We start from the raw sequence: 144179 nt of genomic DNA on the forward strand, positions 1-144179 counted from the left end.
AGCCTTTTTCTCTTTCCCTTTTCCTTCCCGTGTCTATTTTCGAGAAAATGGGGCAAAATATATTCCTTTTCTACCCAATTTCCTTGAGGGGGCACCCTCTTCCCCTATCGTCACTATGACAAAACTCCTAGGACTCCTATCCTTTCTGGGGCAACCTATATTTTCTTTTCTTTGATATAATGCCATCTTGACATCACATCAAAGAGGGACAAAATATAGACACTTAAAATTGTCCTAAACACTATATTAATTGATTTAATATCTCCCTTGACACTTAAATTAATTAATTATATTTTTCATATTCTTCTACTTATTTAATTAAATAGGTTTATTTTCCTAATGTATTTAAATTTAATTTAAATGCATCCCCTCTAATTTATTAAATTTATTTATACATAGTGCTCCATAAATCCCTTTTTAAATAAATTTAATTTATTTAATCCCCTCCACTTTATTAAATTCTTTAATCTTATGATTAAGTCAAATCTTATTTAACTTAATCCTATCCTAAAACCTAGTCTACACCTAGCACTCTCATCCTTATAAGCCTACCCACTACTTAATCCCACTTATTTACCTTAAACACCTTTTAGCCCCTAAGTGTTTGCTCACACATGTGTGAGAGAAGCTCTTGATCCAATAAACCTTCCACTTCATTTATGCCTCTTACATCTCTTACACATTTGTCCCCCACTCCTTTCCCCAAGGTTGCTCACGCATGTGTGAGCACACCTTAAGCCTCTCAAACATTAAAGACTATTTTTGACTTTTGCTTGGCTTGTCCTTTAGTCCATGTGTCTCTCTTGTGGCACCTATGCGGATGTCATATAGATGCCACCTCCCCAAGACCTCCCTCAAACCTATAAATAGAGCCCTTGTCTCAAGCATTTTTCATCTCCTCCATATGCATTGTTATCATGCTAGTATTATGCTAGAGCTTTTTAGAGATTTTATGCTTAGAACTAACCTTTGGTAGTTGTTTGCATTACTTAGATTTCTAGTTCTTGCATCAGTTTTCATGGTAGTATGATGTTGTAGGTTCTTTCTTGCATTGACATTTATATCTCGCTTGTAGAATCCTTTTAGGATTAGCTCACTCAGCCATTTCTTAAAAGTATTCTCCATTCATCTTAGGATAGACTCATTTCATCTTGCATTTTCATTGACAAGGGATTCAATAGTTGAGTTTGGGAGAGCACATCTACATCCCTTACACTTGAGCACACCAACAAGGCCTCTTATGGGTGCCCTTGTTGAGCTTCTTTGAGGTTTTGTGAGGACTTTGATTTGTGGTTGAATAAGTTGTTAAACTCAAGTAGATTTTAGTTGTATTTTTGTTGATTTCATCTCTCATATGCACATGTTACAACTAATGTTTGCTTGTTTATACATGTTCCTGATAGGTTAGGTTTTTGCATATACACCTATTCCTATTTCACTCTCCTCCACAACCTCTCTGATTAACCTTTACCATAGGGTGTGTGCATGGTTACTTTCATGTTCCACTATATGCAACATTGACAAACTTAAGATGGTATATCTTACACCTTTGATGATGGTTAAAGGATGTCTTTGAATAACGATTAAGGGTAAACCTAGAGATCCTTTATATTTCTTTGCTAACATTGATTTCATTTCAAATGCTTATCACACACAGAATAACCCACAACCTACTATTCCGGTATCTTTGTACCACCTTCTCAACCTATTCTTCCTCAAGCTCCTAATTTTTCTTCTGCCTTTAAGGAGTATAACTTAGTTGATCAATTATGTGCTATGCCTGCTAAGATATCTTTACGAGAGTTACTTCAAACTTCTCTGACATATCATGAGGCATTGAAAAAACCTTTATCTAATCTTCTTGTTTTGCCTCCTAATCAAGATAACATTCATTCTATTTTGGATTGCATGCATGTTATGCCTTTTGTACCTCCTATTGTGTTTTCTAACAATGTGCATAATCAATATGATGCTCTTATGGTTGTTGTTTCTATTAATCAGAGTATAAATCGAAGAACACTAATTGATAATGGATCTAGACTTAATGTTTCTAGCATGGAAATGATTAAAGCCATTAAGGCCCATCTTACTACAATTCAACTTGATAATGTTCCTATATGTGGATTTGATAATATTGCAAAGAAAAATTTGGGCATTATTACTTTACCTATTAAAGTTGCTCCAGTTATTCTGAATACACCTATTCATGTTATGCCTGGATCTCTTAATTATAATCTTCTTTAGGAAGACCTTGGTTACATAGTATGCATGCAGTTCCTTCTACTCTTCATCGTAAGGTTTGGTTTATGTATAACAAAGTAATGTATACATTACATGCGGATAATGTGTTGAATCCTTGCTTAAGCGTTGAATATGTTAAGATCTTTAAGCCTCTTCAACCAAGTAAAGAGATTGAAAAACAACTTGAGATTCAACAGCCAAAAGTTTCATCTTCTTCTTTGACTGAGGATGATTGGGGGACATTGGATTTTAATCCTACTTTTATTGGAGAATATAGGGTCTTTGATTTGGAATTTATGAAGCAACAAACTAAATTTGAGAAACGAGATTTTATTTCTTCTCCACTTTCTGAGGAATTAAAAAGTAATTTTGTTGCTACTTCGATTAATGAAATGATTGAAATGATAAAACTTGATTATTCTAATATTGTGACATATGCTGCTCCTTGGACTTCATCTGAAATGGTTGATTGGTGTGGTTCTGGTTACCATTTTCTTAAGAAATTAGGATTTAATGGAAAAGGATGTGGTAAATATGAGCAAGGTATACAGATACCTTTGGATAATGAAATTTATGATCATACGTATGGATTAGGGTTTAATCCATGTAAACAACCATCAACTTTTCCTTTTAATGTTAATCATATATGTGGTGGCAGTTGAAATTGGTTAACCCACTGCTTATTGACATAATTCAAATACCTACTTTGGATATTTTTCCTAAAGATGAAATTTTAATGGATTTTTTTGGTATTTATGATGATTTACCTAAATTCCATCACAAATGAAGAAAGCCTTATTGTTTAAATACATACACTTATTTTGGAGAACATGATAATCAGGATAATCTTTCTTTACCGATGGATTCCTTGATATGTAGTGATTTGTTAATAACTGAGACTGTTGATATTCAAATGGATGAGAATAATCCCGATAAGATAATAAGGATTGGGAAATGTTTGAATCAAGATGAAATATGTGATCAATTGAGTTCCTTTTTACAAGAATTTAAGGACATTTTTGCTTGGACATGTTTGGATATGTTAGGTATTGATTCTAATATTGTTACTCATAATATTGTTTTAAAACCAAATATGGAACCCGTGAAGCAGAAAATTCGAAAGATGAATCCTCGGATTGCCTTATTAGTCAAAAGTGAAATTGAAAAGTTATTGGATTCTAGATTTATTCATTCTATTGATTACCCCGATTGGATTTCTAACATTGTGCCTATTTCAAAAGGAGAAAATATGATAAGGATGTGTACTGATTTTAGAGATTTAAACTTAGCATCCTTAAAGGATGATTTCCTGTTACCCAATATTGATATGATTGTGGATTCAACAATGGGTCATACTTTGTTATCTTTTATGGATGGTTTTTCTTGATATAATCAAATATTTATTCCTCCTAAAGATCACTTCAAAACTACATTTATTACACCTTGGGGAATATTTTGTTGGGTCATGATGCCTTTTGGATTAAAGAATGTAGGAGCAACTTATCAATGCGCTATGACTTTGATTTTCATGATTACATCCATAAGATTCTTGAAGACTATGTAGATGATATTTTAGCAAAGTCTATATAGAGAAAGGATCATGTTACTATTTTATGAAAAATGTTTGAATCGATTAGAAGTTACAACATGAGATTGAATCCTAAGAAATGTGTTTTTGGAGTTGATTCTCATAAATTATTAGGATTTATAATCTTTAAGCAAGGCATAGAAGTTGATATTGAAAATATTGATGCTATTGTTTATATGCCTCCTCTTAAGAATATATCTTAGTTACGTTATTTACAAGGAAAGATACAAGCTATTTGTCACTTTGTTTCTAAGTTAGTTGATCGAACAATTCCTTTCTCTTGGAATGATGAGTGTAAACAAACTTTTGTGCAATTTAAGAAGTATCTTGCAAATCCTCCTATCTTGCAACCAACTAAATGGGATAAGCCATTTCACTTATATACTTTAGTGGCTTTAAAGGTCATGAGTGCCTTGTTAGCACAAAATGATGATGATGGTAAGGAAAGACCTATGTATTACATTAGTCAGACTTTACTTGATTATGAAAAAAGATACACAGATTTGGAAAGGCAATTGTCTTGCTTTAGTTTATGCATGTCAGAAACTTAGGCATTACCTTATAAATGTTGAAGTCCATGTGATTGTTAAATTTGATCCTTTGAAATATTTTTTCTTACAAACTGATCTCTCTAGCCGTTTGGCAAAGTGGGTGATGTTACTTATAGAATTTGATCTTAATTTCATTTCTCAAAAATCTATTAAGGGACAATATTTAATGGGTTATTTAGCTAAAGCTCCTTGTCCTCATTCGGAAACATGTCCTACTTCAATGGAATTCCCTGATGATAATATTCTCTCTATTCAACAATATGATATTTGGGAATTGTATTTTGATGGATCTAAATGTAAGACAAGATCTGGTGTTGGTATTATCTTAATTCCTCCTACAAAAGAGCCAATCACTTTATTATACAAATTAACCTTTCCTTGTATTAATAACATTGTGGAGTATGAAGCTCTTATAGCTGGTTAACGAGCAACTTCATCCCTTAACATCAAACACTTGCAAATAGATGGAGATTCACAATTGATTGTTGAATAATTTAAAGGAGGTTATTAAATTGAGAATGATAAAATGACACAATATATAGATTTGGCTCTTGATGTGCTTTCTCAATTCTCTTCTTATACGATTCAAATCTTACCTAGAAAAGATAATCGATATGCAGATGCCATGACAAGTGCAACTTCTTTGGTGTGTCTTGGAAATAATACATAGAACTTTCAATTTATTATACAAACTCTTAAAAACCCTGCAATTTCTAAAGAGATTACCTCTGATTGTTTTAACTTGCATTTGGATGAATGGTATTCTCACATTTTTCATTTTTTGAAAGATGGTACTTTTCCTGAATTAACAATGAGAAACATGCATAATTGTATTAGGAAACTTGTAGCGCATTACATCATTTTAGAAGATATGCTTTAGAAACACTCTTATGAAGGATTATTCTTAATATGTCTCAACAGAACTAAAATTTTGACAACTTTAGGAGAAGCTCATTCTGGTTCTTGTGGAGGGAATTTTGGTGGAAAATCTTTGGTTAATAAATTACTTAGAATGGGATATTATCGGTAAATGATGGAATATGATTCTTTTATGTTTGTTAAGAATTATCCTCAATGTCAAGAACACAGTAATTTGATTCATGCTCATGCTCGTGAGCTTCGTAATCAAGTTTCTCCATGGCCCTTTAGTATTTGGGGTTTTGATCTTATTGGAAAAATCTCATCACCTTCTTCTCAAGAACATACTTACCTTCTAACAGCTACAGATTATTTTACAAAGTGGGTTGAAGTTGTTCCTCTTTGTTCCACAACTGTGGATTTTATTTGTGATTTCATCCTAAATAATATCATAACAAGATTTGGTATACCTTCAACGATAGTTTTGGATAATGGTACGTCTTTCAAAAACAAAGAAGTAATGAAATTCTTGGAGAAATATCAAATTCGACATAAATTTCCAACTCCTTATTATCCTCAATCTAATGGTCAAGTTGAAGCGTCAAATAAAATTACTTAACAGATTTTGCAAAAAATAGTCAACAAGCATGCGAAAGATTTGCATACTCAATTGTCATATGCTTTATGGGCTTATAGGAAAAGTGTTTGTACTACAATGGGTACTACTCGTAATCTCATTTACGGTACTGATGTTATTATGCCTTTGGAATTAGAAATACCTTCTTTGTGTGTTTCATTTCATGGGATAATTGACAAAGATACTTTTTGAGAACAACATTTACGAGAGTTAGAAATGTTAGATGAACAATAAATACATGCATTAGAACATATAAAGCTTATCATAAATCTTTACAAAAGCAATATAATCATAAGGTAATTGAATGAACATTTTTTATTGGTGATTTAGTTTTATATGAAAATCAATGAAATGTGAATGTTTTACCTAGTGAAAAAGGAAAGTTTAGCCCTAATTGGCTTGGACATTTTGTTGTTATTGAAGACTTTGGTTTAGGTGCTTATAAACTTGCTAATATGGATGGTGTTTTTGTTAAGGAACCTATTAATATTATGCATCTTAAATGTTATTATCCATAATTTTATTCTTTCTTTCTGCATTTATATATTCCTTATAGACATTGTTTTATGGGTTATGTAGTTTTAGTAAAATTACATATTGAATATGTTTATGCATCTTCTTTCTTTCTATTAAGTTTTATATCAAACATTTAACTAAATAGTAGATAAAGTTTTTCATTCATCACAAAGTGATTTAAGTTCTGATACATATATGACCAATGGCCCTATCTATCACTACGCCTATCACTGCATTTTGATGGTCGATGGCTACCAGATCTCTCTGGCCTATAATGGGAGGCAATAGATCTGTGTGTCCATGTGTGACTCTTGGATATGCTCATACTGCGTGAGCACTCTCGGGCACTCTATAGCTCAACTATTAGTTTCTCCTCCCTTTCCCTACACATCCTTAACTCTTGTTGGACAGCTACAAATATATTGACACGCCTGCCTAGATCTCTGTAGCTAAGAGATGACTCGTGTTCACTCGCTGGCAGTTGGTAGGATATGCATGTATCCTTCAAAACCTTGGATATAAAACTCCTCCACTCTACTACACTAGCTATAGAATACAGGTTATATTTATCAATTTCATACTTTTCCAAATCAAATTACATATTTAATCATATTTCATACCTGGGTCTCTCTCCTAGATGTCATTGAAAGGTCTCGATGGTGGGGACATGGAGTGAATACTCTCTCCATGCTCATTGTGTCTAGGCCTCATTGGTTGTGTCTCTATGTGGACGTGTGGGGGTCGTCAAGATTTCAGTGGTGATATGTGATAAATGGGTACATTTGCACCAATATCATCAGCTGGGCGCATATCCTCTACTCTTTCCTCTCTCTCCTCCTCCATGGGCTCTCCCTCAAAGATGTGCTACTCCTTATATTTGATGTCCTCATCCTCCTTTAATGTACCATCATCTTGATGTGTCCTCTCTGAAGCACCTGGATCACTTGTGGGATAATCCTTAGGGAAGATAGGATGGGACCCCTATAGACTCTAGTACCTAATGTAGTCTCAACTCATGCTTGAGTAGGTCACATTTGAGGGTACCTCTATATCCTCTGTATCATCAGTATCACTATCCTCTATATCTATTACCGATGGTCAACGTATGGTGTCAGGTTTTTGATAGTACCTTGTCGGATGTACATAGTGAGGTATTGCTCTAAGGACTCCCTATACTAGCCCAAACTATCTTATCATCCGATCATAGTAGTATGGCACCACTATATGATTTAGATGACACTCTAACAGCTTTCACCACTGTGAGTATCTCATCTAGAATCGTGTATCAAGCCACTCTGTCATCTGACAGTAGGGTCTCCATATCACATCTACACTAGGAATGCAACCTAGAGATACTCTCTAGAACAATATATCTTGAAATTGCCAAACATTCTTTAGTGGATAAGAAAAAACTCTAGCTATGCTTGCATCTACCATCACTAGGATACCATGTGAACATGTACATGCAAAGTGCTTGAACAACCAAATCTGTAGGAGAGTGTATATATATATAGACTCTCTCTTTGATATCTCACCAACTAACACAACTCATGGCATAACTAAGCTAGCATACTGTGACCCCATGAGAATATGGTCCTTTCGGTCTCCATCCTTCATATAACATGAGTAAGCAATGTCAAAAATATGGTACCCTTCAAGTTGGGTAACACAGCCATGAATACTATACCAAGCATCACTCTCTGTATCAAAGGAGTAGGCCTTGATAGTATGAATGATAGAAGGGCATGATATGACTAGGTCTACATCTATGGCACATGTCCCAAGCAATACTTCTTGTTTGTAAGGATCTCCTCATAAACCCATTGGGTTCTAGGTCTAATGGTCTCACCTCAGACTGGAAGGCGTAGGATCCTATAGACATCCTCTAGTGTAACCATGATCTCTCTTAAGGGAAGATGAAAGGAGCATGCATCCTCATCCTGCCTCTCTATAAGAGCTGATAACATGGCTCGATGTAGTTTGATCTATGGTAGGACTACTACCCAGTATAGCCCTACATATCTCAGTAGTTGTATATCCTCCCCATCAAGCTCAGATAATCTCTCTCTAATGGTAACAAACAACTCTCCAAAAGGATGCTCTCAGAGATGAACCATTTCTTGTAAGCAAGGATGAATATCATATCAGTATTCTATGTTATTAAAGCTATAAACTAAACTTGACGAGGTTCTGGGTTAAGGTCAACCTTGTTGGGTTAAGGAGGACCTCATCCCAGAATGAGTGCAAATCTAATAGTCTATGTCGATATTTTTGGGGCAATGTTGACCTTTAAGGGTCAAGGTCGACCTTGGCTACATAAATCACATATTTGGAAAGTACATAATCAAAACAACAACAAACTCACCTTGGGAAGTGGTTGTCCGGTAGCTAGGCACGACCACAATAGCTCCATGTGTGTTGCTTGAAGGGCTTTTCTCCTTGGCATCTTGCTTCCTTGTTTTGAATCTACAAAAAGGTAAGAATGAGTAAGAGTAACTTCCTTTTCATTATTTATAAGTATAATTCAGGGTTTCTTTTAGGGTTTACTCATGGTAAACTCAAATTACTCTTCTTTCATGCATTTAGATAGACATTCACTCTTTTTTATCATAACTTGAGCTCGATAACTCTGTTTTTGGTGTTGTCAATGGCATTGGAAACATGATTTAGATACCTAACTCCTTGAATGAATTTAGGAAGATTTCAAATCCTTTTAATTGGTTTAAGAAAGATCTTTTCAATGAACTGCATATTCAGTGCTTAGAGTTTTCCTTGTCACCTTGTTTCACCCTTCAAAAGTAGAAAGCTAAAACGAGGGGGGCATAAAGGGATTTACAAACTTCTCAACTATCATTTAGTAAGCTTTAGGTGGTTTATGGATTTTAATTAACCTTGTGTGTTTCAAGTTCTAACAATTTTTCACAGGATCTCTACATCGAGGACTTAGCTATATCCTTTTTATTTACTATGATGTTTTCTTACTTTAGCTTGCATATTCATGAGTGTCCTATTTGAGCTAAAGTGGGAGCTAAATGTATCATCTTAAAATGGAAGCACTTCAATTATGGTAGGTTTATCACCCTCTTTTAGTACATTTATCATGATATATTGGCATTTAGGATGCACTCTACACTTGATTCCTTCATTTAAGGTGAAATTAGGGTTAGGATCTTGAAGATTCTACTTAATTTCCCTCCTCTATGGCTCTATTTTCTAGGTAGGACTTAGGAATAGGTTCTCCTAGCCTTTATCATATTCGTTATAGGACTTGGTGTCTATTTTGGGTATCCTCAAAATCTCCCTTTTTTTGCTTTGCCTGATGATGGTTGACTAGGTCGACCCTGACCTAGGGAAAGGTTGAGGTTGACCCTGACCTAGGCCAGCGTCGAGGTCATCCTTGACCTCTCTAAGAGTTTAATTCCCTTTTTCATTTTTGGTTTGAGAGGGCTCTGAAATCAGTGTCAAGCTTTTGGATTAAAAAACGGAAGGGGTTAATTCAAGATTCATTTAATACTTTTCCCTCCTTAGTTATATTGATATATTGGCATTTAGGATGCACTCTACACTTGATTCCTTCATTTAAGGTGAAATTAGGGTTAGGATCTTGAAGATTCTACTTAATTTCCCTCCTCTATGGCTCTATTTTCTAGGTAGGACTTAGGAATAGGTTCTCCTAGCCTTTATCATATTCGTTATAGGACTTGGTGTCTATTTTGGGTATCCTCAAAATCTCCCTTTTTTTGCTTTGCCTGATGATGGTTGACTAGGTCGACCCTGACCTAGGGAAAGGTTGAGGTTGACCCTGACCTAGGCCAGCGTCGAGGTCATCCTTGACCTCTCTAAGAGTTTAATTCCCTTTTTCATTTTTGGTTTGAGAGGGCTCTGAAATCAGTGTCAAGCTTTTGGATTAAAAAACGGAAGGGGTTAATTCAAGATTCATTTAATACTTTTCCCTCCTTAGTTATATTGATTGGACCATGATTCAAGGTGAAATTTTAATTATGGGTCCTCAAATTACTCTAGGAGCCTCACCTTGAAGCCTCTATATAAAGACTCTCATGCATCTTTCTGCAACTAGGAGACAACTAGACTTGAACTAGAGAGGAGAAAACATGAACATGAAAACTACAAGTAAGAGATAATGTTACGAAGATGCAAGATTGCAAGCGAATGATATAGAAGACCGAGCTATTGTGGATATCAAGCATTTTTATACATTTGTGGATATCTATTTTGGGGCAAGAGAGATTCAATCTTCATTGATCCACCATTATCAATATTCAAGTATTCAAAGATACAATCATGGGGTAGCAATTACAGATTATGAGTTTGGTAGGATTACTTTAGCCTTGGGGTCTTGGTATGCTTTCTTATCTTATTCAAATCTATGTGTTGCTTTCTCATACATATATATTCATGCTAGGGTTTCAATCTAGTAGATTAGATCTTGGTATTACACATTCAATACACACACATTCTATTATATCTGGCTATTTGTAGAGGTGGAAATCACCAAAAATAGGGGTTTGACTAAGGCAAAACCCTATATAGCTACCCCAAAACCCTATTTTCAAATATATGCCAATGTTGTTTTGAAGATTAGAGTGTGGATTTGGATACCCTTTTTGGCAAACTTTTGAGATCCGTGAATGAAATTTTCATCAGAGCAGAAAAGGTCAAGGTCGACTTTTCGAGGCATAATTGTACCCTGCCAAGAGGGTCAAGGTCGACCTTCCTTCAAACAGATAAGATTTCTAGGTTTTCTCTGTGTTGACATTTCCAGTGCGAAACAGGTTGCATATTTTCTAGAAATTGTGTGCGAGCATTAGAAAATAGGTATTTTCATATCGATTCCATTTCGAGGAATGTATCTTGTCCTGTCAAATTTCAAGTATTTTCTATTACTCATTTCCTATCAACTCTAAAATAAATAATAAAACAAATAAATGAATAATGGTGAAAGTCTTGCGCATAGTTAAAGATCCATTTTCACCTTATTTACTGCCATTGTAAACTAACTTGGTATTATCAAGCACTAATTTGTTGACATTTTTTTCATTAATTGATATGTTTCCTTAATTGCATAGTCTAGTGACCTCATGAACAAGATTAGAAGAGATTTCAACTACATTATATCCTGACCAAACTTGCCATCATGAATTTTTCTTATAATTATTTTGGTCCATTCTTCATTGTCAAACTCATAGTAGAACATAAACTTAACTAGGCCATTTTCTTTCAGATATTCAAAACCTTGCTTATATCTCATGTCCTAATTGTAAATGTTATCAAATTCCTTTATGATATGATCTTCACCTAGATTCTCAAGTTTTCTCCTCAAACAACTACCCATGTCTTCTAAATGTATAACATTTTATGGCATTCTTGATAACGTGGAACTGGGTCATCACTCACATACTTAACATGGTTAATCTTTAATTCAAGCCTTGCTTTATCTTCCACATTATGAATTAAAGACTTATCCATCTCTATGACTGAAGTCTTGATACAATTCTTAGATTGAATCCTTGCTTAGAAGTAAAATACCTTGTTTTATTATGTAACTAGGGCTGTCTGTTCTTCGCACTTCAAAAATCTTCAAATCTCCTTCAATTATGTTGTCAAATCGCTCTTACTTACTCCTTAACTCTTCACACAATTGAATGATACTCATGATCATGCTTGTATGTTTATGTCTTTTTAAAACGATCTTCAAATTAATTATGCAACTACTCAATCTACAAAATGTTGTCTCTGTTAACCAGCCAACTTGTTTTCATTTGTACGATTTCATGCAATCTCCAAATTCCATGTGCTCTTGACTAGAGCTTCTACATAATCTGTTATGCCTTCTGCTAACTTCGTAACTTCCAACTCAATCTCTATCTTCTATTTCATCTATTTGGTTCTCTATCCTCAATAGAAAAATGCTTAGTTCAAGTAGGATGAATCACATATAATGGACTTCAATCTTTCATTAGGTGTATCAAAATATTGTTCTTCTAATTCCACATGTGAACTTGATGGATCTTTTTCTTTCACAAATACCTTTGTGAATTCTTCAACATGCTCTTTGAGTGCATCTTTCTTACTATTGTTGTTGCTATAATTTATTTTGTCATTTCTGTTGTTGTTCCTTCTGAAATTTAGATTCCTATTGATGTTCCTCAATCCATTATGCAAAATCTTGCAATGTGACCAAAGTTATTGCATAATTGATATACAGGTGCACTCCTTCTCTGATTAGGTCAATTTTGATTGACTAGTACTTTGCAATTCCTAGCAATGTGTCCAAAGTTGTTGCACTTCTAACACACAATGTTACTCCTTGTCCCATTATCTCTTTCTCCTTCATTATATCTACTTCAGGATCTCCTTCTTTCATTAGCTACAGGGTTAGTATTTCTAAACATTCTACTATTGCCAGTATTACCATAAAACTTAGGTTTCCTACAATCAATTGCTTTATGACCAAAACCATGACAATTATAACAATATAAATTAGTAATAGGTTTGAAAGACTTACCTGTACAATCTCTTCACCTTTTGAATAAATTAAAATTGACCTAAATCTCATAAAATAAATAAGTTGTGTTTATTGATCCACGTTTTTTTGAAGAAAAATAACATCATTTATGAAATTAGACAATAAATACAATAATAAAAGTAACATAAAAATAAGTTTGTATAACTAATTATTTATAGATAAGATGACAAAAGTTCAAAGATTCCATAGATGACATCACACTAGTAAGAATGTTCACAATTTTAATTTAGTAGAAAATATTGTCAAACTATTTCAAATCTAACATCTCACCGGTTCATTTGTTAGCAACTAATAAAATATCTGTTGCGCATGATTAATGGTGGTAGGATCTAATAATAATATTGCAATATTTATTTCTTTGTTGAATTTTGAGTTTAGTATGCTCAACTAGTGGGGCCACATAAAGGGGCCCCATTGCCAAATTAGATTGAATCATGAGAACACACAATATTAGAATACTTTTTTAATTGTTGACTTTTGAGTATAGCTTCAATTAGGAGGGTCACCTAGACCACATTTAGTGAGGAACTTATCTTCAAGCTAGACGCAACTAGTGGATTTGTGGCTTAATTAGACCTAGTAAGTGTGACCACATAAGAAAGGTCCATCCTCAAAGAAGACTCAATTGATCAATTCTTTTAACTCAATTGATGCGACTACATAAGGGTTTGTGGCTTAACTAGACCTAGTAAGTGGGACACATAAGATAGGCCCCATCCTAGACTCAATTATAAATTTTGGATTTCATAAGAAGGGCCCCATCCTCAAAGTAGACTCACTTGATAGATTGTGAATTTAATTCATTTGGTGGGACAATATAAGGATTTTTGACATTTAAAGACCTAGTAAGCATGACAACAAATTTTTTCAATTTAGCTCAATTATAAGTCTAGAGAAGGATTCATGGCTTAATTAGACATAGTAGGTGTGGCCATTTAAGAAAGGTCCCATTCTCAAAATAGATTCTATTAATAAAATTTAGATTTGTTTCAATTAATATAACTACATAATAAAATCCCATCTTAACTCATATAAAAAATGCTGAATCCCAAAATAAAAACCAACACATTTAACACTACCAAACATCAACAATAATATAAAATAAATAAATAAATTTATATAAAACTAATAAAAAAAAATTCAATATTCAATATATAACTAATATCATTATTCCACCTTCATTTCTAACCATTTTTTCCCCTTAAGAAATGAATGCGACAGATGTACTGAAAAGATCCATGTCAACCACCCGTTAACATTTTTGATCGTTTTCTTAGACCAAAAGATTATTTCTATTCAACTATTTACCAGTTTTGGAAATTTCATCGCCAGTAAAACTCTCACCAAAAAAGCAATTTGTTCACTTATCTACAACATAATATTAAAAAAACAAATTATAAGGACCCAATTGATTGTCAGAAAAAGTGATTGGAGAATTAGCAGTTCACCTCTGACAAGTGCAGAAGCCGACGCCAAGACAAACGAACTCACCGGGAGTTGCTTGTAAAAAAATGTCGGTGAGTCGTATTTCAGACTATTTTAAAGTTATCGTTCAGTACAATCCACGGCATACAAATTGCGCATAAACATATTTGGTACGAGCTGGTCTACTTTATATGAGAAAAAGATACAGCGCAATCTGCGTGCCAGACAAAAATTTACTCGCTTACATCATTTCCGATACAAATGTTTCTGTTTTATTCTCATGTAATAATATGCCCTTGGCTAAATAGTTGAAAACTTGTGATGGTTTTTTAATTAATTAATTAATTCAAAAAAGTCATGACGTTTTTAAAAATTTATTAATTAATTTAAAAGTCACAGAACTTATAAATTAAAAAAAACCGTCACATCAGGTACATTTTTTCGGATGCATATACGTCGCCTAATAATAGGTGGTAAAAGTCAGGGTCGTCTGGAATCGAGGTCTTCATGTGACCTTGCCCTGGCTGTGTTGAATAAACGTCAAAAACAACAGGCCGCACATCACCGTTGGATCCACCTAATTGTGCGGTTTCCGGCATTAATGATCTCCGTTGGATGCTGCTAAAGCACGCGATGTTTAGTAAATGTGGGAGTAACGTAGGCATAACGAGATCGGATCAGGGTTAATTTTGTCATTGGACGGGGGCGGAATATGTATTTAAGCACTGGAAACACGAGTGCCGAGGAAACTAGTGATCGGCACACTTAGAAACCCGCGCATTTTGTGTTTATAAGGTTCATTTGAAGTCCCTTTCGATTCCGCTAGGGCACGGAGGGGTTGCAGCGATTGATGATCGGTAGGTTGCAGCTTCGAACACCCTTGTTGTTAAACTTTTAAATCCTTTTCACGTCTTTAATGTTTGGTACGAGTTTGTCCTGGATCTGAAAATGCAGTTAAATTTAAGGCAGCATTCATTGTGTTGTTCTTCAGGCGAGCAATAATGCCAGCTGCTTGTGCGAGTCTTTAGCATTTAGAGCGGAATCGGAGTTAGTGTAGACAAGGAGCGAGTAAAAAATGACAGAGAGCACAGGGTTTCAGCTTGGAACGATTGGAGCTTTGAGCCTCTCTGTTATATCGTCTGTTTCAATTGTCATCTGCAACAAGGCGCTCATCAGTACTCTTGGATTTAACTTCGGTAATTTTAGCTTAACCCTTTGGAAAATTCATTACAGCTATGTAGATGTTTTCTGAACCTTGTCGTCAGTAATTGCCTGCCGTAAAATCAAATCTCGTATCAACAACATCTAACTTCGTATTCACAAGAATTGCTGCATGATTCTCTGCTTATGGAAACATCGGCCTTTTCGTAGATCTACCAGACAAATTCAAGGAATTTCGGATTTGACTCAAGTAATTTTCTAACAACCCTTCGCAAATTACAATGCGTTAGGAGAAGCGAAGGTCAAGATTTCATGTGGACTCTATTGTCGCAACAGTCACTTACTGAACTATTTATCTCTGTAAAAGATATTTAATTCAATTTTGCGTGAACGCCGCGTAAATCGTTATTTGTTGCTGTTAGTGGCAAACTTCAGTTATGTTTGAGATCTATCGGTCGAGTTAAACAATGTCTTGGACTTAACTTTGGTAAATGTTCGTAATGGATATGGAAACATTAATTTTGGTGCAGATCACAGTCAAGACAACAAAAAGCCCCGTATTCGACTTAGGCAGGTCTTACAGGTCTTAGTTAAAACCCCGGGAAATTGTCGTGCATATCATGCCGATGTTTATTTGGTCTAATTTTAATCTAGGCATTGATTTATCTTTATCGACAGTGTTGAAGTTCAATTTTACATAGATGGATGTCTGAATCTACTAATTATTACTATTCATTGCAAACAGAGGTTTAAGAGGTTTACAGAGGCTTACTTGTAGACGACGTTTACAAAAACCCAGGGGAAATTATTTTTACATTGTTTAGCTAGCGAAGACTTATTTAGGCATTATTTGTATAAAATTCAAATCTCATTAATAATTTACTTTTATTGACAGTTTTCAAATGCGTTTTCAGATATATGGCTGCATGAGTTTACCAGTTAATTTTCTTAGTGTAGACTAGTCTTAGCTGAGATATAGGAGTCGCATTGCAATAAAACCCCGTGTATTTATCTTGTCCATTACATTTGTGGGCACCATTCGTGTTAAATTTAAATACGCTGAACGATTTATGTACTATCTGTATATTTTTGTTGCAGACTTTATCTTCAATATAGATCATTTTCTCAAATAAGAAAAAATGCTGGAACCTATTTTTCCCTTTAGTTCTTTTGTTAGTTAATGCCATTGCACTGCAGTTCTATTTTGCCTTTTTTTTGAAATAGGCTGATCTTTGGCGGAAAACATTAAATCTCGGTAATAGAAGGACTGCCCAGAAATTTAAAATTTATTTTATTTTTTTGTTGTTGTTTAGTATTTTGGAAAACTTGCAGAATTAATGCACGAGGATAATGGTGATTGCAGATTGGTCCTGTCTGACGATTCTGCCTATTGAGATCAAATTTTATTCTTTGTTTGCACTAACACTTTTTAGTGAATTGCTGTAGCACAGCAGCACTCTATATTTTTATTGGTAGTAACTGTTGTTACAGGGATTTTTGGTTGTTGGAACAGACTATGATTTTAATTTTTAATAATTATTTAGAGGCAATATTAATAAAGGATTTCATTAGCAATGATGATGCCAGAGTTTTTTGCCTAGTTATGCTGGTCCAATATTGCCAGCCTACTGTTAGAATTCTATAATATCATGCATGATATTATAGAATTCTAACAGCATCATGGATGATATTATAGAATTCTAACAGTAGGCTGGCAATATTGGACCAGCATAACTAGGCAAAAAACTCTGGCATCATCATTGCTAATGAAATCCTTTATTAATATTGCCTCTAAATAATTATTAAAAATTAAAATCATAGTCTGTTCCAACAACAAGAAGCCCTGTAACAACAGTTACTATGGCACTGCCTACGCAGCAATGTATTTGCACCTTAGGAAAAAACATATTGCTAACAAACAATAGTATGCTAGTATATATGTTAGCTAACTGTAAGTGTTTGGAAATTACTAACACATATTAATACAATTAGCTAACATACTATAGTTTGTTAGCAATATGTTTTTTACTAAGGTCCAAATAAGTTGCTGCATAAACAGTGCCAAAATGAGAAAACTTACACCAACTCTTCTTTTTAAGCTCAACTTAGGTGGATGAAAGATGAGCATGGACAAATGAAGCCTCGTGAGTTATGCCCATGTCTGAAGAAATTTTCCTCAGAAAGTCCCTAAAAGAAGAGAAAGAAGAGATGTAGGTGTTGATGTGAGTTTTATGCCACTACAACATACAAGATGAAAGCACTTAGTATTGTAGGATGAAACATCAAATATCAAATACTTTCTTGAATAAGGAAGCTCATATGCAAAACAATGTATTGGATTGTGCGTTTAAATGAGACATTCCCAAGGTTCCTTCTTATTGTGGACTTCCACTCAGTTTTAATGATGTGATACGTTGGGTATCCCAAAGGGACTTACACTGTTCATTCAATGGACATCAACTATTTCAACTACTTCCAACCGAATTAACTGCAAAGGGAAAGAGTTTAGAAAGTTATTCTATTTCTAGAATGCAAGAGATGATGAATGCCTTTGTGACTGCTAGATTTAGTTTAGCCAACGATATCAACCAAGTTAGTGCAATCTCCTAAGGTAGATGTAAGATGTTCAAAATATTACCATTCCATTAACACCATCGATCAATGTATATCAATGTGCAAGCAATAGTCAAAGTAAATTCTCATAAATATGCCATTCGATGATGCAAAGCAAAATTACAATCAGCAAGCAGCTAGTGGTTTGGTTTAAGCGAGTTCTTCAAATATGCATCCAAAATATCTTCCATTTAACTACTACTACTTCTACTTAACATGAAGTGAAATCTAAACTAAGCGAGGAAATGTAGAAACCACACAACACTTCAAAATTATACAAGTAATTCACCTTGAAGACCAACAATGAATTATGAACACTCTTCACAGTATCATAGCAACACAATTTTTCCAAGTCTCTCCCATTGTTTGGGACATCCTTTATACCTTTATCAGTTACCTTCTTGGATTGGAATCCTTTTAGCCCTAATCCCTTTTATGCCTAAGGATTCCCTGATGGGAGAATTCACTCTCATAGGAACAAATTGGAGTCCCTAGCAACTTGTCCTTGAATTGGATCTTGTTTGATCCTTATAGAAAATTGGTGTGAATAGGGACAAGTTGTTCTCCTTATAAGATAATCCTTATTCTCAAGTATTTAATCAAGTGGAAAGTTGCCTCGCATAGAGACTACTGAATGGCCTTCTAGCCTAGTCTGTGTTTTGCACTCATTTGTCTCTAAGTGGAAGATCAACTTGTATATGGAGTTGTGATTTACTAAAGATTCTCTTGATTGTTCTATCCTTGTTCTCCTTGCTTATCAGTGTCCGATGGAACCACTCCTGCAAAGAAAAGAAGGCACGGAGTAAATGATCTTGTAAGAAATTCTGGTTGAGAAATTAACTTCAGATCGTTAATCCCTTGATTCTACCATTTAATTTGGAACTTTATGATCCAAAAAAACCATATTTGAAGGCTGCAAATGAAATTCAAAACCAAGTTTGAGAATCCTAAAGTCTGGGGACAAATCTGAAAATTAAATGTGATGGCTAAATCTGCATCAGATTTTTTTTTTGATAGGTAATAATGGGCTGTAGCTGATTATTTTATGTTAAATTAAAATAAGAAAGATATATCTCCGTTCAATGTAAACACGGGTAGGAAAGAACGGAGACGAAAACGTCTGGTCTTGCCTGGGACTTTTCAGTCCAACACAAATATAAAAATAAATGAGTTAGGGTATGTACAAAGATCCTTACAATCAAATAAAGTTTTATCTATACAATTATGAAAAATTAGCCCCATATTCATAGCTATGTTACAAGTAAATATCTCTATTGATGAAAGTACAAAGATCTTTACTAGCTCGCTCCTGCCTCCATTCCCCAGCCATTCAGATCAATAATGCTCCTCAATCTGTACTCAAATAATCTGCATCAGATTGTTAGGACTTCAAAATCTTGATTAAATCAACTTCCTTAGACTCCAAAAATGCAAATATCAAAATTTATCATTGATGCATTAGTTCTGGTTTCTGAGGACAGCCCTGCAACTTGCCTAAAAATCCTTGAAAGCTACCCGGATTTCATAACAAATGCAGTCTTATCATTAACCATATGTCTTTGACAAGATAATAAAAGTAAAATTTGAAAATACAACCCCTTTGCGATAAGCCATAAATCTGGTTTTCTGAGGACGTGGACTGTAATATTACAGTGTTACACAGGGACTTGCACCCCCCTCCCAAACCTCGGAGGACCCATCTGCGGGATGTCCCTGCACCAGGTACTCGTGTACCCAAGTACCCCCACCTCCACCATTTCTCAACCATGTTGCTGCTGGAATGGGGACTTGGATTTCTATTTGACTTCTGATTTTTGAATGTTACTATTGGGTATGTTATATGTTACTATCTTGAATGTTCAATGGTTCTAGTTCATGTTGCAATTTTGCTATGTTCAAGTATTATAATTTGGTATGTTGTACTGAAACATCTTTTCGTAACAAGCATTTCAAGTTCTATATGTATACTATACAACACTCCTCCCTACCCCGTCCTCCCCTTGCCGCTGTCCCTTGGCTGTCCCGAAAATGAGGCCCACTTACCCCTGTCCCGGAAACTCGTCCTGACATACCACAGTACTGTTGTTACATTGTTAATATACCTCTTCTCAATGATTTTTCCTCAAAACCTTGTGAGAATGATTCTAACAATCTTGGCAACAGTGTCTGCTATGAATGAGTGACCTAAGAAATTTTCTTGATTTTCTAGGGAAAGCTGTCCCTCTCTGAAGAGTTTCAGATTTTGCTCATGTACCTTAGCCCTTTGAATCCTAATTTCAGTCCTCGAACTTCACAATTTTCCCTGTTAACGGGCTGCAATAAAGTTGACGGAGAATTTGGGACTTGGAATTTAGTTATAAATTTTTTAAAAAAATCGATTCTTCCTAGGAGCATTCAGACTTGGGTCTGAAAATGAATACTTACAGCGCTTTTCAGTCACTTGAATTGTCTCAGATTTTGGCGTGATTCAAATTTGGTTCCACATACCCCTGTCATCCCTGTTTTTCTTTTGCAAAACTGTAGCTGCTCTAAGGATTTCAGATTTTAGACATTCAATACTTCTCCCTCTTAATCATCCTTCTTTTCTTGGTGGAGCAATTTCAATGGACACTCTTTGGTATTTCAGTCCTTCACTCTCAGTTCTGGCTGACTTTGATATGGCTGTAACTTCACTTTCCTCAGATTTAAGCTCTTAGAAGCCTCCCATCATTTGCTTTCCTCTTCCTCTTAAATCACCAAGTTCTTCGCTGATTCCAATGCTTGGTCAACTTGGTTATTGTATGTTAATGTGCTGTTGTAGGTGATCTATCAAATGTGTTTTTGAATTGCATCTCCCCCACACAGCCACTGTGGGATTAAAATTGCATTTTAAGCATTGATTTTGAGACTCATGCAAAGTTGAATGGAGCCCCTTGGGATTTGTGTAAAATTGACAATTTTATTGAATCCATTGATTCTTCTATCCCCACCTTCAATCCTTCAATATAATAAATTTTGCTTCTGATATCTTGTTTTTCATTTGTTCCTAGAGGGGTTTTTGATTTGGAGGGGAATTGCTTGCATTTTCATGGGTTTTTGTCTTTAGATGTTCAACTTCAAATGTTCCTTAAAATTTCCCTCCTTGTTTAAGTATCAATGATGGAAAAATTGATTGTTCAGGGGATTATTCCACTTTCTCATTTCACCTTTTTATTAATTCTCATTGTTTCCTCAAAGGGTCGATTTGTACATGGATATAAAAAACGCCTCATAGTTTCCTCGATTTCCTAAATTCTCCCTCAAAGGGGAAATTCAAATGCCTCAAGAACTCCTATTTTACTTGTTTTCTTGTTCATAAAGGGGAAAATCATCCCTAATATGGACAAATCTAATCGAAAAATCCACGCCTTCATTCATTCAAAATGGTCCTCAAGGGAAAAGACAACCCTCTAAAAGGTTGAGGAAACTTCTATAGGCACAGGGACAAAATGGAGATTCATTAACCACAAGGACTTTCCCCACTTCATGTCCAAAAATATTCAAAGTTTTGTACTTAGTGGAAAAACCACCCTCACAAGGCCAAAGGGAAAATCCTGGTCCTCAAGGACTTTTCAATGCACATTCTCCTCAAACATTTTCCTAACTGTAGAGTCTAGAGGAAATTTTGTTAGCATAAATGCAGATGGTATTCCTTTGGGGGAGTATCCTAAGCATTGCTAGAGCACTTGGGGAGATTGACATGTTGCATTCATGATTGTGTTTGTAACAACCAAATATTCCCGGGTCTTAATTAACAACTAACATACTCGAGAAATACAATTATTACTTCAATTTCATAGGAAGACAGTTAAATCAGTTTCGTCCATACAAAAGGGATTGACAGTTAAAAACGGTTAAACAAATTTCTTAACTAAGAACTTAAAACACCATTGAGGAATTAACTATAGAAAATAAAAACCACATACCATGGAATTTGAATCGAGAAATCATTGTAGGGATGCTTTTGCAATCACCCAGATTAGTCCACAAATAGTACTATAACGATATCATAGAATGACTTCCATCCAATACCGCTATATCAAAAATCAAATGACGAATATTATTAAATACCATTATATAAAATTAGGGCATCACATACCACTGTATCAATTAGGGCATCGATCACCATTGGATCATTTAGGGCTTCAGATACCATTGTATCACTTAGGGTTTCAATTACCACTGGATCATTTAGGGCATCAAATACTATATCAATTAGGGCTCTAGATACCAGTGAATCAATTAGGGCTTCAGATACCACCGTATCATTCCTTTCCTTCTGATTGCCTAATTGTGGCAATAACATATGATTAGAAGATATGCTCATATTTATTATTCATATAAATGAAAGATAACAATCCACTAGATAAACCTATCTCTCGCAATTAAATGCAAAATAACTCAATTAATCTTACCTTAGTCTTGCATAGACATTATAAAAGTAAAAATACCTGTTTCCGACAAACGATTGAATGCATAGCGTATCTCTGTTTGACGCATGTCCAACATCTTGGGGAGAGGTGAAACATTGTCAGGGGCTTAACCACCCAACCTTGGACCTTAACTTATTCCCCACGCAATCTCTAACGAGAAAGGCCCTCCCTACCCGGAATAGGCAGAGAACATCTTGTCATCCACTGAGCATCCTGGTATCTAACCACACCGCTCGACTTGACAGCAGGAAATTACAATAACATGATTTTGCTTGAGCTATTAAATGGTATTATTCTGAATTTAATGTATCATATTTGACTTTATTTTCAAAATTATTGCAGACTCCATCTCACCTCTTAACTCTTTTCCATGGCTACACAATCGGTGAATCTTAGGTGCTCGGATCTCAGAGCAATCGACTCTGTTTGTTGATTTCCAACAAATTCATGAATAACATATATGTTCTAGCTTATCTCAATTTGTGATTTGAAAAGGCTATTTTTGAAGATTGCAGAATTTATTATTTCATTATTTAATTTAATCATATCTGATTTCTCTTATGCGTTCTTGTAGATTCAGTCCACCTCTTCACCATTTCAGGGCTTCTTTGCCAGTGAATCCTTAGTGCCTGAAAGATTATGATCATTCTGTTTTATTTACACCTCTTCACCATTTCATGGCTTCTTGTTGGTGAATTCCTTAGTGTTTGTAAGATTATGAGCATTTTGTTATTATTTACACCTCTTCACCATTGCATGGTAATCTTTGCTGGTGAAGCCTAGGTGTTAGAGAATCTATAAGTATTCTGATCTTTGCTTCAGAATTTATGACAACATGGTTATTGATGTTGGTTCATGCAGTCATTTAAGTTTCTACAGCTACCATTTGAATTCATAAATGATGTTTATTCATAAATGATGTTTAATCACAAAGATATTCTATGAAGATCTTTAATGAACTCTGTGTAATGCAAGGGACAAACAATAAGGTATTGTAAATTAATCTCAGTCTAACAATGCATAGCCGGCTACAGTCAGATATTCTAATCAGATAAGAAAGAAGTTATGAATATGAAAACATATATTGCAGTCCTAGCAATATGTAGCCGACTGCAGTTAGGCATACTACTCAGTAAAGGAAGAAACTATGAATTACGAATGCTTATATTGTATTTCTTTCAGCCCTAGCAATGTGTAGCCGACTACAGTTGGACATATACTTAGAAAAAGAAGGAATTTATGAAATGCGATTGTGTATATTTGTGACCTATGAATGGGCTTGGACGTGGCTCCTCTTGTCCTTGGCCGAAACTCCTGTTGGCTATTTGTTCACCCACGAGTTGAGACTTGATTACAGATTCCAGACATCGGTAAAGTAAGGGAGAACAAGGTAATCTTGGTTGAGTAGTTGGAAAGAATGTTTTGGCTGACAATGATTATGCTCGGCTTGCAATGGGAATGTAGCAGATAATGAAAAGGAGAGAGAGTGATGTAGCCTTGGTCGATTCATGGCTTCTTAAAGGCTAGTCAAGACTCCTCGACTTCTATCGGTTTCCAAGATGTCCATTCAAATTCCCAAGTGTTTAATTCAATTAAAACAAAGAGGGAAAAATAAATACAAGGTTGGAAGATAAAGTTGGAAGATTATAAGACAATTCGAATATTATAATAATTCGAATGTTATTATTATAATCTTATATTTATATATGTACATGTAAATATTATTGGGGTGACATTACTTTATTAAATAATTATAATATAATGGTGCCATCTCATTTTTTTTATATCTATATGTACGTATATAGATATATCTATTATAATAATAAGGTGAAAGATCATCTTAAATCCTTTGAGGTACGTTTTATATGTTAACTCAATTATTTTATGTTTCTCAATTATTTAAATAGCTCATGCGGGTCCCATAGATGTATCTTGTTTCAAGTTGTTAGGTCCTCAACCCATTTGCCCAGTAATGGTGATGCTCTTGTTCCTAATTCTTTTCTGACAATGCTTCCACCCCTTCGACGTGTTTTTTACATGGAAATTCCTTGCAGTTAAATTATATTATCATAATAAATTATTTAATCATAATTACTCATAATGGTTAACCATCTCTTCAAGTCCATGAATTTGTCATAAATGATCAACTAGCTTGTTATCTTCACTTGAAATTATAACGACTAACCATCTTAGCATTTCACAAGATTATAACAAATTAAATTGCCAACTGACTTCATGTGAACCTCAACAATTATATTTTAAATTAGGTTAAAAATTGGGATGTAACAGTGTTTGTCATTGATGTCAACATAGCATTGTTTCTATGAAGATCGACATAGTGGCAGATTGAGAATGAGGTCGTCAAATGAAGTATTTATGATTAGGTCAAGCACAGTTAAGGGCATGTTCTGCACTATGTTTTGATGAAGCGGTTAAGTGCGCCTACAGAGAGTTGAAGACATCCAAAATATATGTTTAATTCACAGAGGATAGTTTACAGATAGAGTACTTGAGAAGCAGCTTCTGATGTTTGGATTATATCTCCTAACACAGATAGAATTGTGATACGCGTAGTTAGACAATGAAAGTAGACAACCTGATGATGACGTTAGTAAGTGTGCAAGGTTTGAGGTCGCGCACGTGTGAGAAGTTGTAAAGACTGTGAGTTGACAGTGTTTTGTAATTGTAAAATAATTAATTATCTTAAAGAGGTCCTATTGTAATTAATTGGGAAAGCCTCAAGGCTGACTAAAGGAATTATTTTGAGGATATGGTATAAAGGAAGGTTATTATCTTTTTGATGAAGTGTGAATTTGAGAAGTAATATGCGAAGTATTTGGTAAATGCAAGTAAGTGATCCAAGGGATTATTGGATGTGAAGTTGGTGATCTGATATCAAGATCAGAATAAGAGAAGTCCGATCAGAGGGTAGAGAAGGAGCTATATATATTTCTATTATTCTACAAGGAATAATACGAAGATCAGTTGGACAGTGAGTTCAGTGATCTTGCCTTTGAAGCTGTTTGGACAGTAGGTCCATCTACCTTCTACAACTCCTAATAGGGTGACACAACTCCTAATAGGGATTCAAAGTCTCCTAGTAGGGATTCATTGGCTCCTAACAGAGTCCATCATATAACAAGGAACATTTATATTAGTACATCATTTTGTGGGTACCATTCCCACTAGGGTTTTCGCTCTAATCAAGGGTTTCCCTAGTTAACATATCTAGTCTTATTGTGTATGAGTATCTTGTTATAGTTGTTGATTATATTGATCACATGTTTAAGGATTAATAAGGTTGAAAAATGTTTTAATACTTCGATACTTGATTCACCCCCTCTCTCAATTATCTTGGTGGACTTTACTTTTTAATAAAATCGATATTCATAGGGACTTTTCTCTAATTGTTCTTGTTCCTTATGCCTAGGAGGGAAATAATGGCCCCTATAGGGAGTAATAGTTTTAACACTTAATTTTTTCACTTGTCTTGCTCTCAAGTAGTATAAGATCAACTCTTTCAAGGGCTTTCATAATTTTTGAAGTGGAAATTCATGTATCACATGGATCTTGATAATTGTTGGAGTGTAAACCTGCCTCTTATAGGGATTTTGACCATTTTTGAAGTGTAAAGTCTATTTTCACATGGGCAATTTGCAATTTCGGAGTGAAAATTCCATTCCGTGGGGAAAATGTGCAATTTTATAAGTAAAAATTGATTTTCATGAGGTTTTTTTGTATAATTAAGTATGGAAAATCAATTTTTAATAAGGATTTTGAAGCCCCTATGTAGAAAATATGTCATTACAACACATTTGATTGATTGATTGATTGAGAGAGAGAGAGAGAGAGAGAGAGAGAGAGAGAGAGAGAGAGAGAGCGCTCTTAGATGTAGTGTATCATGAATGTTTAGGTGTTTGATTTGTTAATAGTGGACCAAGTTTAGAGAAAATTGAATGACTCTTTAGTTCTCATAGAATATGACAGATGGTTGTTTTGACTAGATGCTAAACTCAACAAGCATATGTTGCATTCATAGCACCTTGACATTTAGCCTCAATGGAAGATGGAGCAATAGGAGATTATTTCTTGCTCAACCAACATATAGGAATTGAAAAGGGCTTTCATGCATGACAATTGCCTATCTAATTTGAATCTATATATCTGCTAAAGCATTATCAATACTTGTTGCATAGCGAACCCCATAACCATGAGCACCTTTAATTTAATGAAGAGTTCTCATGGATGCTTTCTAATGTATCTTATGGGGCTTCTGCATAAATTGAGAAACCATGCCCACAACATATGAAATGTTGGCCCTAGCATGAGTTAGATAAGTGTGGCATAAACACATTCATATAGGATGTATTATCAATCAATTGTGAAGAGCTGAGCCTCAAGATCAACTCTTGAAAAGAATGAGATTAGAGTAGGGTCACAATCAGCCATCTAATTCTATGAGAGCAATCCAAGAGCATATTTGGATTGTGTGATGGTAATCTCGAAAACAAATTAAGATATCTCAATCTTGAGCCCTAAAGTGCATGACTAAGTTTTCCCCTTTTCCAAGCTTAAAAAGGAGCAAATCCCTCGAAGGATCAACAAGCAATTTAAGTTTAGTTATAACTTAGTAAGTGGCCTTTTACCAATTTAATGAGGTACAAGAGATATGGAGTTAATCATAGAGTTAACCATTTCCTTCAAAGATCTATTCTTTAGTTCCAACATACAATTTGTTAGGAAATGTAAGGGATTGTGCATTGCAAATAAATCCCTTTCAAAGTACAAAAGTGCTGAAAAGAATGGTTTTGTCATCTATGTGTAAAACCTTAATGGCTATTCTCCACATTTTTTGAAGTCTTCTCAAAGATTTGAACCAACTTTTTCTCAAGTATAATTGAGAGATCATTGATTAAGGTCAAATTATGTTGGGTCCTACTAAAGAAGAATGTTGAAATGGACCAGACAAGTAATTATCAGTATAATTTCAGATTTGTATATCTATCCATGCCTTGCCTTTGTCAAAATTCTCTCTAGGATGCTTGCCAAGGATGTAGCCTTAGCAAGCACCATAAAAAATGAACATAAGCTAACCTTTTAACCATGCCATGTTGGCTAAGTTGCGAGTAGATGTAGTCAAGATAGTCAAACTGCTCATGCTATAACTTCATTGGAATGAGTGTGATGATAAATCAAAGGTGGATCAAGATCAAACTGAGAAAAGAGGGATATATTGATAAATGATATTTTTGATTGCTCTCCCACTATAACTGTATAACCACAATACACCTTGCTATAATGACATAATCGGGAGTGAGCTCAACTTGCTCATTCAAATGGGTACAATTTGAAAAACAAATAGGGTATTAGACTTTAGTTGATACTTGATAGACAGTGAGGGCATCCATAGAACATCTTGAAATGTCTGATCACTTGCATGGAAATACCCTCTCACACGTACCTTAACAATTGTATCACCCATCACAACAGTTGGTATAGTACAAGGCTTGTAACATTTGAAATCATTTTAAGGTGAAGCTATGTTGTTTGAAGCACTTAATTAATTACCAATGTGGATGGTGGAGATACAATTGCTACACTAGTTTTTCCCTTTCCTTTCCCCTTGCTGTCATCTTTTACCTTTGAAGACCTCTCATGTGAGGAACTTTTTTTAGATTGAGAAATGTTAATATTATTCTTTTCTAGATTGTCAAGCAAATACTCTATTTTTGACCTTATCTTTCTTTGGTTTGTTGCCCTTAGAAGATGAGATCCTTGAAGTAGCTTTAGAAGTAGAGGGTTCTAAATCCTTTTTGTTCTTGTTTTTCTATTTATTGCCTTTTCTTTATAATTATTCTATTATTCAGTGTGTTGGTTGACAACCAGGCTATGTGAATTAGAAGATTTTAGAGTATCCATTTGGATGAGCTTTGTGTTGCCCTCAAATGACAGATGTGGTGAAATCGTCTAGAGATGGCACTGCATTTTTGATTTTGTAGGACACCCTTTATGGAATAGAAAGCATAAACAAAGACTAAATAATTTGAACGAAGTTAAGAGAGATATAAACAATCAATTGTTGTCTTCTTTTCCAATCCCACAATGTCTAAACTAAAATTGTAATGATTTCATCATGGTTAAGAAGTCTTAAATGGTCTCAAATTCCCAGAACTTAAGCTAATGAGTACTTTTCCCAACTGGCGACTTCTTAAGACATCATGAACTCCAAATAGACTAGACAAATTTAGTTGAAATCTGATTGAGAGGAACTTAAGGAATCAATATGGAAGAGTTGCTTGTGAGATATAGGTAAATGTAACAACTCATATGCATATTCACATTTCTCAAGCCATTTTATTTTCTTTACAACTATTTCAGATTTTCAGTCATAATAGTTATGTGGTGTAAGTAGAGAAATTGACAATTGATCCATAGTGCAGAAAAATAAATGTGAGAATGCAGAAATATTAAGAGGACACACAACCACCCACCACCCTCTGATACTAGTTGCTGAAATGACTCTTCTACTATCACAAAGCTTGACAAATAATTTCTTGGTTGGTAAACTCATCTATTTTACTACAACAACTCTCCTATTATAATATCCTTTTACATTGTATCAAAAATATGTCAAATGCAAACATCCCAGTCTGCCATGAAACCCAGAACATCAAAATTTCAACATCTAATACTGCTCGTATGCCTACATCCTCAACCTAACAAAATTCTGACATACAATCATAAACAATTGCATAATTACAAAATTTGATGAACCCAGCCCTACCCAGCTACTTTAGTATGCATATACAAAGTTTCAGTGTTTAAACCCTATGCAAACTTCTCTGCGCCTGGCAAAAATTGACCAATAATGCTTAAAATAGTTAGAACCAAAGTAACAGCACAGAACTGTAGAGCTTAAAGAAATGTCCACTTAAAAATAAGGCTAAAAGATGAGCTGTTTTGAGATACTTATGAGGGTGTATATGTTGGAAAAGCTTAGGTAATCTTTTATTGAATTGGGAAATCAAAGTTGACAATCAATATTACCACTATGAAGAGCAGGAAATTTTTGACCCATTTCAAAAAGAATTTTAGCAAAAATACCTCCATTTAAGTGAGAACAAGTCTATTAAAATTACTCCCAAATTTGAAAAGACAAATGAGACGGGGTTCAAGTTACTCCCAATGAGATGGGGTTCTCACCCTTGGTGACGCTTGAATTGTAGATGGGCAGCAACAATGGTGCTTTGGTTGGGTGTGACAGTGGTAGTAATGGTGGTCGAAGGGTGCGATTTGGATGGAGGGTTGCAAGTGGTGGTGGAATGGCTCTGGAGCTAAGCATAGTGAGTGGTGGGTTGATTGATAGCGGAATATAGGCAGCAGTAGTTGGGCCTAGGCTGCACAATCTAAATAGTGACAATGTAACCTATAACAATGTACCACTAGATTTATTTATTTTTAAACAAAAGGTTGAAGGACGTGTTGGTGTGTGTTTTTTGACATAGACACCACTGAACAAAATAGCAGGGATACTCTATCCTCTCGTGAACAAAATCCTCTATGTGCTAAATAGACAAACCGTGTGATCACAAAGGCAACTCCAAGGTTCCAGATGTTTGTGATTTTTTTGTTTAGGATAGACTCTTGTGGTAGGATGATTTGCTGAAAACCTCCAATGGGACTTACATAGTTACCCAATCCTTTGTCCTTCAAATAGTTTTGCCATTGAGCTTTTGGATTCTATTTCTACTGAGATCTATTAAAGGAAAAAAAAAGATTAAGGGCCAAGGAAAATTATTTTAACTCTAAACTCGACCTATGAACTTGTGTAGACAAGACTGCAAAAAATGGAATTTGAAACCTTTCCTGCTTTGCCAAATTGAACAACTGCACAAAAACTGTGCAATCTTCAAATGTATTCTAAGGATTTTCACATCACAGATATTTACCAACATTCAAACAATGAATACAGTAATGGAAGTTGACTTTCTTATCACTAGTTGAAACTAACTTTGCACAATAGTTGAAAATCGTCCAACTATCAAAAGTATGAACAGATTGATCCATATGGAACATTCTCATCAAATCCTTCATTTAATTTAAGAACTTGAAAATAAAATCTTCTCTAAGTCAGAGATTAGAAACCATGCGACTTGCAAAGGATATTTGAATTCACCAACAATTGAACAATGAATTTACTTAAGAAGTGTTCTATGCAACAATCTACGAATCTCCCTTTACCAATGAGAGGAGTAGGGTTTATACATGAGCTCAAAAACAAATGAAGGACCTAAATCAAATTAAGATTGATGGCCAATATTAAGACAACTATGCCCTATTTAGAGTTTGCAGTGCTTGTCTAATGAGAATTGATGAAAAATAAGCAACTCATCAATTGCTTAACTCTAGAATAAAGTGTCCTGATGGAAGGAAAAATCAGGTTCATTGAACTTGGACGCCTTGTCATGAAATTATTTGATTGGTAGAGATAGATGCTTGCTGTCTGAACATGCTTGTTGCTTTGCCATTGAACAATTCTTCTTCGGGAATTTAATTCTTTTGGAAAAGATAAATATTCCCAAATTATAAATATCTTTGAACCTTCTTGAACTTGGATTTTTTTTCTCTTTTTGAATGTTCTTCGATCCAGGATTGTGGACTTCGTGGTGTGAACTTTGAAATCTGAAGGATGTCTTTGAAATCTTCCCTTGTCCATCCATCCTCCTTGTCTTGAAAATCTTCATAGGTGACGAAGTCCTTGGTTGTGTTTGTGTTTTTCATTTGTGAATATCATCTTTTCTTATACCATTTGAATTCCTTCCTTTGATCTTGATTTTTGGAAATCCAAGGTTGTTGCAGCCTCTCCTTCATCTTTGTCTTCATTCTGGAAATGGCCTTATGAATTTTGGAAATGATGAAGTACTGTCCTTGGTAATACACTTTCAAGTCTGATTTTCTAGATTTTTTCCGCACTTAGGCAATTTGAAGTCATCCTAAGATGTGAGGACTTTGCTTGTGCTTGTGGATTTTCTCTCAACTTTCCTTGGTAGATTTGACTTGGAAATAGAAAATTTTATACTCCTTGAGCTGACTTTATGCTCACTTGTAAATTCTGCTCACTTGTAAATTCTTGACTTGATCGGATTTGATGGTGGATTGATAATTGTTTTGACACTTGTCCATTCTGAAGCTCCTGAGTTTGAGCAGACTTCAGCTTAGGACAAGGATTTTCCTTCTTGAGAAGGGCGTCCTTGATACGAGGTTGTGTTATTTATCAACACTTGGGATAAATTTCTCATCCTCCTTTCAAGGCGGACTTTGTAATGATTTAGGAATTCTTCTGCGCTGGAGAGGGTGGGCTGTAGGTCTGTTCAAGGAACTTCAAACACAGCAATTTTCTAAGCGTTCCAAACTTGAGCAGAGTTCATGTGTGTTTGCGGAATTCGCCATGCCTTAATTAAACATAATTTTTTTTTCGTGCAGAACTTTGGAATTTCCATCGCCTGATCTAACTTCATCATTTCTCTCTGGATACTCAACAAATTTGCAATTCTTGACTAGATTCAATCTTCACCATGGATTGTGGATTTCCTTCATGTGAGGTCAGACTTCATGACAATTTGATGATTTTGCCAAGCCTTAGACAAATTTCTCATCTTTCCAAGGCAGACATTGTGTTGAAATAAGGATTTTTAAACCTCTTAGACAGTTTCTGATTGCTTTCCTCTAAACTTCCAAAGTCCATCTCCTCTTGCTTTCCTCTTGAATTGAGGCGGATTTCAAATAGGTTTGAGAAAATTTCTTCACTATATTTTCCTTGTTCTCTTGAAAATAAAAAGAATCTAAGTTACGAAATTTGCAAATCCAAAGTATGGATTTTTAAGTCTATTTCTGATTTCACTTTGCATTTTAATCCGAATTTCACCTTCAATTCTATAAATTTTTAAACTTGCAATCAAGAATTAGACTGGAATCATGAAAAAGATAAATTTGTCAAAAATTCTGAAAATTTATTCTGAATCAATAAATTCTGCCCCAAGTGTGAGATTTTTAAGATTGAAATCCTGAATATGGATTCAAAATTCTTTCAAGCCTGCATAAAATCGTTAGAACCTATCAATTAGATCAGAAAACCCTTTGAAAATTCTCAGAAAATTCTGAAAATCATCTCTAATCTTGAGAAAAACTGGAATTTTAAATGAAAAATTCTCAGCAAACATGGAAATTCAAAGAAATGATTTGAAATCACCTCTAATCGTGAAAGAAATCAAAAATTTGAATAGAAATTCATCAGCAAACATGAAGATAAAAAATTCAGAGCAATGGTCATCAATAATCATGGAATTTAATCTGAAAATCACCCAAAAGCTTTACCCTTCTCTGAAATCTGAAATCTACTGCTAACTCTAGGGCTGCAATTTATTGTTTTTAAATGAATACAATGCCAAGCTCATGTATTCGTAGGAAAAGATAATATCAAGAAGAGATCAACCTGCTTTCTTCTTTTTTTTCCTGATTTCTTCTATTTTTTTGTTTGTAAATAATTTAGAGAATGTTTATTAAAAAAACTTGTTTTTTACTTTTCCCATGGCAATTTCTTGGTGTTCTTTCAGAATCTCCCTTATGTTTCAACCTCTATCCTGCATATTTCAAGATCTTTTCAAGTCGATCTATATTTTGCTTCCTTTTAGAAGCTTCTGTAAGTCGATCCGTTTGTGCTTTCTTCTAAAACTTTCACATGTGAAGAGACTTTGAGGAATTTCTCTCTTTGGATGGATTTTTTCTTTAAAATATAGCATTTAAGTACAAGTCTCTTATACTTTAAGTTATATTTCATATAAAAAATGCTTGGATGTTTGAGAATGGTTTCAGATATCTAGGACTTATAATGGAGATTTTGTATTTTGAAAGATCCTAAAATTTATCAGGGTCATCCAATTTTCAGTAATTAGCACACTTCCACACGTGTTCCTTTCCATAGCTTTTGTTGATTTTTCCACAACAAATCTCATACTGGAACAAGGATTTTCCCAATTATGAATGCTTTTTCTCATTTTTAAATCCAAAAAAATTCACCACTTCTCATGCTTTTTAAAAATAAAATTCCAGATGAATTTGAAGTTGGATACAAGTTTTTTACATTTGGGTGATTTTACAACTTTTGGCTTTCCCAAAACATTTAAAAAAAAGGTAAGTTTCTAAATTTAGAAAAAGAAAACAAAAAACTAGGCTCTAGATTGACCCAAAATGCCAAACACTTTTAAAAACTTTCAAAAAGTAAAAAGCAAAAAAGTAACTTTTCCTAAAAAGTAGTTGTTAGAATTGACCTCAAGCAATGTCGATCTTCGTTTACTGGTGTTTTTGAACACCTGTATGGGGAATCATAATTCATTTTTGGTTATACTTTCTCTTTTTCATTTTTGATGACACCCCTGAGCTTGGAATGAGCTCCTAAATTTTCTTTGGCAAAAGATCATAGATTGAAACAAGAATACTAAAACAAGACCATGAAAGGCGAAGAATTGGGGGTCCCCATTTGTAATGGGACGATGTGTGATAATGTTACAATGCGACGATATGACAAAATGACTTTCTTTTGGTCCAATTGCTCCCCAATCCAAAAATGACAATTTATATGGATCTAGGGATTTGAAATCTTTTAGACTTAATGACTAGGTCCAATTAGTGCCAAAGTGATTAGAAAAAATGTTGCATGTTTGTTTCCATGATTGCTCTCTAGTGCAAATGCTTTCTAGATCTTAGATTTGGGTAGAATAAAAACCAAATTTGACTTTTGTAAGCCTCTTAAATGCAATGGAACAAAACAACTGTTGCCTAGATTATCAAAAAGTTATACAACCATAATATGAAATCCAATGCAATGTAAACTATGTTAGTTTTCTTGTTAAAACCGTGGTGATTCTCTAAATTATTTGAAAGAGTAAGAGAAAAAAATACTGATGTGTGATAATGTCACAATATGACGATATGACAAAATAACTCCGTCTTGGTCCAATTGCTCTCCAATCCAAAATCGACAAAATTTATATGGGTCTAGGGATTTGAAATCTTTTAGACTTAATGACTAGGTCCAATTGGTGCCAAAGTGATTAGGAAAAATGTTGCATGCTTGTTTCTTTGATTATTGCATACTTGTTTCCATGCTTGCTTTCTAGTGCAAATGACTTCTAGATCTTAGATTTGGGCAGAATAAAAACCAAATTTGACTTTTGTAAGCCTCTTAAATGCAATGGAGCAAACAGAAATGTTTCCCAGATTATCAAAAAGTTACACAACCATAATATAAAAACCAATGCAATGCGAAATATGTTAGTTCTCTTGTCAAAACCATTGCGTTTCTCTAAATTATTTGAAAGAGCAAGATAAAAAACCTTTGTGATTCTCTAAATTATTTGAAAGAGAGAGAAAAAAATGCCTCGTTCAAAACAAATTTGCATCATTGTTAAAAAGGCAGACTTCGCAATCACTTGGTAGGCCCAATTTTTGAATAAGTTAGGGACATAACAAAAGCTTGGGGAAGAACTCAACAAATTGATTGAATATTAGCAAATGCAGATGGTTTTAGAAACATCCTTCAATGACATGTATATTATTGAATTCGTAAAATATATTATTGATTTCCATCAGATATAAATGAAAGTTAGAGTTGAATACATATCGTAGACCTCTAAATGAGTACAATGCCACTTCCACTAGCCATTTGACATGCAAGAGTTGCCTCATTATAGAGATTTTTGGGAAGTTCTGTGATAATAACATCCGAGTCAGCACATTCAACAATTATATTCCAATCTCTTGTCACTTCGTCATTGTAATCAAGTTTCTTATGTGAAGGAGATCCTAATTACTAGTGAGGGTTTTAAAGTTGGGACCCCATGGGGTTGAGGGGTAGCGCACCCCTCTTGGGGGTTTCGTAGGGTTAAGGGGCCGTGCACCTCTTGGGGGTTTAGTAGGGTTGAGGGGTAGCAACCTTCATTAGAGTTTTAGGGCAGTGCCCCGTGCAAGGTTCAGGAACAATGCCCATATTAAGGTCCTTAGAAACCACACAAGATTTCATGGTGCATGCCATTTCACAATTGTATTGCTTTATGGAAAATTGTTTTTTGACACTTCTTTGTTTATGAAAATGATTTTTTTTCAATTTTACTTCGGGCGGCTATTGGGCCCTTTTGTTTTATGTGGTCTAAATTGCCATCAGTTGTTACTAATCATGTGCCTAAATTGCTTAAAAAAATATAGATGTTTCAACATTTGCACTGACTGAATTCATAGGTATACTAATTTAGGTAATTTTTTTCATAAAAAATAACAACTTCGAGCAATCTACTGGCGAGTTGTAGAATACATTGGCAATGAGCAATTCTTCATTGATTTTGACTTCCAAGTACTTTTGAGCTTTTAAACTATGATTTGCATGCAAAGTGATTAACCTCCAATTTTTCTTTAGAGACAGGAGATTGCCTTATTTATTCAGAGGGTATTGGATTTATAAATAAACTGAAGCTATATAAAACTTAATGCATGAATTAGAACAATGAACTATTTTATCAAATAATATTGAAACCGAAATAGTTGAACAAAACAATTTTCTACAAAGAGATATCTGATTTTTCAAGAAGCAAAATCATATTAAGGAAACTCATGATAACATGACTGAAATATTAGGTAGAGGAGTGGAAACATATATAGGAAAGAAAGGAGTTAAAATCAACCAACGGGAAAAGTAGTTCCAACTACATAAATAAAACTCCCAATAACATGAATGAAATACATGATAGAGAAATGGACACATATACAACAAAGAGAGGAGCTAAAAGAGAAGGCAGAGTAGTGGATAAATATACAGGGAATAGAAAAGGTAAAATTGATCAATGGAATAGTAATTCCAACTGCCCAAAATAGACAGGAGCTACACTCATGGAATATGCTGTCTACTCTTATAACGACCCATTCACTATATATATATATGTATGTATGTATGAATGAATGTATTTGAGTGTGTGTGTGCAAGCAAGTTAAATAATTAAGCAGGATGATACAAATATCCAACAAAGAAAATAAATCACACAAAAGTCATTACTGCTATGATTTGAGTCTTATCACTAGGTTACGGCTGGTGGATATAGAACTAGAGAATCTATAGAAAGTTAATAATAAAGAAAGAACCAAAGTGCCTCATCTTGCCTCTAGACCACAGTTGCTGGATTTTGAACCAGGGATGTTTAGTTCTTTGGCGCTGCAAAAGAGTTGATGAAGATATTATGAGTAAATGAGTGTAATTAAACAATAAAATCTAAGATATCACATTCTTTTTGGTAGCTTTGGAATTGGGTTTGGGTGCAATTCGGGTCCAGCTGTGATCTGGGCTTGCCTAGGCAATCATATTCCTTGTGGGTTGGGCCTGTTTGGACCCATAAGGAATCTGGGTGCTCAAGCTATACTTTGGATGAACTTGGGTGTAGTTGCAGGGGTGGGAGCCCATGACAGGCCCCACTAAATTAAAAACATATTTAAAAAAACATGATATATGACATACGAGGTATTGAATATGATACATTTTGAGACTTGATATTGCTATTTTTGATAGTTGCATGGGTACTTGTACCCATACCCTTGGGACACATACTGGGTACGCAGTGGAGAGCATCATAGCTAAGGATATTGATTAAGATTTCTTATTTTTGTTTGCATATCAGCCTGTTGTTTATCAGGCTTATTTCAGTATGTAATCACTAATCAGTTTGAAGCTTTGGTACAGTGATTGTATGACATTTCAATTTTTATTCACTCTTCAAAGTTAATGTTTGATAGTAAACTTTATCACTGTTCCTGTTTCGAAAACCCAATGTCGTATTTTCAGATTTTTGGTAAAATATTAAATTATATATATATAAGAAAATTGATGAACCCAAAATACCACTGTCTCCTATTTTGAAAAAATAGGCATAGCCATACCCATCTCCAAAGTAACCAAGTACCCCAATCTCCATGCAACCTTACTATTTTGGCATATTATGAATGTGCTACATGAGGTATTGAATATGATACATTTTAAGAAATAAAGACTTGAATATTACTACTTTTGCAAATTATGAATATGATATCTGAGATATTTTATTTATAATTATGGACAGTTATGGATTTATGAGCAACACTCTTATTATAACTTCGATGTTGAAAATGTAGATGTAATTTTATAATATGTGTGTGTATATATATAAAATAAACATGTATGTATGTATGTTTATACTGATGTACCCATTGCCTTTCCCATATGCCGCACCCATACCCAAATCAGCAACTTAGGATATAACTTCTCTTATTAAGGATTTCCACAGAAGCAAAAGTCTTTCTTGGGAATAACTCAGCAAACCCAAAAAAAGATTTTTTCAATTACCTGGGATTTAATTGGGTTATGGTTAAGGAAAAAACAACTGCAGAAATAAGTAAAAATCTATAAATCCTCAAAAGAATTGCCAAAAATGTGGAAATTCCCAATTTATTTGCAATTTATCAGTTCAAACCTTTTTTGGTCACCTTCTAATCAGTGTGCTTTTTTTGGATGAAAATGCTAAATCATGATTTGTTGCAATAAATTCACAATTTCCTTTTCTATTTTATGCTGCTTACCCTTTTCCATGTATCATTGTTAACCATTATAAATCTCAATTCCAGCCTATTTGGAAGTATTTGTACTTCCTCTTGGTAAGTGAATATAGTGCATACGAATGCCCAATTACTTGCATGATAAATATGCTAGTACATTGGAAATACAGAGTGTGGGAGGTAGATAACTTTTAGCTATTCCATACAATTATACTATAGCTTATTTTGTTCACCATGAATGCACCTGATGGTGAAGGTATGTACTACATAGTGGATGCACATATTGGAGTCTGTACTGAGGCAGCACACATATACCTCATTAAACATTACGTTAGCCAAATGAAAAAAATCCTTGTTGAGCTTCACAAGGGATTTCTTATATACCAGATTGTTGATTTGGGAACCTAAAGGCCACATAATATTTTGGAGTTGTGAAATTCATACAAGGATTTTATTTTAGTTATTCCAAAGCCAAGCTTTTTCTAGGTCTTACTGGATAGAATGTAGCTACTATTACATGAAGTCTTGCAGGATAGGAGCCAGCATTACATGATGGAAACTGGATGATTCTAAGTAATTGATTTTCTGCTTTTACTTAAATGACTCTCTTATTTCAGGTGTTTTTGTGCTTTGCCATTTGGCATTGTATTAGTATTTCATTATTCCATGGCACATGTTTCATTTTTCTGTCTTTCTTCAGTAGTTTTATTCTCCTACAAATTATTGACTCTTTTGCTCCTTATTTTGGCAGCCACAACTTTAACTAGTTGGCATCTTCTGGTAACATTCTGTTCTCTACACATAGCATTATGGCTGAAATTATTTGAACATAAGCCCTTTGATGCACGTGCTGTAATGGGATTTGGTATTCTGAATGGGATTTCAATTGGACTTCTGAATCTTTGCTTGGGTTTCAACTCTGTTGGATTCTATCAGGTATTCCCAAACACTGATCTTGCAATTTATCTCTTTAATATTTCTTAGATAATAGCATTTTTCCTAGTACTGAATCTTTGTTGATTGCATTTTGATTTTTCAGATGACAAAGCTGGCAATAATCCCATGTACTGTTCTGTTGGAAACTGTTTTCTTCCGGAAGCTTTTCAGGTGTTGCCATTGGCTCATACGTATTCCGTACATTCTTTCGTAGATGAATATGGATGATATTTTAGTGATTAATTTTCTCATATATCTTGAATTGAAATTTAATGGTCCTTTGAGAAGGCGAAATGTAGACAAGTTTCAACTGCTTTGTTACACAACAACTTTTTAAATGCAGATTGTTTTCCTTTTGGTGTACTCTTTAATGATGGCTGGAAGGTATGCATGTGTTACATTAACTGTAGTTATAGGTATCATAGATGTGTGCCAATATGTGTAATTTGTTTTCATCACAAAATCCTTGTAGTAGAGGGTGTGGCTGTAAATACCATACTTTCCTGACACTGATTTGTCAATATCAAGGGGGAAGAGAGGCATGGGAAATTGTGACCATTTTGGGAAGTCACACTCTATAAGTACTTAAAATTTGTAGGTATTTTAGAGCTTTAAATTTCTTTGTAAGGATTAAGATAATTGTCTGTCAACTATGGCTTGATAAGCAAAATTAGCGATTTTGCACTTATTGAATCATAAAGATGCGTTTCTTATCAGGTAAGACCAAATCTATGGTAAATCAGATCCTTGAACTCTGGTGATCTTTTAAATAAACTCTGGGGTTGATTTTTGAAGTCTTTGCATGCGCTTAAATCTGTTACCTTGCAACTATAGTTGACATTTGACTCTTGTGGTGGGTGCTTTTGGTGGTTTTAACACATTTTTAGCATAGTTCCACCGCCCTAGGGGAAGGGGGGACAAGTTTTGGGACGGGGACAGAGGGGCCTTGATTTGGGGATGATAGGGGGATGATGACGGGGGACAGGAGGGGGGACGTGGGGTATATAGTATATACTATACATATGATACGTAAAATGTCAATTGTGAAAAGATGTATACCAATATAAGACATAAATATGAAGTATAAGTTCATCAAGACCGCTATTACTAGTCTAGTTTTACATTGCATTGAACATTGAACAATGATTCATGAAGAGTAAAAGAGATTTAAGTTCCAACTTCTAACTTCTATCAAATAAATTAAATAATTAAGCAAATTCAAAAGTCGTAGATATCTATTATCAATTTAGCAAAAGTATGAGTATCATTATACTTAATTAGATCAAGTAGCAATAACGATGATATGATCATTAACACACTGTTCAATGTTTCAAGCTTCAAATATTCAAGTCTCAAGTACAAACTACAAAATCTAAAGACAAAATGTCAAGTAGTAAAGACCCAAGGGCTGCCAAAATGCAATAGAGGCTGCCTAGAGGCCTCTAATCATCTATGTCAACCTGAGTCTCAGGCTCAACAAACTCATGAACCTCTTCAAGGGTAAGAGTTGCGAGAGGAATATCAACCAATCCTGCATCAGAAGTATTTACATCATCATCAGTTAGTGAGGGGTCCTCTGGCTCTACATCCCATCGTGTTGCAGGGCTCTCTTTGTACACATGTGTCGTGCGATCTTTGATACACACGGCACAATGTACAACCACTAGCTTCTCTGCTTTCTTAAAGGTATGTTTGTTCCTCATAAGAGAGTGGATGAAGCTATAAGTAGACTAGTTCCTCTCAGAAGTTGAAGAACTAGATACCTAAGATAGCAATCAAATGGCTAGTATGAGAATTAGAAAATTGAAATTGAAATTCATGACTAAAACTGAAAGAAAAAGTGAAATTGAAAGTGAAAAATAATGGTTTTAAAGTTGAAGATCAAGAAACTTGAGGTAGGAGACAGATGGCTAGTGTGGTAGTTGTTCATTTGGGTCCATGACAATTCCACCACAAAATAGGATCCTCTTTTGCTATTGTTTTTATGTTGGCCTTTTCTCTAGCTGGATAGCGAGTAGCAAATTTGGTCCACTCAGTGCGAACCTTCCCTGCTGTCTCAACGTATTCAAATTTTAAAATCATTAAATTAAAAAAATTAAATATTCATAAGTGCAAGTGTACTAATTTTTAACTTTCAAGTGCACGTATATTAAATTGATAATAGATTACCTCACCATCATTTAGTGGTGTAACTCTCCCAAGCCTAGGCATGTACCACTTTGGATTCAATGCATAAGAAGCCATTTGTAAAGGAGTGTTGAGGCTGCCCATCTATGCTGAATAATAGGCCAAATGTGCTCATTGTAAAATGCTAAACTGGGGTCTCCTTCTCGTACAACTGCCCTCATCTGACCAAGCATAGCATCAATGCACTCGTACACCTCTCGAAGAGTAGCTGCATCCCCATCCCCATATTTGATGACCTAGAAAACTAGAGTGATGAAAGAGAATGTATTTTTGCATCTCTCTAAAATACATTGCTCTTCACTATCTCCTTTACCCTCATCCCCTGCTCTGCCCTGGACCCATCCCACCTATTCCACTCATTCGTCATAACCATGAGTTGCAATGGCTCCTGCAACTCAATCATTCTCTCCAAAAGAATAAAGTATGATGCATATGAGGTCTCAACTGGCTTCAGGAATTCCTTCCTTGCAAAGCTCCTGAAAAGGGCATGTGATGTATGTTGATTGTAGATAAACAACTGCACATCTCTAGCATCGCTCACTACTCCCTTAATCCAAGAAATCTTCCCCGTGTCCTTTAGTGCATTGTTTATGGCATGCACACAACATGGAGTCCACTAAATATTTCTGCAAGCTATCTCAACAAGTCTCCTTGCAGCTCTACACACAGGTGCTGCATTTTTGACTTCTTGGACCACATTTTGTGGCCCAACTTCCTCAATAGCATCCAAAGTATATTAAACTGAAAATTGACATCCTGCGATGCCTTGAACAATCAATAGCCCTGAGAAAAAATGGCCCCTCTGTGCATGTAATGATGATATTAATAAGTGGATGGTTCCCAATGTCCGTCCACCCATCCACGATGATGCTGCAACCATACTCCTCCTAGACAAGCCTCAAGTTCTCCTTTATCTAAAGCAATCTTGGCATACTCTTTATCCAAGACTGTAGTCTGCAATTTGTGCTCACTTGGTGGCACAAATGACAGTCCTCCTCCCTTTGCCACTAGCTGCATCATTTTCTTGTAATAAGGAGACCGTGTCACATGAAGAGGTATGCCATTGAAAAAAAGAAATCTACCAATGGCCTCTTCTATCTCCTCTCTTAGGCGGGCATTAAATAAATCAGCAATGGGGTTACCCTCAGATAACACCTTTCTTTTCCCCTTGCTGGTTTGTGCTTTAGGCGTAGCACTAGATGTAGAAGGAGGACCCAAGGCTGCCCCTCCAAATGATGTAGGTCCCTGCTGTGGTCTACCCCTAGGACTAGGGGTAGAAAAATGTGGCTGCCCTTGCTCATTAGCTTACAGAAGACTTTGAACCTGTTGCCTACTAGTCAAGCAGGTAGGTACTTTAATTACTAAGTCACTTGGAACACCCCAAAACTTGGTAAAATCAATTCTGTAATGCAAATTTTTCATTTCCGTCAAGAACTTGTATGGACCCACATTTTTTTTGTCCAAAAGAGGAAATGTGCATTCACTTGAGTGATGCTTCCAAACCATTGTCTTACAAATGGTACATTTCCACTTCCTTGGACCACCATCTGTAGTTGTTTGTGCAGTTATCCTTGTTGCAAATTGTCTGAGATGAGATTTAGGATCATAATTGCCCCTTTTCCACTTTGCCAGAAGAGTGGAGGGGCAATCTGTAGCTGGTGGACCGGGTGGCCAATTATTTGTTGAATTTCAATCTGTTTCTTCATTCTCTTCATTATGCTCAGCCTTAGGGTTATAATTTCTTGGCCGCTATGAGAATGGGCCTCTAAATCCATCTCATCGTCACTTTGATTTGACCCACTTGAGTCATGACCTTGGGAGCTCATTTTCACACTGCATTTCGCAAAATTAAAAAAATTTAAAATAAATACATGCTTTCAGCCTATGCCCTTCTTCAAAATTGTAATTTTTTAAAGTAAAATTTAAGCATCAAAAATTTGGAAATGAAACAAGAAACATCTTCTAAAATCTAGAAATGAAATTCAACTAAGAACTAAAAGATACAAACTAAAAACAAAAAGCAATGATCTTGACTTGAAAAAATCAGAAAATAAAATTAAATAACCTTGAAAAACCCTACCTTTTGCTTCAAGCTGAAATTTTTTGCTTCTCCTCTTCTTCTTGCTCTTTATTCCTCTTTGCCTTCCACACACTCTCTTCACTCAAATAATCACCCTTTTATGAGCTCTTCACTCTTCTTCTTGTTGCAGTTGCAAAAATTAGAAAACCATGAAGTGATTAGAAATGAGAAAACATAGAGATTTAATGGGATTTCAACCTCTAAAGGGCCCCACATACCCTAGGGTTAGCAAACAATAAAAAACAATACAACTAAACCTTTTAAAATAATTTTTTTTGCACTTTTTTGTCCCAAAATGGCGAACATCCGGCTGTCCCCAGCTGGGTCAAGAGACACGTTCCCATCCCCAATTCTCCAACAGGGATGCAGGGATGTTCCCCTCCCGGTGGTGAATTGGTGGTGCCGTTGGGGACGTGGGAATGCCGTCACCTCATCTTGGGTGTGTCCCCGTCTTGGGTGCGGATGCCAAAAACGGCAGGGATACGTCCCCATGTTACTATGATTTTTAGCTACTTGTTGAAGTTTACCTGTTATATGTGATGCTAGTTATGGCATGCTGTAGTTGTGATATTTACAAGCTAAAATTCTCAAAAATATCACTAATGATTTACTACACACTATGCAACTTTATATGGTTCATGATTTCTGTACTCTGCCACGGCAGCACTTGTTTGGCCCTCATGTATTTTCCTGTTGTTGGCTCCCAGCTTTAAATTCTACCCTTTCTTGCATTATTGACCAAGCATTTGTGAGAGTGGGTGAGATTCAGTTCTATAAGAATGTAATTTAAGGACAGTTCGAATTTCCAATTGAAGTAATTGTATCGACACGGAATCTCAACTCTGCTTTCCACTAAATTTAATGATATCTCAAATAACAGTCCCTGTGTGCGCAAAATGGCCTTAATGTAATCTCCGAAGTCTTTTCTGTTTGTTTGAATTGACTGCTTTTTGAAACAATCAGCATTTGCTAAAAAATTAAAACAGGACATAATCACATCTTGTTAGTATGAAGTGAGCCTAGCACACAATCTGAATTTTCCTAATATGGAAGCAAATCAAAGAACAGTCTAGGACATTTATAAACTATTTGCTAGTTTAACATGTTGCAGACTGGAGTCTTCTGTATTCATGTCTTTGTATTTGTAGATTGGCAAAGGGATCTTGATGCTTATGCTTGATAATGATTTTAGATTGCAACTACTTATATTCTTATATTATCTTGTTTTGCAGCCGAAAGATCCAGTTTGCACTTGTAATCTTGCTAATTGGAGTTGGCATTGCAACTGTCACTGATTTGCAACTCAACCTTCTAGGATCAGTTTTGGCCGTCCTTGCAATTCTGACAACATGTGTTGCACAAATTGTATCCTTTTCTAAATTCTGCATTTTCATTGCTTTCCCTTTTCTGTTCTGTTTCTGGTGGTATGTGGTATCTTAGCCTTAGAAATATACAATTTTTATTGATTTTGTTTTAATAGACATTCTGTAACCGTGTTCTTATTTATTGGAGAAAATAACTCACTCCTTATGAGAGATCCTATTTTGTTTTTTAGCCAAGCTTGAAGTTGGTCCTAGTGGCAGTGATATTGCGGAATTACCACTGAGCAGCAGCATGTGCCATTGGGAGTTTGCCAATCCTTGAAATTGTCTTCTCAAAGAAGAAATAACTAACTCTTTCTTTGTATTCTCTTTTGTCTATCACATATTGAAAAAAACTCTCTTGAGGTGACATTTTCTTGTTAGTCAAATTTCCAGCTAACTTGTCATCTGTGATTTTTTAAAATAAAGATCTCCAATCTGACATTAGATCCTTGATTCTATTTTTCTCTCACATGCACACACAGGCATACAACCAAGCCCTGCATGATGTTTTAAAAAACTATTATGTTCTTTGATGGAGATCTTTTACCAAGTTTAAAGCTTACAAGGCTTTTGTTTGCACATCAGAGTGACATTATCAGAAAGCTACCTCAATCTATATGTTGAAACCTTAAGCAAATTCTGCTTTTAGATGACGAACACCATACAGAAGCGATTCAAAGTATCTTCAACTCAGCTCTTGTACCAATCATGCCCTTACCAAGCAACAACATTGTTTATCACTGGTCCCTTTGTGGATGGGCTCTTGACGAACCAAAATGTGTTTGCATTTAAGTATACGCCTGCTGTTCTTGTAAGTGACCATGTCCATCCAAATGTATGCATATGCTTAACTAGAAGTGGATCAGTGATCAGTTTTCTTCACAGTATTCTTTTGTTCTTTGATGTACTAATTACCTTTATACATTCTTGTTTACAGATTTTCATTGTAATATCTTGCTTGATCTCTGTGTCCGTCAACTTCAGTACATTCCTTGTGATTGGTAAGACGTCCCCAGTTACATATCAAGTATTAGGACATTTGAAGACTTGCCTGGTTCTGGCATTCGGCTATGTCCTACTTCACGACCCATTTAGTTGGCGAAATATTTTGGGAATATTAATTGCTATTATTGGAATGGGGTTGTATTCCTATTTTTGTACAACTGAAAGTCAAACAAAACCAACTGAGACACCTGCGCCTCAGGTATTTCTCTGGCAATCTTTTCCTTCACGCTGCTTATTGTTCTTTATGACTTTAAAAGATCATTGATTTATTATTGGCTTAACATGCTTTGCTGGAAAAAAAAAAAATTAATGGATATGGAAATAAGAGCCTAGATTTCACAAAATTGACCTGATTGGAGATCTGACATGGTCAATTTTTATATTAGCATGGTTTTTTTTTTCAAATATATAATTGATACCGATGTTGTACCCAAGATTTGTCGAGGAAGATAAAATAGGAAAACATAGTTTCTACATTTTTATTCTAGGTTGCCTATTTGGGTTTGGGTATTTGGCAATGTAATACCACTATTGGAGTACATTGAGACAACGGTGCGAGTTTTTGGGATGTGGGGAAAATGGGCTTCATTTTTGGGACAACAGGGGGACGACTAGGGGATGCCGACAAGAGGAGGATGAGGCAGTGAGTGGTGTTGTATAGTATACATATAGACCTTGAAATACTTGTTATGAAATGATGTTTCAGTAGAACATACAAAATTAAAATACTTGAACATAGCAAAATTGCAACATGGACTAAAACCGTTGAACATTCAATATAGTAAAATATTAGTATATTACATACCCAGTAGTAACATTCAAAAAAATTCAAATTCAAATAGAAATTCAAGTACCCATCCCATCGGCAGCATGGTTGCAGAATGGCAGAGGTGGGGGTACATGGGTATACAAGTATCTAGTGCGGGGACATCTCTGGGACAGGTACTTCAAGGTTTGGGGGGGGGGGTGCGAGTCCCTGTGTTACACTGGTATTTGGTTACTGCGTTATCTTTAAGGATCAGTTGTGTTTTCCGTAACGACCACACATAAAACATACAAAATTCATAAACATATACACATCTAAACCTGAAAACAGGGATGAAGTCTAGATAATATCTATAAACAAGATGACCATATTTTTATTTAAGATAGTCTTTACATCAATATTAAAAGCTGTGATGTCCTCTCCACAGATTCCATTGAGACTTAAAATTTGTGTCACTTGTAGGTGGATATGTGTAACATAAAAGTTAGCTAGCTATGAAAACAGAATAAATAAAACCCATCACATAAATGCCATGGATAGTCAAAGGTACTTAAAAGTAGATGTGTTGTTCTTAATAATGTGAACCAAGTAGTTATTGCTTCTCACTTATGTTCCCCAATGTTTTGGGGTCAGGGATAGCAGGACACGTTTAGGGATGGGAATTGGCAAGGGACACATTTCATGGATGGGGACACCAGGAGATGAGAGGACACATTTTTGAGGATATCTGTGCAAGGGTCATTTCTTGATATATGTTCATGATTTACAACCTTTGCTATAGCCTATACATGACATCAAAATTTAAGTTTAGACATTCCTATATTTTATGAGCTTTGATATTCAATGATAACATGTTCATTGATTGAGTTAGCACAATAAATCAAATGATTCCATTACAGCAAAATGCCTGGAGGGTACATGATCATTGATAAGAAATGAAAGTATAATGACTGTGTATATTTCTTACAGTTGTATGCTCTCGTTTGACATATGTGCACATTTTAACCTTGCAACTGCATACAATTGTGCTTTTGCTCATCCCACACCTCTACACTCATTGTATGATTGTCTGCTCTCTAACAGTCGTATGTAGTCAGAAATTGTTGCAGTAATGTCTAAGGATGCTTCAACTAAATGCACGTAAGGAGAGATGAAGACATGACAGAGTTATGCGATGTTTTCTGAAGGTAGCTTTTAGAGAAAGTTTCTAGAAAGCAGTTGCTGGTAATCAGCTGTAACTTTTGGCAGAGACAGAATTGGTTAAGCAAGCTTGGAGGAAGGTTAGAGACATGTTGAAGATGCTATGGTTGAGATTGTGAAACACTGAAATCAGATATGAAGTTTGAGCCGACTTGCTGATATCATTAAGGAAAGAGTTCAATTGTGATTGTAATAACCTCTACCTGGGTTATAGCTTCAACAAACATCATTTTTTAACAATTTACGAAGATTGGTATTTTGTCAAACAGTTGATGAGTAAACTGGTTACAAGCACAATGTGGAAACAGCTGACCCTAGCTGAATGTGTAAATTATCACAGATGGTATGTAAATCTGGCAATGCAAGATATTGCTTCTTTATTCATTTTATAGGTGCAGAATAATTAAACAGCTCCAAAATTCCAATTCTGTCACTCATGCAAACTCAATTTCTATGAGCAAATGAATTACAAGCTTATTGCCATCTATACAACTCTTAGTTAATTTTATGAGCAGGGCAATAAAAAATTAGAACCTGAACTTTATTTGCAGCCAATAATCACAAATGCCAGCCCACACAGCAAATTGTGAGACCTGAATTATAACCGCAGGCAGCCAAAGTAGATCGCAGGCCCTGCTGAAGGTAGTTGCATCCCAAATAGAGAATCATAGGCCCAGAAGTAATAATGCCCAGCGTCCAATATGCAATGTGGGCCTGTAAATGTTAGCTTGCAGGTCTTTCTAGTGCCAAAATGCTGCGTCCCAAGTATTAACAGCGGCCTCAATAATGCAGTTCAAACTTCTCATCAGAAATGCAGCGCATACAAATGCAATCACATCCGATTACCTCCTTTCAAATAGATGTAAGACTTGGCACCATCCCTTCCACAAATCAACTCCTCAATTACAGTAGCCACAGATGAGGAATTTTCCCATTGTTATACAGCAGCGACGAATTGGAAAACAATTTGAGAGAATGTCCAGAATATTCTAAATTCGAAAATCCTCAGTCAAATATCTAGATAATAATAATTAATGCCTTCCAGCAATGGTAAGAACAATAGGAAGACAAAACAAATTCTCAGAAATCCACAATACCTCAGCTGTGGAAGAATGATCAACTTCAAACCCTTATACTTCAGCAAGGGCACAAGAATCAACCTTAGGAAATGTCACAAAAACGATAAATAAAATGATCGATCAAATAATGGGATACTTTTTCCCTCACAATGAGCTCATATTTATAATCTCCAAATGCCTTTGTGTTTCCAAAATGTAACTTCACTTATGAAGCTTCTCCAACACAACTTTACAACATTTAATACTTGGCTTAGGCATATAATTAATTAAATAAATGGCCCCTTCCCATGATGACTCAACCCTCAACTTAAGTGAAATTATAAAGTTAAATTATAATTTTATAATAAGCCATTTAATGATTTAATAATAATTTGGCCACTAAAAATGTAGTAACTCTTAAAATACTCATCATTTAAATATGCCGTTTGAAATAGTAGCCACACGTATTACTTCTCCATGTGACCAAATGTTCTTTTCAAAAATAGAAAGGGTCCATCTCAATTAACACACAACTTACCACAAATAGTAAGAACACAAAGTAAGCCCAAACAAGGTGCAATATGAGCCAAACGAAGACCAACTTGTAACTTACTGAATCATTGAGAAGACAAGTCCCTCCCAAGCCAAGCCACTCCCTTAGAAGACCCTCTATCCACAATAATTAGCCTACAAGGATCACAATAATAGGTTGATCCCTCTAACTTTGATGCTAGCAAAAAATGGGGACATTACAGTGATGTAACATATATTGTAATATCTTATTGTTGTATTATATTATTATTGTAAATTGTAAAGCCTCAAGGCCGACCCAATACTTATTTTAGGACTTGGTATGAAGGAAAGATTGTTTCCTTGATTGTAATCATCATATGCGGTGGATGTACTATGAGCTTTGAAGGAACTGAATTGGCAAAGGAGTTGTTGTTTAGTCAGTTTAGAGATCTTGGATATGTTTATTCGGAAGATTGTCTAGTGAAGACTATTTTTGAGGTTATTTGGATGGTGAGTGTTGTTGTACTCCTTTCCTAACAGGGTTGGAATCTCCTAACGGAGATTCAAAGTCTCCTAATAGGGACTCTATGTACTGGTTATATTTCATTGATTCCTAACATGGTCTATCCTTTCACAAGGAACTTTTATATGAGTACATTGTCTTGTAGGCATCGTATCCACTGGGGGTGGATTTTCCTCTAATCAAGGGTTTCCCTAGTTAACATATCTGGTCTTATTGTGCATGGTTATCTTTCTATGGTTATTGCATAATTGTTTATATATTTTAGAGTTAATAAAGATATTGGCAATTGTTTTAAATGCATAACTGATTCACCCTTTCTCTCAGTTATCTTGGTGGACTTTATTTTCTAACAATTGTTATCAGAGCATCAGGTCCTTGAAGAAAAAGATTAACAGCTTGAGATCCATGGCTTTTTATTTCAAAAAAGAAAGTACGAAGTTTGGTAGAATCAATTATGACAGCTGGAAGGAAAAGATGAAGACTCACCTGTTATGCATGGGTCTAAAATATTGGCCACTGACATTGAATGACAAAGAGGCGATAAAAGAATACAAACTTGACTCTTGTGAAGAAAGTGAAAAAGATCTATTCACATTTTTAAGACCTGCAAATAAAATTTGGATTGCTTTGTAGAAAATATTTGAAGGTGATGAACATGGTAAGAAGGCTAGATTGCAAAGTTGGATATGTACGTTTCAAGAGGCCAAAATGTAGGAAGATAAAACTATAAGAGGTTATTTTGCTAGAATATTAAAGATCATTGTTAGAATCAAAAGTTGTGGTGGATCTAAGATAGAAGAAGAAATTGCGTGGAAAATTTTGAAGACCTTGACACCTGCTTATCATCAACGTGCACAAACGATTGAACAAGTTATTTCATTCACACTGAATTTTGCAAAGGAGACTCTTCTTGCAAGATTGCAGGCATCTGAAGTATGGATGAAATAGAATGAAGAATTGCCTAGAGTAGAAACAACTTATAGCTTACAAAAGCAAAAGGACTGACTCGTGTTCACAAGAAGCGTGAGTACAAGTGGACATTATGCTAGTAGTAGTCGAGCAAAAGAAGTTGAAGATAAGAAGATTGAAGGACTCGCCCTACTTATGAAGAGAGAACCTAAGGATAACAAAATTCTTGTTTGTTGGACATGTAAAGAAGTTGGTCGTTATTCTTCTAAATGTCCTAAAAGAGAAGAAGTTTAAGCCTAGAAAGCTTTGCAAGTCAAGAATACCTAAGGATTGCTTCTATGTTAATGAGGATGGTGAACCTGATTTTGAGATGGTAAACTTTCTAGAAGATAGTGATGATGAGGATGAAGAGATAGGATTTGTTTCTATTAAAGAAGAAAGGTCCGAGAAAGAGATAAAGAAATAAGTAAAAGAAGAAAAAACATTAGTTTCACAGATTGAGAAAAGAAAATCTGATTAGATTATAGATAGTAGTTGTTCCCATCATATGACTGGAGATATGAATAAGTTTGTTGAATTCAATAGTTATGATGGAGTAGTTAGAGCTGGAAATAATGTAACATGTCACATAAAAGGAAAATGATCTATTACACTTAATGGAAAGACTAACATTGATGATGTTTAATTTGTGGATGGTTTGAAACATAATCTTTTGAGTGTTGGACAACTAGTTGACAAGGGATATCAGTTGCAGTTTACGAAGAAGAGTTGCATTATCAAGGATAAAAATGACACATTGATTGGTATTGGTACAACAACAAGAGGTAATGTATTTCAGTTGAATCCTATTGAAATGACATGTTTAGTTGCTAAAATAGATGGCAATTGGTTATGGCATAAGAGATTTTGTCATATCAACTTTGATAACATTCTGAATGTCAGTACTACAATTGCTGTTAGAGATTTGCCTAAGTTTGTGAAACCTTCTAACATGACGTGCAAAGAGTGTGTTTTGGCAAAACAGAAAAGTAATTCATTTCCAAGCAAGAAATTTACTACTTTAGTGAAGTTGGAGATTGTTCAAGGAACTTTTATATTAGTACATCATCTTGTAATGGTCATTCCCACTGGGGTTTTCCGTCTGAGCAAGGGTTTCCCTAGTTAACATATCCGGTGTTATTGTGCATGGTTATCTTTCTATGGTTGTTGTATCTACTATTTACATTTTCAGAGTTAATCAAGATATTGAGACTTGTTTTGGATGCATAATTGATTCAGCTCCCCCCCCCCCCCCCCCCCCCCCCCCCACTTAGTTATCTTGGTGGACTTTGCTTTGTAACATTAACACCTCGAACGTACCTGAACATGGAACCCGAAGAGGAGACCCAAAATAGGTGCCAATCATGGGTGCACTTCACCCCGGACAGCTAGGTGTGTGAACCTCTGGGATCCCAAAATAGGTCCTGGATCTCTCGAATCAGGTGCAAAGTCTGAGATATAGCCGTTATGATACGAGGAGCAAATTCCAAGTGGATAGACGAATGACAGGAAAGACCTAGGAGGATAGATCATACGTCGAGCTTAATGCTATAAAAATAAGAGCTTTAAAGAGGATCCATTATGTCTTACCTCTATTCCACCTAGGAGGAAGGACATAAAAGGGAAGAAGGAATGAAAGACACAAGGAGATTGATGATTTCGCAATAAATAGGTGTTAAACCTTCATTAAATTAGAGTTTGTTCAACTTAAGACTGTATAGTAACAAATTTATGTTGCCATATAACAGTTTATAAGTTTTCTTTCCATAGTTGCAAAACACCTTAGTTTGAAGATGCGAGATTCAGATTGACTTGGAAAAAGACTTAGAGTTACACCAAAGTAAAAGGAATTAATGCATTTAAAGAACATAAACTTCTAATTTGACTATCAAATTGTCATAATTCAAACATTACATGTCATATGATCCTCAAACTATCAAAAATTGAAATTTCAAAGTCGCCGAGAACACTTTAATACAGGAATTTTTTTAATAATAGACAAAAAATGTATAACAGCATTATAACTGTTTGCATATGATGATATGGAAAACTTTAAGAGAACAAGATTCTATAATAAATGTATAACAGCATTATAGCTGTTTACATATGATGATATGCCAAAATGAAAAAAAAAACCAAATACAATCTACATCTTAGTCTTCCTCTGGAGTGTAGATTAAGTTTTTCAAGCCTTCAACTACAAGGTAAGTCAGTGTCAAAATGATGATAGATTGTTTCTTCAACAGTGTATTCATAAAATATTAAAAAGTGTATTCATTTCCCTGTATTGCGTTCAATTTTGTTGCTTCCATCTGATTATTTGATCAACTTTTAGTTCTTGAATATTTGCTTCTTACATTGTTTTATTACTATGTTGATGCTTCACTATGCATAATGAGCAAATAAGACTAAAAAAATTGAGCAAAGAAGTTGGAAATTCAGCGAAACAACTGCAGCTATCATTTCCAAGCTCAAGACTTCTGAGTCTTAGCCTGAGGCTTAAAGGGCTTAGGAGAAGGGCTTGGGTCAGTATTCTCCAAGACTTGTCCAGACTTGGCATGGAAGCTTATTTAACGGTCTCGGTTGTTCAGAGACTCCAGAATTTGCAGAGTTGATTACTTGGAGCCTTAAGACTATACTTGACAATAAATAGCTCCTTTTGAAAAAAAATGTCTTTTTGGAAAAAAGAAAGATAAAAAAATGTGTATAATGAATGAATGAGAGTAAAAAATGACCAAAAAATGTCGAAATTTCAGGGAAACAACTGCAGTCACCATGTCCAAGCTCAAGACTTGAGTCGTAGCCTGAATTAAAGAGCGTAGGAGCAAGACTTGGGTGAGTACCCTCCAAGACTCGACCGGACTTTGTGTTGGAGTTTGGTTAACGAGCTTGGTTTGTTCAGATACTTGAGAGTTTGCAGAGTTGATTACTCAGAGCCTTCAGACTATAATTGAGAATAAATAATTCCTTTTGAAAAAAAAGATGCTTTTTTGGAAAAAAGAAAGATAAAAAACTGTGCATTCCTGATTTCCATAGAGGACATGGGATAAGTAGGAGAAATAGCAGCAAAAATGGTTTAGGGAAATATTGGTAGACTAACAAGCTTTTCAGGATATTGGGGTTTATTTGGGGAAAAGAGGGATTTTCAACAAACATAAAAAAAAACAAAAATCTATTATTTAAATAAAGGGCATTTCAATAGCATAGGGATATGGAGAGATTCTCTTGTGAGTTTAGCTCAGAATTGTGGAATACAGATATTTGTTATTTATGTTCATATTGCTGATTATTTTGAGAGGTGTTTTGTAGGGGTAGCAAGGAGTCTCATGCTCTGATCACATACATAAAAACTAAAATACAATCAAGACTAATAAAAAACAAATTAACACTAATAAAAAAATTAGAAGTAATAAAAAGTAATATATAAGTCTATGATATGTGCTACACTTGAAGTAAAAACAAAACAAAAGGGAGGTTGAATGGCACTTTCTTCAAAAGTAAAATAAATGTATCCACAAAATTAAAACCAAATAAATTAAAGTAAGCAATGTAGATAAAATTAAATTAATAGTTCTATAATAAAATAAAATCAAGTAGTTATAACATAAAATGATTCCTATGTCAACAAATCACTAGTAAATCCTTACGTACTGGAGTTCAATGCATCTCTTGATTGGATTAGGGTATAAAATGCCTATGGAATCATGCTAGGCATGTTTCTGTTGTGGTGAAATCATTTAGTCATCAAGAAGGGTGCTTGGTCGATTCCAAATTAGACAAGGTATTTTTATTGTAATTACAATGGCAGATGAAAATTTCATTACATTTTGTTTAAGCTTTGTATCATAAAACATATGACAAATGCCCCAAATAACAATATTGTTAATTGCTTTTTCGCAAGCAGCAGTAGATGAGGAAGAATAGGGTCATTTGATCAAGATTGATGTGATGGTTAGCCCTGTTTTAGGGTGCATTCAGCAACAACTATATTTGTTCCAAGTTGAATTTGCATCATTTTCCCACCTTTTTTCTCAAATCATTGTTGGAATAGTCTTGCCTTGTGAATCAGAATAACTCCCAACCATGTTTGATCAGCTATTTGAATATTTTCCTGTTGGGAAAATATTCAAAATTTTGTTTTCAAGTTTTTAAGTTTATTTTGAATAATATTAACAGCCAACTTTGGATATTTCAGTATCCATGAGCCAAAAATGACATTGGAGACATGAAATAGCAGCAAAGTTGCAGAGTTGCACACATTAACGTCCAAGTAGTTGTCAACCATTATAAGAAAGAAGTCTACCATTCCAAGCAAGAAGTCTATATTACAATAATAGATAAGACGTCTATTATTAGTTAATGGTTATCTTGTAAATATCTTTAGCTTTAGTTTGCTTTCGTTTTTTGCTTTCTCTGGAATAGAATGTTTCTATTCTTTACGATCGTTTCCTAAGGAAACATCGTCTCTTCCTTTTGTATAAATTGACCTTTCGGTCTCTGTTATTAATAAGCAAGTATTTACCAATTACCTTGTAATATGGTATCAGAGCTAAATACTTAAATTTTTTCGGAAAAATTTATAATTTCTTCTTGAAATTATTTGTTTAAATTTTTCCAAAATTATTTCAGCTAATTTCTCCAAAACCCACCTAGGGTTTTTCTGCTTGGAGAAATTCTTGAATTACGGGTCTGCAAATCGCGTGGAAATCGTGGCCATTTTTTGAAGATTGGCGTTTTTGGGGTGAAAATCTGCATGTTTCTATATCAAATCTTCATGCTCTTAGCCGTCTCAGTCTGTCATCGTGCTCTGGGAAGCAGATTCGACCATTTTTCATCGAGAAATCTGAAGTTTTTTCAAGCTTTTTTCAGCTAGGGCCATTTTTTTTTCGAAACCCTAATTTTTGGGGTCAAAATTTTTTTTTGTTTGCAGATTCTTGGCGGGTTTTTCGAGAGCTCAACTGGGTTGTCGTCCATTTTTTCTGGGTGCCTCGATTTTCAAGCCAGCGGATTCAGAAAACGACAGCAGATTCCTTCTGGGTTTTTCGAGCTCTCTTTTGGGTCATTCTCTGATTTTTCTGGGTCTTCCGTATTTTTGCCTCGAAGAACGTGCCTTCACAGATTTTCACAATTTTTCATTGAAAAATGTGCCATGGCATCTCTGACAAATATTCTGCTTGAGCATAATTCCAAATTCAATGGTCGCAATTATGGAACCTGGAAGCAACGCATCATTGCAATCTTCGAATATCGAAACACCGATCAACTTGTTCTGGGTGTTAAGCAGCGTCCGACTTCTCTGGGTCCTGATCAAGATACATGGGATCTGAACAATCGAGAGGCAGTAATGCTTCTCAAACTATCCGTAGCTGATGACCAGCTTTCTCAGATTCGATCTGGCAAGACAGCGGCCGAAATCTGGACACATCTAAAAGGTCTTCATGAGACTTCCGACAAGAGCAGAGCCTTCTTTCTGAAAAACACTCTGTTTTCTATTGTCATGGATGAGCGCACCTCGCTCCAGGCACACCTGAATCGGATTCAGGAAATTCGTGATCAGTTACTTGCCATCGGTCGCAAGATGGAGGAAGAGGATATTGTGGTAATCACTCTTCGGAGTTTACCAAATTCCTATGAGCATTTTATCGAGACTCTCAACATCACATCTACTGGTGTTGATCTAAAGTTCACTGATCTCTGCACCCTGCTACTTCAGCAAGATCGGTGGAAACAACAGTTCGGTAGCAGCTCCAGTTCCACCTCCACTGAGCTAGCCTTTGCTGCGAAATCCTTTCAGAAGGATAAGGGCAAGTTTCAGCAAACATCTCAGCAGAAGTCTTCTGCTCCAGCATCCGATGGTACCAAAAAGAAGAACATTCAATGCAACTATTGCCACAAGTATGGTCACATGAAGGTTGCATGTCGGAAACGCTTAGCTGCCCAGTCTAAGCAATCAGGTTCGCAACCCAAAGCGAACAGTGCAGAGCACACTGAGCAGGTGGAATCTGCCTTTTATGCCTTCATGGCTAAAAGACCCGCAGATCATGTACAGTCATCTGCCTGGTACATTGATTCAGGTGCCTCTCGACATTTCACTCATCGCAGAGACTGGTTTACTGACTACCAGCCTTATTCAGATTCTGTTATCTTTGGTGGTGGAGAAGAGTACACGGTTGTTGGTAAAGGCAACATTCAAATTCAGTCTATTGGGAGGAAGCTCATATTCCTTGATGTGTACTACGTTCCAGGGATGGAACTAAATCTACTCTCGGTCAGTCAGTTGCTGCGACATTCTCCACACTTGGCAGTCACCTTCAGTTCACATCAGTGCACCATCACTGATCGGGCGACTAAGTCTACTATTGCAGTTGGTCTTGAGGATCATGGTCTTTTCAGACTTATTGATTCTGGTGATTCTCAGGACTTAGCTATGGCTGCTCGGCGATCTTCCATCAGCTCACTTTGGCATCAGCGATATGGGCACTTAAATGTGCATTATCTCTCACAACTTGCTCGAGATGAGCTTGTTCTTGGTTTGCCAGAGATTCAAACCCAACACCTTGGAGTTTGTGACGCATGTCAGGCTGGGAAGCAACATCGCACACCTTTCCCCAGTGGCGATTCTTGGCGAGCTTCTCAAGTACTTCAGCTTGTTCATGCTGATATCTGCAGCCCTATGGCCACTCCTTCTGTTCTTGGGTATAGGTATTTTTTGTTGTTTGTAGATGATTTCAGTAGAAAAATGTGGGTGTATTTCCTTAAAAAGAAATCCGATGCATTTATTGTATTTCAGAAGTTTAAACCCTTAGTTGAAAAAGAGTCTGGGAAATCTATTATTACTCTTAGATCAGACAATGGGGGGGAATTTTGTTCTAATGTTTTCTCCAGCTTCTTGGATACACATGGCATCCAACGCCAGTTCACCACACCCCACACGCCACAACAGAACAGTGTAGTTGAACGTCGGAACAGGACAATCACCGAGATGGCTCGTTCCATGCTCGAACACAGACATGTTCCGAAGCATTTTTGGGCAGAAGCAGTTAACACTGCAGTTTATCTGTTGAACCGGTCACCCACAGTGGCGGTCAAAGGTAAAACTCCGGAAGAGGCCTGGTCAGGTCGCAAGCCCAGAATCAGTCACCTGAAGGTTTTTGGCTCTCTTGCTTTTGTTTGGATCCCTGATGCTTCACGCACCAAGTTGGATGCCAAGAGTCAGAAACTGATGCTTGCTGGATATAGCAGTCTTCACAAAGCCTACCGCCTTATTGATGTTGAGACATCTCGTCTCATATACAGCCGCGATGTAGTCTTTGATGAGCAGCGAGGACCATTTATGCCTGTTTCTCCTGTTCCTGATCCAGCAGACCAGCCTATGCAGGTTCATGATTTGGGAGTTTGGCTTCCATTAGGTCCACCTGATGGGAGGGCTCCAGTAGCTCCTACAGTTCCAGTCCTGCCAGTGATACCTGTACAGCCACCTCCGGCTTCTCTTGCAGGATCACCTCGTTTTGAAGATGCTTCACTTGAGTTTGATCCAAATTCTTCTGATTAGGATCCTGCTGATCAAGCATCTCCTAGTACTACTGTTGGTCATTCTCCTCTCCGGCCTAAGTGCTGGGCTAAGACACTTGCTGATCTTCATGATGATGAGCTCATTGATGGAGAACTACTCGAAAAAAGAGCAAAACTATAGATTCTGTTAACTTTGCTCTTATGGCCAACATTCACAGTGTGTTTGAACCTCAAACATATTCCGAGGCTAAAGGAATTCCAGAGTGGGAACAGGCCATGCAATCTGAACACCAGAGCTTGCTGAAGAACAACACTTGGGTCCTTTCTGATCTTCCCCCAGGGAAGAAACCCATTAGCTGCAAATGGGTCTACAAAATCAAATACAAATCAGATGGTACTTTGGATAAGTACAAAGCTCGTTTAGTGGCAAAGGGCTTTTCTCAGCGTCAGGGCATTGATTATGAGGAGACCTTTGCTCCTACTGCAAAGATGAGCACCATCAGATTAGTCCTAGCCATGGCAGCACAGTTTGGCTGGAAGGTCCATCAGATGGACGTAAAGAGTGCTTTCCTGAATGGTGATCTCCATGAAGAGGTCTACATGACGCAGCCTCCTGGTTTCAAGGTTGCTGGTAAAGACCATCAGGTTCTTAGATTGGTAAAAGCTCTCTATGGTTTGAAGCAGGCCCCTCGGGCATGGTACATCAAGATTGATACGTACCTCAGTGATCAAGGCTTCAAGAGGAGTTCTTCAGACTCAAATTTGTACATCAAGACTACTAACAGTGACATCATCCTTCTGATTGTCTATGTGGATGATCTGATCATCACTGGCAGTTCGGCATCTTTGATTCAGGGAATCAAACAACACTTATGCCAGTCTTTTGATATGACTGACCTTGGGCTCATGCATTATTGCTTAGGTGTTGAAGTTTGGCAACAGTGTTCTGGTATATTCATCTCTCAGTCCAAATATGCTAGGGCCTTGTTAGACAAATTCCGAATGCAGGATTGCAAACTTGCATCTACACCTATGGAGAAAGGTCTCAAGTTATCAGCCAAGTCTGATTCTCCTTTCGTTGATGATACTACGTATAGGCAACTAGTAGGCAGCCTCATCTACCTATTTGCTACTAGGCCTGATATCAGCTTCGCAGTCAGCTATATTTCACGCTTTATGACAGCTCCTAAGGCTGATCATTGGATGGCAGCAAAGCGTGTGCTTCGTTATGTGAAAGGCACTTCTGATTATGGACTTCTGTATTCTCGGAGTTCTAATCCTAAACTCAGTGGGTTCACAGATTCAGATTGGGCAGGCTCTATTGACGATAAAAAGTCAACATCTGGATATGTGTTTAGTTTGGGATCCGGTGCAGTCACATGGACCAGCAAGAAGCAGCAGGCAGTTTCTCTCTCTTCTACAGAGGCTGAATATAGAGGGACTGTTAAGGCAGGATGTGAAGCTGTCTGGCTTCGTCGGATGCTTGGGGATATGTAGATGTCACCAGCAGGACCGACTACTCTGTTTGTTGATAATGAAGGCGTTATCAAGTTAGCACGGAATCCAGTCTTCCATGAACGAACCAAGCATGTGGATGTTCATTGTCATTACATACGACAGCTGGTTGAAGACGGGACTATAGATCTGCAGTATGTTCCTACCTCAGATCAGACTGCAGACATTCTCACCAAGCCTCTTGGTCTTGATAAGTTTGTCAAATTCAGAGGACAGCTTGGTGTGTTAGATAGATTAACCATTAAGGGAGGGTATTACAATAATAGATAAGACGTCTATTATTAGTTAATGGTTATCTTGTAAATATCTTTAGCTTTAGTTTGCTTTCGTTTTTTGCTTTCTCTGGAATAGAATGTTTCTATTCTTTACGATCGTTTCCTAAGGAAACATCGTCTCTTCCTTTTGTATAAATTGACCTTTCGGTCTTTGTTATTAATAAGCAAGTATTTACCAATTACCTTGTAATAGTCTACCTTTCCAAGAAAGAATGAATCTTTTCTGCCGAAGCCAAAAGTTTATAAATGTGTTATATTATTCTTGACAAACATCAAGTGCCAGTATTCCTTTATTACCTATTCAGTTTGTAAGTTTATCCCGTCTCTTATCTCAGAAAGAAAAATCTCATTAGAGAGGATTAAAGTACATGCATGTGCACTTCTTAATGTTATTTGTACACAATGTTGTCATCATATTATAATAAAACTATAAAATACTATTACATTTGACAATTCAAATTTAAAACCTAAATCATGTCTGATCACCAATCGTGTCCCATTACACTTTCATATCTCATGAATTGAATTTTGCCAGCAGAGTAAGTGAACTCCAGATTGATGTGTATTGTTAAACAGTTGCAGAATATAGTTCAATGGCATAAGCAAGAATACAACCTATAACAAACAAAGTATACAGACTGCAGTGGATCAACTCGTGATGGGATTAAACCCATATCAGTCTGTGTATTACTATTAAGTTTGTATTTTGTATGTTGTGCTCTCTCATCATTTAGTTTAGGGGATTTCTTCAGCTGTCAGGAGGTTTTTCATTGAACAGAATATGTTGTGGAGTATCACCTACTACATTTTTCTATATAAAGCTATAATGCAAAGACACATTGTCACCCTCCAGCCCCACATCCCCATCCACATCCCTATCCCTATTGTCATTCCAAGGACCTGTTGACAATTGAGGATGTTTTCTGGTCATGGAAGCCGCCAATGGAAAGAAAAATCATGAATTGCTGCTAGCAATTTCTTCCCAAGTTAAAATACTGACCTTTACCCCATTAAAGTAACCGTTTTTCCCAGAAATTGTGGTCAACAATTTTTGACCATTTATGTGCTATATTATTGCATTTAAATCACAAAACAAATGTCTGACACAGATTCCCAATATGGTTTCACCTACCTACAATTTTTTTTTTTCAAAATTAGTAATTGCTAATATAACAACAGTTTCCTTGCAACCCTTTCTAAATGTTGAAGTTTGAAATTTAGAATCTAGTTCTACCACAAGAATTTAAGACAAAAATAAAATAAAATCAATGAAATGATAAACAAATCATCTAGTAAAGAAGCAATACAAAGTTGCACCCATAGGCATGTAACAAGCAACTGATGGGAACAAAAATAATTTCAAACAATTTGGTTGAGTCTGTTGACATGACAACGGCTATAAATGTGAAGCAAACCCCATGAACAAACGAATTACACAATTACCATACATTCCTTGATATTCACAGAAATAGACATCAGATACGCAGACATGCAAGTTTTTCTTAGGAGAAATGCTAAAATTGAATTGCAATAAAGCTTGTCAATTTCTTTAAATTTCTTTGAAGTTGCTGTGAATCTTTGCAGGTGAGGTCAACTTATCGCAGCAATTTAATATTGTTATGATCAGGAACATCCTACAACCCTAAAAATTTGACAAAATATTTATGTTACCAAATTCTTCCCTGGCAGCCCCAAAGTCGGGTCCGGTTCATGCAAAAGTCTGGTCATTGTCATATTCTTGCAGAGATCTGCTCATTCTGTCAGACAAACCTGGCACAGATTTTGGTGTTTTTTATTGCGAATTTGCAAATCTGTGGCAAGACCCAGATTGAATTTCGCCAAAAAATTGACTTTTTAAAAGTTTAAAAAAAATATTATATATATATATATATATATAGTCAATCCAACCCTCAACCCTGAAGTAGACCACTAAAAAGGCCAAAAAGATAAAACATATGACATTTGGATTGAATATTGAAGGATTGGACTGTAATCATTAAGTTCTACCTAAGTTGCTGGTTTGGATCTGGGTTTGAGATTCGATCAAATTTTTTTGGGGGTGGGTCCAAATTCGTTTTGGGTTCGTCCATGCAAAATGTGCGTGTTCGTGTGGCTCTGCGCGCGTGCGTGTGCGTGTGCAGCAACAAATAAGTTCATACACCACCATGATAATAGTAAAGCAACATAACAAAATACACCGCCATATATATTAATGTATTTATCCTATGGTTTAATATTAATGTTTTTATCCTAAGTTACCATATTTGGTCAGTTACCACAGAATTTGGAAGTCAATTTGCCTCAAATTCAAATTCGGTTCAAAATCATTATTTCCGTGTAATTTGCTGGAAGTTTGGTCAAAGGGACCCCTGGTCGACTTTTTGATCATTTGAAGCGAATTTTGACTGGTTAAAGTGCACCCAGAAAGAATTTTGTGCAATTTGGACAAATTTCAAACGCATCTCAGAGATTGACGGAAGCGATAGGAACAGAGTTTTATATACAACGTATTTTAAACAAATCATGCATACATATCAAGCACAGAAGAATGACGTTGTGTATGATTCTACAGTGCTAAAAAAAATTACCTAGCATCCTGAGAGTGAACATTCTGATTACTAGTAATAGCTTGGGTTTGTTATGAGAAGCCATTATGTGCACAGCAGATTGTTTTTTTTTTTTTTTGCAATTTTATCGTAAAGAGCGCTTTGCTTTTCTGAAGAATTGCAGGCATGTAAAAGAAACAGATATATTCAAAGAACAAACTAAAAATTATATTGCTGTCATGCATCTAAGCATGCATCTTTTTGCATTGTATATAAATAAGAAGCTACCATATTAAAACGAAAATTCTCTAAAATAATATAGCCCTTAGCCAATATTATTACAAAACATTCCTGGAAATATCAAACTAAAATGATTATAATCGCACATACAAATCATATTTTACAGAATTTGTATAACTTTTTCATAAATCTGGACTTCAAAACACTCATGAATTTTCTCATTAGTCCCTCATAAGATCATAAGATAACGTCTTCTCTATTTCTCTTTTGTTCATACTCCTATAAGTCTGCTTAATCTCTGCACAAAATAGTTAACCATTTTTGTAGGATTTGGAATATGGTTAAGAGACTATTTTTTGTTTTTTCAATATCTGTATAACTGTATAGTATATTGTATGAACCATGCTTTCTCTATATATTATATAAAATTTTGTAGGGACAAACCCAAAACGAACCCAAACCCAACCTAAAAAAAATTTGGATGAATTTCTAACCCAAATGTCAAACCCGCATACAAACCAGAGTCCGAACCGGCAGCTTAGAGTTCTACAGACTTTGAACTATAATTCCATGGATTTTCCTGACAAGGGGACGGGGGATCATGTTTTAGGGAATGGGCAGACCAAGGGTTGTAAGTTGGGAATGATGAGGGAACCACATGGGGGTGGCAGCAAAATAACAGCTGGGGGCAGCATTGATTAACAAATAGAGGTAAATTAAAATCTTCAAGGCAAAATCTGCAGCAGAGCGTCTCTGCAAGTGCCCCATGGAAGACAAATTGGTTTTCACAAGGTTAAAGGTGGAGATTAGTATGTAATGGTATATGTTATATGGGAAGTGACACAGCGGCACCACTGGTGGAGGTGGTGGTGCTGTGTGGGGATGTTTTCCCAAAGTCCCCCCAGTTTTTGAAACACCCAATTGGGGATGTGGTTTTTTTTTGAAAGGGACTTGTCCTTGTGGAACACTGATTTTTTTGTACAATGCTAGAGCATCTTATTGTTTTTGAAGAAACATGCTGAAATTCTTCCTTGGCAAATATTATAATGGTTTGGAAAGGCTGTTTGGTACGAGTCTGTCATGTGCTGGGAAGGTTCTGTTGTATAAGTAGAGATGAGTCCTTTCAATAACTTCATTCTGGAGCTTCGATCTCTAATGCATTCTGCATGCATTCTAACGTGGCTGTATACCTTTACATATCCTTAATGGAAATTTCAGTCCCACTTTTCACATAAGCAGGCTTTCATTTATCCTGCCAGTGATTGGCATTGAAATGAAGATGATTAGCTTTAGTCTAAAGAAATTGTTTAAACAGCAGGGCAATCCATTATCATGCTTATAAGTTTTAACATGGAGACCGCATCTAAACTTTCAATGAGGGTGCTGGTAAATCTGACCAAGTACGCTATCCTTAAATAAGAATCAAAGGTTTTGTTCTTTATAGCTATGTGCTTGGCAAATATTAAGCATTTATTTATGCTTTGTACATCCTCCACTGTTAGATCGAATTCCTAGGTTTGAAGAAGACAAAATATAAGTTTGCCCATGATTACAGCCAATTCCTTTGTTGTTCCTGCTAAGCCAGGATTAGTCTTACTCTTACTAGCTCAATCACTCATGATCTTAAACTGCCCTGCTAGAGGAGAGCAACATATCCCATGACTACTATTTCCTCGGGATATACATAAGGAGTTCAAAGTTTCTAGAACAGGTGTTGAGACTGCTAATTGTTGCTACTGTCTCTTTGGCATAGTACTTGTTTCTTGATCTGTTTCTTTGGCAGTCCATAAAATTCCTCAAATTTTTCTGGAAAAATATGTTTTGTACAATTGCTGTCTTCTGCCTGTTGTTTGAGTTTTATACATCATAAAGAATGTAAGTAAAATGAAAATCCTATTATGCCTGCGCTGTATAATTCTATGGCAGTCTCCGTGACAGGTTTATATTGATATTTATTATTGATGTCGGCCATGTTTTTTATTTTATTTTCCTGGATTTCTCCAAAGCAATATCTGTCTACTAACCACCTTGCATTTGTTAGGTTAAGGAAACTGAAACAGATCCTCTCCTCACTGTTGAGAATGGTGCCAACAAAGCTAATGAGAATGTGGGTTCGATGGCACCGATATGGAGTCCAAACAAGGATTTGCATGCTTGAGTGAAGCTTGCTTGAGGCTATATTGCTTTTAAACCTACATAATATCCTGGGAGACAAGTTAAAAATTTATTAATCTAGAGAACGTTACAAGTACACTGGTTACCATTGCCCAACTGGTTTGTAAGAAGATAGTTACTATTGGAGCTTGCCAAACAAAGACGTGAAATGAACAAGCTTGATATTCATGAAGAGGTTTGGATTTATTTGGTACTGTTGTAGACGGTATTGATCAATTTTGCTGGTGAATTGTGGATTACTGGACAGCTGAAACCTTGTGCCAAATGGCTACAGAAATGAAGCTGCTGATTGAATTATTGCATTTCATCTGGAGAAGATTTGGATAATGTAGAAGTACAAAATGCTTTTCTAAATGTTTGTAATGGTAGCTGAAATAAGCGACTCTGTTTGGAGGTGTAGTGGGAATTAAGCTGCATCAATGAAAACTGATGTACAAAATCATTAGAAGTTTGTACTGAATCATCTTGTAAAAGACTGATGTAATTTTATTTTTTCCTTTTATTTTTCATCCATCAAAGATGCAGTTGATAATACATAGCTTACAATGCATGTGTTTATAGGCATTATTATCTCAAAGACAATTTTAATTGCGTGGTCTTTGGCAATGTGCTCATTATGCACTATAGTACCTATTTTCTGGACGTACTAAATATATGAAAGATTTTAATAATGTTTACTGATTATCAAAAATCATGTTATGATCATTGAATTAATTGGGCCTGCATGCGGGCTGTTAGTGACAAACTATTAAAGGTATAATTTTGATAGAAAATAAAAGTTAAGAGAATAAATGAAATTAAAGTTGTAGATGTAACAAGTTAAACATGCCATATCTTATGGAAAAATTCTTTCTAGTAAAATCTTTTTTCAAAACATCGTTTATAATTATGGAAACACTGAGCATTGTTATTGCACCTTTAATCCTCTCCTCTCCGTAATGCGATATATATATCACAAGCAGTTTTGTCCATCCCACATACAAATATAAATACCACATATTCACGTAAATTGTGATGTGTATATAATGGATGCTTATACTTGAAACAATCTTAAGAGATTGGTGAATATGGCACCCCATATCTATTTTGATTTATGTATTATTTAATTAATTTTTATGACGGTGGATCTTATAATTTAATATTATAAATGCCATTTAGGAGAGTTTTTTTTGTTATGCTCTAACACACTTAATAATAAAGTGACAACCTATGTCTTAAATTGATAATTAAGTGGGATCCTAGTGAAGCGATAGGTCTAATTTGTCCTAAGATTGTCATAGAATGATGAAATCTATTTCTTGATCCTCACACGTGTGAATATTCATAGGTCGCTGCTTAACCACCCTCTATGAAGTTCCCTTGTGTAGAAATCCTCTTTTGACATTTTTCACAAGGCTAAGATGTTAATCCACGCTCACTCTCATTCAATTCTGGCCACCCATTAAACACTAGATCGCCATTTATATTTCCTATAAAAAAAATCTATAAATAGTCTCTAATTCATTTCTATCATTTTTTTATATCCTAACTACATGTCCTATTTCGTATCCAATCTACTATAATGCTATAATCAAGGTGTTGGTTTAAACAACACATTTCTTCGAACCACAATGTCATTGATGCGGTTATTTGTCTTTATCGTTTTTGCTAAGTTTGGTAGCGCCAATTCCCTAAACACTAACCAAATTTTCAAATTTTGAGAGTTTTCACATAAAGCGCTTTCAGTCTATGGTTTAGCACTTTTGTAGGTGACATTATTACCTTTGCAAGTTCTTCTGAAGCTTCCACTTAGTAATGTTTATGTCTTGTATATTAATGATATCACCATCAAAAGTAGTGCATTCATACATTAGCGCCTTTCAACAATTGTGCCGTCACCCTATGGATTAGTGCTTTCACAGCTGGGTAATCAGCTTCGTTCTTCAACGCTTCCACTTTGTAGATTAGCAGTTTGTCTTGCCATTTTTCTTAGACAATTTTTCGTTTTTGGTTTTTTCAATGCTTGGTTTCTAACTAACCTGTTTCTAGTAGTCATGTAATTTACGTAGTCTATAACACTATTTTTTCCATTTCAGGATTAAACAATGTGCGATATAAAATACAATTGACAAATAAATGCTTATTAAATGGTGAACCCACAATAGTGGGTTACACTTTTTTGCCTAAACCGACACTGAACTCTGAATTTTTAAGAAAACGTTCACTTTCAAATGCAAATTTATGTTTAACGGTTAGGAATTTGAAGATGAAGTAAACTAGAGTCTTTTAGGATTTTGTGTCTAGATTTTAAATCTTTTTTTTTTTTTTGAAAAAAAAATTATTTTATTGAATTATTTTTTCTCCTACGAAAATTGGTATGATATCAAAAACCTGATTTTTAAAGAGTGACATTGTTTTTGACACAACTTTTTTTCTACAATAGATATCAATGTTATTCTTTTGAACTTAGTTTGTTAACATCCATACCTAAACCGTAGAGTTGGTCTTATATCTTTATCATTAGTATTTCATATTTTATTGTAGTTTAAAGTTGGCATAACACTAATTTAGACATACGTGGCTTTTGACACATGTAACTTATTATATATTTACCCAATTTTTTAAAAGTAAAATTTAATTGAAAGGTGACTCAAATACGGAGACTGTACTTATTTTTCAAGAATTTTATTTTTATATTTACTATTTTTCCATGAGCGTTGAATATCGTAGTTTATTTTTTACAATAAACCTATATTTAATTCATGTTAAAAAATATATACCTAAAAAATTTGAAAAGCACCAAATTCATAGTCATTAGAAGGCTAGTTCAGAGTACTTCAATCATGTACAATTTCAGGTCTTTAGTGCTCCATTTGAACCTGGTAATTCAGCTCCGAAGAAAGGAAATCATTGAAAAAACTTCAAACTATTCATGGGGGCTTCTAACTAGCTAGTTTCGATAGAAACTTAGTTTCTATCGAAATTATTTTACAAACTTTCGATAGAAACAAAATTTCTTAGTTTCTATTGAAACTATTGGGAGCTTGACCACGCGGTTAGCAAACCGCTTTCCTAGTTTCGATCGAAACTATCCACCTAGTTTCGATCGAAACTAGGAAAGCCGATTAACCCCTTAGAAGCAGACCATAGGGGTGTTTTTCTAGTCGGCTCCTTAGGATTTTTGTCTAGTCGGCTAATAAAGAGGTTTTTTTAAATTTTTTTTTTTTATATAAATATGAGTTTCATTTTTTACAATTTGCATTTATGTGAAATCAAGTTATTGGCTTTTGAATTGGGTAGAAAGAAATATTTGACAAACTTCAACCTATTTTCAAATTTTGGAGGAAGAATTTACGACATGGGCAATAAAGATAAAAGAGCAAGTAAATATGCACGAAGAAGAACTAAGGAACAAGAAGATGAAAATCGTCAAAAAACGCTAGCAAGATACTGTCTTAGATCAGGTACACATGCACAATCTTTTTTCCAATGTATTTAATTAGTTTATTTAGTTAGGATTAGGGTTTAAATCCAATTAGGAATATCATATTTATCTTAAATTAGCATTACTAGATTAACTTAATATTAAGAGTTTATTTGAAATTATGTTTATATTTAGGCCATTAGGGTTTATCCAATTATGTCCATATTAGTCCTTAGGGTGAATATTACATTATGAATAAATTTAAATTATGAATTTATTTAGCATGGGAATTACCTTGTTTATTCAATTATGTTAATAATTTATAGTCCATTAAGGTTTATTAGATTATGATTAAAATTAAATAAATAAATTTATTTAGGACGTAGTCAACCAAGACAACCTATCGACATTGGAGAAGGTTCATCCCAAGTTCAAACAGGTACATGTGCATCTCTTGCAAGTATATAATATAGATCTTTCTAGAATTCTAGGTCTCTATCAAATTTTATATCTTTAATTTTTAAATTTAGTGAGCGATATTTGCCCTTATAAACTTACTTGATTTTATTTGTTATATCGTGCACATGCAATTCTAGTAGATGATGAAAATATTGGACATGAGGAAATTGAAGATGAAGCAATGGATATTGAAGAAGGACCATCTGAAGGTTAGATAATTTAATCAAGTACATAATATTTCACTCTTGAGTTAAACATGTATATATGTATACATATATGTCCCCTAAATCTAGATTGTATCTTAAGACTTTGTTTCATTTTTTCTTGTGCAGCCCGAGATCAAACAACAAATGAGAATGTTAATTTAGCTCAAAGATTGAAGAGAAAAATTAATCATAGAAACATAGATCATTTAATTGAAATGGATGTGGACACATTGAGAGAATATGCTAATCAACCTACACATACTACGAAGAGGAAATTGAATAAAAAGTCTAAAGACATAATTGCACAATTTGAGAATCTATCAACAGTGGAGAAAACTCAACTATTATCAATTTCACTTCTCAAAGATGAATTAAAAGAGCCACTGAGACTATTGGGTATAGATACAAGTATAAAAAAGATGAGGACTTCTAAACTAGAAAAAGATATTGTTGAAAGTGTTAAGGAAGGGTTACATTCCATTGGGAAAAAAACTAGATCTGCAGATAAATCCATTGCACGAAGAGTGATACTAACATCTATTTTAAATAAGAAAACATCCCAAAATAGACAGATCTCTTCATTATCATCTCATTTCGGGTATAGTCGGAAGACAATACTACATTATCTAAAAAGGAGAAACAATTTGAATGATAGTACATTAGAAGGCAATTGGGCACTAATGTGTAGAGCTCCTCGATCTGACATGATTGGGGAAACAGTTAAGAACTTAGTTATTCAATTTTGGATTGATAATACTCGTCCTTCACCAAATAGAAGAGATATCATCAAGCAGAGGATTGGGCCCAAGGAATATATTCAACACGCAAAACATTGGTTGGATGTCACTCAACATGAATTGTATCTCTCATTTTGTAATTTAAATCCTAACATAAAGATTGGACAAACAATGTTTGAAAGATTGAAGCCCTATTTTGTGAAGATAAATAAATCTTTTGAAACATGTTGTTGTCGATATCATGTTGAATTTGATCTGTACTATGAAGGGTTTCGAAAGATGATAGAAGAAAGTGGTGAAACTTCTCAAAATACTTTTCCTAAACGACCGAGTCAATTCATAACATCAATCTTATGTGACAAACCAAATGATTGTGTCCGTGAAATAGATTGCATAAGAGGAACTTGTGAAACATGTGGTAACTTGACTAAATTTCCTTTGAGAGAAGAAGATACTAATACGACAAGGATGGTAAAATGTAAGAGATATAAGTACATAAAGTCAGAAACAAAAGCTGGAAAAGAATCAACAAGGTTAGAATATGTAGAGGATGAGATATCGGCTGGAGAATTTATGTCAAATTTTCGTAAATTGATTCAACCATATATACGCCATGCATTTTTTGCTAAGTGGCAAGCATAACAATTTCAAACACTAAGAGAAAGTTTCCCACTTGGAACAATTCTATCTGTTGTTGACTTTGCAGAGAATTACTCTTTCGTATCTCAAAAACAACTTCAAGCAGAATACTACTATACAGAGCAGGTTACTATTATGGTTCAAGTGTCTTATCGACATGCACAAATTGATCTGGATGGTGTGGAAAGTACAAATCAAGCACGAGTCATTAAAAAAGAGTATCACTTTTATATTAGTGATGACAAAGAACATGACACACATTTTGTGGAACATTGTTTTAAGACATTTTTTGAATATTTGAAAAACAAAAACATTAAAATAGAAAAACATTTGGTATGGTCAGATAGATGTGCAGCACAATTTAAATCAGCTAGACCATTTTATGCTTGGGCCCGGGTATAGGCTGCTCGAGGGGGACAGGCTGCTCGGGGGGGATAGAAGGTTGTTGATCAGCCATGTCAATGTATGTAGGTGCGTGTATAATGTGTAAACCTGAAAATTAAAATTAAAATGTATGACATTTAATAAAATTGAAATTTATATTAACATATATGTATGTACAATTTGACAAAATTAAAAAACTTGTATCTAAATTGTTTTAATAAAATTAAACATGCACGTACATGTCTACATATATATAAAAGTCCTAAAACTTAAATGAACATATACCTTAAAAGAAAACTAAATTTTAAAACACATATGTTGTTATATATATAATGTTTGTAACTCAGGGACCTTTTAAGAACTACATGTCTGCAAGTTATATATCTATCTAAGTTAGATTGAATGTTCAAAGGTTTTAGACATATGTGTGCACATAAACTTGTCAGATCTATTTGCATATATAGATCTATTTGTGTACATATATATAACATTGATGTATCATTTTGAGACCTTGATATCAATGTTTAATTAGTTTTAGGATTAGGGTTCAATTTGGTTTGTACTATTTGATTAGGTTTACATGCTTAGGTTTCAATTAGGACAAGAGTTAATAAATTGAATTAACGTTTCAATTCAATCTTAGGGTAACGGTTCAATTTTGTTAATGGTTGGGGAAAGGATTTAAGGTTAAATTCAAGGTTTCTACTATTAACTTGGGATATATAATTACCTGTTTATGATCATGGTTTAATTCAATTTGGTTTATAAGTATAATATTAATTAGTTAAGGGCCAGGGTTACCTTTCAATCTAGTTTGATATATTCAATTTGGTTTAAGGTCAAGACCCGGGGGTTAGTTTATTTTAGTGTTAAATATTAAGATATAATGCTAAATTATGATATCACTCATTTTTTGATATTTTGATATGATGGACATGTCATAAATGACATTTCTATATGATTCTTTTGATATGATATGCATGGATTATATATATATATATATATATAATCTTATGATTTAGCCCATAAATTATCATTTATAATATAAGGGTTTAGAAATTAAATTTTAAGATCTTGAGGTTAGGGTTAGGGTTTGGATAATTAAATTTTAGTTTTAGGTTTACCTGGTTAGAGTTAGAATTATGGTTAGGGCTATGATTTAGGATTGAGACCACGATTAAAGGGTTAGGATCATGTGGTCGGAGGTCCCAAGTACCTGAGTAGAAATTATAGTCTAGATCAATTAGGGTTAGTAAATTAGGCAAGTTAGCATTTAGGATTTAGGGTTATAGTTATGATTCTAGGGTTAGGGTACATTGGGTTTACATTTCTATTAGTACTATTTATAGGGTTAGGATATGGGTTGACATTGGTATTAGTATTATTTTTAGGGTTATGGTTTGTACATCAGGGTTTAAATTTATGGATCTAGGATTATGATTAGGGCTTATAATTTAGGATAAGGGTTGGGGTTATCATCTAGTATAAGGGAACTTACCATTATAATTTATGATTAGGGTTAGAATAATGGTTTAGTACTTAAATTAGTTTATATCTAGCTAGCTTTTAAAATTAGAGTTTAGCATTTAAATTTAACAAATTTTAGGATCTTAGTGTACATACATCTTGATTCTAGGGCTTAGTATAATTTAGGGTCATGGTTTAACATTTATTCAATTATAGCTTATAGGTTTGTACATGATCATTGCTAGAAGTATGGTTAGAGGGTTAGGGTATGGGTTTACATCATGTTGAACTAGAAGTATGATTCTGAGGGTTAGGATTTGTATTAGCAATAAAAATTTTGATTATGGTTTTAACACATAGTTTAAATAAATTTATATAATTAAAGTTAGGATCAAGTATTAATATGATTTACTATTTAATGTTGGGGTTTATCATTTAGACCTCTACGGTTCAAATTGAGATTTAGAAAAGTTTTATGGTTTCAAGTGTGCATCTAAGATTAGGGGTTATAATTTATGATTAAAGGGTTTTGCAGTTAGGATTATGACCAGGTTTAGTATAATTTAGGGCTACTGTTTAGCATTAAGGAACTTAAGACTTAAAATTTAAGTTAAATATATTTAATCTTTACATGAACATTAGATTATATGATGTACATTTTTTTATGTAACTTGTATATTATTTAATCAAGTTATGTTCTTATAATTAAATTTTATTAATTAAAGGTTGTAACATGTATTCTTTAGGTCATACACATTCTAAGTTATATATGTTTCAAGTATGTATGTATATGTATGTTATATTCTTACCTAGATGCAAATTAATCTCTGACATTCTTATATATGTATTTAATTTAGGATCTGGACCCAAGTTAAGACATGTGATTGAATTATAATATAGTTAATTATATACTTAGATTATTTTTAAATTCAATTTACAAACTGACATTATAGTTAATTCTAAATGAGGCCTAGCCAAGGGATCCAAAGAACTAATCAAAAGTTTTACTAAGCAAACAATAACATACATACAATAATTTACAATTATAAAAAACATAAGAGATTGCAAATTCCTTAATGAGCACATCTACATTTCATTTTTAAATAATTATAAGTATTAAAAGTAAAATAAATAACACATCCACATGAAATAATATTAACTAGACTTTAGTTCAATCCATTTAAATAATTTATATACATTTGTTCCGAATGCCACTTGGCAAATTAATTCGGAATGCACAATCATCCACTGTACATGTCACAGGGTATGCAAGGCTGAAAGAATATACATTTATAAAATAGTTTACATCATCCATTTTCGATCCATGAAACAAAGTACAATACAATTTAAGTAAAATTATTTTAAATAGTATTAGAAGTTTTTTGTTTGGATCCCTTGGCGAGTTGTTATGTGATTAAGTACTTACTTATATATGTTTAGGGTTTTATTGTACATAACTATATGGTTAGGTCATGATTATAGTTTAAATAATGAATTTAGGTTGAGGTTATATGGTTTTAGGTCAAGGTTATATGGTTCTAGGTCAAGGTTATATGGTTCTAAGTCAAAATTATATTTATTTGTAAAATTACATGTAACTTAAACAATAAATTTACATCTAATCTAATCATTCAACATTGTAATAAATACATAAATTAAATACATAAATTAAATACATTTCAAAACATCTAAAATAATAAAATTTTAAATAAATTTTAAATTAAAAGACAATATTATATACTTAGATCTAATATAGATGAAAATTATCTTTAAAAAAATCTTATTTGTGCATTTAGAGATTTATAATAACATTAGAGGCTTAAGCATGAATAGTAAAATAAAATATACAAAGAAACATATATAAAAAACAATAAAATATACGAAAAAATATATAAATTTTAACTAAAACAATAGAAAAAAAGAAAAAAGAAATGTTTAATACCTTTTTCAGACGGTCGATGAAGCGGATGCCAGTCTCTCTCCAACTTTCGATCGAAATAATGAGGAGAGAATCCGACTGCGCCGCTATTTATGCTAGCGGGTTTCATAGTTTCGATCGAAACTTAAGTAAAGTTTCGATCGAAACTTTAAACCGCGAGAAAACCCGCGTTCCAAGTTTCGATCGACAGTTACTTTCTATCGAAAGTAATTAGTTTCCATCGAAACTTTGAAAAGGAGCTTCTATTGAAACTATACAGATAATTTTTCGGACCCGCGCTTGTTTGGAAGAATTTCTTCCTCCGAAAAAGTGTAACCCACTATTGTGGGTTCACCCTATTATTATATGTCATATATATATATATATATATATATATATATATATATATATAAAATATAGTTCTAATTGTTAAAAAAGTTTAATCCCAAAAGATTTCATCCATGTTTGTGTTCTGTAGTACCAGTGAGCATTCTTGCCTAGGCAAAACAATGAACTTTGAGGCCTCTGTGTTCGCTAGAGCTATAACTCTACCCTTTGTCTCTATGGGTGTTCTAGTTGCTTCACATGCTGCAGTAGAATTTCATGCCGCCATTTTCGATGGGTTGTGTGGGCCTTGCCTTAGACCCTCTTCTTTGGGGCCAGTGTCTGCTCCACACCCTACTATTGGCCTGGTGATTCGAGTCCTGACTGCCAGTGGAAGTGTTCCATAGACTTCTGTTGGTGGATGGAATTTTTCCCACATTGCCAGATTTTCTATAGTTATTCCTTCGAAGGAGAAATCTTGACCACTTACCTGTGCCAAGATACTTGCTAAGGTGGTTTGTGGTCTAGATGTGGCGAAGAATGTGGATTTGATCCAATACTGCGGGCTGGTCTATAGATTCACACTTTTCTAGCCTTCCCTTCTTGATTTGCATAATTGGGTCTCCAAGTCTCGGCGGTACTTAATCTATGGTAGCATTGAGATTTTTCCTTGTGCATTATTGATATTTCTATTTCTTTTGAAGATCGTGATTTGGTATTGAGCAAGCTGTGGGGTTGTGAGTATTAATGTCTATCAAACCGTGGGTAGTCTCCATTAACCTTCTCACCGAGCTACTCAATATGCGTCTGTCTACCAAATCTTTCCCTTCAGATTTGGGAGAATTCTTGCTTTGAGGCCATTGGAAGTTCTATTGGATATTTTTTAAAGGTGGACAAGGTTACGACTGTGAGCCTCTCTACCTTTACGCACATTTTGGTGGGTATTGACATCCTCAGATCCTTTTCGAAGAACATGGTTCTCATGGTTAGGGATAGGCCTCGCAATCAATCAATGGATTAAGAGGGTCTTCCATTTTGATGTCGATTGTGCTTATTTATTGGTAGCTTGGCTATTGACTGTTCTCTCTCGCATGGTAAAGGTGCTACTACTTGGTGGAAGGATGAAAATGATGATCATTGACCGCCCTAGCCTCTATTTCTTCTTTCGATAATTCTTCATAGGTTGGATGATGACTCCCCTAAGGTGACGCTCCTATTTTAGTAGACCCAATGAACTTAACTCCCACTCTTGCTTCTATTGCGGTCCTACTTGGCCATATAGACCTTCCTTTGATAACTACTCTTGATCTTCTACCACCTCTGGCTGTGGAGGCACAACATTGCCAACACTCTAATCATGGTGTTGATTGTCTTTAGGAGGAGTTTCTATCACCCCCCTTGGTGGTGGAGACCCTATTGAAGGCATCATCTAGACAATTGTCCATTAGCAAAGGAAAAGTCACTTACTAGTCCCTCATTTCTCCCCCATCAAAGAGGTGTGTTGTGATGTGGGTTACTTTGTGGGTTGCTATTTTGTTGTTTAATAATTTTTTATATTCCTTGTTTTATTTAGTTGTTGTTATTTCCACTTTAGGACACATGTAAGGGGCAACATCCTTGTTTTGCTACTTGTAATTATCTAAAGCAAAATGTTAGATCATTTTATAGCCAACAAAATAAACACCATTATTAATTAAGAGACGTTACACGATAATTTAATTAAATAATATTATAATTAAGTTTATTAAATTTAATAATTTGTAATATATCTATCTAAAAGATGAGATATCAAAATTGTTAATGGGAATAAAAAATAACATTGAAATTGATATCTCTCGATGTCTTTTAGATAGATGTTTTTAAGATATCTATACACATATTTATTTGCAAGTTTTTTATTTTAATTATTTTTAATATATTTTCATTCTTGCTTGCACTTTTAACGTTGCTATCATTACATTATAGTAGTAAATTGTACTTCTATTCTCTCTTTGTGTATATATATATATATATAGAGAGAGAGAGAGAGAGAGAGAGAGAGAGAGAGAGAGAGAGAGAGAGAGAGAGAGAGAGAGAGAGAGAGAGCATCTGCTATTTTATTAATAGGAGAGATAATAGAGTTCATTATAGTCTTTTTATTTTGCCTTAGTTTTTGGTTCTTTTTCTCTCATTTTTATATAATTTTGATGCTTATTTGATTTGAAGTTGCAATTTGTTTTTACAAGTTATTTTTTTGTTATTTTTTATAAATTTCTTTTAACATTTCTCTTTCCTCCCTTCCAAGCGCTATATACTACCACCACCTCTTTTCAATCTCATTGGTTTGCAACTATAATCTCAATTTTGTTCTCTAACTATTTCTTTCATTTCAATAATGAATCAATAGTATGTTTCAAAACATTGATGATGAAAAATCTCACACAAATGAAAAATAATAATTTATTTCTAATTTCTCTTTTGTATCTTTAGTTTTCTATTTTTGTAGAAAGAACCAAACTCTTCCTTGCAAGAACTTTGAATTAAAATACACATTTTGTATCAACCTTACATAGATAATTTCCTTTTCTCTATCGATTAGCACCTCTACCTATTAGGTATAATTTGTATCTATTTTTCTCTTTCCTTTTTAGCACTTTATCCATATGTTTTAGCCACTGTCATGTTTCAACACGTGCTCTATTACTAGCACTTTTGTAAATAAAATTTCTTCTTTTAGAGGGTTAATGCCCAAACCCATTTTAGCAAATTCTTGCATTCTTATCCCTTACACCTCTATCATTGGACAAACTATCCCAAACATTTTTCCCAAGCCACGTTAATTTTTTTATATGCTTACTTCAATTTTTTTCTTTTTGGGAAGAAAGAGTTGACTAAAGAAAACCTCTCACTATTACTCATAAAATGTTTTAAAATTACATTATTGATATTCAATATAGAAGTGGTAGGTTAATTAGTCCATTTTACACTTTTTCTTCCGTAGATACTTTCGTCTTAAACTGCTATTTCCTGCTGATGTGATTTTTGATCCACTACAACATGCATAATCAAATACTTAATGTTTCAAGATGAATACTCAATCTTGTCTTGAATAAAGTCATCCCTCATGCTAAGCATTCAATATAAGATCATGTGATAACTTCAAGGTTCCTCCAATCATGGATACCTACTTAGCAAAATGATGCGATATGCTAGTAAACACTTGGGGACTTCCGCTATTCCTCAAGAATTGGCAATAAACTTCTAAAGATATTGCTTCACAATGTGCAATGAAAATATTATTTTTGCACTTTCCTAATTAACTCACTTGAACTTGACTACTACCGCTATTCCCACGATTAAATGCAAGGACTTGTGAATGGTTTAGGCTCTACTAGATGGAGTTTAATCAATGACTTGACTCACCTAGTGCAAGCTTCTAAGTTGTACTCAAATGGTTTTCACATTGACATCTCCTCTCCAATCCCATCAAATGGATGCAAATTAAAAACTCAATACCAATTGAAGTTAACATTTATTGGCTTACCAGACAAAGCACTCTTACAATTTATAAGAAGCAAGTGGCCCAAATTAGTTCGAGTCATACAAGTAAACATCGACAATTACTTTCATTCAACTAAGCTAAATTACTTGATGCAAATTCTACTCTACTTTATCCCAAAAAATTGAAAATGGAAATCAACTGTGAAATGAAAATCTACTCTAAATGAGGATGAAGATAATCATGCAACAACACAAACTTGATCACATCTATCACCATCCAAAAGTACAAGAATGATAAGTAGAGAAAATTTTACATTATTCTTGCATAAGTTTCCAACATCTCTCTAATTATCAATCAATTTTACCTTAACTCATCATTCTTCACCTCTAACACTTGCTTGGAGTCAATTTTGACACAAAGGAAAAAATGAGGAAATCTTTGTTTGAGACGATTTCACTTAATTTACCTAGCACTTCATTTCCTTCCATCCTTTCAAAACTTCATCATTTCTCATCAATTCCATTTCAACCCAATATCCTTTACCTCTTAACAATTTCTTGATATCCATTTTGGTACAACATGAAAAGGGGGAAATTTGGGGTTGAGAGGATTAAGATGGTGGGAATCCTTTGGTCAAAGGAATTCCGCCAAACATGATTTCCCTGAAATGCCATTACCAAAACATATCCCATTTTGACCTCCTCATGACTATTTCATGCTCCATTTTTCTTCTTGATGTTAGATTCATGCCTTAAACTAGATTTCAGTGTCTTAGAGGGTGGTGGAATTTTGGGCTTGAGAGGATTAATGTTGTGGGAATCCTAAGGAGAGAGTATTTCCACCATGGGAATCCTTTGGTCAGAGGCTTTCCACCAAACATGATTTTGCCACTTAGACTCCCAAAATTTGCCATCTTCCACCCCTTGTTGCTATTCGTTTTGAGTTTCTATGCCTTACCATGATTTTGGATAAACTTTGACATGATGAGCAAAAGGGTGGAAATCCTAAGGAGAAAGGATTTCCATAGTGGGAATCCTCTTGTCAGAGAATTTCCACCAAACATGACTAAATTAGTTATACTTAGAAAAAATACCTTTCTTCTTTCGCTCGATCATTTTAACATTACATCAATCAAGTTTTTACCTTAGTGAGGATCTCTCACAACCAAATTAGCACTACAACCCTTTTTCCTAAGGTAAACTTTTGAGATTTTAGGGAGAAATTATAGCTGGTAGAAATCTAGAAGTTAGAGGATTTGCATGGGGCAAATCCACCACTTTCTAAAATTTCTCACGATCCTTCTCCCATATTCTAAGCATGTTTACCTTTCTTACGTAGACTAAAACTCTACCCTTTCACTAGGACTTAGGCTATGGATATACCTCAAAAAGACCAAAACCCTGTCACAAACCCTGAACAAATATTACTTCCTAGTAGCCAATTTTGATCAAACTCACGCTCAAACTTAGAGACCTGAAAATGCTTCCAACTAAAATCACCTAAGACAATGGCTCTTATTGCTAAAGAAAAAAGAGGGGGTCCCCATTTACAATGGGGTGATGGTGTGAAAACTCCATAACACCTAGTGCCCATCCAAATAAATGTTCTTGAACATTTCACGAATAAAATTCGTGAAGTATCAAGGACCTTTGATTGAATCCAATTCCACCTATCAAACAACTAGGAAATGCACTCAAAATATAAGAAACCATGAATTGGGATAACCACCTTCATCCTCAATTACACATGTATGTGTAAGTGTATTCATTCTTTGCTCGACAAGAACCTAGAAAGCCTCTCAGATCCATTAGACTTAGCTATTTTGATATCCTTACTCCAAACACATCCTAGATTGAGCCTTGCTTCTAGTCAGACATCCATAGCCCCAACGAGGTTATCACCGTGGTTAACCATGAATATTTCTCTACCTTTAGTGACTTTATTTCATAACACAAATAGAAATATTCACTCATCCATAGCCAAACCATTTTATCTTCATTTTTTTCATTTCTCTTTCTCTCTGTCTAATCTATTTTCTTTCTTTTCTTTCTTAGTATTGTGGCCTCGTCTATGTAAGTGCATAATATAATATCTTGTTAATCTAATGATCACTTCTTTCCGTTTCTTAACTATAATACCAGATAGTTCCTTAGGTAACTTGACCCTGAACCTATGATCAAAGATAGAGTTTGAATTATTTCAATTTTAGTTATCAGATACTTACAATGTAGTTTTCATTTGATTATATATATATATATATATATATATATGCCACTGTTATGGTTCACTATATTTAATTGAATGAATGCAGATATGAAGAGGAAGATCGCTGGAGACTTCATACTCGATGGATAATAATATTGCCTTTGTGATTGATATGTTTTTCATTGAATGAAATAAATAAATAAATATATAAATAAATAAATAAATAAATAAATAAATATATGTTACTGAATAATCATGCCCTGCAGGGACATGTCTCTACGAGACATAACTTAGTTATGGTCTCATAGAGAAATGTCATGCAACTAATCACATTATAATCATATTATTAGGCTTGATTAAACTAGGTGATACTTATAAGTAGACTCGATAATACAAAAACAAGCCTGGATATTTGATCTATTATATGTTTTCTACCATGATAGTATCATGAGCAACAATCATATTACTGTTATTTGGGCAATACAACGAACCATCCAATGATAATATGATATGCATCATTACTTAATATGATGAGGAACAATCACAGTATATGTATGTGAATAGGTACAGTTTGATATGATTGTAGAATATTAATTTGCAAGTGATGGAGTTATTACATATACGTATATGTATACATATGTATGTATATGAGAATTTGTTCCATCTAATCCAACCAAAGCTATTACTTCAACACTACCTCTTAGCAAGGGAGGATATGATCAATTTCTCAATCTCAATAACCCATGTTAGAGTTTTAACATCTAAAGTATCTATACACAGTGATATCCTTTTAATAATATAGTCTATCTGATTTTTGATACATTTCGGGACAGAACATAGTCCATTAGATAGATAGTCTTGATCTCAAATAATAATAATCATGATCTTTGACTTTCTCTAGGGCTGAAGTAGTTTATCATGATTAATTTTATTGTCATGATTTCCAGCACAATCTAGGACATAAAGTCAATGTAGTCTATCATGACAATGAATCAAGCACTCAAAATAAACAACACAAATAGCATCATGATTTCTTGCTAATTCCAAGACAACAACTTAATGAAGTCGATCATGATGCTTTTGTTATCATAATCAGCGAAACAATCCAGGATAACAACTTAATGAAGTCATATGATAATAGGTCACTCTATTGTGAAGGTCGTTACCTTACTATAGAGACCTTACACCTAAAGAAAGATCACCATCTTTCATAAAACAATACACATGTGCATAATAGTAATCACAATCGATATATATTTATTTATTTATGAATTAAATAAAACTAAGATTTAATCTCACGAGTTACAATTACATCTTAACCATACCAAGTTTACCTCTGAAATATTCCACTTTTAATTTTGCAAGAGGTTTGGTAAATATTTCGATAGTCTTCTCTTCAGTTTTGATATATGCCAACTTGATAACATTTCTATCCACCATATCCCTTATGTAGTGATAGGGAATTTCTATATGCTTGGACATGTTGTGGAAGACTAGATTTATATAGAGTTCAATGCAGCTTTGATTATCATAATGGATAATTGTGGGATTCAAGGGTTTTCCAAATAGTTTGACTAATAACTTCTATAACCACATTGCTTCTCGAGCTCCCATAGATGTTGCTATGTATTCTGCTTCAATAAAATTATGAGAAACTATAGATCGCTTCATGCTAAACCAAGATACCATCACAAATCCAAGACTAAAACAACATCCTATAGTGCTCTTTCGATCAATAGAACTTTGTGTTAGAAATAGATAATACTGAGAGGGGGGGGGGGGGGGGTTGTGAATCAGTATTCTACAAACTTTTGCCCACAACTAAATATTGTTAATTACTTTATAACTTGCATATGAAAGTAAACCAACAATGCTGAACAATAAATATAACCATGCACATAGAGAACTCATAACACCATTATTTGTTAACTAGGGAAACCCTGGCTAAGGGAAAACCCCAGTGGGGATGATACCCACTAGATGATTCACTAAACAATATGATCCTATTAAGGATATTGACCCTGTTAGGAGTCTATGAAGTACATATAGTGTCTCAAGTCCTTGTTAGAAGCCTCAACCCTCTTAGGAGTTGCTTTAACCCTATTAGGAGTTGGTAGGAAAATTACAATGTATGCAAGAAGAGTCCATTACCCTAACATGCAATTATACAATTCAGTTCTTCACAAGAATAGATATACATACAATACTTTCTATCTGCTATCCTTCACACTTGCTCTGATCATATATTGAATGTAGTTCGCATATCATCGACATCACTATCATAGATCATACATATATCACATATCGCACACACCTTTTTCACTTATCTTCGCAAGATAAGATCTTTACTTTTACCTCACATCTTCATAATTTACTACTTAGTTGACCTTCATGTTTTCACATGCTTGGCATAATATGAAATAACTTATGGAATAATATCCATATACTCGGCTCATCATGACTTAGTAATTATTTTGACACCAAAATAATTCCTCAAGTCATACATTCCAATTCTTTGTTTTGCACTATTAAATACCCATACTAGTATTTCAATCATAACTTGTTCCATACTATCTGTATACACCTGTGCACTGGTACACATCATCATGATAGTGTCATAAAAATTTCCTCAACTGCGCATGAGCTAACTCACAACGAGTCATTTGTACACGTCACATCTTCTCTCTATGCTGCTGCAAACTGTCTAACACTTAGACAATTTTCTATCACTAAATGTATAAATGAAATGCTGAATATATGTTGCCATAAATGCCAACCGTCATGACATCTATTTGACCATATTGCCAGCACTTCGGACTCAGTGAAAATGAAAATTTATAAGAAGCTATAGCTCAACATGGTCATATTTTAGACCAAATCCAATAGTGCCTCATATGTGTAGACACCTAAAAACCTTTAGAAAATAAAGTATTTTTATTTTCTGAAAAATTCCTGATGACATCATCATTTATTAATTAATTAATTAATTTATTTTTATGCCATTAAATCCCTTTATCTTAGTTAAAAATATTTAATTAAGGAATCCCTCCCAAAAATGTTTAAATCTTATTTAAACATTATTTCCCTATTTATTAATTATTTAATTAATAAATTGACCAAAAAACCCAAAATAAATAAAAAATTTATTTTTTGCCTAAAACTTGGCCAATTTCCTTAAGACCACTAACCTCTTCCAAAATCTTCTAATCCTTCTTTAATTTTGATTAAAGGCTAATCCCATCATTTGCTACCCCTAATCCCAACTCAAAATATTTAATTAAGATTAAATATTAATCCTCATGTTTATTAAAAAAGATTTAATAAATATCTCCTCAACCCAAACCCTTGAAATAAATAAAACTTTATTTATTTCCTAAAAATCTAATTTATCCTCATCCTAAGAAGTTCTAGACTCTTCTAGAAAGTCTTCATCCTCATCCTAGGAAATTCTAGACTCTTCTAGAAAGTCTTCATCCTCATCCAAAGCCTAGACTCTTCTAGAAGATATCTTTAACCCTAATCCTAATCCCCTCCTAACCTTGTCACATTCCCTAAACATGGGTTAAAACTTACTAACCCAAGTCAAAGTTAACAAATATCTCCTCCTTCACCCACCCTCATTAAATGCCATCCACTTGCCTATCCCTAAGCTAATCCTAAACCATCCTAATCCATCTTCTAATCATTTGCACAATCCTAAGCAAGCTTAAAACCCTCCTAATCAAGTCCAAGTCAAAATTTCTCTCATCTCCCTCAAAATATCTCAACCATAAAATTTTATGAAGTCCACTAGGCCATAAATGACTCTTCCAAGCCCTTTTATTGCTCTTACAAGTCATTATGAGGGTCTTTATGAAGATTTTATCCCTTGAGCCTCCTTTGTTGATTCATCCTTCCCCTTTCCTCCATCCTCTCACCATGTGACATGTGTCACTCCTTGATTGGCTATAAGGAAGCACAATCCATGTGCTCTCTTCTCATGCAATCTGAGCCCTCCATGAGCTTTTTCCCATCCTTGCATCTTAGCCCTCAATCTCTCAAGCCTCTTGCCTATAAATTGGATTCTTCCCCTTTGCAAAATAACACAATCCATGAAGTAAAGTCATAATGCCATTTTGAGAAGCCATCTTACATCAAAACCATACACTCACACCCAAATTCCAACTCCATTTGAAGCCCTTTTTGAAGCATAAAGCTTGAGCATATATCCTATCTATTTAGACAAAGCTACTCAACAAGAGAGCTTCTCATTGAGAGAACCCATTAATGGCTCATATTCTCAATTGAGAGTTCATCTTAGTCTATCTTGAAGTTTATGAATTTTGTTTAGTTTGTAGAAGCTTTATTTAAATTTGGTTTCTATTAGCATACTAACATTGCTCATATACATTTTGGCACGCCTGGTGGGACCCCGCATGGGTCATCTTCATTAGCTTTTTTAGTCAAGTTTTGTATGTCATTTGCTGATTTTGGCTAATTTTGCTTGTTTTTGTGATTGGTAGGATTGTATAAATTGGTTTTGTAGGTCCACATGAGCATGAAAAAGACAAAGGAACTCATAGTTTTTGCAGATTTTTCAAGCTTATAGGTGGACAAAGAACTTGGAATTCTTCTTCCTCTTCTTGTCTATATTCTTCTTATTCCTTCTACTTCTTCTTCTTCTTCTTCTTCTTGTGGGAGATCTTGGCCATTTTTTTTTTTTCTTTTAAGGAAGCAAAATCATACACACTTCTTTTTAGTGCTTAAAATGAACCCCCAAATCATACTTAAATCCATTAAAAAATTAAAAATTTGCAAAAAAGAAAAAATCTTTTAACAAGTGAAACTAAACCAATCCAATCATTTGCATCCTTGCAACATCAAGGTTTTAGATGCATTCATGCAAAGTTATGAACACTTCATTTTTGGAAATTTAAAAAGAACTTCAAGTTTCCATTTCAAAAGGTTCAAAATCAACACTAAGTGCACACTAAAATCTAAATCAAACTCAAAGCATCAATCAAGGATAAAATGAACCTCATTTGCAAATATTTTAAAATTCTTTTAAGAATCTTATGAAAACTAAGAGTCCTAAATGGTTGCAAAAATTGTCCTAAAAAGCTTTGTTATTTGTTCCAAACAAATGTCTTGTTGCAAAATCTTGAATGTTGCTTAGGTTTTTCATGCATCAAAACAACCTAGGAATATCATTTTTGGGCTTAAAACATGCAAACTAGAACACAAAATCTTGAATGAAAACCAAAGTCCAAAGAGTCATTTTCACTTTTGAGTCCAAAACAATCTTGAATGATCTAAGGTTAAAACAAAGCACTTCAAAGTTCTTAAAACAACACACAAAATCTCAATCTTGAATGCTCAAAGGAAAAAACTTGAATGTTTAATCACTTGTCTTTGAATGCATGTTGCTAAAATCACTCTTGAGTGCCATGGATTAAAATCAAAGTTTATTTTTTTATGAATGCATGATTAAAACAACAAATCCAATCTTTAATGCCATAGATCAAATAATCATCTTTTGGAGCATAAAAAGAATCTAGATTTTTGTAATCTTTTAAGTTATAAAAACAAATAAAAATTCTTTGAGTGAGTTTGTCATTGGACTCACCCTCTTTAATCACCCATCAATTTAACCATTGGTTGCAATCTCAGTGCCATCTATGGGGATGGGTCCACCTAAGAGGGTGTTAAGTGCTCCACGCAAATCAAATTCCACTCACTTGGGTTTTTAGTGGTTTTTCTAAGTTAGAAAATTCCTTGAATGCACATTAATCTCGCTCACACTTCATTTGGGCATAAAAATTGGAAAAATCTTGACGTGGAGGGCCTCCGGGTGCACGCTTGAAATCGAATCTCACACACCTTTGTTTTGGGCTTAAAATAAACTCACACTCAAACTTGAATGCCTTAAAGAAAAATCAATTGATACTTGACGTGGAGGACCTCCGGGCGCACTGGTTTACCTTCTTGTTGACCCTAACTCTTCTTCTTGTTCGCATTCTTTGATCAATTTTATTTTTGTCGACACTTCAAAGTTGGAATAAACATTGTATCTTAAACATGAGTGCTTGCAAAGTCTAGATCAGAAAATTTAAGCGTCAGTTGGTAAAAGAACAAGCGTGTTTTTTAGCCCAAGATCATCCAAGTCTTCTCTCCCCTCGTCGTCTTTTGAGGCCATCTTGGGTGCATAAGATTAGGATCCAAAATCTTGTCTTAGCTTTTTAGGAGGCTTTCTTGGGGATTTCATCACCCCTTGGGACGACCTCAACTCCAGCGTTCCGGCGGAGTATAAAGATCGGGAGGTGAATCCAAAGACACCTCTCTTGGGATCAAAATTTTGTCACTCGGGCTAAGCCTCAAGGAACTTTATACCCTTGAGAAGTGAAAGAGGAGAAGTGGGTTACCGCTCCTCTCGGCTGTGTGACATCTTTTTGGTTTCATCTACGAATTTGGGCCTCACGTACCTTGCATATATTGAGGACTCCCTAGCTAAACCAAATTTCATCCTTGTAGAAAGCTTCCTAGAATGTTGGTGTATTTGACGTGCTTGCTCAAAACTTTTGTTTGCTTGTTTCTTCATAGCTTTTGAATGAATGTTTGCCAACTTTGGTCAAAATCCCAAAAAAACAAAAATCTCCCAGCTCAAGGCATACTTAGCGTAGTCACTGCCTCATCAAAAAATCATCCAAGCTCCCCCGCTGCAACTGAATCTATCTAGTTCTTTGCCTTAGAACAATTCCAAATCCAAAGTCCATCCAAATCATCCCCCCAGCCAGCTAGCAACCCAATCCAAAATCACACCCAAGCCTTAAGAGAGTTGTGGTCATTCTGCTAAAATTTGCTATCCAATCAATCCGACCAATCCACCAGCCTCACCAAGGTTATCCCTTTGACAGAGCTTTGTCTAGGGTAATCTAGCTTTGTCACTTGTTATCCCTCATCACCTTGAGCTAAAGGTTGGGATCCACAAGTGGTCAATCTCATGTCATGCCCATAGGATCATTAGTCTATCCTTAAGTTGACACAATCTCCACCAATCCAGCGCATAGGAAAGCAAAACTCTCACTTTTTGACAGCATGCCCTTGAAGTCTTCCATCCACAGGAAATCCAAAAATCTCCAACCAATCCTCCTTAGGTCTGTCATACAACTTTGACTCTCCCTAGGAAATCCTTCATTAGCCAATCCAAAATCTAAGCTTAATCCAAATCTAACCATGAGCTTCCGTGTTCATCCATATGCAAGACCCCATCCCCATCTGACTCATCATCAAAACATGAAATCCCAAACCTATCATGATGTGTTCGGTCGTATTGTCCTTGCTCCCGCCACCTCCTATTCCAATGATTATGAAAATCTTGTTGACTATGACGGGTATATTGAAAGCCTTAGAAACATTCCCCCAAGCATCCCCCAAAATCCAAGAGTTATTCCAAACTATCTAGTCATGCCATCTGATATTCCAGCTTCCCCTCCATCACCCCAGCAACCAAGCTTCCAATCTTCCACCCCCATCACACTAGCTATTCCTGTCAATCCACCTCCACCTTTGACACACGAGTCTCCAAGGAATCTCCTAGAGGAAATACAAGAAAAGTTCCCTCCAACAGTCAATAAGCCATGTCATCTAATCCAACCATGTGAAGTAGTCAGTGATGAAGCTTCCCCATCTATAATATCACCTCCATCTCCCATAGCTATCATCCCCATACCATCCATCAAATTGCTTAAAATCCTTCCACTTCTCGCAAGCATCAAAATCCCACCACCTGTCAAATCCCTCCAAATCCTATCCACATCACCTCCAAGCATTTCTCAAATCTCTCGTAATGACCCTTATGCATCCATCTTGTACTAACCCATCTCCACTACTGAATCTCCCATCTATCCATCCGCTGCCTTTGAAGAATCCATCCCTTCACCTCCTATCGCACCATCCACTCCAAACCAATCCTATCAAGATCCTGCCCAAAAGCATGTTGACATCCCCCAAATCATAAATGAAGATATCATCGTACCATGTCTTCCATCCATAGTGCAGTCACCATCTCCTCCATCTCCAAAACCTCGATCCATATCTCCTCCACTACAAGATATCTTGTCATCCCACCAGCTACATCAAGATCCTATCCTTCCATCTCCCCCGCTCCATGCTTCCATCTTACCACCTATCCAAGCTATTCCACCATCTATAATCTACCCTCTTGGTTCACTTACATTCATCCACGGCGGCCCTCTCTCAGCAGAAGAATTAAGAACAGTATCTCCCCATTGCAATACACCTAATAAATCACTTCTACCATTTTATGCAAGCAAAAAGTTTCCTCAACTTGTTCAAATGCTCAATCGATGGCATTATCAAGGTCAAGGTTTAGGACCACAAGAGCAAGGAATCCGAGAGCCTATTATTGCACAAAAAAATCTAGGACTTCATGGTCTTGGATATGTATCCAAAGGCTCACCATCTAAAGGTGTTGGTACACCACACCCCCAAACGAAGCCTATCTCCAAGCCCACCATGCCAGCCTCCCATCACTCCTTCAAGAAATCTTATGTCATCCCCCCTCCACCATCTTTGCAACCCAAAACAACCTACCATATCCCCCCTTCATTCGCTAAATCCATTTTGGGTCCCTATGTCCCAAAATCTACCATCCTCCATCCTCCTATCAGCCATCATAAAAATCCTATTCCATCCATTTCTATGCAAGATCAACAAAGGCACATATCAGGGCACATCATCCTCCATCATCCCCCTACATGCTCTTTCATATCCTCTCCATCTCACAAAGCTTCTCCTAACCATCTTCCCAAAGCTTACCACAGCAATGTGAATGCCAACTTCAAAATGCATAAAGCTAAAAATCCACATCCTAGGCAATCATATATCTATTCTAAAAGACATACTCCAAAAAGGAAAAATCCAATCAAAGAATGCAAAACAATGCAAAAGGCTATGAAAAGAAAATCCAAAACCATGTGGATCCCCAAGAAAAAAGTTGAAACCCAATGCATAATGGCATCCACCATTGCTAATCCCCCATCTAGTGACTCATGTCCCCCATCTCCTAACTCCATCTTGGGTGCCTATATCCACAAGCACGCTTCCACAAATCCTCCATCACGCCTGCATCTACCATCTATCCCCCATATGCTCTTTTCACACCTGTTCCAACATGTGCCAATGTTGCTCTTGCAAGCATCCCCATCTCATGCTCCTTTCCAGCATTTTCATCCCTCCATCTCCTACCATCAATCCCATCTAATCCGATCTATTGCATAAATCATACATCCAGTGTACCAACAACTAGCAACAAAATTGAACATTCCAATAGCTAGTGAAAAATCCCAAAAAAGCCAAAATAGCTGAAGAAAGCCAAAATCATTCCAGCTAAGTCCAAAGTCAAAAAGTCCCAAAAAAGTAAAGAAAAATAAAGCATCCACTGGTGAAAAATTGGCAATTCAAGTGCCTTGGACAAGTACCATGATGAAAACTTGGCAAACAAGCGTCATGCGTAATCCCGCCATCCCTAGCTTAGCCTATCACCTTGATGCTTTTGGTCATCTCTTGACATCCAACTCCATCTTCCAATCTATCCACCTATCCTCCACCCTCCATCTTCCATCTCACACCGTCCACTAATCTCCTGCAACTTCAGCCAATCATCCCAGCTATCATCCATCTCCCTAGCCCCTTCAGCTTTTTTCATCCTAGCTTCAATCCTATCACATCCATCATAAGACCTCCTTCTACATGTTATCTTCTGATTGGGGGCACTATATTCCTTGGAGATCTTGTCTTGTCCATCCTCCCTTGTCATTGGTATCTAGCTCTAGGCTATCCTCATGCAAACCCAATGTCATCTCTTTATATCCATCATAATCCTAGCTATATACCATCCTATCCATCCATCTCATCCTGCTCCTCTAGCTATCCTTGGTCACAAAATCTCTCCTCATCATTGGATGCATCCTGCCAAATCCATATCTTTTGCTATCACCCCACCCTTAGCTTTCGCATCTTACACAACATCGAACCATCCCACTATCCTCTCATCCTGAGTTTTTTATCCATCTGTATCATACCTATCATTGGTCCATTAGCTTGTACCATATCTTGATTAGCCCGCTTGTAAATATCTTGGTCCGTCAGCTTGTACATCCTCTTTAGCTTAGCACCATTGTATCTATCCAGCTTTCATGTTCGTTCCTCCTTGATTAGCATCTTGCACACATCGCACAACCCTTGGTTAGCTATTCCAATGCATCCTTTAGCTAGATCTCCTGTCACCAAAGTGCTATCCTTCTTAGTTCAGCTTGCCAGACGCATCACCCATCCAGATCCATCAGCTTAGGTGCTCTCCAATAGATCCTTGTAGGATATAGCTTTCCTCATGTCTGATCTTGGTCCGTTAGTACCTCGTCCTACCCATCTCATTGGAAAATGGTTCTCTTTTGGATTTTTTCTTTCTTTTGATTTGGAATCTTCCCTTTTGGGTCTTGAAATATCTTTTCCAACCAATCTTTTTGTTTCCTCCTCAAGGTTACCACGATCTTCCATATCATGGTATGCTACGAATGGGGCAATCTGAGCGTAAGGTCTTGATCAAGTCTTTTGTTTATTTTTCTTTTTTGCTTGTGGGTTACCCAGTGTCGGTTCCACACTGCTTCCTCTTGGACTCATGTGTGATGCTGGGGCAATCCTTGCATGTTTTTTTTTGAGTCAGTCCGTCAATCCTCTAGACAGTTGGTGAAAAGGCCTTGATGTTCTTGGTAACCTTGGCAATTAACCAACAGTCCTATAGCAAATCTAGTGCTCAACTACGTGGTGGTACTTCTCTTTGAAGTATCCCCCCCGTTCAAAAAGCTTCAATGGTTTTCCTTCATCTCCATTATCCCCCATCCATATCCAGCATCTATCTCTCCTACCCCACCTTATGCATCAGTATCTCTTTGAATCACTCCTCACCTTTAGCTTTAGGGATCCACAATCCTAGTCTTAGGGATCCACCAATCCAATCAATCCACCAAGCCTCATCTTTCGAGATCCACAATCCTAGTCCTAGGGATCTCCGAAACCCATCTTCTGCCAATCTGACTCTTTGAAATCCTATTGCATCAGCTTTATCATCCTATCATCCATCTCCCTATCCTAGATTCTTTTTTATAGCGCTCCGCTCCTTCATCCTCTGCAATCCATGAGATCTTAAGCTTGCTTCCTCTTGTGCCTCTAATTCTCCTTTTATCATTCTCCCATAGTGAGAGTTTGAGCTAATTCAACCCCTTCTCTTTGCCAATCTGAGTTTCTTTGCTCATCTGAGATTCTTGTACTTTTCAAGAAGCCATCGAGCCTTGCTTTCTCTCCCCGTCACCTTCTTGAGGGGGCATCTCATAGCCCATTCTCTCCTCTTCTGCTCTAGCCTTGGGCATCTTATTTTCTTATCTTTGATGCCATGCCACTTGCGGCATCACATCAAAGAGGGGCAAAATGTAGACACCTAAAAACCTTTAGAAAATAAAGTATTTTTATTTTCTGAAAAATTCCTGATGACATCATCATTTATTAATTAATTAATTAATTTATTTTTATGCCATTAAATCCCTTTATCTTAGTTAAAAATATTTAATTAAGGAATCCCTCCCAAAAATGTTTAAATCTTATTTAAACATTATTTCCCTATTTATTAATTATTTAATTAATAAATTGACCAAAAAACCCAAAATAAATAAAAAATTTATTTTTTGCCTAAAACTTGGCCAATTTCCTTAAGACCACTAACCTCTTCCAAAATTTTCTAATCCTTCTTTAATTTTGATTAAAGGCTAATCCCATCATTTGCTACCCCTAATCCCAACTCAAAATATTTAATTAAGATTAAATATTAATCCTCATGTTTATTAAAAAAGCTTTAATAAATATCTCCTCAACCCAAACCCTTGAAATAAATAAAACTTTATTTATTTCCTAAAAATCTAATTTATCCTCATCCTAAGAAGTTCTAGACTCTTCTAGAAAGTCTTCATCCTCATCCTAGAAAATTCTAGACTCTTCTAGAAAGTCTTCATCCTCATCCAAAGCCTAGACTCTTCTAGAAGATGTCTTTAACCCTAATCCTAATCCCCTCATAACCTTGTCACATTCCCTAAACATTGGTTAAAACTTACTAACCCAAGCCAAAGTTAACAAATATCTCCTCCTTCACCCACCCTCATTAAATGCCATCCACTTGCCTATCCCTAAGCTAATCCTAAACCATCCTAAACCATCCTCTAATCATTTGCACAATCCTAAGCAAGCTTAAAACCCTCCTAATCAAGCCCAAGTCAAAATTTCTCTCATCTCCCTCAAAATATCTCAACCATAAAACTTTATGAAGTCCACTAGGCCATAAATGACTCTTCCAAGCCCTTTTATTGCTCTTACAAGTCATTATGAGGGTCTTTATGAAGATTTTATCCCTTGAGCCTCCTTTGTTGACTCATCCTTCCCCTTTCTTCCATCCTCTCACCATGTGACATGTGTCACTCCTTGATTGGCTATAAGGAAGCACAATCCATGTGCTCTCTTCTCATGCAATCTGAGCCCTCCATGAGCTTTTTCCCATCCTTGCATCTTAGCCCTCAATCTCTCAAGCCTCTTGCCTATAAATTGGATCCTTCCCCTTTGAAAAATAACACAATCCATGAAGTAAAGTCATAATACCATTTTACATCAAAACCATACACTCACACCCAAATTCCGACTCCATTTGAAGCCCTTTTTGAAGCATAAAGCTTGAGCATATATCCTATCTATTTAGACAAAGCTACTCAACAAGAGAGCTTCTCATTGAGAGAGCCCATTAATGGCTCATATTCTCAATTGAGAGTTCATCTTAGTCTATCTTGAAGTTTATGAATTTTGTTTAGTTTGTAGAAGCTTTATTTAAATTTGGTTTCTATTAGCATACTAACATTGCTCATATACAGTATGTACCTCAAGATGTGCTTGGATGCCATGCGTTGGATCTTCTTAGGTTCACACATAAATTGATTTAGTACATTTGTAGCATAAAAAATATCAAGATGAGTATTCACCAAGTACATTAGAGATCCAATAATCTGTCTATAGTATGTAGGATCAACAAATTTAGATTCAAACACTTCAATCTTGAGCTTAAGAATATTTGTCTCCATTGGTGTGGACAATGGTTTACCATCCATCATTCAAAATTTATTTGATATATCAATAGTATACTTGCCTTGACTTAGGAAGAAATAATCTTCCTTCTGCCATACTTCTAATCCCAAAAAGTAGCGAAGTAGACCTAAATATTTCATTTCAAATTTAGATGCAAGGTCTTTTTTACACTTCGCAACAAGGTAATGTTCACCTATTATTAGAAGATCATCAACATAAAGAACAAGTATTATCATATCACCCTTTGATTCTTTGAAGTATATATTGGGGCCAACTTCATTTCTTGATTACCCCAATTTGATAAGAACTGTCAATTCTCTCATACCATGCCCTGGAGGCTTTTTTAAGACCATAAAGAGATTTCTTTGGTTTACATACATGTGTATTCATTTCATGAATAAAAAACCCTTCTAGTTTTTCCTGGTTTACTTCCTCTTCAATTCCACCATTTATAAATATCATCTTTACATCTATCTGATGTATATTCCATCCTTTGGAAGAAACAATTGCAATGATGGTTTTGATAGATGTATATTGGGAAACATGAGAAAATGTTTCCTCATATTTATTTCTAGCCTTTTGGGAGAATCCTTTGGCCACAAATCTAGCTTTATGTTTTTCAATACTGCCATCAAGTGCTTGTTTAATTTTAAATAGCCACTTTGACGAGACAACGTATTTATCTTTTGGTCTTGGTACTATGTACCAAACATCATTTTTAAGTATAGATTGATATTCCTGTATCATGGCATCTTTCTAGACTTGAGATTTTAAGGCTTCTTCAATATTCGAGGGTTTTGATTTAGCAGGCTCATTTATATGAGTGACATAACATGAGTGACTTCTTGTTTTCTGTAAATATTTCATCAGGAGACACATTATTCTCTTCAATAATTTTCTTTACTCGTAATGGTCATTTTTTGATGAGTGGATTTGAGTCATTCTTAGGGTTAGAGATTGTGGTTCCATTATCTTTTGTACAACTCTCCCTCTCAATCATAGTACTTTCATCTAATTTTGGCATGGGTTCATCATTTGATTATTCTATATTTTTGGAGTGATTATATGCAACATCTTCTTCAAACTTAACATCTCTACTGATTTCAATTGTCCTTGACCCTAGTATGTATACTCGATAAGCTTTGGAAGATTCACTGTAGCCAACAAATATACCTTTCTTCCTTGAGGTCTCTAGTTTAGTCCTTTTCTCTTTAGGTATATAAATGTATACAAGACACCCAAAGATTCTTAGGTGACTTAGATCAGGTTTGATTCCTAAGAAGAATTCTTTACGTGTTACACTTTGTAAATGTATACTACAATATTAGAAGGTTCGGCCCAAAATGTTAGGTGAAGATTTTGGTCATGCATCATGGCCTTATCTGCTTTAATAATAGTTCTATTCTTTCTTTTGGCTACTCCATTCTGTTGAGGATTATATGTTACTATTTAGTCCCTCTTAATCCGAACTGATATGCATAATTCTTTGATTTTTTTAGAAATATATTATTCTCTATTGTTAGATCTTAGGTTAATAAATCTCTTCCCTATTTGATTTTCAACTTTGAACTCTTTGAACTTAGATATAACTTCATTTGACTCTTTTAGTTCAAGAAGTAGATCTAGGTTTTTCTGGAATAATCATCAACAAAAATGATATAATATAATTATCCTCCTAAGGAAGGTACCGACATAGGTCAACATTAGTAGGTATGAATGAGTTCAAGTACAATCTTAGATTTGTGTTCACTACGAGGAAAAGATGTTTTGGCATTCTTTCCTAATGCACAACCCTTACATGTTCCTTCATGTTCAAATTCTAGGGTAGGTATACCTTTCACATTTTTCTCTATGGAAGATAGAGGTCAAGAGTGTAAGTGACCCAGTGTTTTGTGTCAGATCTCATTGTTCTTTATGACTTCATGATTTAAGGCTAATATAGACTTTTGTCTCTGAACCCAATAAAAATTGCAATTTTAATGTTCAAATTTTTAGGCCAAGATAGGACCTTTATCTTCTTGGAAGGTAGTGGGATACCCTTGATATCCTAAGCTTGAGATAGAGACTAGATTTCTCTTAATACATGTGGTACATATAAGACATCTTTTAAATGTAAGGTAACTCCAATTTTCAGTTGGACTGAGAGAGTCCCAATTCCTTTCACATGGTAAGTGGAGTTATGCCCTATTGTAACTTCCTTGATGGAGTTTCATTCGAAGGTTTTAAATTGATATCTAAATCTTGTTATGTATCTAGATACTCTGGTGTCAAATATCCACAAATTCTTATTGGAGTTTAGCTCACTTGATAAGGAAAGGAATAATAGTGAGTTTTTCAGGTTCTTTGAATTCATATACATTGACGAGGGCTTTCTTTCTTTTTGGACAATACCTATATATATGTCCAAATTTATCACATTCGAAACATTAACATTTTGAGAAATCTCTTTTCTTATAATTTTGATTTTTCTTCCCTCTTTTCTTAAAATGTCTCTTCATTTTATTGTTTGAGTTCACTTGTAAGGATTGAACATCCTCTTCTTTATTTGGTATGATTCCTCTTGTAATTAACTGTGACTCTTCCTAAGGATAATCATTCTTGAGTTGATTAAATTTAGTTAGAGTAGGATGATCACTAACCCCTTGAATGAAGGATTCCCATGTAGTAGGTAGCCCTTTAAGAGACATCAAAGACAATTCTTTATCATTTACAATATTTTTGAGAGTAGAAAATTGGTCTCTTAATTCTGATATCCTCAAGAAGTATGATGTGACCATTTCTCCTTTGTTCACCTTGAGGTGAGGGAGTTGAGCTTTTAGAGTAAGCAATCTATTGATGTTATTGATTTCATATGAGTTTTGAATTTTCATAAACATTTCATATTCCGTTGATGATTTTTCTATGTATGGAAGAATGTCATCTTTTACAGAATGAATTATAATCTTCATGGCTTTATTGTTGTATCTTTCATATACAGTTTTATTAGGCTCATTTTCAGTCATGGATTTGTTCTCTACTATATATTGCTCTAATTCAAGTTCTCTAAGGACAATCATGGTTCATATTCTCTAGGATACGAAGTTTGATGCTCCATCAATTCTATCTTCTAACTTGACACCATTCAACATGATTTCTCTTTTGAGTAGATTAGGTAATTTAGGAATTTATGAAGGAGTTTTCACAATATTTTAAAAATCTCTATCTACAAACTAGGCTTTGATACCATGTTAAAGAACCTAGGATCAAAGATATAGTTTGAGTTATTTTAATTTTAGTTATCAGATACTTACAATGTAGTTTTGATTTGATTTTGCATACACACACACACATGCCACTGTTATGGTTCACAATAATTTATTGACTATATTTGATTGAATGAATGCAAATATGAAGAGGAAGATCATTGTAGACTTCAAACTCGATGGATAGTAATATTGTCTTTTTGATTGATATGTTTTCCATCGAATGAAATATATATATACGTACACACACACACACAAACATACATATATATACATACATACATACATGCATATATATATATATATATACATATAGATACACACACACACACACACACACACACACACACACACACACACACACACACACACACACACACACACACACACACACACACACACACACATAGACACACACACACACACATACACATATACATACATACATACATACATACATACATACATATATGTTAGTGAATAATCATGTCCCATAGGGACATGTCTCTATGGGACATAACTTAGCTATTCTCGTAGAGAAATTTCTCTAAGGAACATGTCATGTAATTAGTCACACTATAATCATATTTTTAGGCCTGATCAAATTGGGCAATACTTATAAGCAAGCCTAATAATACAAAAGCAATCCCAATATATATTTGATATATTATATGATTTCTATCCTGATATTATCATGGGTGACAATCATATTAGTCTTATTTGGGAGTTACAATGAACCAAATGATGACAATATGATATGCATCATTACTTAATATCATGAGGAACAATCATAGTATATGTATGTGAATACATACATTCTGATTTGATCATAGAATATTAATTTTCAAGTGATGGAGTTATTACATATACATATATGTATGCATATATATACATATATGTATGCATTTATATACATATGTATGTATATACATATACATGTATATGTATATGAGAATCCGTTCCATTAGATCCTACCAAAGTGATTACTTCAACAAAATCTAATGGCTTTCTATTGAAAGTCGTACTAACTAATACTACACTAGCTACCTTATTCTTAGTTACATCATTAAAATTTGAAAAAATTATTATCAAGGTATTATAATTGCTATTATGCATAATATCAACAATAATATCATCTACTCTAAGTGGTAGTGGTTGCTTCATACCTTTCTTTATTGTCTGCACCACTTCAACATTAGCTTCTATCTCATAGGACTCTTTTTCTTCTAGTTCCAATGAAGCTTTCTTTTCATCTTTCTTATCCTTATCATTCCTCTTCCTTTTGTAGGTTTCAATATTTGCAGGCTTGATAGAGTTAGTATCCTTTACACTAATAGCCTCTCCTTTCTCTTCCGGCTCAGGAGTAGACTCTTTCTCATGTTCAATTTCTGCCTCAACGTCCATCCCTAGTTAAGGACTAGATTGAGCTTCACAAATAATATCTGCTTCAATTTATTCAACTTCAACATCTTCAACTTCCTCAGGTTCAGTAGATTTAGGAACCTATTTTCTTGTCACTTTTCTTGGCTTCTTCTTTGCTGCAACAACAACTTCTTGTTGTTTGTGGAGTTTGGCCTTGATTTCCATGAATGTTCCAAACCACTATAATTTAGCATCTACTAGCATTGAAAATAAACTTTCAATGTGTATCTTGGTTTTTTCTTAATTCATATCATACTGGAACTCTATCAACCAATAGGTTCGAGGTTGAACTGCTTGTACCATACACCTATCTATGTTTGTAAGAAAATACACATTCTCCTTGTATTCTTGAACTAAACTGAAGTGAATTCTCTTCCTTTTATGAATTTGTTCCTAAAAATCCTTGAAGTAACCCTATAGAGTGGCATGACCTTTTCCTTATAACTTCCTATATAGCCCACTAAATTGAGTTGTAATAGGTTGTTCCTTTACCCAAGTGAAGGGTTTGAAACTAGGAAACTCTGTGAAATAAAAGAAAATATAGACTAGAATAGCTCCATGTTTGAGAATATGTTTATTGTAATATTTATTAATCTTACCTAAGATCTCCATCATTTGGTTGTGAAGCCATCTGATCTGGTTGATTATATATTGATTATTAATCATATGATATGTCCATATACCACTCCACTCAACACACTATTATTGCAACTTGAATAGTAAATCCTATATGCAATCACCATTACAATGTATCTCACTTCAACATTTATGATATGGGTAACTATGGAGGCTAGCCCATATTTGGTGACATTTGGCCAACTCTATAGAATAATTTATTGATATGGTTCTAGGTGTTAGTTCCTTCCTAGTGGAATTGAAACATTTTACCTTGTAAATCACCTCCTTTGTGATTTTATAGAATTTGTCCAACCACATATATTGATTGCACACTCATCTCAATACAAACCTCACCCAATCCTCATGGAAGAAATTAGGAATATCCATGGAATATTGTAGGATTGATTTCTCTAGAGGCTTGTGCTTTTCCTTCAAAACCCCATCCTTGCAAAATTTTGAGAATTATTTTCGAATTACCTTATCACACAACTCCTCAATGTTGACCTAAATATATGCACTTACATTCTAAGTGAGAAGAACATTACCTGGAAGTGATGAAAGGGAACCATATATCTTTCAAGTCTTCCCTCAACAAAATATCTCATACTCAAAATGCTTCTCTGTCTTCTTATTAACCAACATGATCTTTTGGATTTACTTTGCTAGTAGAATTTCAGCTTGGTAATCAACTATTCTCAACTTGATTAAAAAAACCTAACATAACACCTTACAAACTATCTTTCCCTCTTACACAGATTGATACAAAAATATCATAATAATTGCACAATACTTCACACTAAGAGAGCTAGGATTCGAAAATCAGAAATCTCAAGTAGATTTTAATTTGCAAAGTGGTAAATGGCTTGACAAGAGTCTATTTATAGAAAAAAATTGTATACGAGGGTTAACAAGATAAACAAGGTGTTTACCTACCACTTTAACTTAGATAATTAATGTTTAGGACCCATTTATTAATGGTCATTTTCTTAACTCTTTCCTATCCTTCGACAGGTGCAACATATTTGCTAGTGCAATGACACTTAAGACAATTTTTGTGTTATAACAAGTGATTACTAGTTTAAATATGGGGACCAACACATGATTTTTCTTATGCATGTAATCCCTTAAGCTAGAATTATCTTAACATGACTCAAAGATATCACCACCAACTAGTGAGCTCACAACCTCTGTATCATCACTCTTCTTGATCCATAGTTTCTCAAACTCCTTCTTGACTTCCTCTTTGTCTACTCTCTTCTTCTTCCCTTTCCTGACATGGATATGATTGTTTAACTTATTTGTTTCCTTGAAATCTCTGGAAAAATGTCCAAATTTGTGAGAATTGTGATATGTCATTCTTAAACCTCTCCAAGGTCCTATATTTTTCCTTTAACCTGTCCTCATCTTGTAAGATGCACCAAGATAACCATGGTTTCTACAGGTGGAGCAAATTTACATGGAAAACCTATCCCTTCCAATGGGACTTACCAATTTTGGAGATGAGTGGTTTGACCTTTCCATAGATATACAACCCTCAACTTTGTGCCTATACTTGTTACAATGGTAATAGTACCCATCAATCATTTTCTCATTGAAATGAAGCTTGCACTCATGTGCAGTATGACCATATCGATAACAATTATGATAGTACCCATCAAAGGTATATGGGATTCCATAGGTGGCCTATTTGTGTCAACATACATTTGAAGTATGTTGTACTTTACCACAAAAATAATATTGTGGTTTTTTTTTTTTTTGTTTCATACCTTTTGGTGATGATTTCTATTGCTTGGCATAATCCAAGTCTTTTGCTCTAGAAGACTAACCCTTTTCAGTCTTGTTGTCACCTCCATATGCTAGATCGGTTGTACTCTTGTTTCCTTTCTAGGCTTTGATTTGTTCATCTGTCTTTTTAGTAATTTCATTGAACTTCTTCATTTTTTGATTCCCAACATTTGAACTCTTTATCTTAGTAGATAGTTAGTGTACCTACTCTCCCAGTTTCTTTTTTTCTCCAGTCAATAGTGCTATTTGATCCCTGTGATTCTATTCATACTCATGTAAGACATTTTCCCCTTGTCTTATATGATAGTGTTCATCTTCCATTTGTGCTATCTATATAGATTTTATTCTCACAAATTCTTTGACTATTTGTTTAGCCTCTTGGGATCTTTCGAGTTCTTCCTCTTCGTATTTGGATAGAGTGGTAGAGCCTTTCTCATCAAGTGCTACACTCATTATCCTTGTTGTTCCCTCATGTTCCCTTTTAGCAGCAAAATGCTTTTGGTCAAGTTCTCATTTTCAGCTATGAGATATGTTATGGCCTCTTCAAATTCATCTCATCCATTTTTTCCTTCAACTTGATCTATGAGCTCTTGACTTTTACTCGATGCCCATACCAATTTCTTGTTCTCATTCAATGAAGTGCTTAGTTTTTCCTTTAAACCTTTGATAGTACCGATATCTTCATCCAATTGTTTCTAAAGCTTGAATGCTTCCATTAGATCTTCCCTCAACTGTTAATCTTGTTTCTCTTAGTTCCTAGGTTCTAATACCAAATTTTGTCCCTAATCAGTACTAAGAGGGGGAGGGGGGGTGAAATAGTTTTACCTTTAAAACTAATTAGCTGAGCTAATACTTCAAATGACTTGCATATCGGTAACTTTAACAATAAAAAATGACAAAAGCAACAAAGTAAAACCACATAAGCTCACAAAATAAAGCATAAATCGATGACACATAGATTCTATATGTGGAAACCCTTAGTGAGAAGATAAAAATCACAATGGGAGTAATATACCTACTACCCTTTTATTGTAGATAAAAGGTTCTCATGTTAAGAGCTACAACTATTCTTTCTAAGAAATCCTCCGGTGAAGAATGCTAGTAACCCATTAGGATTACAATCATCCTGTAAAAGCTCTCTTGTTTAAGGATTTACAACACTCCTTCTAGGAGGTACCTTGTTAAAGGATTTACAAATGCTTACAATATAATCATACTTGTTTAAGGGTTACACATGGTTGCAATGGTAAGAAAGAGAACTAAATGGTTGATCTATAGATTGGCACAACTTGCCTTGTAGATATTTCATTCAATCATTAAACATCCTCTTACCTCTTTCCTCTACTTTGTCTTTACTTGTGATCAACTCTGTATCACCTATTTCCTTCACCAATTCCTTGCTACCTTGAAGAATCCCGTCTGATGTTTGGCTCCTTTACTCTATAAATTATCTTTTGCTCTTACTTCCTTTTCACAACACTAACTTGTAATACTGCAAGTATACACTTTCCTTTTTAAACCTTCTCTGGCTCTTTGTGGCACCCAATACCTGTTCTCCTAGACTAGGTTGACCTGGGTCAACCTAGTCTAGACTAGGTCAACCTAGGTCGACATAGTCCTCCCAAGTTGACATAGTCCTGGATTAGGTCAATCTAGTCCCTGATAATTCTAGATCTTAGGGCCCGAATTTCCCTAGGGTTTAATTAGTTTATGACCATTATCCAGTTGGCCTGCAATGTTTGCCCACTAAAACAATCATATATAAGGAGAATTGGAGGCTTCATTTTCATATCTCATTCATATCCCATCTCAATCATTGTTCATGCACTCAATCTCTTGCTCTCTAGTGAAGATTTCTACCTTTTTACATTCAAGGAGTTCAAGCATTCAAGCAAGGAGATTCCTATCAAGCATTGGAGAGTCCTTTGTTAGAACTTCCTCTTTAAGATCTTGTGTATTGTTGGCAATCAAGGGAGGAGATCCTCATTGAAGCATTCATCCTCTTCATTAATGCATATCCAGATCCATGGAACCATGAAAAAGTGATGATATATCCATTGCAAAGTGTGGAGATATCCTACATTCCTCATTCAAGATCTACATTACATACACATAGGAAAGATGAATCCTAACATTTATCTTGTTCTTTTTCAGTCCTCTACATTCACATTTCTCATTTAAGGTTAATTCCTTAATTTAGGGCTTGACCAAGGCAAGTCCTCATCAAACCCCAACCCCCAAACCTTTCCTTTGTTTTTTTGCAGGTTGGGAGTGAAAAGGATTACAAATCTAGAACCTGTAGTTCACAAGCTTTTTGGAGTTGTTAGTTTTAGAGTCACAAACTACATCAACCTAGTTATAGGACATACTTCCATGTTGACCTAGTCCTTCAGTCTCATATTTCCAGGAGATTTTTGGGTTTTGTTCCTTTCGCCATTTTATTCCAAGAGTTGTGGACAGAAGTTCTAAAAATTTTTAGATCTAAAAGTTATTGAGTAAAAATACATCTTCCTCTACGTATTTCAAGGTGATTCTTTAACATTTCATTTCATATCTTTACCCTAGATTTTCATCTTAATTGGGCTAATTGTACTCACATAGCATCAATATTTATATTTCCTGAGCAATTAGTTCAATTTTACATTCACATTATCCTATTAAGGGCCTAAGAGAGTGTATTTCTTGGTATTGCATTCCTCTTTACAACTTGAATTTAGTATTAGCACCCTTCTTCCTTTGGGTCCTAGCTAATGTAATTTGGATCATAAGTGGAATCATACTTAGAAATCGCCCCTCTTTCCCTCACACACATATTTGAACATCTCGGCACCCCATAAAGTGGAGGCCTACATCCAATTAGATTGCTTCCATTTTATCACCAAACATTTTGGCGAACCTGACGTGAACCCCCTATCTTATTTATGTTGGATTATTTTGCATAGTTTTTTCCTCTTATATTAGATGTTATTTACTTTGGTCAGATCTCAATAGGTTTTCCTTTTTTGATATCCTCTTTTTATGAGATTAATTATGCGAAGCCCTATCTATAGCATTCTCGTTAGGTGAAGTTATAGAATCATGGGTTCGTTTGATGATACTCACATTTTCCCCCATAATCTTAATCATATCATGGAGAATAAATCTTCTCACTCATCTCATGATGAGGATGATGATTTAAGATTTCCTCCTTTTCAAGTTGATAAGCTTTCTAGATAATTTGATAAATTGGAAACTTGGCCTGCTCAAGAAAATCAGAATCCTGATAGTGTTGCTGTTGTTGAAGATCTTAAGTAGCTTGTTAATAAAAATGATAATAAAATTTATAACTTGTGTGGTATATCTCGCCTTATTAATACTCATTCCAAGTCTTTGATGGAATGTGTCCAAGAGTTAGGATATACTCCTCCTTCCACAACTGTTGGACCTTCTATCCCTATTTCTACCAATTTCTTCCAACATACCTACATATAATCTGCCTCTTATGACTACTTCTACACAAGTTTCCACTCCTTTAGGTGTTAGTCTTCCTAGTCTTTCACTTGTTGTGAGTGTTCCTCCTACTTCCATTCCTTCTTCATTGCCTTCATATAATGGGGTTCCTTTTACTTATTCAAACCCTTTACCTATTCTTTCTAATCCTCCACCGGCATCCTTATATAATCCTTCTACTGCTTATACCTTTCCTTATCCATCTAGTATACCTCTGGCTACTAGTATGTCTTTTGATCCTAGTGTTAGTACGTTGGTTCAAATCGTCTCTTCTTTACAACAACACCTTTCTCATTTAACTCAACCTAAGTACAATATTCCTACATGTGATGTGGCAAATCCACTTTCCTTAGATATCCTTTGTGTTGTTATTCTACAACATGTTGAGGCACCTTGTCTTGAGACTTATAATGGTAAGGGAGATCCCATGATTCATGTTAAAACTTTCCAAACTATATGTAGTGATTTTTCTCATGACTATAGGCTTATGGATAAGTTGTTTCCACACACCTTTAGGGATAGAGCCTTGCAATGGTATTGCTCTCTACCTCCTTATTCTATTGATTCATTTCAAACTCTTGCTAATTCTTTCATTCAAAATTTTTAGAATAATATTGATCCACAAGTTTCTTTAACTAATTTAATGCATTGTAAGAAGAATGTTAAAGAGAAAGTTACTGAACTTATTGGTAGATTTAAACATTTGTATGTTAGATTTATTATCCTGTGCCTGATCATGATATTCAATTTTTTTTTAAAAAAATTTACAAATAGAAATTAAGGATAAGATTATCTTTTCTGAGTATACCTCCTTTTCACACTTATGTGCAATGCTTCACCATTACCAGTTGCAAGTGAGTCAACTTGAGAGTTGTACTCCGATGGATCCTATTTCTAGTGCTAAGAGTGATGCCGCAGGACATTCAAACAAGTTATCAGAATATAACAACTTGTAACGCCCCGCTCGGGAACCCAAGAGAAATAAACCTAATATGTTACAATGTTTACTGAACTATTTTTTTTTTTTTTTTGAAGTTTAAACAACATCAAGATAACATTAATGCAGAAGCAATATGAACATACACAACAAATACACATTTGCAATTACAGATATAGTTTCAATTCCTCAAAGGTTCCTTTACATTGAGTCACATTTAATAATCTTAAATTAATTAGTTTAAGTTTCAAGTACAATGTCTCAAGATCATAAAGGAATAACAGATACATAGTCGCATAAGCAAATGCATAAGTATAAACAATACAATGAAAGTACATCCAATCAATAACATCCACTACACATGTCGCAGGGTATGTGAAAATAGATACTGTACAACAGAATACATGATAACATATATACTTCATCTGAAAAGAAGTCTCTGAGATAAGAAGTAAGAATGATAAAGGTACATCTTCTACAACGAACATCCAACAGCTGGCAATGTGAAGGGGAACCCAAATGGTAAGAAGGCACTACCTCCCGACCGCGTGGTTACCTAGTCAGGCTTCCACTCCCACCGTGCAGGGAAGATAATGAACGATCCACATACGACTATCAAACATAAAACATTCCTAGGCAAGGAATTCCTAATAGCCAAAACTATCTCAAAGGTAACACATACTACTCAAGAAGATAAAATAATCCAATAGTAAGAACACTCAATCCAATACTGACACCACATAACCAAACATCATACACAAACCAAGTATAAACGAAATACCAAGATCATAAGATAAAGTCAACGAAAGATAATCCTCCTCAAGTCAATAACCACATGTCAAAAGTACAACATCACGAATCACCAATCATCATCAATGAAAGTAAGTAACCACAATAAACACAATCAATAAGTACACCACCAGAGATACACAAAATCTACAGAGGAGACTCAGGCTACATACTAGGGAGTGTCATCACATGGCTGCTTGAGTTACCCTGGACTGATCTCTTAAGAGACCCCAGACCCTCAAGCGTTGAGTTACCCTGGACTGGTTACTATGAACCTCGGACCCTCAACATCACACATATGGAAACTAGAAAGCCCTCTCAAGAAGACGAGGCACTCATCTCATTCCCATCCTTAGTCTATACAAGCACTAAAGGCATGGGTAGATCAAATATCTCTAACTTATCTTTTTAGTGTGTTTTCCCCCCATAAATTTTAATTACTAGATTATCACTTATTACATAACTTGCATTAGGTTACCCTGGTACTGACCACTTTGGGTCCCAGACCCCTATGCAAGCCACTCCCAAGTCACATACCTAGACAACCTCTCCTAAGCACATAAAAACACAGTTGTGTCCCATACCACAACACCCATAAAGATCAAACTTGGTTCCTTAACAGGCAACCTGATAACAAGATGGATCAAACTAAATCCAAATACGCATAAATGCTCACAAAACAAATCTCATAAGTATAAACTCCAATTTGAATCACAAGAATCATCATAACATCTAGCCACATGTATCCAAGAAATCTCACAAAACCTCTGGTGTACATCCTAGACTGGTCGACATCTAAACAACACCAAAATACCAAAAAGAAATATAGACAGTACATAGAAAACATCATAGTCTCACAATTGGATTTGATTGATAATATATTGTTGAATTAATGTAAGGTTTCAATTTTTGTTTTCAATATAAGTTTCAATTTGCGTTTTAATGTATGTTCAAGTGTATACGATTCTCAGTATTACTCATACAATACACCCGTGTATTTGTTTGAATTAAGGTTTTAAATTTCCAGTTTAATACATGTTTTCAAGTAAGTAAGTTTTTTCAGTTAACCTTCATAATTAACCCTTGCAATTAAACTTATTCTTGTTCATATAATAACATATCAAGACTTAGAAGTAATATTAATCATTTATTAAATTATTCGATTACTAAATAGAAATATTTCCCAATTCCATTAATAATTCAAATGGTTAAATAGTAAATATTATTAACCATACCACTGCTGTCGTAGCCTGCGTCAGCAGCGTATGGCGCCGGCAGGGGTTATAAAAAAATTTCATTTTATTTTTATTTTTTAAAATTTCTTTTTTTTAAATTAATTTTTTTTTTAAATTTTTTAATTTTTTAATTTTTTAATTTTATTATTATTATTATTATTATTATTATTTTTTTTTTAACTAAGTCAAATTTCAATAATTTTGTTTATTAGAAGAACAACCCTTCTAATAAATTTAGATAAATTATTATATATGAAAATTTTAAGAATTGTATTATAATTCTATATTCTTTATTTTATAATATTTTTCTCAACAAACTTCATAACAATATTATTTTAATATATACATATTTTAATAACATTTACGATATTAAACTGATAGGAAAAATAAATTGAACCCTTCGAATTTTCAATCCTAAGATTTTCATTTCCAAAAACAAACCCCTTCTAAATTTAAATTTCTTAATTCCATTTTAATTCAAAACCCAAATTTCAATTTAATACTAAATTTCTTTCAGAAGTAAAACAAGGTTTTCTAAATAGTTTTTTTTTTTTAATCCCGATTCCTAGAAGAAATCAAATCGCAAAAGATTCAGAAGAAAGGTAGCAAGATTCATTCAATAAAATTTGAGAAAGCAATTTCCAACAAGCACGAAGAAGACAAAGATCCGAAAGTGTTTCTAGAATGGTTCACAAACCCTACCTTGATCTGATGCTAACAATCTGGTGAAACCCTTGCTAATCCGAACCCTTCCAAGCTTCCAAAGATTTCTTTGCTCCCCTTTCCAAAAGTGTGTTCCTTGAAAACCTGTGTGTGCAATAATGACCCAAAAACCCTCTAATATAGAATCTAATTACCTTTTAGGGCTTCTGTCCCCACAACTCTAAAATAATAATTACTTTATTTAATTAATTCATTCATGCACAATTAATTTTTCTTTTTAAATTAAAATATTCTTTTTATTATTCCTTCATGCACTTTAAATGAATTGTTAAATTACTTTATTTAACTATCCACTTGACTTTGCTTTTAAAGTTAATTTATAATTTTAATCTCATGCATACTTTATTAAAATACCTTTATTCAAGTTCGCATGTTTTTATCTTTTAAATTAATCTCTTATATTTAAAACTCATTCATGCGAACTTAAATCTTTTCCATAAATTAATATCTTTTTTCCTTTTTAATACATTTTTGAACGTTTTAATTTGATAAATATTTATTAACTTAAATAACAATAATATTTAACATTTATTTAAAAATGAACTCTAAATATATTATTATTAAATTAATAAATATTATTACGTTCTAAATTTAATCTTAAAACTTTTATCTTCAATTTAATTCTTTATATTTAATTAATTTCTCAATTAATTAAATATAATTAAATATTCATAATATCATAATAATTTTTCATTAAATTAAATTATTAATTTAATCTATTAATTAGACTTAATTAATAGAAAATACATCAAACACTCACAAAACAACATACACACAAAAATACTCACGGGTTTTAAAAAGGGTAGATAGTCTGTTACAAGTCCTCCTTGCAGGACAAGTATTATAGGCTTATGGCTAGGATTGGACCTGATCATTATCTTCCCATTCTCACCATTTGAGTATTTGTAATAGGGTGCGCTCATCCTGGCAATTCAGGGAAGTCGATGCCCGGTACCTACATCCTGCATAAAAGACGAGCATGTACATGTACATAATATATCTAAACTAAACAGACAATGGCGGGGAGTGGTTCATCGTGTAGATCCCGACTAGCAGGTGACTACGACTCCCTCCCTTAACCACATCAAACACGTCAGACAGAAAGATAAAATAAACACACACACACCATACACATGCAAGTATGGGGTAAGTATAATAATCACAAATCTAAGATCAAATGCGTACATATAATAATGCATCTCTATCAATACAACATAATCATCATTAAAGACATCATGTTAACATTTTTATGAAAGAAACCACATTTACTAACTAGGATCATCAAAATACCATTAACAACACATGAATGAAATCAACTAAGCAATAATAACCGATACATTTGTAATTCAAGACATAAAATAATATCATAATATTGTAAATCCAATATCTCTAAACTAATCAATGCATAAAATCAACCTAAAAGAATTTGACAATGATAATAGAAATGCGAACTAGGGGCAGACACTACATCCACCCCCCTTAGAATTAGGCTTACTCCTGGAAGCCCATTACAAAGAAACATGAATCAAACTCAAAAACTCAAAACTAAGGTCCACGATCGGGGCAATTGGTCGCTCTAAACCCAAGAGAAATAAACCTAACATGTTACAATGTTAGGTTTATTTCTCTTGGGTTCCCGAGCGGGGCGTTACACAACTTTATCAAAATTAAATCTCCACATATAGATAGTGATCAAGTGTCTACTACATCTCGCAATACAACTACTTTTTCCTCTGTATTTCCTTATACTAAATTATTCGAGCCTTTGTTTGAGGTGATGACTAAGTCGATTTATACTCGTGTTCTTAGTCTTCCTCCTATTCGTCCAATTGATTCTAGTAAACCTTTGCCTAAGTCTTTTGATTCTAATACTTTATGTCAATATCACTATCAACCAGGTCATGATACTCAAAAGTGTTATGTTGAAGAATACTATTCAAGACCTTATTGATTCGAAGGCTATTTTTGTTGATGCTCAAGTTAATCATATGCATAAGTTTATTGTGCCGCCTAATCAAAATTTGTAGATTTCCACTAATCCTTTACCTTCATAGTTAGTGAATTTCATTAATCAACCTTCTTCTTTTGATTTCCATATTTCTTTTGATTAGAAGATATAAGAAGCAAATCATGTGGTTAATCATGTTGAGTTAGAGTCTCAACCTTCAACTTCTTCTCCGCTTGATCCTCAACAAACATGACCTATTATTATCTTTAGTTAGTCTGATATGTTTAAGGGACCTAATGATCCTCTTTACATCACTACTAGAGTGGCTCACGTTTCTTCTCGTGGTACTTTGGTTGATTCTTCCTCTATTGTGAATTTTATCACCAAAGAACACATTTTTAATAAAGGGTTACATAGAGATACTTATGATTCAATTCCTGTATTGATTCAAACTTGTAATGGTTATTTTTACTGACCTCAAGGTTCTATCACTTTATCTATTACTATTTTAGAGAAAACTATTTTTACTACCTTTGTGGTTATTCTTTCTTCTAATCAATTTCAAGTTAAGCTTGGTATTCCATGGCTTTCTACCATGTGAGCTATTGTTTCTCCTATTCATAAATGTCTTAAATTTCCTTGTGATGGAGACATTGCTACTATTAGTCATTCTCTTTATAAACCATCATGTCTTAGACATTGTGCTAAAATTGATTTTTATTGGCCATCCCATCCTAAAAAACCACCTACTCATCCTAATAATTGTTATAGAAACTATCAACAAAATAAAGTAGCTAAGATTATGGAGCTTAGTCTTCCTAAGAGTTTTTTACCTCTTCCTATCTTGCCTACTTTATCTACAACTTCTTCTTCTGCACCTATTTTATCTTCTATATCTATTCCTTATACTAATACATATCAATCTGTTGATGTTCCTTCTATGGAACCTATGGTAGTTGATCCTAATCCTTCTGCCATCACTTGTAAAACTATTCATAATCAACATGCTCATCAACATCCCAAGAACCATCAAGCTAGAGCTAATGCTCACACTCATCCTCTTTCTTCTTAACCTACATCTTCATCTCAACCTCTACCTTCCTTTGATCACACCCTACATGCATCTTTGGAGGAGGTTTGACAAGGTTACACTATGCATTAGGATAAACATGATGATTCTATTCATATTTTAAATTATGTTAATATAGACATGGAAGATACTTTAGATGATAATAGTAATGATGATTTAATTATTGTAGATAATGATTTACCTAATATTTTTTCTACGTAGCTTATAATCACTCCTAGTAATGAGCATAGTGACTCTCAAAGTCCTTGCTTAGGACTTGTTGTGATTCCTACTATTATGAATGTGGTTCCTCTCCTGAGTCACCATCCTTCCCCTAGAATTTTAGATCAAGATGAGGGGGCACACAAAATGCTTGGCATGAAATCCATCCATAATAGTAGTTTTTAGTGTTCTTGTGTTGTGTTTCTCTCATGTTGTGTTTTTTGTCACTCTTCTATTTGTATCTCTCTTCTTGTATATGTCATCCTATGTTATGTTGTGCATGTGCTATTGTTTGCACTAGTTGTCTTGTTTAGTCTTCTTGGTTACTTATGATATGGCAACACTGATTCTTTTTGGTCTGCATGTTATTGGTTCAAAAAGACACTTCTTTGTATCTCTTTTGTGTCTTTTCCTCCATTTTTTTGTAGTTCTAATTCCTTAGGGGAATGATGATATTTTCATACTTGACATAACATTACATATTATAATATGTTCTTACTGATACCTTATTTAGTAGATCCCTTTTGTGCCTTATCTTTTGTTTTTCTTATTTCCCTTGATATGTTTCTCCTCTTGGGGGTATCCCATAGTGGAAATGTTATTTCATGGATGCATGCACACTTTTGTTAAAGCTGTTTCTCCCATTAAGGCATTTGCAATTGCTTCAACATGGGGGCATACACTTTGTTCATCCTTTTTCCATGGAATACACATACATATTTTGTGGATAGCTTGGAGTACTTCATCCTTAGTGCTCGGTATGACTTCTAAGGTATACCCAAATCTATTTATTGTTATTTCATGCATTTTTTCCTCTCTCTTTTTTCTTTTTAGTTTCTAGGAACTCTGGTCAGTTCCTGGGGGCTTGATCTCTTTTTTGGATCTCTCTCTAAACTTTGACAGTTTGGGAGGCCTAACTACTAATAGTTTGGGAAGCCTAGTCTTGATCCCATAAGGACACACACATCCTTATGCCTGAATCACTTTTTGATTCTTCTTTTTGGGACACGAAATTCCCTTGAAGTTATATCCCTTTATGGAGGGACTAGCATGCCGCAGACAGTTACTAGACCATTTGGTTAATCTCTAATAGGTTGACTAGCATGCCACACACACTTGCTAGACTATTCAACGCCATCACCTTTTGTAGAGACCTTTCCCCTGGTTCTTTCCTTGTGTGGTTCACAATAAGGCACACAAACCTTATTGGGAAAGAAACTACACCCCTTTTTTTTGTAGCACTCTCTTATTTTGACTTTGGATGTGATAAGACTGAAGTTTGCTAGGGTCTTGATGATTTCTTTCCTCTTTAGTCATAATAACACTTGCTCTTTTTCTCTTGATCTACTTTAGCATGAGTTTGAGGAAACTCATACTCCTACTAAAGTGGGGCCTTAATGTACCATCTTAAAATGGAGACACTTACCTTTTAAGACCATTGAGCTCCCTCGTCTTCATGATTCCTTGTTCAGACCATGGATATGCTTGTGCTCGCTCTTCTTTTCCTCCTTTTCCTCTTCTCTCTTCCATCTTTCCACCTTGTCTCTCTGGTATCTTCCCTAGATCTCTATGACACCTAGGACCTTTCCTCATGGACTAGGTTGACCTAGGTTGACCTATTTCTCCCAGGTCATCCTAGTTCCCGATAGTTCTAGATCTTGGGGCTCAAAAGTCCCCAGGGGTTTAACTAGTTTATGACCGTTATCCAATCGACCTGTATTGTTTTCCTACTCAAAATCTCATATATAAGGAAACTTGGAGGCTTCATTTTTATATCTCATTCATATCTCATCTCAATCATTGTTCATGCACTCAATATGTTTCTCTCTAGTGAAGATTTTTGTCTTTTTGCATTCACAAGCATTCAAGCAAAGAGATTCCTATCAAGCATTGTAGAATCCTTTGTGAGCATTTCCTCTTTAAGATCTAGCATATTTTTGGCCATTAAGGGAGGAGATCTACATTGAAGCATTCATCCTCTTAATTGATGCATATCCATATCCATGGCACCATGACGAAGTTATGATAGATCCATTGCAAAGTGTGGAGATATCCTACATTCCTCATTCAAGATCTATATTACATACACATTACATACACATGGGAAAGGTGAACCTTGACATTTATCTTGTTCTTTTTAAGTCCTTTACATTTACTTTTCTCATTTATGGTTAATTCCTTAACCTAGGGCTTGACCAAGGCAAGCCCTCATCAAACCCCAACCCCTAAACCTTTCTTTTTTGTGTTGATTTGTAGGTTGGGAGAAAAAAGGATTATAAATCTGGAACCTATAGTTAAAAAAAATAATGGAGTTGTCAGTTTTAGATTCATGGACTATGTCAACCTAGTTGTAGGATGTCCTTCCATGTTGACCTAGTCCTTCAGTCTCAGATTTCTAAGGGATTTTCGAGTTTTGTTTCTTTCATTGTTTCATTCCAGGAATCACAGATGAAAGTTTAGAGAAGTTTGAAATCCAAAAGTTATTGAGAAAAACTACATCTTCCTCTACACATTTCAATTCAAGTCTTTTACATTTCATTTAATTTCATATCTTTACCCTTTCTTTGTATCTTAATTAGACTAATTGTATTCACATAGCATCTAGATTTATATTTCCTAAGTAATTAGTTCAATTTTAGATTCACATTATCCTATAATGGGCTTAAGAGTGTGTATTTCTTGGTATTGCATTCATCTTTACAACCCAAATTTAGTATTAGCACCCTTCTTCGTTTGGGTCCTAGTTAATCTAATTTGGATCATAAGTGGAATCATACTTAGAAGTCCCTCCCATCCCCCATCCCCACCCCGTCCCAAATCATACAACAAGGGTCAATAAGTAGTGCTCCTTATGGATTCTAGAGATAGGGTCCAAGAGAAGTGCTCATGACATGCTCCCTATCATGGTAAAGGGAAAGATTGAGGGGTAGCACCCCTAAAATATCAAATAACTCTTATTATCTTATAAAGGTATTAGGAGTTAATTTTCTATTGGATGACATATTCTAACCCTATTTTTTTTTAATATAATTGACATAAGTCTTGATAAAATGGCTTATGGTTAGGGTTTTCATATGAGAATATTGTTTCATTTTGTAACAATATTGAGTTATAAGTAATGTCAATTGTGATTGGTTCAATTCGATGGATAATAATATTGGACTCTCTGTTTGGTGGATGTAGCCCAAGTTTGGGTGGACCACATTAAATTCTCTATCTTCTTGTTCCATCTTTTTTTGGATTTTTATTCCTCTAATTTATTGTTCAAATATTAATTTAACTATTAGATATTTGTCTCTAACCCTAACAAGGTTGTTCAAAATGCCTCATATTATTTTTTTAGGAAAATACCCAATTGATTAGCCAAAATTTCCTCTACCACTAAATCTCTAAACTCTAGCTGGGTAGAAGGTAGAGAAAAACAAAAAGGAGAAACATGGACAACATTGGATAGTGGATCAAAATCACACACTAAACATTGGTTATATAGCCCAAAACCTTCCATAAACTAAGCTTCATTGTTGTGCACTAAGTCTTTGTCCATTTTTTTTGAAATAACCACTATAAAATAGTCATTCCCACTATAAATATAGAAAAACTCATCAACAAATGACCATGAAGATTTACCCCATGCTAAGACATTATAAGAATGAGAAAACTATTGCCAAAACTTATAGATAATATTTGTATCTAATAGTTTTGAAACTTGAGATAGAATAAGATCTATCATTAGACACATCCTAATGAGTCCATTTGCTAATCATTTCAACAATAGTATACTCCCGAGGAGTAGGAGACACCTAATTAGAAGATTACTTTTTCTTCTCATTATTATAACTATGATGTAATCTCAAAAATCTCCCTGGAGCTCTTTCCCTATCTAGTTGACCAACAAGCTTATTAAAGAGGACAGGGAGAGGTAGAAGGCATCTAGGGTTTTATTCATGGGGAAATGGATTAGAATAAAATAAGGAGAATGTGGGGAAAATAAGTGTTGATAAATGGAATTCATGATAGGGATGACATCAGGAAATGTGGTAGGAGAGCAAAGGGCATGGGAAAGCATTAGATGAACACCCAAAACACCATGGGAGCAATCCTTTTAAAAGGTTTAAAAGGAAAGAGTCCTAGTGTATTGATGAAAAGTTGATAAATCATGTTGGGAATCAAACCTAGAATTGCTACCCACCGAAGAATCATTGATCTATGGGCTTGTTGATCCATAAGGAAAAGTTATGTATTAGTGTTAAACACTTACTCATTCATAAGGAAGGATTGGTCAGTCATCACTATGACTGAGCCATCCTATATAGGTCAACCCATGTATTAAGATTTTTTATGTATTTTAGTTAAGTGTCGAGCATTAGTTATTGCTGAGAAAGCTAGAGGTCACCAAGTACTCCAGTGATTTCCAAGTTTTTTAGAGAAAGTAGTAGAATTTGAGTGATGTAGAGGCCGAGCAAAGAGGTATATGCAAAACATAGTTAAGGCCAAGGGAAAACATAAAGAAATAGTTTGAGCTGAGTGTGAGTATGGTATAAGTGCCGAGTAAGACAATTTTGTATATTTGTTTGAAATGACACAAAATCCTATGTAAACTATTTTTGTCGAGATGGAAGCATATTTTAAAGATCGAGGAGCTAATCAAGGAGATGATTACAAATCCAATAGAGGATCATTAATCCCTATGTAGGGCAATTGACCAATCCAAAAATTGCAAGGACTAAGTGGCAAAAAGAATGAATCTAGATCTTTGATCTTGATCTAGAAGCTTCAACCAAATAACTATTTAAGAAGGGTTTATGGCCCAGTTCATGTGCATGGGTGTGTATGGAGAATATGTGATTCAGAGTTTGGTTGCATGGGAAGTAGAGAGGTGAATTAGGAAGAGCAGACCAAGCAGTGCAATGAATAGCTTTGAGAAAAGTTATAGAAGATCAATCACAGAAAGGTGATAACACATTGCATAGAGGAGATCTGATATCAACTTTATAGTGCAAACCAAAGGATCAAGTACTGATACATTTTAACATATGTTTTAGAGTTCAAATCTATTAATAAAGTATCTTTAATAGGATTTTGCACCTATCCTAATAGAGTACTCACTTAGCTATGATTTTTAAATTCATTAGAAGTGAACACACATTGTAGCTTTGACAGACACACTTTATTGCTGTAGTAGCAAAGATTTTGTGGGTGTCACCCCCACCACAGTTTTACCTTCACCTTGGAGGGTTTCTGTGTTATCAAATCTTTGTGTTAATGTGTTATATGTTTATGCATTTTTTCATTCATACAATTAGAATTTAGATACGATGTTATGTTGAAGTGAATGATTACATTGATATGAGGTTAATGTTCAAATGAGAGCTTATGTGAAGACATCAAATATGTTTCATGTTTGAAGTGTTAAAAGTTTTAAAGATTCTAATTAACCCCCCTATCTCTCAATATATTACTTTCCATATCATATTTCCAACAATTGGTATCAGAGCATTGTTCTCTTATTAGAAGTCTAACGTGGGACTCACGATCTTGGAGATGGAAGTCTATAAATTGGAAAAGATCATTGAGAATTAGAAGCTTGATATTCAACTTGCATTTGAACAAGTCAAGACTGCAAAGGAGACATTGAGGAAATCCTTGAAGAGAAGGAAATAGATAGAAATTGAATAGGGTGACACACAATACAAGGAAGAAACCATTGAAGAACTACTTGTAAAGGCAGTTCTAGTGAAACTAATGCAACAATAATTGATCTATTGGAGAGGAACAACATTCTAAATGAAGAAGTCAGAGCATTGAAAAGAGAACATGAGATACAAGTAGTAAGACTATGTGAAGTGATTGAACAAAAGAAAAAGGCCAAGGAAGACAAAGAAAAGGCTAAAGAAGACAAAATAAAGATGGTTACAAGACTTGATAAAAGAATCAATGAAGTAAAAAGATTGACCCATAATCAGTTTGATATGGTCAATCAATTACTCAGTGCAAATCATGAGATTTCTAGGAAGGAGTTGGAGATTGCAAATTTAAAATCAAAGAATGATAGACTAAAGAATGTGTTGAAAGCTGAAAATGAACTTATTGAAAGGTTGAACAAACCTAAAGAGGATATGAAACTTCTGAAGGAATAGATGAATGTACCAAGGAGACCTCATAAAACTTTTGGACTAGGCTATGTTGAGTGCCTATTAGGTGCTGAGCAAGGAGAGTTATCAAAGCAAGGAGAGAAAAGGAATATGACTACAAAACCAAAGAACAAGAAGCCTACATGCTATTATTGTGAAAAACTAGGCCATACGATAAATGTCTAAAGGAGCAAAATTGGTAAGTCAAATCCTAAGCCTAAATTTAATGGTTATTGTTACAATTGCAACAAACAAGGTTATCAAGCACATGAGTGTCGATTAAAGGTGTGTAAGACACCAAACACTTCTAGATTTGAAGTTTACTGTTATACATGTCAGAAGTCTGGTCATAAGACACAAGATTGCAGATCCAAAGCAAAGAACAATTGGACACCTAAAGGTCAAGGAAAAACACCTAAGAAAGGTAATACCATAAATTGGGATTACAATACTTGGGTGAATTGTCAATATTGTGGAAAGTATGTTCACATTGCAAAAAATTGTGCTATGATACATCTCAAAGGAAGATTTGGAACCTAGAGAAATTTTTGAATAGTATGTTTCAATTGCTAGAAGGTCGGTCACTTAAGAAAGGAATGTATCAACTGAGTGTTAGCACCCAATGTTGAAGATAAAAATGGAAAGGCAAAGGTCAATACTAAGGAAGTAAGAAGCCAACGAAATCAAACTTGGAAGAAAAAAGAAGATGGAGGCAACAATGCAAATGGTGAAGTTGAGATCATCAAATCCAATGGATTAGGTGATTCCCCACCTCAAATTAACTAACAAGGGTATCTATGAAACTATGTTATAAATTGATAATTCATACATTAGTTCCTAATACTATTTGCATGTGAGTCCACATGAGCATGGTAGTAGATGTACAAGGAAAAATTTAAGGATTTGATGTTTAATGTCTAGTTAAAAATTTGGTAAAGACCAAGTACTTGTATTAAAGTCTAGTCAAGAGTGAGTTGCAGTGTGAATTGAGCTATATATTGATGTATTGAGTTGGATGTTAGCATGAGCCAAGTTATGATATTGACTGAGTGAAGCTGAAGGATTTTTGTTTGCTAGGTTCAAATAAGTTGGTTGAGATAGCTGTTGTGCACACAATACATGTACACAACATTTATGGAGACCTAATTTGACCATTTAAACTTATAAAGTGGATTTCAAAGCTCATTTTATCCACCAAGATTTCAATAATTTATAGAGAAAATTGAGAACGCGATTGCAAAGTAAGTTTGTGTGAAGTTGTCAAAGATCTAGTGTGTGTCTTTGGCATCTCAAGTAAGTTGTGTATAGTTTAATAAAGAATGAGTCGTGGTTTTTTATATCAAGCCCTAATCTAAAGAAATGCCATCAATCACATCTACAAGCGAGAAGAATGATGTATTGAAGGATAATAATGCTTAGACAGTTCGAAACAAAGCATATCTTCCACCAAAATTCAAGGCATACCTAGATATTGCATTAACTAGAGATTCTTCTGGAGCATTATAAATGATTCCACCAAGAGTTATTATGGTTCATGATGTTAGATCATTTTACATGTGTAAGATTGGAGAGTTTGGAGAATTTGAGTTGAGAAATGCGTATGAAAAATTGTGCAAGAATGGAAGATTGAAGGATGAGCACAAAGTGGTAGCTGAGAAAGGGTTAACTCTTTCCCTAAACTTCTTGAAGGTTTTTAAGGTAGAGTGGATGAAAATTATGTTAAGCCAAATCATGACATGAAACTTTGGTTGGATAATGGACCAGTGAAGATTATAAATCTGATCATTCATCATGTCACAGGTTACTTTATTTTGGATAGGGTAAAAACTATTTGCTACAAAGGAAGAGATGTGATTTAGAATAGTACTCAAGCGAAATGGAATGATAGAGGTATGCCAATCACAACCATTGAACATCCAAAGATTGAATTTGTTGTTAGAGTCATAGCACATAAATTCTACCAGTTAAGCTAACTTAACAACATGTCCTGTGTTGATGTGGATTGGGATACAAACTCTTTAAGAAAGACCATAGTTATGATCTAGCTGAGCTATATCTCACTCAACTAGCAGAGAACCTGCAAGCCATAAGGAAGGAAAAGAAAAATTCATGTAAGTTTGGTTCTCTTATTATTTTCATATTATTTTATGTGTAGAACTCATTCCCTACAATAGGAAATGTGGTATGGGATAAGAAAAAAACCTATTACCAAGAAAATCAATGAGTTTATCAGTTAGATGGCTGAGAATTTTGAGGTAGTTATGGACAAGAACTTTGAAGATTTTAAGAAAAGGATGAAAAATAGGTTCAAGATCCCTAACTCGATCGTTGATCAATATTATGATGACATATGTTTCTTAGTGGATATTGATTATCCCCATGTCCAAGCTATTATTCCAAGAGGTTCATGGTTGAGACCTCATTATTATGAGCTAAACATTGATGAAGTTCAACAACCATTAATGCATTATTAGATGAAGAGATTGAAAAAAATGCTGAACCATTTGACACGTATGAGACAAAAAGGATCAAATGCTGATGCAAATAAAGGTTCCAAAGTTAGATAGGAAAATGAAGAAGATGATATAAAATATGGAAGACACATTTGGTGAAGCCCCACTAATGATTTCAGAAGGAAAAGGATAAGAACTGAGCAATGAGGATGAGGATGAAAGTGATGATGAAGAAGGACAAGAAGAAAAAGGTAAAGAGTTGGTTGTTGCCAAGCCTAAAGAAACCAAGGGTAAAAAAATTATTGTGGTTGAACCCAAAGTGAAGAAAGATTTGAAGAAGATGCCTACTAAGCCTACAATCACACCATCAAGGGTCACAAGACAAAGATCCAAGGAAGCTAACACTGTAGCTGCTGAGCCACTAAAGAAAGTTATTATGAAAATTACCAAGCTTGGACCAATGATAAGTGTGTTAAAGAGAAAGTTCACTCCCAAGGAAGAAGAGCCATGTAAACAAATGAATAAACTAAGAAGAAGGCTCATGGTAAAGAAGAATGAAGAAGAAGAAGAAGCAGAGAGAACTGCGTCTAATGACTTGAGTTGGTTCAAGATTGTAGTACATAAGAAGCCTAAAAATATTAGTGAGGTATGTGATAACCTTATAAATGTTGCAAGTTTATCGGATTTTGCTTTATTAAGTTTGAAAAATTGAGTAAAAAAGAGAAGGTTAAGATAGAAGAGGTTGTCATAGATGTGATGGTCAATTTCAAGTACATGCCTATAGAGCTAGGAAAGTTGATTCATGAAGAATTATACAATAAGATTGATAGTAAGTGGAAGTATGCTCTAACCACTAAAAGGAAGATAAGGGAAGCCACACTAGCTCGAATTATGCTTGAATTCAATAAAGGTCAAATTAGTTTAGCCTTGAGAGAATACACCAATAAATTTGTATCAAAGAGAATAACATACTTGGTGTTGAAAAAAAAGATGGAAAATGTTGTTGAAGAAAGTAAACCTATGTGGAAGAAGATTTATGGCCTAATGCCAAATGATGAGGATGACAAGGAAGAGGAAGAGAAAGAGGCTGGTCAAGTTGAACTTGATACCACAAAATATTTTGATGGACAAGTAAATCTAGGTGATACCTTCAACGAGCTAGTCCAATTGAGTGAAGGGAGTACATAGACTATAACCATTGATGATGAACCTAACACCTATCCTATTAAGGAATGACAAAATCAACAAAAAAAACTATAAGCCAAGTTCAGACTGAGTTTGTGTAGTTGCTAGTCCCTACAAATTTTTTGGACTCTAACTTGTACTTGTAAAAATAAAAGATCATCCAAAGATTGAGACACATGTGGTAACTCAGTTGGTTGAACTTGCATTTACCCCTTTTTCTATGCCAAGTCAATTTGTGAGCCAGGGTGATGTATAGGCTAGTGTTGCTGAGCAACAAAGTATGCTGATCATCACAGGGGAGATCAGAAAGACTAATGAAGCCACATAGGGAAATGTTACAATAGGTGTTGAAGGAGAACATAAAGATGAGGGTTGGAATGATCAAATAGATAAATCTATTGCTGGTTAAGAAAGGCCACAAGCCTCAGGACCTCACATGGAGGGAACAAAGGAGGCATAACAACAAAGTTCTATAGTTGAACTCAAACCTATAGATGAAAATAAATCAAGTGAAGAACCTAAGAAGGTTGAGGAAACAAGCACTAAGGTTCAAATACTAAGTATAGAGCTGTAATCACAAAGGTTGGAGGTACCAATGCAAAGCTCTAGTACTACCAAAAGAAGATCAAGAAGAAAAGACTGCAGTCCCCAATTGCATTTCATGTTAAACCAGTTATGCTTGATGAAGACATTGTAATACATTGGGAAAAATACAATTTGATAGAGGAGCATATGAATATATTGAGTAAATTATTTGTTAGGAAGGCTAAGAAAGTCAAGCTGAAAAGGGAACATCAGCAAAAATAAGCACAAAAATAGGTACTTTATGATATCAAGGATATCTTTCTTGATTCATTTGTTGTTGATAATTTGGATGAGAATGCTCCCATTGTTGAGAAATTGATTAAGATTGTGGAGAAAATAAATGACCTCGACATAGATGCAAATGAAAGATTAATGTAGTGGTCAGAAAGAAAATTTGAGAAGAGAGTTATGGAGAAGGTTGCGGCAAAGATTGCTATCAGATAGGTAGAGCTACAAAATCTTGCGAACAATTTAGAAAATGTTTCTCATAATGTACATACATTTTTTAGGAAGTAGTGTGATACTTCCACATTAACAAAAGATATAAGAGGAAGGATGAATAAACTAGAAGAAGATTTAAAACATAGTGCCAATGCACTAACTATGGATACAAGTTCTAGTGCAATACACTTATCCAAGCTCAATTTTTAGAAAGGAAGGCTCATTGAATTGAATGCAAAATACAATAGAATTAGAGCCAAACTAATATCTATCCAAGATATGATGACACCTCATATTGAGGTTATGCAAATACATTTAAAGAGTGCACAAGAGTTAGTCTAGATAGATCCCAATCTATTAGTTGTAGATAATTAGGTGGATCTAGTAGCAAAGTTGGAGATTGAGATTCATGCTATTGAATACATACAAACAAATTGGGACAATACATTAGGTAACATTTTGCATGTCCAAAAATCATTTTTGGATAATTTTGGTTTGACCCCTATAGCCCAATAACCATGAGTGACAAAAACAAGGGGGAAATATGATGCTGATGATCAAGGGGAGTTTTGAAGTTTTGAACATTTGTATACTAAGAGAAAAATCAAAATATGTGTACAATGTTTAATGAGTTAAGGTATGGATTATATCCTAAGGGGAGTACTTATGTTTTGGTTTTGCAATGAAATTTTTTTGATCATGAAAAAGTATTTTTGCCACTAATGTCAAAGGGGTAGATTGTTGATCCCTAAGGAAAAGTTGTCTATTAGTGTCAAACACCTAGTCATTCACAAGGCAAGATTGGTCAGTCATCATTGCAGCTGGGCTATCTTATATAGGCCAAGCCATGTATTAAGAACTTGTATATATTTTAGTTAAGTGCCAAGTAGTAGTTACTGTCGAGCAAGCCAGAGGTTTGCTAGTAATCTAGTGATTGCTAAGTTTTTAAGAGAAAGTAGTAGAAGTGAGTGATGTAGAGGCTGAGAAAAGCAATATATGCCGAACAAAGTTAAGGTCGAGGAAAAACATATATAAATAGTTTGAGCCAAGCGTTAGTATGGTATAAGTGCCAAGTAAGACAATTTTGTATATTTGTTTGAAATGACACATAATCCTATGTAAACCATTTTTGTCAAGATGGAAGCGTGTTTTAAAGATCGATGAGCTGATCAAGGAGCTGATTACACATCTAATAGATGATCATTAATCCATATGTAAGGAAATCCACTAATAAAAAATATGCAAGGACTAAGTGGGAAAAGGAATGAATCTAGATTGTTCATCTTGATCTAGAAGCTTCAACCAAACAACTATTTAAGAAGGGTTTATGACCCAATTTGTGTGTGTGAGCGTGTATGGAGCATATGCAATTAAGAGTTTGGTTGCATGCAAAGTAGAGAGGTGAATCAGGACAAAGCGACTGAGCAGTGCAATGAATAACTTTGAGAAAAGTTATAGAATATTAATCACAAAAAAATGATAACACATTGCATAGAGGAGATATGATATCAACATTAAAGTGGAAACAAAAGGATTAGGTACTGATATATTTTAATAGGTGTTTCAATGTTGAAATCTCTTAACAGAGTAAATTTAACATGATTTTGTAAATCTCCTAACATAGTACTCACTTAGCTGTGATGTTTAAATCCTTTAATCAAGGCAAGACTTAATAGTCTTGTAAGCCTTTAATAGGGAAAACCCCTTATAGGGTAGATCATTAGAAGTGATCAAACATTGTAGCCTTAACAAGCACACTTTACTGCTGTAGTAGTGAAGATTTTGTGGGTGTCATCCCCACCATAGTTTTACCTTCACCTTGGAGGGTTTCTGCATTACCAAATCTTTGTGTTAACGTGTTATGTGTTTATAAGTTTTTTCATTCATGTAATTAGAAGTTAGATCTGATGTTATGTTGAAGTGAATAATTTCATTGATATGAGATTAATGTTTAAATGAGAGTTTATGTGAAGACATCAAATATGTTTCATGTTTGAAGTTTTAAAAGTTTTAAAGATTCTGATTCAACCCCCCCTCCATCCCTCCCATCCTCTTAGTATCTTACTTTCCATATTATATTTCTAACATGGGCCATGAACTCAGTAAGAGCAAATATTCCTCTGCAAACCTCCAATGTGCATCCAATGACAACTATTGTGAACTAATTTCGATTGAAATGACAAAAAATTACCTCTGCAACATAAAGCATTTTTACCTTTCCATCTCAATTATTATCTTCATAGTCATTAATTTTAATTTACTCTAATATTAATTATTAATTATAATAAAATAATTTTAAAAATATCTGATGAAAGTAAGATTAAGGCGATTCTTCAATTTGTCAAAAGTAAATGTAAAATTTAAATAGTTTTTAAAAATTATTAAAAACATAAATGACATTTTAAATCTCAGATATAATTAAAATACAATTATAATATGAACAATTTACAAAGTATCTAAGACAATAAACTAGATTATATTTAAATTTTGTAGATGTAAAAATAAAAACAAAACTTTTATGATTATTATTTCAAATATAAAAAATCTTAATAATATAAAAATTTACAAAGTCTTTTATTAAATTTTTAGAAATGAAAATTATAAATTGAAAATAAAGTTAGTATTATAAATTTTTTATTAGAAAATTAATAATATTTATTATGTCAAATACAATGAATAATTGAAAGGATAAATCAATAATTAAGTAAATTTATACAATTTTATTTATAATTTCTTGCTCAAATATCTCCATTTAAGAAATTAGAAATGAATATTAATGTATGGTAATCTCTAAACAAAATTAACAAGTGCTGTAGTGCAACATAGTTCTTGCCAAGTGTTGGTAGGACAATTCTGAAAGATAGGAGTAGAAGAAGTTACAAATTATGCTAAAAATTATAAAGAGTTTATTGAAATTTGGTCAATGCAACAAAACCCTAACTAGTTTAAAAATTAACTCACATAATTTTAACAAGGCTGAAAAATGGAGATGTAATTTACCACAAGCTTTAACATTTAATTTGAATTTCAACAACATATAAACATTTGACCTTACCTTTTTTCAAGATTAGATGTTAAGACAAGTATTAATTATCTAGATGTTACGTACTTTTTTCTTTCAATAGTAGGAAACTGGGCCACAAAGCAATTAACATCATCATGCTCTGTTCCAACCATGAAATCTTCAAATTGCGCACAAACCAATAAGCAAGCAAAATGATGGGATCAATTTGTTGGCCAAAGACTTTGTTTCCACCATCTTCTCTTAGAATATAATTTATTTTAAACAAAAAAACCTATTAACCAGATTTTGCAAGCCTAAATCGTTGAGAACCATTCTATTATAAAGATTTTAGTAATTTTGCAAATGGTCAAGCTCCAAAATTTGACAAATTGACTATGTTAACTAATATAGTATGATGCTTATAAAGAAATCAAGTACGACTAATAGGAATGCAATTTATGCACAAGATTGTCCTTGCCCATCGCCCTAATTACATTTTTAAAGAACTCTATGTCTGACAATTGGGGAATATTCCACAACATGACAAAAAAAAAAAGAAGCCCAAAGGAAAATCCAAAAACTTTATTTACTTCATTGAAAAACATAGTGAATGGTTTGTTAATGAAAAAATTTCTATAAATAAATTGTATTTCTATATGTTTGATCAAAATCAACCATCCTAACACTAGTGCAAGAACCTTTGAATTTGTATCTTAAAAAATGGTCATAACTAGAAAAAATAATTATATTATGTTTTGAATGATTCTAATGATTCTAATCAGTTAATATTTAATATCTATTTTTAATTGAGAAATTTAATAAATGATGTAAAAACTATTGAAATATATCAAATTATCTTAAGATTCATGTTTTCAAATATGAAAATATCAAACAGACAAGAGAAAAAGTTACAGTGAGATAGTAGAAAAAAACCTAAGAAGCCAATGAATGGAAAGAAGAACTAAAAAACAAAGAGTAAAATCTATAACAAATACTATTATTTAATTTAAAAATTTGAAACTATTCTCACTATTCCTTAATCGAAATATGAAACAAATTGGAATATTTGATACAACAAAGAAAGCCTTTAACCTGAGCAACATTCTTATATATTTGTGTATACGTTTTTCTTTACATACTCAAATATGTTTGTTAAAATTGAATTCTATCTACCATTGTTCTTTTATTAAAGCTATTTAAATGTATCGATCTCGGATAGGCGTGGGATGATTTAGCAACAATGGTAATGTTAGATTCTTCATAGGCTTACTTTTTGTTATGACAGTCATATTTTTTTGGAGTGATTTAGGTGTTATAACTATCATATTGGTAAAATATAATACATTAGTGATATATCAATATTGGTGTTGGTACTATAAAAGATCTTTAAACTTATTTATACTATTATGAAAAAAATTATTGTTTAATAAAAAATATTTATAGTCATATAATGTTTGGTTTAAGTAATATTAAGATAACAAATTTGGAAATGACTTTTAGTTATTCTTAATGAATACATAAAATATGTAAAAAGATTACATAATTTTTTTTGTCTTTTTTAATATAATAATATTTAAAACATATATAAGTTTTAATTAATTGTCAGTTGGCTACATTTATATAATGAGCATGGAGTTAAAGAAAAGACCTGGGTTAAGGACGCATCTTGTTATATAAATTATTTATTGCCATAAATTGAATCCAATTCATAAGAATCAATAAAGAAAAGCGTAGATTTTTCAACGAACTACCAACACAAATGCTCAATCTATATCACAATGAACACAACTTGCATAGCTATTGAGGAAGCTAGTTAAGCGATCCAACTTTTTGAGGGACATGTTGAGACTTTATAATTCTTTTTAATCCAGCTCTTCGAAGGAAGAGTTTTGAATGATTTTCCTAGGTTGGTTCAAATTCTTGCAATGCGATTGTGTAGTGGCTTTGATTAATCCTCGCTTCTTGGATAGTTGAGTCAGTGTTATGATTCTATTGTAAGGAATTTATCCCATGTCATTCAAGGAATCTACGAAATAGAAAAAAGTTAATGGAAGAATAAGCGATGACTTGCCTGATATAGTGTCACATCACCTTTAAAGATTTGGCCATAAAATACAACCATTGCCAAATTTGAGAAATATAGCATTTGGCTTGATCCAAACACTTTAATTTTGATTTTTAAACAGAAAACCCCTAGAGTTTTTTTGATGAATGAAAGTGCATCTCTTCAACTTTGAGGAAAAATTTAGGTTCCTCCTTCCCTTGCTAGAGCCCCTTAATTTTCTTAAGCTTCTACAAAGAGAGAAAATATTTCAATAAACTACTAAAGTCCAAGAGTTGAATATCTATGGTCAAGAGATTCAAAGACAAAAAGATACAATAGTCCACGCATCCAACCCAAATGGTAGAAAATGAAAGACACCAAACTTACATCATGTTCTGTGGATGAGGCATCTAAGAACTAATAATTGTTAGATTTTTGACATGACATGATCAGTCGCCCCTGGAGCCAAGCGCCCACCTACTTTCTTGATACTCATTAACTCGGTAGGTGAGTTTGAATTTGAAAAGAGAGGGAAACTTTTTATTTTTATTTTTTTTTTAAACTGCAAGAATCGGTGCAACACGGCCCCCCTATAAATTGCAGTGCGCCTAATAAACTTTTTAACGTGATCGGTAGCGCTGGCGCGACACGTCCACCGATACCATGAGGATGGGGGAGACTAGAACCCGTGACCAACCCCCTGCAACAGGGAAGATTTAGCTAACCAAGCTAGGGCCCCCGCCCAGAGAGGGAAACATTTTTGAAGCTAGACAAAAGGAATTAATCTCATTCATTTGATTAGTGAGTAAGAGAGAAGGAAGTAGAAAGAGAAAAACATAGAAGGAAGAAGATTAGCATATCATATTAGAGGAATATTTAAAGTTTAGAGGATAGAATGGAGGTTCACTATCACAACATGTGTTGAATCTCTCTATCATTCTATAATTTCATTTTGTTTTGTCCTAAGAAGTAGCAATTGCTCCAGGAGTTATTATATGTAGCCTTTAGTGCTGTAAGTTTAAGTTTAAGTTTTATTAGTTGAAGTTTTATGTAGTTTCTGGTTGAAGCCGAATGCTCCCATATTTTGTAATAGTTTTAACCTAATTGAATAGAAAGAAAGAAAGCATGCATACTTGGCTTATTTTTGTCTCCCTTCTATTAGGTATTGCATGTTTTGTATTTGATAATTTCTTACTTGCAAGTTTTGAAGTTATCCTTTCTGTGTTTTAATGGTGAAAATGCTCAAACTATAAGTCTGCTAAAAAAATCACTCGGTTCACTCCTCAACCGTGCTCTTCCTCTACCAACTTGATTTGTATAAGACGTGTAGTCTCTACCCAGTCCACCAAGATACTATTTGTAGTCCCTACGAGTTCACTTTGTTCCTTTCTCAACCAAGTCCAATCAGTTCGTGGTGTCAGTTGTGTGTTGAGCCTATCGAGCTCCACCTCCCCTTTGTTGACTAAGCTCACTCAACAATCACTATGTTGAGTTCCACCTTCCCTTTGGTGATCGAGCCAACTCAGCATCTTCTTGTGCTGAGTTTTCCCTACTACTAAGCTTACTTAGTTTCTTCTTGTGACGAGTCACTCGACACCATTTTCTTGTCACTTGACACTCTCTTGTGGCAAGAAAAACTATTACTCGACATCCTCTTGTCCCTAGCAAAATTTTTCATTTGTGAAGTTAAATTCTTTACATGGTATCAAAGCTTTGAGGCCCCACATCCATAGTGAGTTAGGATTTTTTTTTTTTGGGTATAATTGACATGGCAGGAGATGCAGGAAAGATATGGCAGCAACCACCATCCTTTAATGGAAAAAATTATGATACATGGTCAAAGAAGATGAAAACCATAATGGTAGTTGATGCAGGAGCATCCAGAGGTATAAGGGAAATCTTGTGTCAACCAAAAAAATGTACTTAGACTCAGTTTCTGTTTCATGTGTTTTCATTTTTGGATACCCATTTGGGTCAAATAAAAGTTCCAACTCTCACAGTTCCACTATCAGTGTTCTAGGATAGAGTATTTGAACACCTTGGGATACATGTAAATGCAAGAAAAATAAGAGTATGTAATTGAGCCATCATTTTGGTGAACTAGAAGGTGTAAATTGGCTAGATGAATGTAATTTTAATTTAGAGCATTCCAAAAAAAGAATCAGGTCAAAAGGCCCCACGGTTTGAAAGATATTGCAGTTTTTTAATTTTTGGAGACCTCCTAAGAATGCTTCAAAGTTAGGACAGGGGCATTAAATGACCTCAAAAAGGGCCAAAAAATGGGAGACAAGAAAAGCTGGTCCATAGGGCTATAGAGCGCTTTGAGAGCTTTTCGGAAATATAAATGGTTCGTCAATCGAAGCTACGGTTCAAAAGTTATGCCTCCCTAAAGTTTGGTTACCATTTCTGGATTCTTCTAGATTTGCGTCGACTTCTAACACAGCTTCTGGAGCCTTCTATTTGGTCAGTGGATGCCTACTAGCACTTTCTAGAATGTACTCCTAATCCTTAACCCTCCGGGGTCTATTTAAGAACATTTCTAGCATTGCAAAAGGCAGTTCAGAGTGGAGTTTGAGAGGAGGTACTAAAAGGAGAAATTATCTCCAGATTATTACTGTTGTAAGCCCTTAGGGCATGTTCTGAAGTCTATTTTCTTTGTATTGAATGTAATAGCATATTTACATAGTTAATACAATTTTCCCTTTCCTGTTGTCTCCATTCTGGGTTGTGTCCCCATCAAGTGGTATCAGAGCAGGTTTTCTTGAGTGTGTAGACAAAGCGCCGACTGTGAGGCAGTTTGCACCAGGACTGTGTGGTTGTGGGTTTGAGTTAAGAAGATGACTCCATGAAGAGAGTGTGGTGGAAGGGCTAGAGCTATTAATCTTGAGGAGGTTAGAGCCCTCCAAAGGCAGGTATAAGTGTTACAGGAGGAGCTTCGTAGAGGAACAAATGTTGCCGTAGGTGACGAAAGTGAGGATGAAAATGAAGAAGAAAAAATTGGACCAGAAGGGGAATTTGATGGGGAAGTTCTGAATCAAGTAGAGGAAAGGCTTTTTAGGGCCATTACTAAGTTTGGAAAAAGACCCACAATTGATGTGGGTGTATTTTCAGGAAACCTGAAACTAGATGAGTTGATCAACTGGATCAATGAACTGGAAGAGTACTTTGAGTATGAGGATATGAGAGATCCAGATAGGATTAAGTTTGCAAAGGCCAAACTAAAAGGCCATGCCAAAATCTAGTGGCAAGAGGTTCAATTGGAAAGAAACAGAAGAGGAAAGGAGAAGATCACAAGGTGGGATCGTATGGTGGACAAATTGAAGAAGCAATTCATTCCTCTTGATTATGAGCTTGATTTTTTTAAGAAGATGCATGGGTTAAAGAAAGTAGGAAGATTAGTCCAGGAATATACAGAGGAGTTTTATCAACTTTTGATTAGAGCAGGGCATGCAGAAGCAAATAAGGAGAAGGTGAGAATGACCAGCATTGAAGAGGCATACCAGTTTGCCCTACGAGTTGAAGAGAAGCTAAATAAGAGGTTTGAAGGGAGACAAAGAGGGCGGGGTCAAGGAGGAAGGGGTAGTGGTAGGTCATCTGGAGGCCGAAATGAAACCCAAAAGAAAAATGAAGATGTGGGTACTAGCAGGAACTAGAGGAACGAGGGTTTCAACCGCTCCCATGATCAAGACTTTGGAAATCAGAGAGGAAGAGGTAGAGGAAGTGGACAAGGAAGAGGAGGCTCCCGTGGTACCTGTTTCCATTGTAATGAAGAAGGTCATTGTGCCTTTGAATGCCCTCAATGACAAGGAAGGATAGATAGGAGAGCTGAGGGCCAAGCTAGGGTTGCTCATGTGGATGAGGATGCACAATCATCACATTCAGAGGATGTAGAAAAAGGAGAGACCTTGGTAAATGAAAGGTGTAGACACCTAAAAATCCTTTAAAAAATAAAGTATTTTTATTTTTTGAAAAATTCCTGATGACATTATCATTTATTAATTAATTAATTAATTAATTAATTTTTATGCCATTAAATCCTTTTATCTTAATTAAAAATATTTAATTAAGGAATCCCTCCCAAAAATGTTTAAATCTTATTTAAACATTATTTCCTTATTTATTAATTATTTAATTAATAAATTGACCAAAAATCCTAAAATAAATAAAAAATTTATTTTTTGCCCAAAACTTGGCCAATTTTCTTATGACCAATAACCTCTTCCAAAATCTTCTAATCCTTCTTTAATTTCGATTAAAGGCTAATCCCATCATTTCCTACCCCTAATCCCAACTCAAAATATTTAATTAAGATTAAATATTAATCCTCATGTTTATTAAAAAAGTTTTAATAAATATCTCCTCAACCCAAACCCTTGAAATAAATAAAACTTTATTTATTTCCTAAAAATCTAATTTATCCTCATCCTAAGAAGTTCTAGACTCTTCTAGAAAGTCTTCATCCTTATCCTAGGAAATTCTAGACTATTCTAGAAAGTCTTTATCCTCATCCAAAGTCTAGACTCTTCTAGAAGATGTCTTTAAACCTAATCCTAATCCCTTCCTAACCTTGTCACATTCCCTAAACATGGGTTAAGACTTACTAACCCAAGCCAAAGTTAACAAATATCTCCTCCTTCACCCACCCTCATTAAATGCCATCCACTTGCCTATCCCTAAGCTAATCCTAAACCATCCTAATCCATCCTCTAATCATTTGCACAAGCCTAAGCAAGCTTAAAACCTTCCTAATCAAGTCCAAGTCGAATTTGCTCTCATCACCCTCAAAATATCTCAATCATAAAACTTTATGAAGTCCACTAGGTCATAAATGACTCTTACAAGCCCTTTTATTGCTCTTACAAGTCATTATGAGGGTCTTTATGAAGATTTTATCCCTTGAGCCTCCTTTTTTGACTCATCCTTCCGCTTTTCTCCATCCTCTCACCATGTGACATGTGTCACTCCTTGATTGGTTGTAAGGAAGCACAATCCATGTGCTCTCCTCTCATGCAATCTAAGCCCTCCATGAGCTTTTTCCCATCCTTGCATCTTAGCCCTCAATCCCTCAAGCCTCTTGCCTATAAATTGGATCCTTCCCCTTTGCGAAATAACACAATCCATGAAGTAAAGTTATAATGCTATTTTGAGAGCCAAATCCATACTAAAGCCATCTATCCACACTAAAAATCCACAATCATCCATTGAAGCCTTTGGAAGCATATTGAGCATACATCCTATCCATTTAGATAAAGCTACTCAACAAGAGAGCTTCTTATTGAGAGAGTCCATTAATGGCTCATATTCTCAATTGAGAGTTCATCTTAGTCTATCTTGAAGTTTATGAATTTTGTTTAGTTTGTAGAAGCTTTATTTAAATTTGGTTTCTATTAGCATACTAACATTGCTCATATACAAAAGGGTCCTACTAAGTGGTGAGATTGAACCAGGACAAAGGAGGAGTTTGTTCCGTACTAGATGCAAGTGTGAGGATAAATGTTGTGATGTGATCATTGATGGTGGTAGCACTGATAACTTGGTATCAAAAGAGATGATCTATAAGCTGAAGCTCAAGAGGGAGAAAAACCCCCAACCCTATTGGATTGCTTGGGTGAAAGATGATAATAAGGTCCTGGTAAGTGAACAATGTTTAGTGAAATTCAAAATTGGGAGTTACCATGATGAAGTTCTCTATGATGTTATTCCAATGGATGTTTGCCATCTATTGTTGTGTAAACCGTGGTAGTTTGATAGGCATGCAGTACATGATGTTCATGCAAACACATACTCTCTAACAAAGGATGGAGTTCACCACAAACTGAAGCCCATGAAAAAGGAAGGTGAAAATGTATGTAGCAGTACTAGGATTTGTCTTGTTGATGGAAGGAAGTTTTTAGATGGCATGAAACATCAGCGTATGTGCTATGCTTTGATTCTTAGGAAAGATAAAGAAGGTAGAAGTGAAATACCACTTGAAGTTTCAGATTTACTAGGTGAGTTTGGAGATATTATCTCTAATAATGTTCTAGAAGGATTGCCACTAGTAAGGCAAATCAATCATCAGATAGATTTCATCCCAGAAGCTAGTTTGCCTAACAAAGCTACTCACAGGATGACTCCTACTGAAACTGAGGAGCTAAATAGATAGGTTCAGGAGCTATTGAGGAAGGGCTTGATTTGAGAGAGCCTAAGTCCATGTGCAGTACCTATAGTACTCGCACCAAAGAAGGATGGAGAGTGGAGGATGTGTACAGACTCTCAAGCTATAAATAGGATAACCATCAAGTATCTATTTCCTTTGCCAAGAATGGATGATCTTATGGACTGCTTGAGTGGAGCTCAGTACTTCAAAAAGATAGATCTCAAGAGTGGTTATCACCAGATATGGATTCGAGAAGGAGATGAGTGGAAAATAGCCTTCAAGACCAAGGAGGGTCTTTATGAGTGGTTAGTCATGCCCTTTGGATTGACGAATGCCCCAAGCACCTTCATGTGGCTTATGAATGAGGTACTTAAGAAGTTCTTGAGAAAATTTGTTATTGTCTATTTGGATGATATTTTAATTTTCAGCAAGACTTTGGAAGAAAATTTATTGCATATTTGTAGTGTCCTTGAAAGGTTAAGGGAAGAGAAACTATTAATTAATCTGAAGAAGTGTATCTTTGCAAAAAGGGAATTAGTCTACTTAGGGTTTGTTATATCACCTGAAAGTTTCAAAATGGATCCAAAGAAGGTAAGAGCCATCTTGGAATGGCCTACTCCAAGGTCTGCTACTAAGGTAAGATCATTTCATGGTCTAGTTAGTTTTTACAGGAAGTTCATTAAGAATTTCAGTGGCATATGTACACCCTTGACTGACACAATAAGAGGGGATAGAAAACAGTTCAAATGGACTGTGGCAGCTACAAGAAGTTTTGAATTGCTGAAGAAGAAGGTGACAGAACAACATGTGTTGGCACTTCCAGATTTTAGAAAGGTGTTCCAAGTGGATTGTGATGCTAGTGGCAGTGCTATTGGAGCTGTATTAATCCAAGAAGGTAAGCCTATTGTATATTTTAGTGAAAAATTGAATGATGCGAAAAGGAAGTATTCTATTTATGATCAAGAGTTCTATGCAATAGTTCAAGCCTTAAAGACATGGAGGCATTATTTATTGCTGAAGGAATTTGTTTTGTATACTAATCACCAGGCATTACAGTACCTAAATAGCCAAGGTAAATTAAATCATAGGCATATGAAGTGGGTAGAGTTCTTGCAGAGCTATACATTTGTGTTGAAGCATAGAAGTGGAAAATCTAACAAGGTTGCAGATGCACTAAGTAGGATACAGTTGTTGCTTATAGTAATGCAGGTTGAAGTAGTTGGGTTTGATGAACTCAAGAATTTGTACCCTGAGGATATTGATTTTGCTGAAGCATGGAAGGCTTGTAAGGAGCCTGTTGCTATAGACAAAACTAAGTGGTTAGACTATCTGATTCAGGATGGTATGCTATTCAAGGGCAGTCAATTATGCATTCCAAGGAGTTCCATGAGGAAAAATCTGATTAAGGAGAAACATAGTGGAGGGATGGCAGGACATTTTGGTCAAGATAAGACCATTTCCATTCTTAGAGAACATTTTTTTTGGCCTCAAATTTTAGAGGATGTGAAGAAGTTTGTACAGAGTTGTCAGATTTGTCAAGTGGCCAAGGGATTTAGTCACAATACTGGACTATATCAGCCATTGCCTGTTCCATCAAAGCCATGGGAGGATATAAGTATGGATTTTGTTCTTGGATTGCCAAGGACACAAAAGGGTAATGACTCAATATTTGTGGTGGTTGATAGGTTCTCCAAAATGGCACATTTCATTCCATGCCACAAATCTCATGATGCTGTCCATATTGCAGACTTGTTTTTTCAGTGAGGTGGTAAGACTACATGGTCTTCCAAGGAGTATAGTTTTTGATAGAGATACTAAATTTGTAGGGTATTTCTGGAGAACATTGTGGAAGAAGTTGAGAACAGACTTGAAATTCAGTTCCACACATCACCCACAAACTGATGACCAAACAAAAGTGGTAAACAGAAGCCTAGGCAATTTGCTGAGATGTTTAGTTGGGGATAAACCCAAGGGGTGGGATTTGATTCTACCACAAGCAGAGTTTGCTTACAATAACTCTATAAACAGGAGTACTGGTAGATCACCATTCCAAATTGTATATGGAAGTAGCCCAAGGATTGCACTAGAGTTGAGGAAGATAGAGCAAGGGGAGAGGACAAGTGTTGAAGCTGAAGAATTTGCTGAACATATCAAGCGTCTACATGGGGAGGTCCAAGCACAAATTACCAAGATGAATCAAGAGTATAAAGCTAGGGCTGATCAAAGGAGAAGACATAAGGAATTCCATGTAGGGGATCTAGTCATGGTACATTTAAGAAAGGAGAGATTCCCAGCCGGTACTTACAACAAGCTAAAAATGAAGAAATTTGGCCCTTGCAAAATTTTGAAGAAACATGACTCAGGAAATGCATATGAGGTGGAGTTTCCAGATGGTATTCACATTTCTCCTATTTTTAACATTGCAGACTTAACAGAGTATCATGATGATGGTGCAGATGAGGAGCTGATGTTAGAGCCATGTCCAATTCCTGCTTCTAAGAATGAGGAGATAGAAGACATTCTAGATCATTGTGTGGGGAGGAGTACCAGAAATAGGCAGTATGAAGAGTATCTAGTCAAGTGGAAAGGATGCCGATAGAGGACTCAACTTGGATATCAGTAGCTAAGGTTTCCCATTTGGGATTTCCTCTACCATTCATAAAGTGACAGGGTCACTTTTCAATCTACCCTGGGTGTCTGATGCAGGAGCATCTAGAGGTATAAGGGCAATCCTGTATCAACCAAAAAAATGTACTTAGACTCAGTTTTTGTTTTATATGTTTTCATTTTTGGATACCCATTTGGGTCAAATAAAGGTTCCAACTCTCATAGTTCCACTATCAGTGTTCTAGGATAGAGTATTTGAACACCTTGGGATACGTGTAAATGCCAAAAAAATAGGAGTATGTAATTGAGCCATCATTTTGGTGAACTAGAAGGTGTAAATTGGCTAGATGAATGTAATTTTAATTTAGAGCATTCCAGAAAAAGAATCAAGTCAAAAGGCCCCACGATTTGAAAGTTATTGTAGTTTTTTAGTTTTTGGAGACCTCCTAAGAATGCTTCAAAGTCAGGATAGGGGAATTAAATGACCTCAAAAAGGGCCAAAAAATGGGGGACGAGAATCCCTAGAAGTCTTTCTAGCCTGAATCTTTGTAGGCTAAAGGAATTGTAGGCTAAAGGAATTAAATATGAGGGGATAAAAAGATATGGGAATGCCTAAAGAATAGGCAGTAGGGTATCTCAGTTTCAATAAAAAATAATAACATTCGATAGAGAATAACATCAAGAGGATTAGAAAATAGCATGTTACACTAACAGGGAACTAGAATGTCGATGATGATTATATCTAATGTCGATGAGATTGGCTTTGGTGATGCTCTAATTGTAGAATAAAAATGGCATTCAAAAGAAACCATCTTTCTCAAAAGAACAAGAGCAAGAAATAACAAATCTCTCACTTGCTTTCGATTGCAATTATTCCCTCCTGGCTAATTTGGTAGTCTCCCATGACAAATCTCTTGTAAATTTTCAGATGCAAGTTAAAGAGAACATGGTTAATTTTGCCACACAAGCACTGGAATTTGTAACAAACATCGCTATTCCAAAGAAAGTGTTGATCCAAAATATACAGGAGACATGCATAATGGTTGCTCAAAAACTGTGGCAAAGGCTCTTGTGGACGATAGTTATCAAATAGATACACATGTCACATGTATCCCTTGCATGAAAGGAAAGAAACTCTAATTGCTAGCTACTAGAAATGAGAGGCTGAAGACTTCATAATACTAACTACCTACAATAATGCTAACTTCAAAACTATTATCTTGATATTGGCCTCTTCTCTCACATTGAAAACTATGAAAGTATTAACCTGTATAGTTTCAGAGTAACTATTGATCATGTTCACCAATTTAAAAAGGATAAATATTGAAATTAAACATTAGCAAAAGGTAATAGAGCATTGTAATTGGTTGTAAACCAAAATTTAAATCACTATTTACATTGGAGCCTCGACAATAGTTTCCTGCCTTGGCAGGAACTAAAAATGTCAATCTTAAGAATATAAGATAAATACAAGTATAGAATATTTTTATTCCATATTTTTATTTTATTGATTGTTATAATAATAAGAGTTTAAGAATTCTAATTATTTTTCAAGTTATTATTTTTTATTTTTTTTATTTTATAGAACAATTGATAAGTAAATACAATGGTGTATTAGTAATTAAATAGGCTTATAAAGTTACCATCAATAATTTATTATGAAAATTTTCTATTTAAGAATTTTATATACAAATATTAATATAATCTAATGTCTAAATGATTTTTTTTTTTGATATTTCATTGCTAACAACATAATTAAAATAATTTAGCTTCTCATGGAGATCATGCTCACTAGGAATAGCTATTTCTTTGTAGTGTTTTCTTGCATGTTTGATCATGATTGTGTTTTTGAAGGGTACCTTATTTTTACAACCACATGGGATTATTCATTAAACCTTGGCATTCAAGAATTAATTCTGTAGAGGATCTCCCTCAAGAGTGCCAATTTGGGTTCGGTTGCCACATCTTCCTCTAGAGAAGACATTTTTTTTTGTCAAATCATGACTTTTTTTAGAAAACCAACTATGATTGCACATCAATCCTTGGATAAAAAGGTTATTTTTTTTTGCCTAGATCTATGTTTATATTGATTTGAGTAACCCATTATCATATTCTTTGGAAATTTGTCTTAGGTCTTCTTCCTGGGTGCAACAGTTGGATTATGAATCCCTCCCTTTTCAGTGTTGGATATGTCATGAGTATGGTCATTTGCAACAACAGTTCTTTTAGGCTTCAACTTTTAAGGGGGTTAATGGTTTTGTCATTGGTAACAATGGTTGCCAGAAGAATAATGAAGGAAAAGGTAAATATTAGATGGATAATACAACCAAGGGGGATATTCAAATGGATAATCCAGGAAAAGGAAAAGCCCAAGTGAATGAGGTTGGCTTTGATAAGGATGGCTTTATTTTTTCTTTTCCACATGCTAAGGGACAAAGAAAAACAAGACCCTTTAAAGATCAATAATCTGATTATGATTTTAATCTATTTTAAGTGCTCGAAGTATGGACTTAGAGGAGGGTATTCCTCCTAACATATCTTCTAATTTGGGTAGCTCAAAGGGGGGAGCTCCACCTCATGAATCTTGTGTGGCTTCCTAGATGGTGGTTCATAATAGAGTGAGGTTCGTACTGCTCTCAAGTTTGGAGCTTTGGTGACTCCTATTTTCCCTTGGGATATTGACATAGTTTGGAAGACTTGGTTAAAGATATGATGGCATCTAGTAAGGATACATGGTATCCTCAATTTTTGGGTTTGTTGCAAAGGCCTTTTAAAAGGGTGTCTTTTACTCCTTTAAAATTGGGCATAAAAAGGACCAGGAGAAGATCCAAATCGTAGAATATGTGTTGGTAGAGTCTAGGGATGTGAAACCCTTGGATGCTCATTTTCCCCACTCTACTTAGTGATGATTATTATCTCATGGAATGTTAGGAGGTTGAATAGCATCCCTAGACAAAAAAATTCACAAGCTAGTGATTGATCATTTCCCAAATATATTTTGTATCTAGAAGACTAAGCTTTCATTAGAGTATTTGGTTCGGTGTGCCTCTGGTATTTGGCCTCATAGACAATGCCAATGTGTTGGGGCTATGGAGAGTATCGATGGTTTGGCTATCTTTTGGGATCTGCATAAAATTTCCCCCCTTGGTTGGGTATCTTCTCTCTCAACCCTGTCTACGGTGGCCTCTTCTTTGGAATATGGTGAGGTGATTTTGATTACTAATGTGTATGCACCTATGGATTTTGTGGGAAAGATGGGTTGTTCAAAATTGTCATCCTTTCCTTCCTTGGGTTTTAGTAGGAGATTTTAATTTAATTCCAAGTCTTGAGGAGAAGAGGGGTGGCTTAGCTTGATTGGGGCCTCCATCTAATCTTCTTCATCAAAATCTTGATCTGTTGCATCTTTTTGATATCAAGCTAGCTAATGGGCTCTTTACCTAGAATAATAGTAGGTTTGTGGCTGAAGCTATCTCTGAATGTCTGGATAGATTCTTGGTTCCCTACTTTTGAGTTAGTGGCTCCCTCAATGTCTCTTCGGAAATTATGGATTGGAGGGGTTTTGATAATCGACTAATTAAAATCTCTACTACTCGAGTGATTATTCCTAAGAATCCTCCATTCAAGTTTTAGTTGATGTGGCTTTGAGAATCCTCTCTTCATGATCTTATTGCTTGCTGGTGGAGAGATGGTGCCCTTGCCTATGGTACAACTATGTTTTCTTTCTCTAAAAAAATTCAATATGTTAAAAGGAAGCTCAAAAAATAGAACAAAGAATGTTTAGTGAACCTCCATACCATGAAGGGGTGAGATTAGGAGTGTCTTGATGTCATTACCAGGTAGGTTAGGGATCTAGGTTTCTTTGAGGCTTTGGAAAAAACAAAACAACTTGCCTCTCAAGATCTAGAGGAATGAGAACTTCGAGAGAAAATATACTAGAAGCAAAAAAATAGAGTTGATTGGCTCTAGAAGGGTTATAGGAGCATTGTATTTTTTCATAAAATTGTATATTGTTAGAATCAAAGCTATATTTCTTCTTTGGTTGATTCAGAAGGTCTTCAACTATCTTCCTTGCCAACTTTGTTCCAGGAGGCTACTCAATAGTTTTCTACCATCTTTTTGAGGACTCTCCCCAAACAATCAATCAAGATACTATTATTTTTTCATGTATTTGCTCCCTTGTTACCTAGGAAATGAATGATTATCTCATACAACCGCTCTCTTTGGCTGAGTTGGAGGAGGTGGTCTTTGGTATGCATAGAGGAAAAGCTCCTGGCCTTGCTGGATTTGTTGTTAAATTCTTCCAAGAATTTTGGGATATTATTATTCAATATTTTTTGGAGGTGGTTAGTGAATCTTATTCTAGCAAGCATATGCTTTGAGCCTTGAATTCTACCTTCTTGGCTTTTATTCCAAAAAAATGATGTGGCTTATCAAATATAGATTTTTAGGTCTTTTTCTTTGTGTTATGTGTTCTACAAAATTATTACTAAGTTGATTGCTGAGAGGCTTAAAAGGTGGCTCTCCACTATTATCTTAGAAGAACAAGGAGGTTTTGTTGCAAGAAGATTTTTTATGGATGGGATGGTTATTGCTACAAAAACTATTCACTCTATGGGTAGTTCAAGGGAGCGATCTATGTTTATTAAGTTGGATATGGATAAGCCCTATGATAGAGTTAAATGGATTTTTCTAAGGAATATTCTTATTGCCTTTTCCTTTAGCCTAGAGTGGGTAAGTTGGATTATGAGATGTGTTACTATGGCATCATTTTTCTGTTCTTCTTAATGGCCAAACTTCCTAATTGTTTGGTGCCTCTAGGGGTTTGCACCAAGGTGATCCTCTCTCCCCTTGTTTCTTTATTATTATGGCCAAGGACTTGGGAAGATTCATCAAGTATCAAGTTTCTCATAATTCTATTCATGGTTGGCATTGGGACAATGACTTACCTTCTCTTTCTCACCTTCAATTGGTTGATGACACTACTCTAGAGGGTATTGCCTGGGTCTAGGAAGCTGAGGCCATTCAATATACTCTTGAAATTTATTTGGTGGCATCAGGTCAAAAATTTAATGAATGTAAGTCCTCAATATTTCTTTTAACACTCCTAAACCCATTCAAAGGAGGATTGCTAATATCTTGCGGTTTTAGATTAGGTTTCTCCCTTTGACTTATCTCAACATTCTTAACGATGTTTATAGGAAGCCACAACTCTTTTGGAAGAATTTCCTTACCAAGCTTTGGGAGAAGATAAATAATTGGACTCTTAGATGGATTTCTACTGCTACTCGGGTTACCCTTCTTCAATCTTTTATTCAGGATCTCCCTATTTATAGGAGCATGGTTCAAACTACTCTTGTTTACTTTCTCAAGGTGTTTGATGCTCTTTCTTTGGAGTGGTAATTTGTGTAATTCTAAATGGAGTCTAATTAGTTGGGAGACTGTTTGTAGGCCTAAGAAGGAGGGTGGTCTTGGTTTGCACTATGTTATCTTAAGTAGCCAAGCTTTGGCTTCTAAACTTTATTACCAGTGGTGCTCTGGAAAAAAATCAACTTTGGGCCTGTATAATCACTCAAAAGTATTTCAAGGTTGTTGATCCACATTTTATTTTCTCACTTCCTTTGGAAGGTCATGGTTCTACAACATGACACACTCTTAAGAATGATGCTCAGTTAACTAAGAAGGGCCTTTTCTAGATATGTAAAGGAGGCTTTGAGGCTTTTTTTGGTCCAAATCTTGGATGGAAACCTTCCTATCTTGTCTATGTATCCTCATCTTTAGAACCTTTGTGAATCTTTTCTTGCTACTAGATGGGATAAGCTGGTTCATTATAAGACCCCATATTACTTGGGCCTTGTTGTTTGCTATAGATGAAGAACTCTTCAAATTGGCCACTTGGGGGCTTAGAGGAGGACCGTCAGGAGCTCTCTAGGATTTTGGCTTTTAGGGAGTGTTGCTCATTGTTGGGGCTAGATGTTTTGGCTTGGGGTGGTACTCCATCTGATAAATACTTTGTTTTTGCTGGGTACCAAGAGCTTACTAGACAATTGTAACCAGTTTGGAATAAATTTTTTTGGCCCAAATATAATTTCTTCATATGGTTGGTAGCTCATAACCAGTGTCCTATGTGGGATAATATTTATAAACGTGAATTTTAGGGCCCCTCATTCTATGTGTTGTGCATTAATGGAGAGTAGTTTGTCTCCCATATTTTCTTCCATTGTTCTTATTATACCCATATTTGGCACCTTTGGTGGAATGCTTGGGGTTTCTCTTGTAGGCATGCTTCCTCCTTGTTTTATTTTTGGAATCATTTGGGGAGTGCCCCCACTAAAGCCTTTCCTCTTCAAGCCACGTGGGTTGTTGGTCCTTTATTTATTCTTTGGCATATTTGATTGGAGAGGAACAATAAAATCTTTCAAAGTGTCCAGACCAAAGACATGCAACGCTAGTGGAAGATTACAATTTAGGCTAAGTGTATGTTAGATGGGGGTATGGCTCCTAGTGACCTTACCATTTTCAATTGCCTCAATTTTCATCTTTAGGGAGGGGTCTCTGTGGCCACATGTAAATGGTTCCTGGGTTTTCCTGGACAACCTAGGTGGTAGATGAAGTGATAGGTGAATCATGAGGGACATTGTAATCCTCCTCCACCTTGAGTTCTAAAGGTCAACACTGATGGTTCTTCTGAGGGGAATCTAGGTCCTACTGGCATTTGGGGAGTGACTCGTTGCAGTTCTAGCAAAGTTCAATTTCTTTTCACAATGCATAAGGGTTGTCATACTAACAATCTTATGGAGGCATTGACCATTTTACATACTATGGAACAATGTTGTTTGAGGGGATGACACAAGATTATTTGTGAGTCTGACTCCCAAGTGGTTGTGAACTTGCTTACTTGATAGGCACTTGAGGATGTTAGTTGGGCCTTGGATTTAGTTGTTAATCAAACACTTCTCAGGAGTGGAATAGAGCTATGATTGCTTGGCTAAATAGGCCTTTGATCATGTGCATGATTGTAATGTTATGGATAGGGGGAAATTACCCTCCAAATTATCTCATGAATTTGATGACCTTGTCGATCAAGATAGAGCTCCTTGTTGAGCTCCCCCTTTGGTATCTCTTCTCGTCTTAATAAATTTTTACCTCTCTTTTTGTCAAAAACATAATTAAAATAATTGTTATTAACATTTTTCTTTCCCATGTTCACTTTAATAAATAGAACATATATTAATGAAATGCTAAAGGAAATGCCAATATCACTTGTTTGTAATACTAACAAAATGTCTCACTAGAACAAAAAGACTTGACAATAAATAGAAATCCAATGTCATCCATTAAAAACAAAATATATATGTTGTGAGGATTGCATATTATTATCACAAAAAGTTACTCCAATAATATGATATTTTTCTACTTAAGTTCACAATATATTTATATAGTTTTGATTCACATAACAAAAACATACCTGACATCCTTTAGAAATTGTATACCCTCCATATTCTTCATCTTCAATAGCTGTCTTGAATCCAACATATACTAGTGTAGAGAGTTCAAGACCAAGAGCCTTCCTCTCATTCTCATCCATGAGACCAAATAGAAGATCACATGTGATTTGGAATGTAAGCTCTTTCACCAAGGGGTAGCTGTAATACTCTCTTTTCCTTCCCAATTCTCACCAAAATGTTGCACTATAATTGACGACATTCTACTAAGAAACTTTCATGAATGACATGACAGCGGCTCTCATCCTGCTGCGATCATCTACAGGTAGATCAAACAAGTTTTTGGGCCCAAGAAGCTTGGTCATACTGGGCTTGTTACTGATTATGCTATAATTATGTTGAAAGATGAAGTAGTTGCTTGCTTTCCCTGTCACAACAATTGTGGGGTGCCCAAGTAATGAGATTTTGAGACCCACTCCTTGGATTTGTTAGCCTCATATGCTCTCATGAATTGCAAGGTTTCTCCTATTAATGGAAGCCCTGAATTTCTAGGTTGAACATTTTTGCCCCTTCCCCTATTCGAAATCTTGAGTGCCATGAGAAATAGAATTGAAGCAATTGAGAGAGTCCATAAGAGGGGAACTAGATCACTGGTAAAGTGTTGAGAAACCATTAGGGTTTTAGTCATGAAAGCTGCTTTGTCAAACTCCATTACTGGGGTCAATGGATTTGATATGCAGGGGAAGAAAGCTCATTTAAGCCCATTAAAGAATGTTTTCTTGATCAAATGTCAATATTCCTACGAGTCTCACTTGTCATTAGCATATTTTTGAGCGGGGTAATATTTGTGAGCTGGTGTAGTTGGTAGTGCTTGTCCTTGTGCCATTAGACAAATTATTAGAGTTTTTTTGAGTTGTCCATTGATTATTATCTCCCCCATTTTCTAATAGTTAAGTTGTGCTCATTCAGTATAATCCACAAAGAAAGAAGATTGATAATAGGATGTTAAAATTTGTAAAAAATTCCTCATTAGATGGTATCAAAATAATATTCTTTTGTCCTATTTTCAAAGTCAAACATTATATATAACTAGTACTTGTATCAAGAGTTGGTGTAAGGGTATAGTCTATAGTTGCATGAGATGGACCATTTGAAAAATGTGTATGATAAGTATCATATATGAATTTCTTGTTGGTTGGCATATAGTTCAGA

The 144179-nt window shown here is 34.8% G+C and overlaps 1 protein-coding gene across 1 annotated transcript; it reads left to right on the plus strand.

Moving 5' to 3' along the window:
• Positions 1-15109: 15109 nt before the first annotated feature.
• Positions 15110-65729, plus strand: LOC149556386 (UDP-xylose transporter 3-like). Its single transcript, XM_089830674.1, has 8 exons — positions 15110-15220; positions 15355-15559; positions 38967-39151; positions 39255-39322; positions 44651-44783; positions 45432-45593; positions 45720-45986; positions 64925-65729. The coding sequence occupies exons 2-8, from the start codon at positions 15439-15441 to the stop codon at positions 65039-65041; spliced, it is 1053 nt and encodes a 350-aa protein (XP_089686800.1). The 5' UTR covers positions 15110-15220; positions 15355-15438; the 3' UTR covers positions 65042-65729.
• Positions 65730-144179: the final 78450 nt, after the last annotated feature.

The sequence above is a fragment of the Cupressus sempervirens genome, chromosome 5 (genome assembly GCF_028749045.1).
Source record: "Cupressus sempervirens isolate cs-2001-9-10 chromosome 5, ASM2874904v1, whole genome shotgun sequence".
NCBI classification, from domain to species: domain Eukaryota; kingdom Viridiplantae; phylum Streptophyta; class Pinopsida; order Cupressales; family Cupressaceae; genus Cupressus; species Cupressus sempervirens.

What these genes read in the sequence shown, in the direction of transcription:
- LOC149556386 (XM_089830674.1), top strand. Translation starts at nt 15,439, where the DNA reads ATGACAGAGAGCACAGGGTTTCAGCTTGGAACGATTGGAGCTTTGAGC. An exon ending in TACTCTTGGATTTAACTTCG is followed by an intron (nt 15,560 to 38,966) that starts GTAATTTTAGCT and finishes TTATTTTGGCAG; the next exon opens with CCACAACTTTAACTAGTTGG. An exon ending in CAACATGTGTTGCACAAATT is followed by an intron (nt 44,784 to 45,431) that starts GTATCCTTTTCT and finishes TTCTGCTTTTAG; the next exon opens with ATGACGAACACCATACAGAA.